We start from the raw sequence: 121,896 nt of genomic DNA on the forward strand, positions 1-121,896 counted from the left end.
GCAGAGCCTGACCTGAAATCCAGATCTTGTTGAAGTTAAAGAACACAGTTTTAAACACCAAGGTATACTTTAGCTAGAAACTCAGATTACTCCTGAAGTCAGGACAAAGAAATCCATACACACAATGTTATGAACACTAAGAGAATTATGGATTAATAAAAGGGACTCTGATCACAAGAGGGATCCTTTTGTGGAAAAGGAAACCAATTAAGGACCAGAGCCTAAATAATTAAAGATTCCCTTGGAAACGCTGTTTCTGAAATAAATCAAACAGCCGCAGGCTGTGTGGCTGGCCTCGGCCTCAGGCAGCAACACGTCCTGGAGCCTCCTGGTTCCTAGATCAGCACAGCTTCTGATGCACCCACACTGCCGAGGAGGCTGCTCGCCCAGGTGTCACAGCATCCCTGGGCCCCGGCTCCTAGGACTTTGGCTCCCCGGTTGGGTCCTGTAGTCACAGGCAGCCTGGCTGTGTAGATTCCTCCTGAGCAACAAGAAGAGGCAGGGTCTGACCTCCAATTTTCTGCCAACTTGCTGTGTGTTGACAGCCAATAACTATAATCAAAATGCCTCCTGTTGATTCTGCAAAGCCTTGGAGGAGGAGCTTACAAGTGCTAAATACATGTTTCCGAACACGCATCTTCAAAGCAATCCTTTAAGACATAAATGTGTAGGGGTCTGTGAGAGGGAATGGAAGAATAGCAGTGTAGCCAGGTGTGGTGGCTAAGAGCCAGAGGGAGACTGAAATACAGAGGTGGGTCTCCAACCCCATTTCCCCTCCTGGCCTCCCTCTTCCACCATTCTATCCTAGCAGATTCATGTCACAGAAAGAGTTTGGGATTCCTAGGAAAGGCCTTTATTTTGCACTTGGTCTAATCCAATCATTACTAAAGATGAGAAGCGAGTGCTCTCAGGAGCTATAAGTGTTTCTTAAGCTCTCTGAAAATGGATGACAAAAATGATGACATGTAAGTAATCCCTAAACCACTGATAACCCCAAACCTTTGTACTATCAGGGAGCAGCCTGAATAATTGGTTCCTAAACAATTAAATTTTCTAGTTCTTTCCTCAGTCACTTTGCTAACAAGTATTTATGGGCTACCATCTGTAAATCCATCACTGAACTGAGCAAGAATGAGAAATACAGGACCTGGATGTGACTTCAAGAAGCTCATTGTTTGATAGGCAAAACATTCTCTAACATCAATGTCACCAGTGTTTTCTTAGGTCAGTTTCCAAAGGCAATAGAAATAAAACAAAAATAAACTAATGGAACCTAATCAAGCTTACAAGCTTTGGACGTCAAAGGAAATCGTAAACAAAACAAAAAACAACCTATGGAGTGTGAGAAAATATTTGCAAATGGTGCAACTGACAAGGGCTTAATTTCCAAAATATACAAATAGCTCACACAACTCAACAACAATGAAAAACAAGCAACCCAACCGAAAAATGGGCAGGCCACCTAAATGGACATTTCTCCAAGAAGACACACAGATGGCCAGCAGGAGTGTGAAAAGATGCTTAACACTGCTACTTATTAGAGAGATGCAAATCAACACTACAATAAGGTACCACTTCATACCAGTCAGAATGGCCATCATTAAGAAGTCTCCAAATAACAAATGCTGGAGAGGGTTTGGAGAAAAGGGAAACTTCCTACACTGTTGGTGGGAATGTAAATTAATGAAGCTACTAGGGAAAACTGTGGAGGTTCTTCAAAAAACAAAAATAGAGTTACCATATGATCCAACTCCTGGGTATATATCTGAACAAAACAATAATCCAAAAAGAAACATGCATCCCTATGCTATAACAACACTATTCACAATAACCAAGACATGGAAACCATCTAAATATCCATCGACAGATGACTGGATAAAGAAGATGTGTATATACATGATGGAATACTACTCAGCCATAGCAAAGAAAGAAATAATGCCATTTGCAGCAACATGGATGGAACTGGAGATTGTCACACTCAGCAAAGTAAGCCAGAAGAAGACAAATACCAGATGATATCACTTACATGTGCAATCTAAATATGACACAAATGAACTCATCTATGAAACAGTAATAGATTCACAGACATAGAGAACAGACTTTGGTTGCCAAGTGAGAGGGGAGGTAGGGAAGGGATGGAATGGAGTTTGAGAGCAGCAGATGCAAACTATTATATATAGAGTGGATAAATAACAAGATCCTACTGTATAGCACAGGAAACTATATTCAATATCCTGTGATAAAATGTAAGGGAAAAGAATATAAAAAAGAAAGTGTATATATATATATACACACACACACATATATATCTGAATCACTTTGCTGTACGGCAGAAATTGACACAACATTGTAAATCAACTATACTTCAATAAAATAATAAAAATAGAAGGTCACTGTTTAGAGAAGAAGGTTAGTTTGATAATTAAGGGTAAATGCAAGGCAGTAGGATCTGAGCACTACCTTGAGGAGAACTAGAGATACAGATTTTTCCTTCAGAAAAAGACAAAAGATTACAATGGGCCAGCCAGAGGTATCAAGGGAAGCTTCATGGAGGAGGCAGGCTTTGAACTTACTAGGATTTGGAGAGCAAGAGAGAAAAGTTCTGAGAACATTCCAGTGGTGGAGAAGAGCATGAAAGGAATCCTATCTTTCCACCGATCAAAATCTTAGGCCAGCCCTTGCAGTCTTCACCATGAGAACTATGATGATGAATGCCTGCAGACACCTTTGAGTCTTCAGAGAAAACAAATTTATATGCAGAGCTACAAAAAGCATCAGTGAGGTTGGATTACATCAATTACAATTAAAGTATTATGGACTTAAAAAAAGGTAACATCGTATATTCCAAATAGCACAGAATTAGAAAAACTAACCTTTTACCCTTCTCTTTGCTGTGCATATTTAAAATATTAACTTCTAAAGGAAACAATTCATTGGGATGGATAAGAGCAAACACTCCCTTCTATATGTGGTGATTTATTTCCTCCCTACTGTGTAAACCAAACAGCTACATTTAGAACAGATACATAAGTTCCATTATAATTACAAACATTCCCAACCTGCCATTTTTCTGAACATTTGGAAACACTGAGGATGTAGCTGCAAAGATAACTTACATCACATTTGATGATGAAGAGGTATCGTTCAATGATGTTAGGTGAAGGCTATATGGAAGACCTATACCTGCTTGCAAATAGAATTTTAACAGGCAGTTTGGCTTCTAGGTAATATATTATGACATAAATTAACGTTTTTTCTTTCATACAGAACACAAGGCCACAATCAGTGCCAAGTCTGTTTCCCCAGAATTGCTTGGCAATATTCCCATATGTTCTGACAGTCTTGTAGCGGAAGCTTTCCAACGCATTTGGTAGGTGGGACTTTTATTTTTTTCTTCCAGTTTAACAGACTGCAATATGTCCCACCCTTCCTGGTATCCTTGGACAATAGTATTTTCAACTCTACTGTCTGATGATAAGAAAGTATTAATTTACTTTTTGTTTCTATAGAGTTTCCATTTGGTATAAATGGAATAATATAATATGTAGGCTTTTATGTCTGGCTCCTTTAGCATATTATCAAAGTTCATTAGTATTGTAGCATGTATCACTATTTCATTCCTTTTCCTTGACAAGTAATCCTCCACTATGTGAATTTCTCATATTTTACTTATCCATTCATTAGCTGATAGATATTTGAGTTGTTTCACTTTGGCTGTGATAACTAATGTTCTTGTGAATAGTCATGCACAAGTTTTAGTGTGGATATATGTTTTCATTTCTCTTGGATATACACCTAGGAGTAGAACTGTGGAGTCATATGATAACTCAGTGTTTAACATTTTGACTGTTTTCCAAAGTGGCTGTGTCACTTTTCATTTCCACCAGCAGTGTATGGGAGTTCCAATTTCTCTGCATTCTCAACACTTGTTATTATGTCATTTTTATTCCAGCCATGCTGGTGGGTATGATGTGGTATCTCATGGTGGTTTTGATTTGCATTTCCCTGATGGCTAATGATGTGGCTCATCTTTTCATGTGCTTATTGGCCATTTCTGTATCTTTTTTGGAGAAACATCTATTCAGATCCTTGAGTCATTTAAAAATTGGGTTTATTATTGAGTTATAACAGTTCTTTATATATTCTAAATATAAGTCCTTTATAAGATAGGCAATTTGCAAATATTTTCCCCATGCTATGTGGTGGTCTTTTCATATTCTTGATGGTGTTCTTTGTAGCATAAAGATTTAAATTTTGATGATGTCCAATTTATCTATAGTTTCTTCTGTTTCTTATATCAAACCTTCTATTACTTTCCTTTAACCTGTGTCCTTACATATAAAATGGATTTCTTACAGACAGCATATAGTTGGATCTTGTTTTTATTCAATTTGAGAATCTGTTTTTCAAATGAGGCATTTGGACCATTTACATTACATTTACATTGAATGCAATATGCAATATGTTTTGGTTTAAAGCTACAGTGTTGTTATTCTCTTCTATTCACCCCATTCACCACTTACTTATTTACTTATTTGCTCTGTCTTCTTTTTGGTAGTAATTCATTGTTTTAGCATTCAATTTTTCTCAATTATTAATTTTAACATGTCAATTTATCTCTGTCTACTATCTTATTACCTATGGCTCTTTTTATAATGGTTGCTCTAGTGTTTGCAACATATATATTTAACTAATAAAACTAGCTTCAAATAGTATTATATCAATTCATATATAAGGCACTTATAGGTTTATAGTGTGTTTCTACTTATCTCCTCCCTTCTTTTATGCCATTTTGGTCATTTGTTTCACTTCTACACCTAATATAAACCCCAGACTACATTATAATTATTATTATTATTATTTAATTATTACTATAAAAATTCAATTATAATTTAAGGAAATTTAAAAATGTAAAAATATTTTTATATTTATCTACATATTTACCATTGCTCTTAATTCTTTTATATAAATCTACATCTCCATCTTACGTCATGTCTTCTGCCTAAGCAACTTTTTAAAACCATTTCTTGTAATGTAGATCTCCTGGTGAATTGTCATAGCTTTTGTTTGCTTGAAAAAAAAATTTTACCATATTTTTGAAGAATATCTTAGTCACATACAGATTTCCCCCCTTCTAGTATTTTAAAGATGTTCACTGTCTTCTGGTTTGCATAGCTTCTGACCACAGGTATATAATAAATATGTTTTTTCTCTTTATAGACTATCTTTATTCTTTGGTGGCTACTAAGATTTTTTTTTTTTAAATCACTGGTTTTTAGCACTCTATAATGTGCCTAATACCAATACTCCAATACTCTGGCCACCTGATGGGAAAAGCTGACTCGTTTGAATAGACCCTGATGCTGGGAAAGATTGAGGGCAGGAGGACCAAGGGGATGACAGAGGATGAGATGGTTGGATGGCATCATTGACTTAATGGACATGAGTTTCAGTAAATTCCGGGAGTTGGTGATGGACAGGGAAAGCTGGCGTGCTGTAATCCGTGGCGTCACAAAAAGTGGGACCCAACTGAGCAACTGAACTGAACTGAACGTGCCTTGTGTCACTCTGTATGCAGGTATTTGTGATATCTTTTTTTTTGTGTGTGTGATATCTTATTTGATGTTCACTGAGCTCCCTGGACCTGTGAATTAATAGTTTTAATCAAATTTGGAGATGTTTCAGCCATTGAGCCATCTAATACGTTTGCTTTCTCCACCCCCTCTCTTCTTATTCTGGTACTCCAACCTCATGTATCTGGAACTCCTTGATATTATCTCAGAGGTCACTGAAGCTTTGTTCATGTTTTAAAGTCCTTGTTCTCTGCTTTATTTTGGGTAGATTCTGTTGCAGTGTCTTCAAATTCATTAGTCTTTTCTTTTGTAGTGTGAAATCTATTCTTAATCTCCTCCAGTGAATTTTTCATTTCAAATATTTTTTTTCGTCTCCAGAAGCTCGTTCTCATGGATTCTTTTTTATATATTCCATTTCTCTTCTCACTATATTTATGCCTTTCTCTATGTACTTGAACATTACATTAATAACTGTACTATCATCTTATAACTTCCGGCATCACTGTAATTTATGGATCTATTTTTACTGAATGTCTTTTCTCCTGATTAGAGGACACATTTTCCATCTTCTTATCACATCTAGTTTAAAAAAAAAAACTTACTCATTCTGGACTTTGTAAATCTTACACTGCTGAGCATCTAGATTTTGTTGTGTTCTTTTAAAGAGGGTTGGGTTTTATATTTGTAGATACGTTAAGTCACTATCAGATCAAAATAATCTTGATGACTGTTTTTAAGCTTTAGTAAGTAGTGCTAAAGTAGTTTTTACTCCAGGAATAGCTCATACTTACTTCTAAGGTGTAGCCTATCAGGAATCTCGACTATATGCCCCAGGTGATCCCCAAAGATCCCACAGCATGGATGATCAGAGTTTGAACACCGTTATCCTGTGCAAGCTTATAATTCACCAGCATTCTTTGAACAGCTTTGTGTAATTTCACTCTATGCATGTATAGCCCAATACTTGGCCAAAGTTCAAAGAGATCTTAACAGAGATTTCTGGAGTTTTGGTTTTTTTTTTTTTTTTTAATTTTATTTATTTTTCTTCCATTTATTTTTATTAGTTGGAGGCTAATTACTTTACAACATTGCAGTGGTTTTTGTCATACATTGAAATGAATTAGCCATGGATTTACATGTATTCCCCATCCAAGTCCCCCCTCCCACCTCCCTCTCCACCCGATCCCTCTGGGTCTTCCCAGTGCACCAGGCCCGAGCACTTGTCTCATGCATCCAACCTGGGCTGGTGATCTGTTTCACCCTAGATAATACACATGTTTCGATGCTGTTCTCTTGAAACATCCCACTCTCGCCTTCTCCCACAGAGTCCACAAGTCTTTTCTATACATCTGAGTCTTTTCTTCTGTTTTGCATATAGGGTTATCGTTACCATCTTTCTAAATTCCATATATATGTGTTAGTATACTGTAATGGTCTTTATCTTTCTGGCTTACTTCGCTCTGTATAATGGGCTCCAGTTTCATTCATCTCATTAGAACTGATTCAAATGAATTCTTTTTAATGGCTGAGTAATATTCCATGGTGTATATGTACCACAGCTTCCTCATCCATTCGTCTGCTGATGGGCATCTGGGTTGCTTCCATGTCCTGGCTATTATAAACAGTGCTGCGATGAACATTGGGGTGCACGTGTCTCTTTCAGATCTGGTTTCCTCGGTGTGTATGCCCAGAAGTGGGATTGCTGGGTCATATGGCAGTTCTATTTTCAGCTTTTTAAGAAATCTCCACATTGTTTTCCATAGTGGTTGTACTAATTTGCATTCCCACCAACAGTGTAAGAGGGTTCCCTTTTCTCCACACCCTCTCCAGCATTTATTGCTTGTAGACTTTTGGATAGCAGCCATCCTGACTGGCGTGTAATGGTACCTCATTGTGGTTTTGATTTGCATTTCTCTGATAATGAGTGATGTTGAGCATCTTTTCATGTGTTTTTTTGCCATCTGTATGTCTTCCTTGGAGAAATGTCTGTTGAGTTCTTTGGCCCATTTTTTGATTGGGTCATTTATTTTTCTGGATTTGAGCTGGAGGAGTTGCTTGTATATTTTTGAGATTAATCCTTTGTCTGTTGCTTCGTTTGCTATTATTTTCTCCCAATCTGAGGGTTGTCTTTTCACCTTGCTTATAGTTTCCTTTGTTGTGCAAAAGCTTTTAAGTTTCATTAGGTCCCATTTGTTTATTTTTGCTTTTGTTTCTAAAATTCTGGGATGTGGGTCGTAGAGGATCCTGCTGTGATTTATGTCAGAGAGTGTTTTGCCTATGTTCTCCTCTAGGAGTTTTATAGTTTCTGGTCTTACATTTAGATCTTTAATCCATTTTGAGTTTATTTTTGTGTATGGTGTTAGAAAGTGTTCTAGTTTCATTCTTTTACAGGTGGTTGACCAGTTTTCCCAGTACCACTTGTTAAAGAGGTTGTCTTTTTTCCATTGTATATCCTTGCCTCCTTTGTCGAAGATAAGGTGACCATAGGTTCGTGGATTTATCTCTGGGCTTTCTATTCTATTTCATTGATCTATATTTCTGTCTTTGTGCCAGTACCATACTGTCTTGATGACTGTGGCTTTGTAGTAGAGTCTGAAGTCAGGCAGGTTGATTCCTCCAGTCCCATTCTTCTTTCTCAAGGTTACTTTGGCTATTCGAGGTTTTTTGTATTTCCATACAAATTGTGAAATTATTTGTTCTAGTTCTGTGAAAAATACCGTTGGTAGTTTGATAGGGATTGTATTGAATCTATAGATTGCTTTGGGTAGTATAGCCATTTTGACAATATTGATTCTTCCAATCCATGAACACGGTATATTTCTCCATCTGTTTGCGTCCTCTTTGATTTCTTTCATCAGTGTTTTATAGTTTTCTATGTATAGGTCTTTTGTTTCTTTAGATAGATATACTCCTAAGTATTTTATTCTTTTTGTTGCAATGGTGAATGGTATCGTTTCCTTAATTTCTCTTTCTGTTTTCTCATTGTTAGTGTATAGGAATGCAAGGGATTTCTGTGTGTTAATTTTATATCCTGCAACTTTACTGTATTCGTTGATTAGCTCTAGCAATTTTCTGGTAGAATCTTTAGGGTTTTCTATGTAGAGGATCATGTCATCTGCAAACAGAGAGAGTTTCACTTCTTCTTTTCCTATCTGGATTCCTTTTGCTTCTTTTTCTGCCCTGATTGCTGTGGCCAACACTTCCGAAACTATGTTGAATAGTAGTGGTGAGAGTGGGCACCCTTGTCTTGTTCCTGATTTCAGGGGAAATGCTTTCAATTTTTCACCATTGAGGGTGATGCTTGCTGTGGGTTTGTCATATATAGCTTTTATTATGTTGAGGTATGTTCCTTCTATTCCTGCTTTCTGCAGAGTTTTAATCATAAATGGATATTGAATTTTGTCAAAGGCTTTTTCTTCATCTATTGAGATAATCATATGGTTTTTATTTTTCAATTTGTTAATGTGGTGTATTACATTGATTGATTTGCAGATATTAAAGAATCCTTGCATTCCTGGGATAAAGCCCACTTGGTCATGGTGTATGATTTTTTTAATATGTTGTTGGATTCTGTTTGCTAGAATTTTGTTAAGGATTTTTGCATCTATGTTCATCAGTGATATTGGCCTGTAGTTTTCTTTTTTTGTGGCATCTTTGTCTGGTTTTGGAATTAGGGTGATGGTGCCCTCATAGAATGAGTTTGGAAATTTACCTTCTTCTGCAATTTTCTGGAAGAGTTTGAGTAAGATAGGTGTTAGCTCTTCTCTAAATTTTTGGTAGAATTCAGCTGTGAAGCCATCTGGTCCTGGGCTTTTGTTTGCTGGAAGATTTCTGATTATAGTTTCGATTTCCTTGCTTGTGATGGGTTTGTTAAGATCTTCTATTTCTTCCTGGTTCAGTTTTGGAAAGTTATACTTTCTAAGAACTTGTCCATTTCTTCCAAGTTGTCCATTTTATTGGCATAGAGCTGCTGATAGTAGTCTCTTATGATCCTTTGTATTTCAGTGTTGTCTGTTGTGATCTCTCCATTTTCGTTTCTAATTTTGTTAATTTGGTTCTTCTCCCTTTGTTTCTTAATGAGTCTTGCTAATGGTTTGTCAATTTTGTTTATTTTTTCAAAATACCAGCTTTTAGCTTTGTTGATTTTTGCTATGGTCTCTTTAGTTTCTTTTGCATTTATTTCTGCCCTAATTTTTAAGATTTCTTTCCTTCTACTAATCCTGGGGTTCTTCACTTCTTCCTTTATTTGACTTTTTTCTTGTTTCTTGAGGTAGGCCTGTAATGCTATGAATCTTCCCCTTAGCACTGCTTTTACAGTGTCCCATAGGTTTTGGGTTGTTGTGTTTTCATTTTCATTCATTTCTATGCATATTTTTATTTCTTTTTTTATTTCTTCTATGATTTGTTGGTTATTCAGAAGCGTGTTGTTTAGCCTCCATATGTTTGAATTTTTAATAATTTTTTTCCTGTAATTGAGATCTAATCTTACTGCACTGTGGTCAGAAAAGATGACTGGAATGATTTCAATTTTTTTGAATTTACCAAGGATAGATTTATGGCCCAGGATGTGATCTATTCTGGAGAAGGTTCTGTGTGCACTTGAGAAAAAGGTGAAGTTGATTGTTTTGGGGTGAAACGTCCTATAGATGTCAATTAGGTCTAGCTGGTCCATTGTGTCCTTTAAAGTTTGTGTTTCCTTGTTCATTTTCTGTTTAGTTGATCTATCCATAGTTGTGAGTGGGGTATTAAAGTCTCCTACTATTATTGTGTTACTATTAATTTCCTCTTTCATACTCGTTAGCCTTTGCCTTACATATTGCGGTGCTCCTATGTTGGGTGCATATATGTTTATAATTGTTATATCTTCTTCTTGGATTGATCCTTTGATCATTATGTAGTGATGTAGAATATTTGGCAAAGGTTCAAAGAGATCTTAACAGAGATTTCTGGAGTTTTGTTTTTTTAAAAAAGCTTTTTCATTTCTGGAACTTCCTGAACATGCTTTTAAAATTCAATAAATTAAATTAATAAATGACTATTATTTCTGAAACATGCATAACAAGCGTATACTACAACTAATACAGACACCTAATAACAAACCATAACCAACAACTAACCTGATTATCATACAAATGCTAACATGCATTACCATGTTATTCACATTGATAACTGATGATTTTAGCAGATTTGTAGTGGTATCACATTGTGGTTTTAATCTTCCTCTTTATTACTGGTATTAAGCATTTTTTGATGGCTGTTCCTGGGGCATCGGCACCATCAGCTACTCCACTCCTCAGAGCTGTGGAAGGATGGCTGAACTCCGTTCTGCGGCGGGACGAGGCCATCAGGCAGTCACAGGAATTCATCGCGGTGTGTGGGGGCCACAGGCAGGTGACCACCAGGAGGAATGGAGGGGACAGGGTGAGACATCAACAGGTCCTCCTTTCCTTGGAAACAGGAATTCATACAAACCTCCTTTTCTGTTTACTTTAATCAAGCCCAACCATATTACCATCAAAGAAGAAGAGTAATACAAGTCAGGTGCTCTCAAATGGAAACATGAGCCTGCAGATACTGCGGGGCAAGGAGAGCGACAAAACAGTTACTAATAGTTGCTGTTTGGGCAAAGATTTAAAAAAACAGCCTGTAAGCAAACCAACCTTTCGGCCTCTTCAGCAGATTCCTTCCTTTAACCTTCTGTTCATCTGGCGTGAGGTCTGTGATGCAGCTGTGTCTCCATGGCAGTCAGACTCACAGTTATCCTATTTCTGTTGGGAGTGGGTTTGTGTGGTGTGTTTTCAAAGGAAGGGACACAGCCTAAAGTCTGTTCCCAGAGAATAGCTGAGGCCATTGTATTTGCACTCATTCAGGTTCTTCCCCTAAGGGATGCTAAGGGGGCAAAAAGGCTTCCCACAGAACTGCAGTCCAAGCTTTTTTGGCACTAGGGACTGGTTTCATGGAAGATAATTTTTCCATGGACTGGGGTGGGGGAGGGGAGATGCAGCTATACAATTGAAGTACATCAACTCGCTTGCCACTATAAAATCTATGCCCGATGCACCTTAACTCTCACTTGCCGCTCACTGATAGGGTTGTGATACGAGTCTGCAAGCAATTGATTTATTATGGTCTCTGTGCAGTCAAGCCTCTCTGCCAATGATAGTGCGTATTTCCATCCACTTCCCAGTGCTAGCATCACCGCCTCAGCTCCACCCCAGATCATCAGGCATTACATTCTCTTAAGGAGTGTGCAACCTAGATCCCTCACACATGCAGTTCACAGCAAGGTTCATGCTCCTGTGAGATCTAACGCCACTGCTGACCCGACAGGAGTTGGCTGCACAGGCGGTAACCTGAGTGATGAGGAGTGACTGTAAATACAGGGGAAGCTTCGCTTACTCACCTGTCACTCACCGGCTGTGCAGCCTGGCTTCTAAGAATATTAGTCCATTGTCCAGGGACTGGGGACCCCTGCCATAGCACATAGGTGGCATAAGAACTCAAGCCAAGTCAACTGTCAAAATCATCAACTCATTTTAATGCCTGCAAGAACCCTGCCCAAACTTATGCAATATAGTTACCCTTTTATCATTAATTTTAGTTTTTAAGCAAATTCTTAGAGAAAACAGTACTCAGGATACATCCATATGATGACAGAGTTAGGGACCTCATGCAGATAACTTCATGGATACATTTACCCTCACCATATCTAAATCCTGAAGTTCCTTGAGAGGAGATATGTCTTTACTTTTGCAATGAGAGATGAATCTCAATTGCAAGTACTTCTGCAATAGGTAACAGTCTGATTTAACTTCATTCCTTCATTCAAAACTGTCAAGCACTGTTTGAGGTGCTGGGGCTATAATAATGAACAAAATAACTAAAGTTCCTGTCTTTATATAGCTGATAATTTATTGGATGTGATCAACAATAAACAACTAAACATAAAATAATCAATTGGTCATAATTGCTAAGGCTCACAGTAAAGCAAAATAAAGGTTATCAGGACTGCAGAGGTGTTAGATTATTATTTATAGCAGGTGGCTTCTCTAATAAGGTGACTTTTGACCACAATAAAAAATAAGTAAGGTTAGAGTGTATTCCAACCATACACATAAGAGTGTTCCAGACTGAGAGATAGCATGTGCAAAGACCCTGACATAGGGGCATGACTCATAATTTAAGAACATCAAGGAAACCAAGAGCAAGTGAAAATAAGAGAAGATATAGGATCGAGGTATTTGTGTGGGATTAGGATGCTGCAAAGCATATAGAGCCAACGAACTAATCAAGAAATTTGGTCATTGCTCTGAGTGACATATGAAGGCATTACACTTTTTTTAATTTAATTTTTTAATTAGAGGATAATTGCTTTACAATGTTGTATTGGTTTCTGCCATACAACAACATGAATCAGTGATAACTATATATACGTACATATCTGCTTCCTTTAGAGCTCCCTCCCACCCCTCCAATCCACCCTTCTAGGTTATCACAGACCACCGGGTTGAGCTCCCTGTGCTATATAGCAGCCTCCTACTAGCTAACTATTTCACACATGGTAGTGTATATACATGGAGAAGGGCATGGTAACCCACTCCAGTATTCTTGCCTGAAGAATCCCATGGACAGAGGAGCCTGTCAGGCTATACAGTCCATTGGGTCGCAAGAGTCGGACATGACTGCAGTGACTTAGCATGCATTCGTGCCGTGTATATACATCAATGCTACTCTCTCAAGTTGGCCTACCATCTTCTTCCCCCGTTGTGTCCACAAGTCCGTTCTCTATGTCTGTGTCTCCTTCCCTGCAGATGTTTATAAATACCATTTTTATAGAATCCATATATATGTGTTAATATATGATATTTGTTTTTCTCTTTCTGACTTACTTCACTCTTTATAATAGGTTCTAGGTTCATCCACCTCAGCTCAACTGATTCATGTTTGTTCCTTTCTATGACTGAGTGCCTAGTGGCTCAGTGATAAAGAATCTGCCTGCCAAGGCAGGCAATGCAGATTTGATCCCTGAGTAAGGAAGATCCCCTGGAGAAGGAAAGGGCAACCCACTCCAGAATTCTTGCTTGGAAAATCCCATGGACAGGGAAGCCTGGTGGTCTACAGTTCATGCGGTCACAAAGAGTTGGATACAGCTAAGTCACTAAAAAACAACAACAAAATAATTGCATTATATATATGTACCACAGCTTCTTTTTGGGCTTCTCAGACACTAAAGAATCTGCCTGCAATGCAGGAGACCTGGGTTCGATTCCTGGGTTGGGAAGATTCCTGGAGAAGGGAATGGCAACCCACTCCAGCATTCTTGCTTGGAGAATTCCATGGGCAGAGGAGGCTGGTGGGCTACAGTCCATGGAGTTGCAGAGTCAGACATCACTGAGTGAATAATATGCTCACCTTCACAACTTTTTATCCATTCATCTGTCAGTGGACATCTAGGTTGCTTCCACGTCCCGGCTGTTGTGCTCCATGGGAGCACACATGTCTTTCTGAATTGTGGTTTTCTCAGTAAATGCCCAGTAGTGGGATTGCTGGCTTATATGGTGGTTTTTCCCCTAGTTTTTTAAAGAAATCCATACTGTTATCCATAGTGGTGTATCAATTTACCTCCCCACCAACAGTGCAAGAGGGCTCCTTTTTGTCCACATTCTCTCCAGCTTTATTGTTTATAGAAATTTTCATAATGGCCATTCTCACTGGTGTGAGCTGATACCTCACTGTAAGTTTTGATTGCATTTCTCTAATAATAAGCGATGTTGAGCATCTTTTCATGTGTTTATTGGGACATTATACTTTTAAAAGAATCTTCTAGTTTCTGAAGTAGGGCAGAAGTGAAAGAGTAGAGTGGTTGGGATGCTATTATGACAATTCAGACAAGGTGGTGGAAGCTTGGGCCAGACAAGTGCAATAATTGTGGAGATGGTGAGAATTGAAGATATATATTGGTATTCAACTACAATGATACTGTTGATAGCAGAGTAACAGGATTTGTTCATTTGAATATGGGATAAAGAGAGGAGTCAAGGGTGACGTCTATTCTTCAGCAGCTGGAAGGGTGGAGTTACCATTTACCAATGGGGAGAAAAGTGTGTGAGAAGCAGGTTTGATAGGGTAAACCACAGCTTTGATTTTGGTTACAGTAAGTTTGAGATGTCTCTTAGACATCCAAGTGAAGATGCTAAGTAGCAACTGAATATATGTGTCTGGACTTCTGGGACAGAGTCCTGACTGGAAGTATAAATTGAGGAGTCATATTTACAGCCATGTGACTAGACGTAATCACCAAGGGAGTGAGTGCAGTTGTGGAAGAGAGGAGGTCCAGTGACCGAGCCTCCAGCTTGGTGTCAGGAAAAAGACAAGGAATCAGTAAAAGAGACAGTGAAGTAGCAGCTACTGAAGTAGAAGGGAATCAAGAGAGAATAGTATAACAAGGGCCAAGGGAAGAAAAGATTTCTGAGGAAAAACGGAAAGACTGATCAATTCTGTGGAATCCTGACTGATAAGGCAAGTAGAAGGAAAACGAAGAACTTAACACTGGAGTCGGCTCAACATCACTTAGACATCAGTGATCTTGACGATTAAGGGGTCAGAGGCTGGTAAAGGATCTTTTCATGAAAATAGACTTCTTTATCTTAAAAAGGAATAATTGAGCCTCTGAATGGAGTAAAGAGGGAGAAGATGAAGAATGGGAAAACTGGTCAACCACCTGTAAAAGAATGAAACTAGAACACTTTCTAACACCATACACAAAAATAAACTCAAAATGGATTAAAGATCTAAATGTAAGACCAGAAACTATAATACTCCTAGAGGAGAACATAGGCAAAACACTCCCTGACATAAATCACAGCAGGATCCTCTACGACCCACATCCCAGAATTTTAGAAACAAAAGCAAAAATAAACAAATGGGACCTAATGAAACTTAAAAGATTTTGCACAACAAAGGAAACTATAAGCAAGGTGAAAAGACAGCCCTCAGATTGGGAGAAAATAATAGCAAACGAAGCAACAGACAAAGGATTAATCTCAAAAATATACAAGCAACTCCTCCAGCTCAACTCCAGAAAAATAAATGACCCAATCAAAAAATGGGCCAAAGAACTAAACAGACATTTCTCCAAGGAAGACATACAGATGGCAAAAAAACACATGAAAAGATGCTCAACATCACACATTATCAGAGAAATGCAAATCAAAGCCACAATGAGGTACCATTACACGCCAGTCAGGATGGCTGCTATCCAAAAGTCTACAAGCAATAAATGCTGGAGAGGGTGTGGAGAAAAGGGAACCCTCTTACACTGTTGGTGGGAATGCAAATTAGTACAGCCACTATGGAAAACAGTGTGCAGATTTCTTAAAAAGCTGGAAATGGAACTGCCATATGACCCACAATCCCACTTCTGGGCATACACACCGAGGAAACCAGATCTGAAAGAGACACGTGCACCCCAATGTTCATCGCAGCACTGTTTATAATAGCCAGGACATGGAAGCTACCTAGATGCCCATCAGCAGACGAATGGATGAGGAAGCTGTGGTACATATACACCATGGAATATTACTCAGCCATTAAAAAGAATTCATTTGAATCAGTTCTAATGAGATGGATGAAACTGGAGCCCATTATACAGAGCGAAGTAAGCCAGAAAGATAAAGACCATTACAGTATACTAACACATATATATGGAATTTAGAAAGATGGTAACGATAACCCTATATGCAAAACAGAAAAAGAGACTCAGATGTATAGAACAGACTTGTGGACTCTGGGAGAAGGCGAGGGTGGGATGTTTCAAGAGAACAGCATCAAAACATGTATATTATCTAGGGTGAAACAGATCACCAGCCCAGGCTGGATGCATGAGACAAGTGCTCGGGCCTGGTGCACTGGGAAGACCCAGAGGGATCGGGTGGAGAGGGAGGTGGGAGCGGGGACCGGGATGGGGAATACATGTAAATCCATGGCTAATTCATTTCAATGTATGACAAAAATCACTGCAATGTTGTAAAGTAATTAGTCTCCAAAAAATATATAAATAAATAAAATAAAATACCTAGAACAACAAAAAAAACTAAAATAAATAAATAAATAAATAAAACTGAAATGAGTTATTTGAGCCATTAGGTTTCCTAAATTAGAAGATTAATAAATTATCCAAGGAATTAAAAAAAAAAAAAAAGATAAAACATTCTCTTGGAAAACCGGTCCCTGAGTTTGCTGTGGTTTGAAAGTGGCTGCTCGTCACAGTTTTTTTTTTTTGCCCAGTTGTTTTTAAAGTGTTTACATTGCCCTCTCCAGCTAAAATTGCTAGGCTGACTTTGCTTCATCTGGACTTAATATTATGCCATAATGATCAATCTTCTTGGTCAGTGTCAAAGTCAGCTAGCAGCTAAGTACCACTTGTAATTTCCACCTCCAGTGAAGTAATTCATCCTAGACTGGAGTTTGTACATGATAAGTGTCCAATCTTTGTCCACAGTGCACCTGGAACCTTGGGTATAACATCATGATAGAGATTTAAAAAATCAATTTCTTACTCTTTTTTTATTTCTCTTTTTCAAATTTTGAGATGAGGGGGCCTTTATGGACACAGGACTGAGATTGATAAAATTCAGAGAGGAAGAAAGAGCCAAGAGAGGGTGACAACTAGTTGAGGTCTCACTGGATTTGATCTGTCTTCCCTCCTTGAGGCAAGGATGGCAGCGCAGAACCAGCCCCGTGCCAAGGCACGCAGCCGGTGAGGTGAAGCTGCTATAGAAGAGAGGGGGAGCCTTTGGTCACCACTGTCCATCCTCCTCAGGACACCTGGCAGACTCTTGAGGATGAGGTGTGTGTATGTGTTTTGACTCAGATACCTTTATCTGTCTTTTCCAGATGGGGACAGTGAAGTTTAGAGAGAATAAGTATCTCAGTAAAGTCACATAACCAATATGTGGTGAAGCCAGGACTTGAATTCAGGTCAGCCTAATTTCAAAGTCTGTATTCTTAAATCCTAGTCAGTATTACCTCCTGGGACTTCCCTGGCGATCCAGTGGCTCAGACTTCACACACCCAGTGCAGGGTGACCTGGGTTCGACCCCTGGTCAGGGAACTAGATTCCATATGCCACGACTAACAGTTCACCTGCTGCAATTAAAGATCCTGTGTGCCACAGGGAATTAGATTCCACAGGCCACAACCAAGATTCTGCATGCTGCAGCTAAAGGTCCCACACGCCACAATGAAGACTGAATATCCTGCATGCCACATCTAAGACCTAACTCAGACAAATAAATAAATAAATGTTAAAAAATAATATGGCTTCCTGATTCAGTCTTACTTTTTAAAGCATACAGTTCAGTTATTCTTAGTATATTTGAGTTGTGCAAATATCATCACAATGAATTTTATAATATTTTCATCACCAAATAGAAACTCTGTGTCCTTTGGCCATCAACTCCTAAACCTACCATTCTGCCAGCCCCAGGCAATCACTATCCTACTTTCTGTCCATAGATTTGCTTATACTGGATAATTCATATAAATGGAATTATACAATATGGGTCTTTTGAGACTGGCTTTTTTTTTTTTTTAGTTAGCATAATTTTTAAAGAAAGACTTTTTTAGAGTAGTTTTAGGTTCAGAGTAAAATTAACAAGAAGGTATAAAAATTTTCTCTACGCCTCCAACCCCTACACATGAATGGCCTCCCCCATTATCAACATCCCCCAGCAGAGGAGAACATTTGTTATAGTTGATGAACTTATAGATGATGACTTAGGACAGTTACCCAAGTCATGGTTACTTTAGGTGTTGTATATTCTATGGATTTGGACAAATTGTATGACAATATATACCCATCATTACAGTATCATACAGAGTGTTTTCACTGCCCTCAAATCCTCTGTGCTTCACCTATCCATCCCTCCTTCTTTGCCCCCAACTCCACTGATCTTTTACTATCTTCATAATTTTGCTTCTTGAAAAATGATTTGAGGACTTATTCCAGAAGGATAAAGAAAAGAGAAAGACAAGCAGTTCAAACAACCATTGACTAAACTCAGCTGCTCAATACAAAGTGAAACTGGAAAAGAGAAAAACAAAAAATCCAGGCAATAAACAGAACAACCTGCCCCGCCCCCTGCCACCACCCAGCAAAGCGACATAGAAAACCAGGCTTCAGGGCTTTCCTAGCAGCTCAGCGGTATAGAATCCACCTGCCAGCGCAGGGGACAGGGGTTCAATTTCTGGTCTGGGAAGATCCCACACACCACAGAGCAAGTAAGCCCGTGTGCCACAGCTACTGAGCCTGTGCTCTAGAGGTCTGGGAGCCGCAACTACTGAACCCAGGTGCCCTAGAGCCTATGCTTCACAACAAGAGACGCCACTGCAGTGAGAAGCCCACACACCACAGCTAGAGAATAGCCCCACTCGCTGCAACTAGAGAAAAGTTTGCACACCTACAAAGCCCCTGCTGCTGCTGCTGCTAAGTCGCTTCAGTTGTGTCCAACTCTGGGACCCCATAGACGGCAGCCCACCAGGCTCCGCCATCCCTAGGATTCTCCAGGCAAGAACACTGGAGTGGGTTGCCATTTCCTTCTCCAATGCATGAATGTGAAAAGGGAAAGTGAAGTCGCTCAGTCGTGTCCGACTCTGAGACCCCATGGACTGCAGCCTACCAGGTTCCTCTGCCCATGGGATTTTCCAGGCAAACGTACTGGAGAGGGGTGCCACTGCCTTCTCCACAACAAAGCCCCTGCACAGCCAAAAATAAATAAGGAAAATTATAAAAAAGAAATAAAAGAAAATGAGGCTTTGAAAGTTAGCAGCCCAAGTTAGAATAGCAAGTCAGGGGGCTCTGAAAAGAATAGCTTCAAGAAGAAACTAAATTTCCCCTAAAGTGCTGTAGATTCTAGATTATTGTCTTAGTGAGAAAGTGAAGGAATATAACAATAATACATTATAAACGTTCAGCACCCTTCTTCCTCTACTTCTTCCTTCTTCTTCCCAATTTGGTGGTGGTGGTGGTTTCATTGCTAAGTCGTGTCTGACTCTTTGTGACTCCATAGACTTTAGCCCATCAGGCTCCTCTGTCCATGGGATTTCCCAGGTGAAAATAATGGCATTTCTTTCTCCATGGGATCTTCTCAACCTAGGGATCAAATCCAAATGTCTTTCTTGGCAGGTGGATTCTTTCCTACTGAGCCACCCGGGAAACCCTCCTCCCAACTTAGGTATGTACATTTCTTTTTCTACTGGCAAGGTTATATGCCGTAGAATTTCTTCACTTCTTGTCTGAGTCCAAACATACATTAAAATGTAAGTTCTGTGAAGGCAGGGGTATTTTATCTATTTTATTCATTGATCTAACCCTAGCACTTAGAACAGTGCTGGCACAGAGTATATAGTCAATAAATATTTTTTTGAATAGAATGAAATTTACTGGATAATAACTAATATTCATTGAATTAAAATAAGCCTTGGTTGTTTTTAAGCTTAATAAACAGTTAAAATACAGAAAAATTAAGCATATAATAAAGTATAAATTCTATAAGCTTTAACTGTATAGAAATAAATATATGATGAACTGAAGCTATAACATTGGGTGACCATGAGGGGAGGAGGGGAATGTAAGGCCATCAAATCTTAGAGGAAGGTCAAGAGATGCCGTCTAAAATTGGTGGATCAAGAAATGAAGGGATGTATTGTATAAAGCTATAGAAGTGTCTAACAGAATAATAAAAAATGAAATATATCTGGCAGTGGTTGTTGAAAGGAAGTGTGAGAAAAATCCTCATCTTTCAATAATAAAGGGGCCTATCAGATATACTTTGAAGTTGATACACTGAAGATACAGGGGTAATGAATTATTATTGTGGAGGTTGGACTCAGTAGGATTAAAGAGGAAAGAATTTTAAGCTGTTACCTCTAGGGAATGCCTTGGAGAAAGACCTATACTTTTTGTTTTTCTAATTACTCTCCATTACCAACTGAACTGTTATTGCCATGTGGCCATATTTTAAAAGTGATATTTTTAATTTAAAAATAGTTTCTAGAAAAGAGAAGAATTTTTAGGACAGAAAAAAAAATCATCCAACAGTTTGCAATTACATACTGTCTACCAGCAAGGACCGTCAAACATTTTGCAAACATTATCTGATGGTGAGTGTCAGAATCTACATTTGCCAGATGGAGAAATTCAGACAAAGATGGAAGTGACTTGCCCATTTTCAGTACATCTGTGACCAAGCCAGTGATAAAACCCAGGCTTCCTGGATTCTGAGTCCAAAGACATATTTGGATTGATTTCTTCTTAGAAAAGCCATCACATATTTGTGTGACGATAGTTAAGGAAGAAATCCAAACTAATAGATAACACCCTGTGTTTAGGGCTTGGAAAATGTCTGTATTTTTCCATCCAACAATTTGCTGCCAAAATGCACATTGTCTGTCAGAAGGAAGATCAGTGCTTCTCTGCAGCACCTGTTGGGAATATATGTCATTTCAAGGAGCTGTGCCTGCAAAACTAAAAAATGCCCATCACTATAACAACTACAATTAAGTTTTAAACCTCACTGTATATAAAATGATTTCTGCCATTTTATGGTCAATTAGGAAACTAAATATGGTTAATTAGCGTGATAAATAATTCTGATTATTCTGCCATATGACTCTAATATTATCCAGACTACTAGCACAGGTGGAAAGGAGAAAAAATATTTGACTGATCTGGCATCCTTTTACCTATGGATTTCACTCAATGTGATATATATATATATATATATATATAATACATATATACACACAAGAATGACATCAAATACATAACATACATGTAACATCAAATACATACCATATATACATAACATCATATATATATGTATATATATATGGGGCTTCCCTGTTGCCTCAGATGGTAAAGAATCTGCCTGCAATGTGGGAGACCCAGGTTCAATTTCTGGGAAGATCCCCTGGAGAAGGGAGTGGCTACCCACTCTAGTATTCTTGCCTGGAGAATTCTATGGATAGAAGAGCCTGATGGGCTACAGTCCTTGGCATCTCAAAGAGTCAGACACAACTGAGTGACTAACACACACATACACACACACAAATACATAATTTTCTTTTTGCCTGACTTCCCTATGTGGCTAAAACTCTGGAGGGGAGAAAAGGAGAGTCATTATATTGCATGATTATAATGGTTTCCTCTTCTTTTATCAGTAAAGTTCCCTCCTTCATCCTACTCCCAAAACCACACATAAACACTTCTGAAAACAGGTCTATAGCAAATTATACTGGCCCAAATGACTAAAGTGAGCACTGGACCAAAGCTGCTGCAGAATCTCCAGGAGAATTTGGATGAGGGACTGGTGAGTCCAGACATAGTCTGGCTGGTTTCTTGAGAAAAGGAGTGCTGTTCTAGGTCAGAAGCTGTTGGCACCTGTGTTTTTAGTGTGTGACTAAGAAACAGAGAAAGGAAGAAGAAAATGGATGTATGGAAAGGAGCAAACGTGAGACACCAAGATGGTAACCACAAATCAATCCTTTTAAAAACTGTGGTAGAATATACATAACTTCAAACTTAACATGTTACCCCTTTCTGAGGAAACAATTCAGTGTTATTAAGTACATTCACATTGTTGTATGGCCATAACCACCATCCATATCCAGAACTTTTTCATTTCCCCAAACTGAAACTAAAGCCACTAAACACTAATTCTCCATTTCTCCATTCCCCCAGCCCCTGGTAACTACTCTCTTTATAAATCCGACTATTCTGGGAATTAATCATTCTTAATAGGGTACTGTTGAAAGTCATGCCAGTTAGCAATTTATCATCTTTCATCCAAATTCACCTTGCAGTACAAACCTAGGCAGCATATTACAAGGCAGAGACATAACTTTGTTGGCAAAGGACCATATAGTCAGAGCCATGGCTTTTCCAGTAGTCACATAGGGATGTGAGAGTAAAACCATAAAGAAGGTTGAGTGCCAAAGAATTGATGCTTTCGAACTGTGGTACTTGAAAAGACTCTTGAGAGCCCCTTGACTCTCCCTAGAAGATTAAACCAGTCAGTCTTAAAGGAAATCAACCCTGAATAGTCATTGGAAGGACTGATGCTGAAGCTGAAGCTCCAATACTTTGGCCACCTGATGGGAAGAGCCGACTTATTAGAATAGACCCCGATGCTGAGAAAGATTGAGGGCAGGAGAAGGGGGCAACAGAGGATGAGAAGGTTGGATGGCATCATCAATTCAATGGACATGAGTCTGAGCAAACTCTAGGAGATGGTGAAGGACAGGGAAGCCTGACGTGCTGCAGTCCATGGGGTCACAAGGAGTCGGACATGACTGAGAGACTGAACAGCAATAACCTTCTCTGCAATAGCGGATGGAACTCCATTAAGCATTTCTCTGTTACGAAGAGCACTCGTTAAGCTTTCTCTGTAGAGGGCGCTCGAGGAAAAGACTGCAGGAGGAAGGGGCCCTCCTGCTGTTTCTGGCAGCTACCCTGTCAGTGGTGGTACTCTGACCCAGTTCTGGCACAGGCCCAGAAGTCCTGGTCCCTTGATGCCTCTGCATTCTTCATCTGCCCCAACGATTCCCTTCCTGTGGCCTTCTTGATGTGGACAACATATGCCCCAAGCTTCCTATCCACATTGCCACCACTATTGGCTCTGCATGACTATGTGCCGGGCCACTCACTGTGGTTTTCCTTTCCTTTCTTAAAAAAATTTATGTATTTATCTATTCATTTTTGGCTGCCCTGGGTCTGCATTGCTGCACGGACTTTCTCTAGTTGTGGTGAGCAGGCTTGTCATTACGGTGGCTTCTCTTGTCGCAGAGCATGGGCCCTAGAGCTTCTAGGCTTCAGAAGTTGTGGCTCTTGGGCTTAGCTGTCCCAAGGCAAGTGGGATCTTCCCAGACTAGGGATTGAACCCATGTCTCCTGCATTGGCAGGTGGATTCTTAACCACTTTAGAGTGGGATTGCTGAGTCATATGGTAACTCTGCATGCGTGTGTGCTAAGTTGCTTCAGTCGTGGCCAACTCTGTGATCCCATGGACTGTAGCCCACCAGGCTCCTCTGTCCATGAGATTCTCTAGGCAAGAATACCAGAGTGGGTTCCCATGTCCTCCTCCAGAGGATCTTCCCGATCCAGGGATTGAACTCAGCTTTCCTGCAGTTCCTGCATTGCAGGTGGATTCTTTACTGCTGAGCCACCAGGGAAGTCTCCACTCCCACCATGGTAGCTCTATTTTAAGTTTTTTAAGGAAACTCCACACTGTTTTCCTTTTGAACTGTGGTGTTGGAGAAGACTCTTGAGAGTCCCTTGGACTACAAGGAGATCCAACCAGTCCATCCTAAAGGAGATCAGTCCTGGGTGTTCATTGGAAGGACTCATGTTGAAGCTGAAACTCCAATACTTTGGCCACCTGATATGAAGAGCTGACTCATTTGAAAAGACCCTGATGCTGGGAAAGATTGAAGGGGGGAGGAGAAGGGGACGACAGAGGATGAGATGGTTGGATGGCATCACCAACACCATGGACACGAGTTTGGGTAAACTCTGGGAGTTGGTGATGGACAGGGAGGCCTGGTGTGCTGTGGTTCATGGGGTCACAAAGAGTCACGACTGAGCGACTGAACTGAACTGTACCAATTTACATTCCCATTAACAGTGTGGGATATCACCTTCTAAACTTATGGTTACCAAAGGGGAAAGGAGAGGGGAGGGATAAATGAGGAGGTTGAGATTAACAAATACATACTACTATATACAAAAGAGATAACCAACAAGGACCTACTGTATAGCCCAGGGATGAGTATATTTATATATGAGTAAATATATTATAAATATTTAATAAATATATTACTCAATATTTTGCAATAGCCTAGAAGGGAAAAGAATCTAAAAAATAATATCAACCTACATCTATATATCTACATCTATATCTGTATATACATGTATGACTAAATCCCTGTACTGGACATGAAACTAACATGACATTCTAAATCAAGCTATACTTCAATAAAACATTTTAATCATGATAGGAAAAAAATATCACCTTCCTAGCGAGATCTTGTCTAGACATACACGAAGCAATCTGACTCTAACACTTCCTATTTCCCCCTTCTAACTTTCTCCTTAGCATTTTTTTGCTAACAAAAACATTTTATATATGCCTTATCTTTCTTCCTTATGATCTAAATTCCTTGCAGGCTTCCTTCCTTACTATATTCCCATGCTTAGAATAGTGCCTGCCACATAAAAATAACACAATTCATATTCATTGAATAAGTAAGTGAATGAATGTAAATTCTTTTTTTTTTTAATGTAAATTCTTTAAAGAATGGTAGGGTTGACTGAAAATGTTTTCTGAATTTTTTAAAACTGGCCAAGTTAAAGCTCACCAAACTAGATCTGTTTTTATCTAACTTCTCTCCTTGTCCACATCACGATCTTTGTCATAGCCTCCCTGAACTCCTGGCTGGAGAGCTGCAACTGACTCCCAACTAGTATTTTCACTTGTGTCCTTCCCCCTACAATCCCTTTTCTCCATCACAGCTGGGCATGGTCTTTTATTTTTATTTTGTTTTATTTGTATTCACATTTATTAATTTATTTCTTTAGGTCACATTACATGACATGCGGGATCATAGTTTCCTGACCAGGGATCGAACTTGAGTCCCTTGCAGTGGAAGCACAGAGTCCCAACCACTGAACCACCAGGGAAATCCCAGAGATGGTCTTTTTAAAGGGAAAACCTGACTGAGGCCGAAATCCTTAGCATGACCTAACAAGCCCTTCAAGATCTAGCTTCACTCTCTTTCCATCCTCCCACTCCTCCCTTTCGCCATATAACAGACCACAGCCATGGGAATGACAGCTCATCATATTCACAGGCCCTGCTTTGCCCAAGGAGATTAAACAGAGAACCACATCAGGGAATCCTGCCTTCCACCTGCAGCTGATCATATTAATAATAAACACTAGTAATAACAATGAACTCTCAGGTCTGTCTTTCTCGCCAGCACTGTGCTAAGTACTTTTCAGCATTTAATCTTTAAAATAACCTATGAGGAAAATTGCATTGCTTTCTTTGTTTTACCTGGTGTAGGAGCCAGGTGACTGTCCAATGTACACCATCAGTAAGATGTGTAGACTTTAAACTCTGGTCTTTCTGAATCCAGAATCCATTCATATCCACTTACTTCGTCAGAGCTACTTCTCTGTACCCAGAGGAACATGATCATTATGTTTTATGGCTGTAAACACTGGTTTGGGGAGATCAAAGAACACACTCGAGGCCGCCTGGTTAGTGAGTGATAGAGCAGCCGTCGATCTAATCTTCTCTGCCCGTGCTGTCAGCATGTAATAAGGGGACAGGCCAAACCGCTTGTCAGCTGGAAGAAAACTTGGTAATGAACCCTCCTCCAGAGACAAGAGAAATCAGCATGCCTCCAGGCTCCAAGACTTGATCGAACAACATAACACATGTTATTGGCGCTATTTCTATTAACCTGTAGTAAGTGAGAGCAGAAGTGTTTGATTCCTAAGCTGAGGACACTTACCTGGAAATCATTCCCTCGGACGTTTCCTGATACTTAGCACCAGAAGTCACTCCTCCCAAGACGGTACAAGGTAAGTGGTCGTTAACTTCTCTCCTCTGTGCATTTATGCCTGAGAATGAAAGGTGTCCAAGGGCTGGAGCAAATACTTTTTCAGGAGTGAAGATATGAGGCCCCGGGAGTGAAGATGTGCTTCCTGCCGGGAGACGACACAGCTCTGGCCTTGATGGGCTAACAAACACAATCATCCACTGTGAATGTGGTCCCCCACCCCATCTTGTGCCTTGGCCACCAGAGGTCAACCTCCCCCCGGAGCGCTACCCACCTTGTTTCTCTTGATGGCGCTCAATGCCAACAGTCAACCCGGTGCAGAAACAGCCATTCAGACGGCATGGTTTCTCCAATATCTCAAGTGTAACTCCCTGTTCTGCTACTATGCTTCAGGCAAGAAATAGAAAAAGTCTCACGGCATCGGTTTGCCCTGCCTTCCTCTGTCAGCAGCCACGGATCCCAGTGGGCACCTCTCCTCCCGCGGCTGCAGCTCACCGGGCGCTGAGAACACCATGTCCTCCCCAGGGACCAGGGCTGGCAGTAGCTGCCCTCCTGGCACTCACCCCCAGGCGCTGCCCCATCCCCTTGATGACCCACACCTCAGTAAACTGCTCCATCCTAAAAATGTTCTTAATAACCTTTAATTAATTAAAGTGTAACATACACTATCAAGAACCCTGGCTGATAATCACTAAACTCTTAATAGCATTATTGACTTACACCATGACTATAAACTGGTGATATAAGCATCAGGCATATGGTCAATGGGGCAGTGGACATTTTGTATAGTGCCAAAGTAATACCACATAGTTTACTTGCTGGTCACACAGGAAAAACCTCATGTTTTAATGGAAGGATGAGATGGCCATTTGCCTTAATCGATGGCTCAATGCTAGGATCCTTAATAGTGAGTCAACCAGAACATACATCTCTTGTGATGAAAGGCAGTATAAAGCTCACCTCTATGATATAATCTAGCTAATGAGGTTTAACTTGAATTCATCACACCTTTGCTTTTTCCTTTCAGTTTATAAAAATTAAGTGGATTAGAGAAACAAGCTAAATGATATTGTAAAGAAGCAACTAGGCAAATCCACAAGATGGGATGTTCTGTACATAACTGGCCAAATCCATTTAATGAGCATGATATCATGTCTACACTTAATTTTTTTTAAAGGGGACTTTAAAAATGGCCACGTATTGTACATGCTTAAATACTTCCTAAGTGAACAAACCAGCTAGAAATGACATCCAGGGAATGATTAAGGTAATCAAATATGGATTAGGTATTGGGTAAGATGTATTGACATGGAAAGTTTCAGATCATTCACTGAGAGGAAGTGACACTATCCAGGCAAGAGACCATGAAGAATAAAAGAGGGCTGAGGACACAGCCTTGAGAAATATCAAGATTTCAGAGAAAAGGCTGAAGGTGGAGAGCTGCTTGGGGAGTGAGGAGAAGCCGGCAGAGAACAGAGGAAGCAGGAAAGCCAGGGGAGGAGGGTGTTTCCAGAAGGAGGGAAGAGTCAGGTGGATTATCTGCTACAGACAAGCGAGCAGGAGGATGAGAGAGGCCACCGGTGTTAAACTACAGCAGGAAGTCCGCGGAGACTTTTGCATGTGGAGGGGTAAGGAACAGAGGTGGCTCTTGTAGGAACAGTTACCGATATTAGAGGGATGGAGGGACACAGGACACCAACTGGAGGGAAGCAGCGCAGCGATCCCCATCTTTGCGCAAGGAGGTGCAAGAGGAGGAGTTGCTTTCAGGCTGTGTCCTGGGTAAATGAAACTCCTGGAACACGACTCCTGCACCCAGAATATGGTGTGCGTGGCGCCCCCTGGAGGACATAAAGGGAAGCACTTATGAAGCAGGCAGAAGACAGAGTTGTTTGGAAAAGGAGTTAAGCAATTTGTAGACTATCTGGAAAAGGCCAGTGGGGACCTGCGTTCGATCCCTGGGCCTGGAAGATCCCCTGGAGGAGGGCATGGCAATCCACTCTAGTATTCCTGCCTGGAGAATCCCCACGGACAGAGGAGCCTGGTCAACTACAGTCCATGGGGTCACAAAGAGTCAGACACAACTGAGTGATTAAGCACAGCACACAGCACAGTGGGGACGGAGAGACTGAAAATCTAAGAGGAGAAGGAGAGATCATTTATGGCACAGGATGCAGAAGTTCACAGAGGAGGGAACTGGCGACGTGCAGCAGAGCAGGCTGATGAGGCATCCTCCGAACCAAGAGGGAGGGAGACAGGACCCAAACCGTGCAGCATCACCTATTCAGATCACCAAGCTGGTGATGGTGAGCAACCACAAGCCGACTTTGAAAGCAGGTTTTCCAAGTGGCAGCATGCTGGTTTTGGAATTCTGCAAAGCCACATCAGCAGTCCCTAGAGTGCATGAGCCTCACACTTACTGGAGCGGGGGGCTGCCAATATGATGGGGCTTGAGGGGTGAACCCATCACCCGAGGCAAATCTTCCGGAAGCTTGTCATAATGACAATGTGACAAAGTGAATAAACAACACAAGGCTGTGTCAGGTGGATCTGGGACAAGCTCTTGGTCACAGGGTTTTCTCCCTGGTGACTCTTTGCAGTTAGGATACTCATCTTTCCAATTTATTCTCCTAGCAATATCTTGCTGGAGAGGGGCAGTATCCCCCACTTCTCTCCCAGTTTTAGAAACTCTGGGGCTTCACACAAATGTGCACAAACTGTGGAGACTCCAGCCAAGAGATGAGAGTGGGAAGGAAAACTGCAAAGGGAGGGAGAGCTGGAAGGTACCGGGCCATTAATTCCAGCCCAGCAGGGATAGGGAAGGAAACAGTAACTCAGAACGGAGGTCCAGAGCTAAAGAAAACAGGAAGGTTTTAATGAGAAAGTCCCTGAAAGGAAATGACTCAATGGTTTGGAAAGAGTGGGCTCCTGCAGGGCTGGAGGTACCTACCACTGGAGCCCCATTCTTGGGGAGGGAGGGGGGCTGGTCCATAGGGAACCCACCAGGGAAGGGTAGGCTTTTCTTTCTGGAGCCAAGACAGAACAACCTCATCTTCCACTCGGATTTCCACACCCCACACCCCCCAACATTTCCCTGGAACAGGCGTTGGGAAAATGATCCTCAGGCAGGAACATTTATTACATTTGCGACAGAACTGAGAAAGTGTCTTAACTCTTAGTACAGAGGGGGGACTGGGACCGTGTGGTCAAGAATCTGTTTGGAGAAGGGACCAGAATGTTCTAGAGCTGGGCCTACCACGAGGGATTGTTCCAGTGCCTGAGACAGAGAACTTCCTTTCTTTAAAAAAAAAAAAAAAAAGTGCTGCTAAAAAGAGAACTAACATGTAGGGATTACCACGAATATACACAGACATGGTGCATACCTTATGGAGGTACGATTCAAAAATCAGGGCATGGCATCGGACAAAAATATCTTTTATCTGGTTTCTGAATTTGCTACACATGAGATGCCTTAAAATTGTATAAAATGAGATCATACTTAGTCATAAATGGAACACAAATGAATTTATTAGAAAGAATGGAATTGCATGAAATTGAAAGTATGCTGGAGAATCTAGTGGGAATCAATGCTGTGTTTAGAACTGAAGTATATCTGAGAAGAGCTGGGGGATGAAACTTTACAAATCCTGACTTCAGTAATGTCTGCATGAATCAGTGGGTGTCAGGGTGACAGGGTGGGAGGGAAAGCACGCTCCCTTCTGCAAGTGGGGGTGTCAGGTGAGAAGCCAAAGTCTCTCCACATGATCACTCAAAAAGTGCTTGGGGATCTGGCTGGGACCTAGAATTGAGCCCTGGCTCTTCAACGTCCTGGGGCTTCCCAGGTAGTGCTGGTGGTAAAGAACCTATCTGCCAATGCAGGAGACATAAGAGTCTCAGGTTTAATCCCTGAGTCGGGAAGATCCCCTGGAGGAGGAATGGTTACCCACTCCACTAGTCTCACCTGGAGAATCCCTTAAACAGAGCAACTGGTGGACCACAGTCTTGGGGTTGCAGAGGGTCGGACACAACCGAAGCCAAGCTTCAGCGTCCTAGCTGTGTCCCTGTTGAATCTAGAGTCTCTGATCTGCTAAGTGAGGACTCCCCTGAGACTACCAGGTAGCCATGGAAGTTCCAGCTAATGTCCCTCAGGCCCCTGGTTCTATGTCTGGCTTGGATGGTCGTGTATAACGTCAGTTCCTTCCCTCCCTCTGCCCATCCCCCATCCCAGTGAGGTAGAGAAAGATGTGCCAGCTTTGGAAAGGTGCCCAGTGGCTGAAAATGCCCTGCAATTTAGCAGATATTTGGGGCTCCTCCAGAAGCACAAGGAAGCCCTGCCTTGCTCCCCCTGCCCCCCACCCCTCGCCCAGGCGAGCGGGTGAGCAGAGGACAAGCCTAGGTCTAGCTGCCTGCTGCCCGGCCGGTGCCCCCTGCACACCAGGCTTCCACTGGCTGGACAACTGCGTGAGAGGAAGCTGTAAATAGTCTGGGGGGAAGGGAGGTTTCCTGTTGAATGAGGGGCAGCAAGAGCATGGTGACTTGTGAAGAGCAGAAGAACAAGGGCAGCCAAGGGGGGAAATAGAAACACAAATGAACCGTGAGCCCCCAGTGCATTTCATGTGACCCGAGGAGCAGCCGGGGCAGAAAGAATGTGGGAGCCTCAGTTATGCAGCACATGGTCACGAGAACTTCCCAGCCTTAGCTGATCCCGCTGACGGCTCCTGCAGCGACCGAAAAGGGCGTTTGGAAAAGTGTTCGCCAAGGCCCTCCTGCAAGGGGGATGGGGAAGATGTGTCATCTCCACCCAAACCCAGCTTTGCAATGCTGTCACTTTGGTGCGCCCTAGCTTCTTCTAAAAGGTCTCTGTCTTTTGAATTTCATCATTTACACCACTTGCTTCAGTGACTCTGAACTTGGCAGGCCGCTCCGTGGTTTTGCTGTGCTCTGAATCACACGCTTTGGCCTACATTACGTAGCAGGGCCTGGAGTTCAGCCTCAGAAGTTGCCAAGACTTCCCATTCCTTCACCTAGGCTGCTGGTGGGACGTTTCTGGAGTTGTCAGAAATACACTCTCCTCCTCAAGGTCTTTTTTTTTTTTTTTCTAATTCTAAATTAACTGTGGGGGGAAAAAAATTAAATTAACTGTGAAGAATCATCCCAGGCTGGGCCATGACTACCTTGCAGGTCAAGCCAATTCGGATTAATGGCACACCTACTATGTGCCAGGCATGATGGGGATTCTGAGGTAAGGATACTTAGTTTCTACTCTGCAGGGCCTCACTGCCTGTAAAGAAACAATTTACTGGATCCCTATAGAATCTGCATAGGAGGCCAGCTTCTGTGGGCTGTGAGTGGAGGTGACCGGAACAATAGGAACAGCTCATTGTTATTCGTTGTTTTGCTGTTGTTCAGTCGTTAAGTTGTGCCAACTCTCTGAGGTCCCACGGACTGCAGCACTGCTGGCTTCCCTGTCCATCTCCTGGAGTTTGCTCAAACTCATGTCCATTAAGTCAATGATGCCATCCAACCATTTCATCCTCTGTCGTCCCCTTCTCCTCCTGTCCTCAATCCTTCCCAGCATCAGGGTCTTTTCCAATGAGTCGGCTCTTCGCATCAGGTGGCCAAAGAATTGGAGCTTCAGCTTTAGCATCAGTCATTCCAATGAATATTCGGGGTTGATTTCCTTCAGGATTGGCTGGTTTGATCCCCTTGCTGTTCAAGGGACTCACAATATTCATGCAAAAGGTATTTATTAAGTACTGGTTATGTATATACACTTTTTGGTACCTTGGGGACACAGTGAAGAATAAGAATGTGGGATCTGAGGTCAGGCAGAACTGAGTTAAAGCCCTACCTCCAATGCAACTCATATCTCAAACTGAGCTCCAGATTTTTTTCATTTTTAAATTGGGTTCATAATAAGAATAATATTAATAATATTATCTACTTTGCAGCGTTCTTGCCAAGTAGGAGTAGTTATGATAGATGCTTATTATGGCTGATTGGTTGTTCTAGAATAGATGAATAGATAAGGATGATGGCAGGATACACAAACAAGGGAGGTAAAGAAAATTAATTTTATTTCTTGGGCATGATGAAATGCCTGGGTATGGTAGGAGATATAAAGTCATATACAGAGAGATGGCATTCCAGACCAGATTATGCCCCCAAACAGTATTTTTCTGCAAGGGACCACAAATTTTCTAAGAGAAGAATGTTTTACTCTTTTATTTTAAAGACTAAAATTTAATGATTATTTCATGTACATAAATGCATATGTATCCATATATATGTATAATGCATGTAAAATAAATATATTTTCTTATAAGTGCATATATTCTAAATTGTCTTACTATCCAATGTGTAATCCACAGTCATCACATGATTGCAGTCTCCACATTTGTGTCTGGGATCACATTAATGCCAAATAAAGTAACTTTATTTATTTTCCTCTAATGAGGAATGGATAGAGGTGGACTTGGCATATAAATGTATTTTCATCTGCTGAAAGCTAAAAACAGCTTTTTATCCAAAAGAAGATTTAGAAGTGGTGGAAGAGAGAAAAGCTGAGTGAGAGAGAGGATGCCTGCCCTGGGCCAGGGTTACAGGGATGGGCTCATTGGGAAAGAGCTGGGCTTGGACAGTTAGGACCACACTGTGCTGTGAACAGAAACTCAGTTTTAGGAAATCAACATGATGTCACCGTTCGTTAGTGTTATTAATGTTTTTTGTGACTTTTTTGGTGTTTAAACCATATATTTGTTTTAGTCTTATATAAGCACTAAAGTAAAATGGGTTAATACCTGACTTTTAATTGCACAAATTTAACATAAAGTGAAAGTGAAAGTCGCTCAGTCCTGTCTGACTCTTTGTGACCCCACAGACTATCTAGTCCATGGAATTCTCCAGGCCAGAATACTGGAGTGGGTAAACTTTCCCTTCTTCAGGGGATCTTCCCAACCCAGGGATTGAACCCAGGTCTCCCACATTGCAGGTGGATTCTTTACCAGCTGAGCCACAAGGGAAGCCCAAGAATACTGGAGTGGCCTATGCCTTCTCCAGCAGATCTTCCTGACCCAGGAATTGAACTGGGGTCTCCTGCATGGCAGGTGGATTCTTTACCAACTGAGCTATCGGGGAAACCCTAAATGTCATATGAATAAAAATAATTTAAGTCTAACTCAGGTGTCCACTAGATCTCTGAAGGGCAGGCCTTGTCCTACGTCAAGGAGCAGGCTGCTGGCACTCGAGGAGAAGGGGCTAACCGGAAGTGCCACTTCCTGGGTGAGGGTCTGAGTCCGCAGCTTCCTGTGAACTATGAGCAAGTTCTGGGGATAAGTGAGGTCATCACAGAAGAGCTTGGAAGGGTACAAAGCAGCATGTGCTACAGATTCCCTTTCCCCAACTTTCTTCTGGCCTAACCTGTGGACTCACAGAATCGTCACCTCCTATTCCTTCTCTCCACTTCTCTCACTTACCACTGCAGGTCTGCCTGGTGGAAAAGCCTGTGCTGGGTGCAGGGAGACAGGGTGTGTACAAGGCCCTCAGGGAGCTTGTACTGAGCGGGACCGCTGAATTCATACTTATTCAACTCTCACTTCTTGTCCTTTCGTACGAACTTAGTCTTTAGAATCCTCTACAGAATTCTCACCCCCACTTCTACAAAGAAAACAATCAAGCATCATTTGATCTATTCAACCACATGTCTGGAAAGGGGCATGTGCCAGTCATGTCAGGGACATTTCTCCTGCTTTTTCCTTGGTGATGTCGGAGTCTAGGCCAAGATAGAGAGTTAGAAGAGGCAACAGGACTCAGGGCATGACTGGCAAGGAGCTCTGGGGTTCCCTTATAAGGCTAGCAGGTCCTCTTTCCTAGGCTGAGGGAAGCCAGCTATAGGATTGTGATTGGTGTAGAGAGCTCTCCTTGACAGTGAGGCATTCCCCGTAAGTGAGAACTGATTTATGTTTAGACTTGTGATGGGGGCCGCTGCCACTAGTGTGGCCTCCATTTGGGAGATCCTGATATTTGAGTTAATTTTTATCACATCTTGGGCTTCCCGAGTGGCGCTAGTGGTAAAAAACCCGCATGCCAATGCAGGAGACATAAAAGTCACAGGTTCGATCCCTGTGTTGGGAAGATCCCCTGGAGGATGGCACAGTAATCCACTCCAGTATTCTTCCCTGGAGAATCCCATGGACAGAAGAGCCTGGCAGACTACAGTCTATAAGGTCACAAAGAGTAGGACACGACTGAGGTGACTTAGCACGCAGCACACATCACACCTTAGTTTATGTTCTTTGGAAGCAGAGCCTGAGGCAGGGTTCTGAGGACACCTGATTAATTGATTTATTCAGGAAGGGATGGAAGGGATCCTTCCTTTATTTATAAGGGAGGAAGGGATGCTGAAAAGTGAAAGGAAAAGAGTAAAGCATGGAAGAAGTCCAGATCTGATCCACAGAGAACTCTGAAGTATAAAGATATCACAGAAATGTCCCCACCATGAAGGAAGAAGTCCAGACTTCTGAGGTTAGGAGGATGTATGTGTTGGGGGAAGGTGTGGTCAGGGGCACAACCTTGAAGTTGAGGCAGCTCCCATCAGCTGTAAGGATAACTGCTAGAGAAAGGGGGAACTGTGAGCTCTCCATCTCTGTAGGATGGGGGCACCAACCCAGTAAAGGAGACCCAAGTGAGGCACCAAATGAATCCAACCCACGTAGGTTCAAATGCAGGGTTCACGTGCACAAGTTAGCATGACAGTTATGAGATGATTGTGAAGAGCCCCTGTGGCAGTAACTGTCCCCTTTGAGGCAGGCTGGGACCTGAGGCTCCTGGCTGCAAGGCTTGCACCTGGGCACACCTCGCCTCAAGCAACAAAATACAAGGAAACTATATGGGACTAAAAATAACTGCGTGCATGCACAGTTAGGTCAAATTCTGGACTAAAGATACAAAGAGACCAAAAAACCCAACTGCCACTTTTGAAGAGCCTGGAACAAAAGCAGGGTATTGTGCGTGCTCCCTGCACACAACACCACCTAAGCGGTGGGCAAACCACATAAGCCACTCCTCTACCCCAACCCCGGGAACACCCCTACCTCAGATCATATAAGGAACAAGCTTGCCCTCCCTCCAGGGAGTGAACAAGCAAGGGAAACTGTTGTTTGTTCTCACTTCCCTCTCCTGCAGCAGGAGCCCCATTAAACCTTGCCTGAATTTCTTGTCTGGCCTCTGACCAATTTCTATCGATTAAGGAGGCCCAGAACCCTGGTTGATAACACCTTCCTCTCCTTTCTGGCATTAGAAGCAGAAGTTCTTGACAGACCAGCCCTATCAGAAAATCTACTTGATTCATACTCTGGCTAAGCAAGAAGATAAACCTTCACTGAAATCTATTCTTCTGCACCCCTGGCTCCAGCTTCACCTGGTCTTGTGCTTTGGTTATTTTAATGGCCAATAAAGAATGGCTTTCTTTCCTATCTAGAGTTCCACCCTCTACCTCAGTACTTCCCAAACTGTATTCCATGGGGGTTGGGGAATGAAGGTTGTGGTAAGTCATGACTCTCCCAAAGATGTCCACACCCTCATCCACGGTACCTGTGACTGTGTTGTGTTACATGGTAAATGGAACTTTGCAGATGTGACTAATGGCATGGATCTTTGAATGAAAAGAACATCCTGGTATACCCAGGTGGGCCCAATCTCATCACATGAGTTTTTAAAAGTTGAAAGTCTTCCCTGGCTGTGGTCAGAGAGAAATGAGACAGAAGAACATGGAGGAGAAATTCAAGCTGTGAGTTATTCAACCTACCACTGCTAGCTTTGCAGATAGAGGAAGGGGCCATGAGCCAAGGAATTTGGGCAGCCTTTAGAAGCTGGGAATAGCCCTCAGCTAGCAAGGAGACCTTGGTCCTATAACCACCAGGAATTCAGTTCTGCCAAGAGCTGGAATGACCAAGATAATGTCTTTTTCCCTTGAGCCTTGAGAAAGGAACATAGCCCTGCTGACACCTTGATTTTAGCCTGTAAAGACCATCATGAGACCTCTAATCTACAGACTGTAAGATAATGCATTTGTGTTGTTTATGCTGTTAAGTTTGTAGTGATTTGGTACAGCAGCAATGGAAAACTAATACAGGGATCTTGATCAAATAAATTTGGGAAATTCTGCCATAGATTATAGAACATGTTAATCATCTTGTTATGAGAGAGTCAGTGAAAACAAAGCCAGTAATAAAACATTAATGGAATCAATAGCAGATAACTTGTTCACTACAAAAGGAGGGGCTGACACTAACCTGATTCACAATTCTGTGTTCCGACAGCATCGTGTGTGCAAATAGAAGGCCTCTGCGGAATTGCAGCATCAGCATCACACTCCGTTGTCATAGTTACACCCTGAAAAGGAAGATGCCCTGACAAAGACCAGATTGGCTGTGGTAAGTGGTGGGAAGTTACCCCGAGGGGAGCCAGATGCTTCTACATTCATGTCAGAGATGTTTTCTGAAATTTGTATTCAGTCAGCTCTGCCCCAAAGGGAACCATGGTCATTTAGGTTTAGAAAACAGGAAGCCTATATTCATGATGGATACTTTCTAATAGCGAGGATTTGTCTTTCTAGGGGAGCAAACATTCGCAAGCGAGATGTTTTGAAATAGATTTTTCCCCAAATTAAGCTTCAACCACTGGTAACTTCTTATACCTCATTTCTTACCCTACTCCAACTCAATCCCTCCATGCTAGCCATAGGGCTTCCTGTTATACTTTGAATACTTCAGGCTTATCCTTCTGTAGGGGCTTGGCACCTGCTCTTCCCTCAGGCTGGAATGTCCTTCCTCCAACTGTTACCATGCTTCACTTCGTCCACTTAAGTGTCTGCCCACCCCAGAGAGGCCATCACTAAGCTCTTTATCTAAAATAGACACATACACCCTTATACGGTCAGTCTTCTTACCCAACTTTACAGTTACTGTATTTATTTGAGTGGTGGTTCATCATGTCCCCACCAGACTATAAACTACGAGAAGGCCAGGGCCTTGCTTCTTGCTCACTGTTGTAGCCCCAATTTCTGGCACATGAGAAGTACCCAGTAAACACTTGTTGACTGTAAGAAGGAATTTCTTGGCGTCTTGATTCTCCTCTGCCCTTCCAGCCCTCTAGCACGTAATCCTGGCTATAGTCCCTCATCCAATTTCTCCCAAATTCAAGTTCTTCCCTAGTCCAGTGTGACTGGTATGGAAGATTGCATCTTTCAAAGAGGGTCACCACAGTACATATCCCATCTCACATGCCTTTCTTAAAAATTCATGTTGATTCTCCTCCCTTTGTGGAATGTGTCTATTTTTTATTCTCTTGAATCTGGCCTGGCCTGTGACCATGATGGGACTATACAGTGACACTGTGTGACTTCTGAGGTTAGGTAATAAAAGATGAGATATAGAGTTTGCCTCATTCTCTTGGATCTCTCCCTCTGAGAACACAGCCCTCTTCCTATGTGGATATTCAGGCCATGTGGAGAGATGATGTATAGATGTCCTGACACACAGCCGAGGTGAGGTCTCAATTCACAGTCAGCATCAACTTCCAGATACGTGAAGAAGACTTTACTATGACTCCAGCCCCAACCATTGTCCAGCTGCAACTGAAGGAGGGACCCCAGTGAGGACCAGCCAGCCGGACAGCTGCCCCCACATCCTCGTTGTTGTTCAGTCACTAAGTCATGTCTGACTCTTTGCAACCCCATTGACTGCAATACGTCAGATTTCCGTGTCCTTCACCATCTCCCAGAGTTTGCTCAAACTCATGTCCATTGAGTCAGTGATGCCTCTGAACCATCTCATCCTCTGTCATCCCTTTTTCCTCCTGCCTTCAATCTTTCCCACACCTATAGGCAATCATAATAAAATGATTGCTCTTTTTTTAAGCCCCTAAGTTTAAGGGTGGCTTGTTATGTAAGAGTAAACAACTGAAACAGAGGGGATGTGGAATTGTCAATTAAAAGGTCTGGTTTCTAATCTCTATTTCTGTGCCACTCACATTTGTCAGTCCCTCTACTTTCCAACCTACAAAACCAGAGCATGCGTATAACTAACTTTCATCCTAGGGTGCTCGGTCATCCTCAGGAATTGTGCTCAGAAAAAAGTCCATATAGCTTTCAATGTTTTCCTCTTATCACAGTTCAGAATCTGCCTGGATTCAGCCACTCTGAGGATTGATAAGTCACTCCGGTCAGCGGGGTTAATGAACTGCACCCCACCGTCAGTCTCCTCAGCTCCAGTCCCACACCATCCCTGGTGGCAATTACTGTTCCAGCGACACTTGTCGTCTACAAGGACAGATTCCAGGCTTCTCTCTGCACCTCTGCAGCTGGAGCAGCCTCTTATCAGGCTGCTCCACTGCTTCCATCAAACGTATCTTACTCAAGGCTGAGGGCAAAACCAAGAGCCCCCCGCCTCACTAGGCCGTTTCTGGGCCCAATCTGGGAGAGGTTTTTAGAGGAGTCAACACAGTCACAGTGGGGCTGGATAACAAACTATGGTCAGAAACTCTCAAATGCAGTCAAACATTCAGTCTGGAAAATAACCTGCAGATAGAAATAATTTGCAAAAAAAAAAAAAATACAGTGTCTACTGGAGAGATTGACTGGGTAGGAGATACAGAACTGGTCAGTATGATAACCGTAGTCTTTGCTGATGATCGTGGTCTGGTTTCAGAAAGTCCAAGCTTGGGTTCTGACTCTGAGTCCCTGAGCCTCCCTCAGCCTCAGTTTCCTTGGCGCTAAGCTGGGACTAAGACTAGAATCTCCCTCATAAGGATGTCGTTTGGATGAAGTTATCTGATGCTTATAAATGCCAGCACTGAAACCTGAAGCCCTCAGTAAATGGGAGACGTTATCTTTCACTGAGATGGATCACAAAGGCAGTATGGGGTTGGTTAAGGCTGGAAGAGTCTGCCCAATGATTTATGGATCTGGCATGGGGGAGCTCTGAGATGGGAAAAGCCAGCACGTTGCCTCAGGGATGCTGTAAAAGCCTTGGGCTTTTTCTATTTCTTCCCCAAACCCAGAACTCCCCTCCGCCTCCTCTGCAGCTGCCATCCCTGGATTGCTTTTGAGCCACTGAAAGTGTAGACCCCTGGGAATCACACCCTGGGAAAACCCTGCCTCCATCCTCTTCCAACTCTCATTTGAAGGTTGGTTGAAGGGCTGACTCGCAACGCTTAACATAAAACGCAGAGCATCCACTTAATGCCCCTGGTTTCCCACGAACTAGCGGTGGAGCAGTCACATTTGCACAAACCGGCACATACAAAAATAGGCAGTTTGAAATATTCCTGGCAGATGGTGCTAAATATAGACCCAGTGACAGATTGGCCCCATAGCGCAGCTCTTCTCCTGAGCATTAAGAACGTGCAGGAGCCAAGAAGCTTCTCTTTCCGGAAGACTGTGGCAACAGCCCCAGGATCACCATGCCAGAGAGCTGCTAAGATGCAGAGAAGGGAGGTACCTGAGAGAATGAACACTGGTGCCGTGGTAAAAGATTCCCAAATTCCACAAGTGCTGGAATGAAGAAAAAGAAAGGTACAGAGAAGAAATTCTGATGAACTGGAATTATTTATTGGTCCTTCTGAAGGATCAACTACTCTTTCAAGAGGTGTCTTCTAGGAGCAAAATTTAAATAGAAGTAAGAGGCAGGGGAGCACATTGATTAAGGGTGGAGGTTTGGGGCTGGAGTGAATGCTTTGAACTCTGGTTTTGCTCCTTAGTAGTGAGTTGCATGGTGGCTTCCCTGGTGGCTCAGATGATAAAGAACCTGCCCATAGTGCCAGAGACACTGGTTCAATTCCTAGGTCAGGAAGATTCCCCTGGAGAGGGGAATGGCAAGCCACTCCAGTATTCCTGCCTTTTGGAAATCCCATGGACAAAGGAGCCTGGCGGGCTACAGTTCATGGGGTTGCAAAGAGTCAGACATGACTAAGCGACTAACACTTTCACACACTTTCAGTTATATGAGATTGGTCGTTATCGAACCTTTTGCTGCTTCAGTTTTTGCATATACAAAATGGGAGAAGAATAATACTCATCTCATATGAAGATTAAGTAGCATAATGTATGTAAAGGCCGTGCATACTACCCGATACAGAATCACCGTTGCTTGGATGGTGGCTATCTAATCTAATGGACTTAGGAAGGAGAGAGAGGTGCCTAAAATGGCTGAAGAGCTTTAAGGCTTGGAGGAATATTTTGGATATAAACCAAGTCTAAATTAAAAATAAACTCAGGTTGCAAATTCTTCAGCAGTTTCTATATCCACTGAGGTTGTATTTGGAATAGGCGATGCCATAAATAGCTACCCCATGGAAAGTGATGACTGTGGGCAGAGTGTTGGCGTGTGAAAGGCTGGCTCCTGTGGGAGGGAGATGATCTAGAGGGGGCTCAGTCATTATCTTAAAAGGGAAGGGAGATCTCTCTTTTCATGAGGAGTGGGCCTTTGAATACGGTGAAATCCAGTGTCTGACTTCCATGCAATAAAACTTTTTAAAAGCCAGGAGGATTTTCTCTTACATTTTAATGCCAATACCTGCCAGTCTGGGGCAAATGCAACTCAGGGGCCCAACAGGTGGCCCTGTGCTCTGTTCTCTGCATGCATGCTGTGCTCCATTGTGGCTATGCCTCTGGTTCCTTCTATCTAGTCCTGGTTTCTCCAAATGCTGGAGTTAGAATTTTGTGCATTTTCCAAGCTGTGTGCTGCTAGGACCATGTCCCATTAACCAAGAGAAATGTTGGCTTTAAATTGTCTTTGCAGAACTAGAGTACTCCTGATAGCCTAAGTACTGCCCCCAGGAGCCAGAGGAGTCTTTTCTACAGAATTTTCTTGGTGGGGATTGTGGTAAAGACAACCTCTGCAGGAGAATGATGGGACTATTTAGCTCTGGGCCCAGAAATAATAAGCAGCGCATCGTCTCATGATACAGACATGCCTACATTCTTACACCCTGTCTTACTTCAAGTAGGCTAACTGATGTTATGACCCACCCCCAACAGTTCATAAGTTTAACAGGGTAAAAGTTGATTTTTCTCTCAAGCAAAGTTCATTTGCATTGGGATGGGGAAGTGTGGGGGTGGGAAGTCCCTGTTCCATATAGTTATTCGAGAACCCAGGCTGACTGAAGCCCTGTAATTTTCAATCTGTGACTTTCAAATCTGCCTGGTATCATCATCCAGGAAGGTGCATGGAGAACCATAGTGGGTATTCTCTATGGGTCAAGCCTAAAAGAGGTAAATGTCATATAACTTCCACTCATATTCGATTGATTAGAACTTAGCATACGACCATATATAGAATGCAAAGGTGTCTGGGAAGTGTAGTTTATCTGTGGTCGCAGAAAAGAGAAGAAAATCAAGAATTTTGGTGATCAGTAGGCACTATACTGTACTTTTTAAATCTATTTCAGAAGAGATGTTTTGAAGCATCATTTTGAAGAAATTCTAGAACTTTCTTGAAATTTCCTGTGCTGTTTTCATTCAATTTTAAATCAGATTTATTAAATAGTTGCTTCTAATCTACATCTCTTCCTACTCAATCTTGTAGTCAAAAAACATCCTAGGTTCCCTACAATGAAAGTGGAATTGATCCATCCTTCTCAGCTTAAGTTTCTTTGTGAATGGCACAGTGAGTGAGTGCCTCATTTTAATAAGAAAACACCAGTTATTCTTTCAAAGAAAGCTTATTTTCCTCAATGCAAGACATAGAGTTTTGCACTTTGCACTAGTGCTGGGGGGTTAGAAATTGCTAATACTCCTCTAATGCTCTTTGTACTAACAGGCTGTAAAAGCTCCTAGTAAGACAAAGGAAAAAAGAAAAGGAAAGAAGTCTTTATTTAGGAGAGGACTAGTCCTGTAACAAATGCAGAATATGCTCCCCAGTGTTTAAGTAGAAACTGCCTCATTCCTACTAAAGGAAACTGTATGCATGGATATAATGATATGTGTATGTTTACAGCATTCTCTTACCTTTATGATAATTTATAAGGACATTAACATTCTCTGCAATATTAATGAAAATAAACCATTTTGCTAAGGCTTTAAAGCCCTAACAAAAAAATTCCATTAGAGCTTAAAATTGCGATAATATTGTTGAGTGTACCGTCTACTGCTGTAGGGAGATACAAACGTAATAAAATTTAATATATACTCCACCCTGTGTGTACTTGTATCTGACACCTCTTACATTTTATTACATTTAAGTTTTTCACTAAATGCTTTTACATAGAAAATAGTTCCAAACTACATCAGGATCCCACAGAGAGCTTGTTATACATAAATTTGCAGAAACTACCCTGGGACCTATTGAATAAGGGATGGTGATTGGAGCATATGTATTTTTAGCAAGTCTTCCAGGTGGTTCCAATGCATACCAAAGCTTGAGAATCACACCTGATGTGTCTTAACATTCCTAGTGTCTGGCATATACTAGGCACTTAACATACATTTGATGGATGAATGAGTGAATGAACACAATAAATTTGTTGCTGAGTCTAAAGCTATAAAATAAAAACGCATTGGGAATTTACTGTCACTAGCATTAAACACAAAAATAATAATCTCATCCTCAAGAATGCTTCAGTAATAATTCCACTTTTTTGTACAATGCTTGTCATCTTGTTTCACTAACATCAAATATTAAAATTTACTACTAGAATGCCAAAAAGTCATTGATGAATAATAGAGCTTCTGTAAAGGGTATGTCACACTTAGAGGGGGAGGTAAGATTGGAGTGAAAAAATAATTTTGCTGAACACAGTGTCTTAATAATGCAAAAATCTACATCTTTCCAGTCTTGTAGGTACATCTGGCTGAGAACTATTTATCTAGTGTCAAGAACAAGTTCAGAACCACCCACTTAATGACAATTTTTAATTAAGTGACAAATACATTACTAGGAGTTAGACTCCCCCAAAACAAACTCTGTTATGAGACTTGCAAGCTTTCAGAAAACTGACACATCCTTCCCCTGTTTAACATCCTCCCTGTTTACCTCTAACCTCTCTGGGTGCTCCTTCTCTGCCTTTCCAGGCTCATCATCTTCTACTCAGCCATTAAAAGTTAAATTCCTCAAAGTTTTGAGCTAGGCTCTCTCTTCTTCTCACTCTCCAGAGCATATGATCTACTCCTATAGCTTCAATTATCATTTTTTTTATAACTGATACTCGAAATGCTGTCCCTAGCCCAGATTACTCCTCCAAGCTCCAGTTGGTTATACACACCCATGTAAGAGTGGTTTACAAAACTTAGGCCTAATTTTAATGAGTAAAAGAAAAATATTAGTCTTTTGTTTTTAACTAATTAAATATATAGGTATGTAAAGTGTCTAATGTACAGGATACATGTGAAATATCTTGCTATCATATGAAAAGCACTCAGTAAATATTAGATGCTTTTTTCCCTAAAGTTGTTGTATAATATAGTTCTCCAAAGCAGAATAAACCTAAAATTTCAAAGCTACATCAAGATGTAGATCTGAGTAGACAGTGTCAATTGTGTTAAGATGGAATGATGTTTGGTTGGAATCGTGAACACCCAATCATGAACCAGCCACTTAAGACTACCTCTCCAGGTTTAGCAGGGATAAGTATAGATACGGGGAAAGCTGTCTGTTACTCTGAAGTTTCAGCCCGCCCTTGTCCTCTACATTTGGACATTACCTTCTGCTGAGAGCATAGGGACATCTAACGTCAGGCGGGATTGCTTTGCCTGGAAAAGGCAGCCAAGCAGTCTGGGTCAAAGTCAAACGCAGTAGCCTATTCCTCAAGATCTACATCCAGTCCTGGTCCTCAGGTCCTACCACTTTGATGACTAGAGAATGGAAGGAGAGAGAAAAACCCAAAGGAAAATCATGAAGGGGGAAGGAGAGTGTCTACCTATGACTACTCCACCTCATTATTCCACTGGTATTGACCCATCACAGATCTCCTCCAGGTGGTATGGTGAGGAGTTCTATACTTGTCCAAGAGAATAGTGGGTGCCATTTGTTCAGTGACATATTTATTCATCCAACAAGTATTTTTGAGTGACTATATGCATCAGGTGCTGTTGCAGATACTATGGATATGGTGATAATGAAAAAATGACAAAATCCCTGCCATCATAGGACCTATATATTCTAGCATGTAAGTAAAATATATTCTATGTCAGATGATGGAAGTCCTACTCAAAAAAAATAAAGCAGAGAGTGCTAACCAATAACTTAAGCAGGAGATGATGCAATTTAATTACTAAATGATTACTAAAAATCATTGAATTGTACACTTAGAATGGGTGATTTATATAGTATATAATTATACGTCAATAAATCTGTTTAAAGAAAGAGAGAGTTGATTTGGACTATGATATCTAAGAGGAGGTGATGAGAAGTGCTATCAAAAGTTGCTAGAAGACATTATACTAATGAGTGGGCAAAATGGGGAGAAAAAGATCTTTATAGAGAAACAGAACCAACAGGATACATATGTACATATATTTATATTTAAGAGGAAATTTATTATAGGAATTGTTTCACACAATTATGGAGGAGGCAAGTTTACTCTCTGCTATCTGCGAGTTAGAGAAGAGAAGCCAATGATGTAATTCAGTCCAACTCTGAAAGTCTGAGAACCCAGGGCGCTGAGGGTGTAAGTACTGATCTGAGTCTGGCCAGGAGCATTGATGGCTGAGGGCAGGTCAATATGGTTGTACCAAGCAAAGAGGGCAAATTTGCCCATTCTTCTCCTTTTTGATCTTTTCAGCCCCTCAGTAGATTGGATGATGCCCACCCACAGTGTTATGGGTAATAGTTAATCAGCCTACTGATTCAAATGCTAACCTCTTCCAGAAACATCCTCACAGACAGCACCAAGAAATAACATTTTACCAGTTATCTGGACATCTGTTAGTCTAGTCAAGTTAACACATAAAATTAAGCATCACAGTCACTTAATAGATGAACATATGGATGAAAGCAATATTTGTGCTTCATTTTCTCACCATCACCTATGACTGCAGATCTGTTTCTTAGGAAATCCTGGGAGGATATAAGGAGAATATTTGCCTTTGTATACCACAAAGACCCTTGACATGAACGTCTCTATTGCTGTGGTCCTCAGTTCTATACCCAAATCGGCTATTGCTAGTCAAGTAGTGAGTTCCCGTGGGACCAAAATGTTAGCCTCTTGACTGAAGTCCAGAAGATAGCTCTAGGAAGGCAGGTAGGGGGTGGTGTGTGAAGCAGTGTTTGAAGGAGGAGGAACTCCAGAGTCCTCTGAAAAGAGGCAAGGGAAGATAAGTTACTTTATAAGTCATTACAAAGTAATGCAGTCTGTCCAAGGGCAGGCATCTCATTCACAGCCAACATCCTCACAGGGGGCCTTACATGACCGGTTTCCATGACCTCTTTGACCTTATCTTGTAATCCTTCTCTGCTCCAGCCACATCCTTCTCCTCAGTCAGTCAGTTCAGTCGCTCAGTCGTGTCCGACTCTTTGCGACCCCATGAATCGCAGCACGCCAGGCCTCCCTGTCCATCACCAACTCCCGGAGTCTACCCAAACCCATGCCCATCGAGTCGGTGATGCCATCCAGCCATCTCATCCTCTGTCGCCCCCTTCTCCTCCTGCCCCCAATCCCTCCCAGCATCAGGGTCTTTTCCTTCCCTCAGTGTTCCCCAAACCCATTTAACACATCCAGCCTCAGGGCATCTGCACTGACTGTTTCCCCTTCTTGGAATGTTCTTCCCCCAAATATCCATATGCTGATCCTCTCATTTCCTTCAGACTTTTACTCAGAAATCATCCTTTCTTGAGACTTTCTCTGGTCACCCTATTTAAAACCATATCCCTTCACTCTTTCAAGCTCCCATTGCCGTCTTGGTATAGTCACTGACTGACATACTACACATTTTCCTCTTTATCTTTTTTATTGTCTATTTTTAGTTGACAATCTATCTAAAAGCTGCCTTTAGAATCTCTGGGATGTAAGAATATACTGACCCTTTAGAATGTAAGTTCCACAGGGCTGGGATTTTTGCCTACTTTATTCACCTGTGGCAGCATCTGTCATCTAGTACGTCATCAATAAATATTTGTTCAGTGAATGAACAGCTGCCAACCAGGAGACAGAAAGTCACCAGTGGGTAGAGCCCAAGCCTGGGCGCTCAGAGTGTAGCCCTAGGGGCCTTACCAGATTCACTTCCTCTATCGAGGAAGCTCGGCTCATCAGCCCACTGTTTCATCCCATTAGCTAGACTTCACCACATCTCATGTCAGTGTGTTTTGACAACTGACTCTGACCCTTTGGGGACCAAGCAATATTTGTACCCCATTCTTTACCATCTTTTACTTCTTGTTAAAGCTCAATCTTAGAACAAGTTCCCTGGCAGCCAGTGGTTAAGACTTCGCCTTCCAGGGACTTTCCTGATGGTTCAGTGCCTGGAGCTCCACAGTCGAAATGCTAGGGGTCTGGGTTCAACCCTTGGTTGGGGAAATAGATCCCACATGCCACAACTAGGGTCCCCCTGCTACAGCTAAAAGATCCTGCGTGCCACAACTAAAGATCCTGCATGCTGCAAGGAAGACTGAAGATCCCGAGTGCTGCGACAAAGATCTGGTGTAGAATAAATAAATAAATAAGTTTTTTGTTTTTTTTTTAAATAGGACTTCGCCTTCCAGTACAGGGGGGGGTGCTAGTTCAATACCTGGTTGGGTAGCTAAGACACATGCCTCACAGTGAAAAACCCAAAACATAAAATGGAAGCAATATTTTAACAAATTCAAGAAGACTTTTAAGATGGTCTACATCAAAGAAAGATCTTTTAAAAATCACACACAAAAAACCAAGTTGTTCAAAGCATCTCCTCGGACCTACAGCATTCACTTAATTCCTGCTATTGCCATTGCACTTTTCATTTGTCTTTAGAATTTTTCTCTACTCCTTTGTGTTTCTGATAGAATGGAACGTCTCCCACTTGCCATATTCTTCTAAGAATCCAGCAACCAAAAACATGACAGAAACATTTTTAAAGGCATGTGTTTCAGTATGAGCACAGTTTGCTTGTCTCCCTGCTATATTGTGAGTCAGTCCACTGCGTTGTTCCACACCACTCCCATAGACGTGACATTTACAACTGCACCCAGCCTGACAGTTCACTATAAGGTCTCTGGCTTAGATCCACAGCCTACTGGGGGACCACCTACTATGTCAAGCTCTCTATGTTTTACTCATGGACCCTCAGACTGTATAAAAACTTTTGGAGATTAGTTTCCCATTAATTATTTTTTTAATAAAGGCACAAAAATAAAAACAGAAGAATCCTCCTATAAAAAGCCTACATTTCTGTCCCATCAGCAATATGGAGCTTTTAATCTTTTCATTTATTTCAAATGCTCCCCCCATCTGCCCCCCAACACATGTTCACTTTTCTTGCCTACTTGTTTGTAGTTAGTTTCCAGCCCTAAGTAGTGGAGCTGGATTCCGTGTTCCATTTATTAGCGTCATTGAAAAAGCCATCACATCTTCCTGAGCTCATTCATCACTCTCCTTCTCTCTCAGCATCATTTTAAATATGCAAGGTCTCATCACCAGTATTGAGGTCTCTGGTCTGTGGAAGGAAGAAAAGGAATACAATTTTAAGACACAGCCTGCCTGGGAATCATCCATTCATTTTTCATGTGTCCAGAAATTTTTCACCAAACTGCTAATATGTGAAGGTCACCATGGAGGTACTTCAAGGAATGCTGAGATATAAAATAGTGTTTACCTTCAAGGAATTTACTGGCAAGTAGTGTGGATTAAGAGTAGGAAAGACAAGAGAGGAAAGACAGAGGCAGCAGAGGATAGACTCCTTAGTGAGCTGGAGTTCCAAAGGAGCCTAGAATCACTTCAACCGGTGTAGTCAGCGAAGGTCTCCTGGAGGCAGTGACTAGATGGTGGCATTTGACCTGAGCCTTGGAGGATGAACAAGCCCTTGGAAACCAGAGAAGGGAGGCAGAGGAGAAGGAATTTTAAAAGGAGGAAACAGTATCAACAAAACCATAGAATCAAGAGAGCTTAAACTGTGTTTGAGGATGTTACAGTTAGTTCATACTTTGGGACCCGCAAAACAGAAGTCACCCCAGTGACCTGGCCCATAGCACAGATTTAAGCCTAAGTCAGCCTTCACTTAGGAGAAATTCACTGTCAAGGAAACCTACACCAATCACAACCTTCATGTTTAGCCAGCTTTCCTCACCCTAGAAGATGGGAAGTGTGAGCCTTATCAGGAAATCCTGGGCCTCCTAGTCGATCATGCCCTGTTGCCACTTGCCTCTTACACTCAGCAGAACTCACTCTTCCCCCGAGAACCCCTGGAAGAGAGCGTCCCTGCTTGTGAGATACTGTCCTCCTCCGGTCTGTGCAGTGCTTCCCCTTGGATATAGGGCATCAAACTTGTTGCTAAATTGTTTAGGTTGTGTCCTCTGACAAGGACAACATCAAGACCAGGAGCTCCTTCATTAAAAGCAGCCAGGAAACAGCAACAGCATGGATTCCCAATTCTCACCCAGAGATTCCGCTAGAACGCTCCTCCCCCTTCTCTCGCTGTAGGACTAGCTCCTTCTTATGCTTCAGCTCTGAGGTCATGTCAGTTTTGAGTTTGAGTATGCTTCAGTGGTGTCCGATTCTCTGTGTATCCCATCAGGCTCCTCTGTCCACGGGGATTCTCCAGGCAAGAATACCGGAGAGGGTTCCCATGCTCTCCTCCAGGGGATCTATATGACCCAAGGATCGAACCCGTGTCTCTCTCCTGCGTTGGCGGGTGGGTTCTTGACCACTAGTGTCACCTGGGAAGCCCGTGTCAACTCCTCAAAAAAAGACCACCACCTCAACAAGCAGGATTCCTCCCTGCCAATGTTCTCTCTCTCAGTGCCTCCTCCTTTAAATCTTAACATGTGCCATGGTGTATAATCATTCTGTCAATATCTTTGCTTACTTGTCTAACAATAGCATCTAAAGTCTCTAATAACAGAGATCACATCTGTTTGCTCAGTGTCTGAAAAACAGTGGGAGCTTAATTAATATTTATTGGTTGAATGTATGAAAAGCCAGGGCTGCATGATGACTTTTATGGGGCTTAGATACTTTTGTTTTCATTAACTCCTTCTCCCATTAAAAAAATATTTAAAATTATGTTTTATAAATATGAATATAATCCAAGCTGGATAATATCCATTTTTTATTTTGACTTTAAAAGAGATGAAAACATATGAAAAATAAAACATTTTATGGATCCCCAGAAGCATGATGGTCCCTAAACACTGTTCTTCCTGTCCCCAGTAGATCAGTGAACGCAGTGAACAGCAAAGCATTTCAAAGAATTATTAGAAAGCAAAGCTAGACAAACAATATGTAGTAAAATTATGGGAGGTCATGTACACCTGACTTTGAATTGTGTAAGTTTGAACTTTATTTAATTTTTAGGTGTGATATTGGGATTTATAATAAGAGATATATATTTGGCCTTTGTCTTGTTTAAGGCACAGAGTTCCTGAAAACCTTGGATATCCCTAAGTGTTGAGAGAATAATGATGTACTTTGGTATGCTAGTGCAGTGACTTTGAAAAGCTTTATGTAACCTAAAGATGGGGGTCTTTTGCCATGGAAGCCAGCCATGTGATTAGAGTACCCCTACCTCAACCTCCAGGTTGGGAGAGGGACTGAAGATTGAGTTCAACTGGGCAATGATTTAATCAATCATACCTAAGCAATGATGCCCCCATAAACACCCAAAAGGACAAGATTTGGCAAACTTCCAGACTGGTGAGCCAGAACACATCCCCATGCCATCACGCCCAGTCCAAACTCCATATGGGTAGATAGAAGTGCCTTTGTTTGGGACCTTCCCCTGTGTATCTCTGCATCTGGTGCTGATTGTTTAATATCCTTTGTGATAAACTTTTGATCGAGTGAATCAACTGACTTCCTGAGTCCTGTGGACTGCACATGAAAAGTCATCAGACCTAAGGGAGGGGCTGTGGATACCTCTGGTTTATAGCCAGCTAGACAGAAACATAGGTAACAATCTGGACTTGCAGTTGACATCCGAAGAAGAGGGACATCTTGTGGGACTGAGCCCCTTAATTTGTGGAATCTGATACCATCTCTGGGTAGAAGTGATTCAAAATCGAGTTGAATTGTCAGATACCCTGCTGGTGTCCAAGAATTGCTTGGTGGTATGTGTGAAACACCCACCATGTTCTGCAAACACACACTGGAACTGGTTGCAGAAACTTTTTGTAAGCAATTAAAAATCATGGAATCTAGAAAAATGGTATAGATGACCTTATTAGGAAAAACAGAAATAGCGCTATGGATGTAGAGAATAAATGTATGGACACCAAGGGGAGGGAAGGGGGTGGGATGAATTGGGAGATTAGGATTGACATATATACACCTCTATGTATAAAATAGAAAACTAATGAGAACCTACTCTAGGGCTCAGGGAACCCTATTCAGCTCTCTGTGGTGACCCAAATGGGAAGGAAAGCCAAAAGAGGGGATATATGTGTATGTACAGCTGATTCACTTTGCTAAACAGTAGAAACTAACACACATTGTAAAGCAACTATACTCCAATAAAAGTTAATTTTTTAAAAAATCATGGAGAAAGTTTGAGCTCCTATCATACCTATGCAATGATGATACGGTTTCAATTTTCCAGAGCCACTGTAGGAAGGACCCACAGGATGAGCAAAGAAGGGAAACATTAGCTTCCAGAGTGTGGTCCAGATACCACGAGGTGAAAAGGAATCTGGACTGTGGTACTGACAGTGATGATAGTGCTGGAAGAATAAAAGCAGAGCCCAGAGAATTTGTGAATGTCTCTCACAGATGCCTGTCTAAGGATGGCACATCAAAGGCGGTTGCAGTTCTGAGCCAGGCCTGGGAGAACAGTGTCATCAGCAACAGAAACAGTTTCATTTGGAGAAGAGAGACTCGGCGGGGAACATGATGAATTCAATTTGGGATATGTTTTGGAGAAGGGATGCTGGCAGAACTATCAAATGGAATGTTTAGACAATCAGGCACTTAGAAATGTAGGCCTGGAACTTCAAAATTTTAAGTAATGATCAGCCAACTTTAAGATTCTTTAAATCATCATTCATTCGTCCCTGAAAATGGGAAGTGCCCATTGCCTGCAACACTATTCAAGTATTTGTCTGAATGCAGAGTTCTGGGCCCCACCTTCCACCAATGGGATAGTGATCTCTGGGACTGGGGCCCAGAAATCTGCCTTTGGACAAGTTTTCTAAGAGGTTTTAGTCTCCCCAGAGTTTGAGACCCACCAGTCCACTGGGATTATATCAAGTGTGGACAGCATTACTGCCTTGCCTTCCTGGAGCAGCTGTGGAAGTATTCCACTATCTAAAAACCCAAGACCTGAGAGGTGGTGATTGTTTGAAGGCATGAGGGAGCCCAAGTCAGAATCATGGAGCCCACCTCAGCAAAATCACTCTGAAGAACTCCTGAGTCTTGATCCACCCCTCAACCTTGTAACAATTAAACTTCACAATCTGTTATGATCCATTCCTGACTGCAGTCACCGGAGGGAGCCTCCCACAGACATCAGCTTTCCTAGAAGGAGATGTGTTTGGGGAGCTGGGAGATGCTGTGAATACATCTGTCACCACATCAATCAAGTCATATCCACAAAACATACATGATTCCTGTTGCCTCCTGGCTGTGATTTATCTGATTCCCTGGCATGTCAGCATATCAGATGATTCATTTTGAACCTCAGCCTCACTGGATGTGACATTCAAATTGGACTCCTCTGAGAATCCTTACTCCAGAGTAGTCATGGCATGTCTCATATGGGAATCTTGCCACATCGTCATAGTGATCACAATACAAAATAAAAAGCCCTGTTTTTATAAGACTTAATGGTTGGTTGTCAAAAAACTTTCACAGCTATTGCATAGCAAGCCTTCACAATGGGAGTTAAGGAAAATAGGAGTCCCTTCTGCTTTATAGAAAGCAAAACCTCAAGTTTATGTGACGTCTCTAAATTAACATAACAGATTAGAGGCTATTATGACCAGTGATTCTCTATGTGCTAGCCCAGTCTTGTCCTTGGACCTTACACAGCTTCCAGCCATCATGTCCTCAGGGTAGAAAAGAGATAGAGAGATGAATCTGAGTCCATCACTTTGAATCTTGAGTCCATCACTCACTAGTTTTATGATCTTGACAAAACCCACCTCAAATGGTGGTGAGATAAGGATAAAGTTTAAACCACAGAACTTATAGGTGCTGCATGTTAACATCCTTGCCATTATTATTAACTACAGATGTTACTGACAGTAAGTGACAGTGGTTCTGACCAAAATGGCTGAGATTCTATCATCTATCTCTCCTCTCTTACATATTTTTTTGAGAAAGAAGATAAATTGGTTATTATGTTCTTTTGCTTTGATAAAGTAGAGAAAACTTTCAGAATGTATTCACTAGTTTTTAAGAACTTTAGACTAATTATTATATGATACTATACTTGACACACAGAATTGAGGTTTCTTTTCTGCAGAGAACTGATTTAAATTCTACTCTCGTCCCAAATCAAATGAATAAATGACTTAATTTACTCCATTTTGTTTCATTAATTTTTGACCAGAGTAAGAAGATATGACACACACACACACACACACACACACACAATGGAATATTACTCAGCCATAAAAATGAATGAAATACTACCATTTGCAGCAATGTGGACAGACCCAGAGAATATTATGCTTAGTGAAATAAGTTACACAGTGAAAGACAAATGTTATGTGATATCACTTATATGTAGAATCTGAAAAATAATACAAATGAATGCATATACAAAGCAGATATAGAAAACAAGCTTGTAGTGGTTACTAAAGGGGAGAGGGAAATGGGAGGGGGACAAATTAAGGGTTTGGGATTAACAGATACAAGATATTGCATATAAAATAGGCAAGCAACAAGGCACAAGGATACCCATTATCTTGTAATAATTTAGAATATAATCTACAAAAATACTGAATCTCTATGGTGTACACCTAAAACTAACACAATATTGTAAAGCAACTATACTACAGTTAAAAAATTGAAAAATAAATTTAAAATGCCAAAGAAATATGCTGGATCAGATGAGCAGGCGAACTATGATCAGGCAAAGGAAAATATATTTGTTGGATGAATTTCCTTAATATCTGCTTGACCTGGTAAATTGGTCCCTGACTAATTTCTCAACCACATCTAGAAATTTTGAATGAAATATTAAATAAAGGATTAAGTAAACATGGTGACACTTGGGGAACCATTTGCCTTAGATGATGTGATTATAACTTTCAGTTAATTGCAGTCACAGAGATCTTATGCCTCTTTTCACAGTCACTTCCTACTAACAACAATTTAATTCATTGCCACTAGTTTTGCATCTTTCTATACAACACTCACCAAGAACTTAAAAGGCCTTGGGGGAAAATGCAAAGTGAAGGAGAATGAGCTACCTGTCAGGCTAACGCCATGGAGATTCTGAGTGCAGAAAAAACCCCAATAGAGGCAACATCCTAGAGGATAAAGCATATTAACACAACAACTTGTATCCTCTGTACATCTAATGAGGGCAATCCTCCTCCTGCCTGCCACTGCCCTCCCCCTACCACCTCCTTGAAGTGACTGGTACCCTCCCATCCAGGCAGGACAAGCGAAACCCGACACAACAGTGCTTTAGGTCATCTGACATGCAGAGAAATGACCCATGAGGAGAATGTAAGTCAGGAAAATAACATGTGGGGGAAGAATATTCCCAGCAGCAGTATTTTCAAGGGAAAAAAAGCTGTAAAGAATGAAAAACCATACAAGTGTGTAGAAGGGCCAAAAATACCATGAGGAAACCATGATGGACTACTACACAGTTAATACAACAACACATTTACAGGCTGCAAACATGTAGAAATGTTTACATAGAGCAGTGTAAAGTGTAATTTTCCACTTCAACTAACAAAATAAAAATTAATTTCTGTGTCTATAACTGAATCCTGAACACTGCTGTAAAAACTCTCACCTTAGATATTAGAATCTTTAATTTTTTTTTTTTCAAATTAGAGTATAATTGCTTTCCAACGTCGTGCTGGCTTCTGCTTTATAGCAGTGTGAATCAGCTATACAGACACATTTCCCGCCCTCTTGAGCCTCCCTCCCGCCGCGACCCCTCACCTGACCCCTCCAGGTCATCACAGAGCTGAGCACTCCGGGCTCTGCGGCAGCTTCCCACTAGCTATCTATTCTACACACGATGCTGTAGAATTTGTGAGTTTATCCTATTTCAGCTTAAAAGGACCACATATCCACACTTCCTCTAGTAAGTTCATTCTCTCAGTCTTACAGCTTCTATTTACATTTCCTCCACTGGTCTCACACTTTCCAGCTTTCTCACAAGAGAATCCTAGGAGTTGCCTGTGACACTCACTCTGCCTATCCAGTTTTAACTTCCAAATCCTCTCCTTTCCTGTGTTCCAGCCACCAGGGCCTCTTGGATCCTTGGAATTCGCCAAGTGCTCTCCTGTCTTCAGGTTTTCTCTTATGCACTTCCTGCTTCACACCAGTCAGCTTGACCAAATCTCATATTTACGCCCCTCCATTGTTATCCACATGCAGGTTTTCCTTCATAGCACCTAGCATACTTTGTAATTTTTGATGTGTTAGCATGGATGATTGGCTTACATTGTCCCTCTCACCTAATAAAATGTGAGCTCCCTGAGGAATACGACCTGAGTTGTTCACAATCATATAATTGGCCTAGACTGATTGTCTAACATAGCTTGTTGAATGAATGAATGGATGGATGGGTGAAGTGATGTGAATACAAATTTTTTATTCAAGTATAGTTGATGTAAAATATTGTATAAGTTACAGGTGTACAATGTAGTAATTCACAATTTTTAAAAATTATATTCCATCTACACTTATTATAAAATATTGGCTAGGTGTGAATATAATTTAAAACTCATCAGGTTTCATTTTTCCACAAAAGACAATATGTAGTGTACAGTACTGAAAATGCCTTGTGCTCATTTGAGTAGTGCTTTCTAGTTTCAAAGCATTTCATATATAATAATAACATTTTAAAATTCTTTAGAATCCTGAGGTAGACATTATCCCAACTTCACATTTGAGGAAATGGAGACTCAGGGAGATGAAATAATTGATCCAAGCTGAACTAAGTGGTAGAGAGAGGTCTGGAATCCACACTTGCTTAGATTCAGTGACTTTGCCCCTCTGCCCCTCTGGCCTCAAGTATGTTACTGTGTCCGCTATAAGGCGCATTTGGGAACACTGGAGGCTGGAAGGTGCAGAGGCAATATCCTGATGGGAATGATGGGAGGTGGTAGGGCTACAGTCTGGGGAGAGAACCCTGGCCTGGGTGGGGGAGGGGGTTGGAGTGATGAGGCAGGGGCTGTGAGCCTCAGCTGTGGTTCTCAGGTCACCCTTTCACACGCAACCTGCAGTTACTCAGCACTTCACTCTCAGTGTTACTCTGGTAGTTACACAATAGTCATATGAAGCTATTGATTAACAATAATTACACAGGTGGCTCCACAGTCATCGAACACAACAGAATGGATAGAGTGTGGGCTCCGGGTCCAGACTTCTGGGTTAAATGCCAAAGGTGTGGTCAGAAAGGTGACACAGAGAAGGCAAGGAGAGCCAACATGTGTATTTCAACACTGTCACTCCGGAAAATCTATGACCTTATTCATCATATTGTTTGTCCTCTCTGAATATTTACAAAAACATACACTCAAAGGGCAGAGGTGCGATAGGGAAGGAATATGATATAAAAAGATGAGTAAACCAATGACGGCCTTATTCTGGAGGCAGAAAAATCCTTTTCTTGGGTCACATGATGTTAGTGCACCCTTTTCATCATTTCAACTTTCACACTGCGTTAAAGCCTTCATCTTCTTTTCAACTCCTGTCTACAGCACTTTTCCATAAGGAGCTTGATGACAGCTTGTCTGTTGGGGAAACCATAACTTCATTTTTTTTCTCTCCTCAGAAGAAGAGAGAAAAAAATCTTAGAATGGTGATGCTTGCCACCACTTAACTAGGCAGGGCTGCAAGGCCAGCGGTGGCGAGGTCAGATATTTCTACCCCTACAGCATCTGTAACGTCAGCAGCTGCCTCTCGGCCAGTGGCAGGTGGTGTCTGATGTCGGCTGCACAGCCCCAAATCCAAGATTCACTCCAAACAACTATTTCCTAAAACAAATCAGGAGTTGAATGTTCATTGCCTTTCTTATGCTTTTTTGCATTATTAAATTACTAAAATTTTGTGTTATGTTTTTGTATTCTAAAAAAATAATACAGCTATTATTAATAACATAATTACTTGAAAGGAACACTGTAAGATTAAAACAAATCCAAGAATAAATATAGCTACCATTTTAAACACCTTGCCTATGTTACATTTTTCGTCTCTCACAATAATCTTTTTAACCAACAAGGAAAAAGAGACTCAGATTTACCCAGCAGGGTGTGGAGTTGGAAGTTAGGAGATTAAGTCTGCTCCTGTTATTAATTAGCTCTGTGGCCATGAGTAAGTGTGTTTACCTCTCTGGACTTCGATTTCCTTTCTGGAAGCAGAAATGAGTGAGTTAGACTTGTAGATGGCACAGGAACCTTCTTGTTTTCAGGGCCTTTATGTCGAATTTTGGGCTTCCCTGGTCACTCAGAAGGTAAAGAATCTGTCTGCAATGCAGGAGACCTGGGTTCAATCCCCGGGTGGGGAAGACCCCCTTTTGAGGAGGAAATGGCAACCCACTCCAGTATTCTTGCCTGGGAAATCCCAAGAACAGAGAAGCCTGGCAGGCTACAGTCCATGGAGTTTCAAAGAGTCAGACACGACTTCATAACTAACACAGGTTGAATTTTATGGCTCTCCTTTATCAATGATAGTTCTAGTTCTTGTTTTGGATTTGAGGTTTTTTTAATTTCTTCATCCCCATAATTTTCTCATCATCCAACTCTCAGTATGTCACCTCTCAGAGAGATTTCACTGACCAATCCTGCTAAAATAGCTTGTCCAGCCTCCTCCACTGTTGATTACAAAATCTAAACACTTGGCATGGCGCACACAGTTGCTGCAGATTGGCTCCTATTTTCTCCTCCAGAATCTAGTAAACAATCAATGAATATTTGTTGATTGAATTTATTAATAAATCCAATTTGTTCAAAGTTTCTCTGGGTCTGTCACAGAAAACCCTAGAATTGTGCTGATGAGTATGGTAGCCAATAGCCACAGGTAGCTATTTAAATTTAAATGAAAAGTTCATTTCATTAGTCTCACAGGCCACATGTCAGTACTCAATGTCATATGTGGCTAGTGGCTAGTATAATGGGCAGTGCAGAATAACACATATCCATCATTGCAGAAGGTTCTACTGGGGAGTGCTGATCTAAATCCCAGCCCTTCCTCTCTAACCCACCATGACTGATCACCTGAATTTCTATAACAGACTTCTACAAGGTCTGACAGTAGTCTCCTCCTGGGCTAATCCATTTGCCACTCTGCCTTCATTCGTTTAGTTCATTTATTCATGCAGTGAATGTTTAAGGAGGACCTTCTACATGCTAGGTCTTTGCAGGAGACCGAGCAGGGCATGTATCAGAACTTGTCCTGCCTCAGTGAACCTACAGGGTGGAGCTACTGTGTGTATGAAATCCTCATGTTGCGAAACCAATGTTGGGTCCTCTACCAAAGTGCTCTATAGTGTTGTTCCTAGAATGCTGGACTCTGAGGGATACAGCAGACAGTCAGTTCTGTTCTCAGGAGAGGGTTCACCAATGGAAGCGTCCCTCTGTGTGTGGGGGGGTGGTGGTGCGTGTGTGTGTGTAATGGCAGGAGAGCCCATGGGTTGCACTAGCGCCTTCTGGCCCCTGAGTTGGAGGACAAATGGCCTGCTTGTGTGCCGTGGCCTCAGTTCCAGCTCTCCCTCACCACCGTGCCTGCGTGCTCTGTTTCCCGTCCTCTGCCTCGATGCTCTAACACTATTCCCTATCCTCTACATCTCTCAGTGGTATTTTCCTCATCTTACTTTGATTGTCTTATCCTGAACTCTTATTCTTCCTTCAAAACCCATTTCAAATATCACTTTCTGTGAGCTCTTCCCTGGCAACCCCAGATAAACAAGTGGCTCTTTTTCCTGTGTACACACAGCTACCTGCAATTAAGTCTAGTATAACACTCATTATGTTTACTCTTAACCATTTATTGTATATACCTCCTCCCTCCAGCAAACTGAAATTTTTCCAGATGAAAAACTTCTTATTCATCTCATAGCTCCAACGCCTGAAGTATGATAGGTTTCTAATAAATGATACCATACAGATGATTAATAAATGATGACTGGAAGAATACACGAGTGGATAAATGTATGAATATTAGGAAAGTGCCTGGCTGTCTGAGTTCCCCAGAGAGGTTGCACTGGTTCTGGAGCTTTAAAGTGAAATAAAAAGACCACAACTATCTACTTACTCTTATCAAAGAGAAAACGCTATTTTTCTTGACATTCCTATTTTTAACCTGTTCTAAATATCCCTTCTGCTCTTTTTTTTCCCAGAGAAGATTTTTTTTTTTTTTTGATCTCACAAGCTTTCCATTGTGACTACCCAAAACTCAAGGATCAAATACTTCATTCTTAAATGCCGTGTGTCCCAGGCAGCTCTTTCTTCTAGTTGGGGAAGAACCTCAGTACTGACAGAGGGCTTACTTACCACTCCTCCCAACTTTCATATTTATGACTGCTGTCAAAACTGTTGTGCTTACACACAAAATTTCTTCATTGGGCATTATTATGCCACTTTGTGAGTGTTTTATGAACCAATATGAAGCAGGCCTAACGTGTCTTAATTTTCCTCAGACCTTTAAAAACACAAATCACAAAGCAAAGAGAAACTTCATGAAACAGTCCCATGGAGGTTCCCTTCAAGTGCCCTGGAGTGACCCTCCATTCACCCAACTGTTATTGTTATTTCTGTGGGGTTTCTATGAAACCCCTCAACAAGCCACTTAAACAAAGCAAATATTAATTAACTTTCAGCTAGCTCCCAAACTTCCTGAGATTCAAATTGATTTTCTTGATATTTCAGGATATTTTAAGCAAGCAGGTTAAATTCCCTGCATCTGCACCCCAACATGACTCTTCTGACACCTCATATGAGTTGAGAATCTGGGTGTCTTTACCGAAAGTACACAGCCACAGCAGCTCCTCACTTTCCCCCATGGAGATCTGTGTCTTTCATTATAGGATGAGGAAGAAAAATTGGGCAGGAATACATCTATAATTACCATTTATTTGAATGACTTCAGTTAAATTTGCTACTATCAATTACACAAGAGCATTATTTAATCATTAGAAAAACCTCAGTTCAGTTCAGTCACTCAGTCCTGTCCAACTCTTTGCAACCCCATGGACTGCAGCACACCAGGCCTCCCTGTCCATCACCAACTCCCGGAGTCCACCCAAATCCATGTCCATTGAGTCGGTGATGCCATCCAACCATCTCATCCTCTGTTGTCCCCTTCTCCTCCCATCTTCAATCTTTCCCAGCATTGGGGTCTTTTCAAATGAATCAGTTCTTTGCATCAGGTGGTCAAAGTATTGGAGTTTCAGCTTTAGCATCAGTCCTTCCAATGAACACCCAGGACTGATCTCCTTTAGGATGGACTGGTTGGATCTCCTTGCAGTCCAAGGGACTCTCAAGAGTCTTCTCCAACACCACAGTTCAAAAGCATCAATTCTTCGGCACTCGGCTTTCTTCACCGTCCAGCTCTCACATCCGTACATGACCACTGGAAAAACCATAGCCTTGACTAGACGGACATTTGTTGGCAAAGTAATATCTCTGATTTTTAATATGCTATCTAGGTTGGTCATAACTTTGCTTTCAAGGAGTAAGCATCTTTTAATTTCATGGCTGCAATCACTATCTGCAGTGATTTTGGATCCAAAAAAAATAAAGTCTGACACTGTTTCCACTGTTTCCCCATCTATTTCCTATGAAGTGATGGGACCAGGTGCCACGATCTTAGTTTTCTTAAAGTTGAGCTTTAAGCCAACTTTTTCACTTTCATCAAGAGGCTCTTTAATTCCTCTTCACATTCTGCCATAAGGGTAGTGTCAACTGCATATCTGAGGTTATTGATATTTCTCCCAGCAATCTTGATTCCAGCTTGTGTTTGCTCCAGCCCAGCGTTTCTCATGATGTACTCTGCATATAAGTTAAATAAGCAGGGTGACAATATACAGCCTTAATGTACTCCTTTTCCAATTTAGAACCAGTCTGTTGTTCCATGTCCAGTTCTAATTGTTGCTTCCTGACTTGCATACAGGTTTCTCAAGAGGCAGGTCAGGTGGTCTGGTATTCCCATCTCTTTCAGTTTATTGTGATCCACACAGTCAAAGGCTTTGGCATAGTCAATAAAGCAGAAATAGATGTTTTTCTGGAACTCTTTTGCTTTTTTGATGATCCAGCAGATGTTGGATTTTGGTATACAAAATTATAGTCCTTGAGTGTTGTAGATTATTTTCTGGTAAACTCCTGTTCTGATTTTAGAAATGATTCAATAATGTGCATCGCTATGATCAAGGCTGCATAAAGGGAGTCAGGTATGTGTGTGTGTGTGTGTGTGTGTGTGTCTGTGTGTGTCTGTGTGTGTCTGTGTATGTCTGCATTCTCTTCTCCGGGAATTAGTAGATATTAAACCAAATCAGTAAAGGAGTTTTTGTAAAAAGATTTAAAAAAATAAAGGCTTACCAGAGACTCTGGCCTTCCCAGCTATGACTTTCAGAAGAGGAATTCTCTCCCAGATTGCAAGACCTTTGTTGACTTTTTTAACTACTAAAAGAACTGATCTTAATATGAGGGAAATATTATGGGTTTCTTAGAACAAGGTCTTGTGTCAATACAGTGGTTCTGTTTTGTTATCCTGGCTTAGCCTGGAAAAGCAAAAGCTGAGAGAGATGCACTAGCCTTTCTCAAGTATAGATACAGGTTTAGTGAGAATATCAGACGTTTGCTCTCCATTTCATGGAAGATCAAACAAGAAAACAAGGACTTAAGTTTTAACCAGGGAGAGTGTGATCTGGCTTAAGCAAGAACTTCTTGATTATTCAGCTGGGATAGCTTTCCTAAAGAAGAGCAGAGGATTTGACAAGTATTTACTGAGTGTCTGTTGCATTGAAGGGTTAAGTTGTGGAAGATACAAAGAAAAGAAGAGACATTCCATCTCTGCCCTTCAGGAAGTCACAGTCTAGTTGGCAAGAGAAGACAACCACTCAGAAAATGATGGCTAGTATAGAATAATAACTCAAGATATGGCCTGAGACAGTACAGACAAGGGCCAAATGAGTAGGGGAGCTGTATACTATGAGTCAGCATAGGGAGAGATGCCCAGAGACTGAAGCAGCTGGAAAATCTTGTTACTGAGCCTTGGAGGATGAAATGGGTTTTGAAAGGAGGAGAGAAGGAGGAGAAGCAAGAAGGGCATTTCAAGTGTGGTATGTACTCAATTGCTAAGTCATGTCTGACTCTTTGCAACCCCAGGGACTGTAGTCCAGTCCCACTGGGATTTTCCAGGCTCCCCTGTTGATGGGATTTTCCAGGTAAGAGTAGTGGAGTGGGTTGCCATTGCCTCCAGCAGAGGATCTTCCCGACCCAGGGGTCAAACCTGCATCTCCTGCATTGGAGGCAAATTCTTTACCACTGAACCCCCTGGGAAGCCCAGAGCATTTCAAGAGAGGTTACCAAATATCTTGAAAATATGCTTGAAGAATAAATACATAATTCTACTCACTTATGGAAAGGAGAGTAGCCAAATTAAAAAAAAGATAAAAAGTAGAATGACAGTTGCCAGGGAGAGGGGAAGTGGGGACTTTACTTTTTAGTGGGTACGGAGTTTCATCATGAAAAGATGAAATCTTTAGAGATAGATGATGGTGGTGGTGGCACAACAACATGAGTGTACTTAGTGACACTGAACTGCACACTTAAAATGATTAATTTTTTGTTATATATGTTTTACCACAATTTAAAAAAATTGAGATAGACAATTATCTATTCCTAAAGGAGAGGGAATGGGCTTATATTGAACTTCTGGGGTCTTTTTTATGACTCCATAATAACTGTATATGTGGCCCATGTGACAGCAAGTGTTAATATAATCCATCCCTGGGCTGTTGCATTTTAAGAGTATTTGATGGTTGTGGTTGTCTTGTTCTATTGAGGTTGTTATGTGTGTGTATTCAGTCACTCAGTCATGTCTGACTCTTTGCAGCCCCATGCACTGTAGCCTGCCAGACACCTCTGCCCATGGAATACTGGAGTGGGTTACCATTTCCTACTCCAAGGGATCTTACTGACCCAGGGATCGAACCTGCATCTCCTACATTGGCAGGCAGATTCTTTACCACTAGTGCAGGTGGTGCTAGGGATGAAGAATCTGCTCGCCAATTCGGGAGACATTAGAGACAAAGGTTTGATCCCTGGGTCAGGAAAATCCCCTGGAGGAGGGCATGGCAACCCTCGCCCGTGTTTTTGCCTGGAGAATCCCATAGACAAAGGGGTCTGGTGGGCTACAGTCCATAGGGTCATAGTTAGACACACCTGAACTGACAGCACAGCAGAGAACAGTGCCACCTTGGAAGCCCTGAGGTTGCCATAACAGAACACCATAGACTGGATGGCTTACAGAAATGCATTTCCAACTGTTCTGGAGGCTGGGAGACTGAGGTCAGGGTGCCAGCATAGTTGGATCCTCTTCTGGTTTCAGACTTTTCCTTATATCCTCATGTGGTAGAAAGAGCAGAGAGGAAGCAAGCTCTCTTCTGACTCTCATAAAGGGCACTAATCCCATTCATGAGGGCTCCAACCTTATGATCTCATCTAATCCTAATTACCTTCCAAAAGTTTTCAACATATGAATTTGAGGGAGACACAAACATTCAGTCCGTGACAGTAGTTGACTACTTAGCAGCTTTCCCCCTCCTTCTTCCTTACACACAGAAGTCCACTTCCACAATAAAGGCCATTTACTTTCCTAGCTTTATCATAGCTAAAGCATAGGCATGTGACCCTATCTGCTAAAGAGGGCAGTTACTTTCACAGCTTCATCATAGGTAAAGCATAAGTATGTGACTTAAAGTATAGGCATAGGCCCTTAATACTAAGGAGAAATCTTCTATGGGGTAAAGTTTTGGAAAAATTTCTCCCCTATTTCAGAAAGAGAGAAAACTCAAGTGGTATGCACTTTCTTCCAGTCTTCCTTTGGATATTGTTGTATGAAGACATAATGCTTAGTGCTAGATAGCTAATCTACATTATAAGGGAGAGACTAAGGGATGACTGATAGTCAATCCGGAATCCTTAATACCTTATTACGATATTAATCACCCTCGTAAAATAGTTTTACTCCTTGTTTAAGTTACTATTAGTTTAGCATTTGTTTATTTGCAGCCAAGATAATTCCAGTGAACTACAGTATTACAAAGACAGCCTTACAACTCATTGCAGGAAATTTGTATTCAGCTGAAATTTGTTCTTTTCTTTCCTTAAAAAATGTGTTTATTTTCATTTTCTTCCATTACATGACAGGCAAAATAAAGAACAAAAAGAACAGGACAAAAAGATTAGCCAGTGCTGGGTTTGGAAGGGCAGAGGACAATCAGCAAATAAGCTGGTAGGAAACAAAGTAAATAGCCAGTGTTCTGCCACGCACTGGAAAGAATCTCATTTTCCTTTGTAACTGACAAAGGTTGAATTTAAAGGGAACATTGGGTAAAAGTATAAACAAAGACTAAGAACTCTGAAAATGGCAAGGGTCTAGAAATAAGAAAGCAACACCCAGTGGAGATCAGAGTAAGGTATTAACAGTGTAGCTTAAGAAGTGGGTCCGCAGAGTCCAGAAGACAAACCCAAGATCTATATCACACCACTGTCTTCTCTCAGCTCAGATCTATGTGTTTCAGAAATTCTCGACTAAACTTTTTGCTTTTCTTAGTAAGACTCAGGTTAAAGTGCCCCTCAACATAATACTACAGATAGATACAAGGTCTGTGTGTGTCTGCTTTGATTTGAAATAAAAATCCTGGCATTCTTTTATCAGATTTTTCTAATAGCATGAACACCTCTCTGGTGGTATCACAGTTTAGATATTTATTAAGACTTTTATTAGCTGATGGTATGATAGCTCCTTCCAAAAGTGATTAAACAGACACAGCCAAGGAAGGGAGGATGGCTCCATCTGTTCATTAAAGATGCTGGCAGTCCAGAGTGAGAGGTTCAGGAATGGGACAATCTGTTACATCCCAGTAATGAGCATCCTGTGGTGATTTTAACAGGGAAAGATGCTTGCTCCTTAGAAGGAAAGCTATGACCAACCTAGACAGCATATTAAAAAGCAGAGACATCACTTTCCTAACAAAGGTCCATAATGTCAAGCTATGGTTTTTCCATAGCTTGTGAGAGTTGGACCATAAAGAAGGCTAAACATGGAAGAATTGATGTTTTAAAATTGTAGGGCCGGAGAAGACTCTTGAGAGTCCCTTGGACTGCAAGGACATCTAACCAATTCAATCCTAAAGGAAATCAACCCTGAATATTCATTGGAAGGACTGATGCTGAAGATGAAGTTCCAATACTTTGGCCACCTGATGCAAAGAGCCGATTCATTGGAAAAGACCCCAATGCTGGGAAAGCTTGGGGGCAGGAGGAGAAGGGGAAGACAAAGGATGAGATGGTTGGATGGCACCTCTGACTTGATAGACGTGAATTTGAGCAGACTCCGGGAGACAGTGAAGGACAGAGAAACAGTGTGCTGCAGTCCATGGGGTCACAAAGAGTTGGACACGACTTAGCCACGGAACAGCAACAACAGGTTGCTGCACTGGCCAGTTGTCCCATAAGAATAAGACTCCTCGACCTGAGGCAACTAGAATCAAATGGCTTACTTCTCCAGAAAAGCGAATTCTTTGAAATGGTCTACTTCCTTTCCCATTGTTCACACACTAGTGTTTTTAAAAAGAGGAGCTTGAGTTCCCAGAAAGGAAGCTGAACACAATGTTTACCAAGGAGTTTGTTACACACACACACACACACAACTCAGAGCTGTGAACGAATGCCACAAATGTCCTCATAAAACTGCAACCCATGTGAAGTATGGCTGATCTAACACCTCAGGGATTAGCAAGCTTTCCCACAAGGCCCAGCTTGCTTTAGGGCTAAAAATGGAATTAGAAACTCCAACTCATGTCATCTGATTGTGATCACGGGCAGAGTCTTTGGGCTATTCTCTCAGCATTCAAAGAATGTGGTATTATTCCCCTGATAGCACACAAGCTCTCCGTGAGTCCCATCGGAGATATAAGTGTTTTGCCTCTGGTGAAAATGAATGTCCATGGAAAACATGACACCAATGCTACCTTTAGGGTCTCAAATGAATCAGGGTTTATGCCAGAAAGACTTTTCTCATTGAGACTATACTCATTTGTGGAAGTGGCTCTCAAAGGGTTTGTGGGACTTCCCAACGGTCCTCTAGGGCCTGACTGCCCCACTTCTGCCCCTACAACCTGGTCTGTTTTACTCAAGTTTAAAAGGGAGAAAAATACAGAGCAGTGGGAAAAGGATGGTTCAGGGAGTCAGACCTGTGATTAAATTTTAAGCCTGCTGCTCCCTCACTGTGTGATACTGGACACATTAATTTCTCTGAGCATGTAGTTTAGAGGGTTGATGTAAGCCAATATATGTTAAGTACCTAAGAAAACACAAAGGATCAGGTTGTTAAAACAGACTCGTAAAAAATAGATCTTACCGCATCTCAAGCTTTCCTAGTAACATCAATGAAACAAGTCACTGCAAATTCAGGTAAAGCAATGAGTGATCTGAGGGCTAAAGTAGCCCTCTAGGCCCTTTTACAACACCTCAAGATATTCTCTTACCCAGATGAACACAGAAAACCTTTGAGCTATATGTGTGGCCACATTACCTATACAGAAAAGAGTCATCGGGAAGTACCTTCATATCTATATTCAGAGAGTTACCTAATTTACTTTACTTTTTCCCAGAAGCCATGCTCAAAGCATTCTTAGATTTTAGATTTGTAACAAATGAGCAACCCAGACAGATCAGGTTTCTCCTTATAAGAGCATGTCATTGATAAGAACCCTGCAACTAGCAAATATGATTAACTTTGTTTACTCAGAAGTCTATCATTAACATGCTCACATGAAGATTGATTGAGTTACCTTTCCCATGTGGTTCCCCCTGGTAAAGAAACAGGATGGATTGTAGGCCTGTTGTTCAACATTATCAGCCTAGCACCTGACTCAGACTAGAACTTGACAGAAGCTTTTATCACATTATGAAAAATCATAACTATAATGCAACTGTACTTACTGTACTTCTATTTCTTCCTGACTTTCTCAGCCTTGCCTAATTCAGCCTCTTTCTTTCATCTAGGCCTCATCTGCCCAATTGTGCGCAATTTTCATCTTAGCCTTTTTTCCCCTACTTCCTGTCTACTGTGCTACCCCTCTTTCAAGGACAGGCAAGAGCACCTTTCTCCCGAATACGTCTATGCCTGCTTCTGCCCCCTGATCTCATCCTTTCTATCATCTATAATCCATGATCTAACACTGAGTCTAGAGTATCTTACATCATTCTGTTTCTTACTTTTGTATGCACGACTGTTTTCTTTCTCTAAATAGATTATAAATCCTAGGAGAACTGAGAACTCTGACTAACTTGCTCTGAGTCACTTTTACCAGGAAACATCGTTTGATCCACCTCCCCAACAGATGTGGTCCCACTGGTATTGACCCATTCAGCACCCAATTTCCCATACTGTGATGTTATCATAATTTCTTGTAATTCCTGATTTACTGCTGTCTCTCTTTTTTTTTTTTTTGGTTTAACTGCTGTCTCTCTTTAAGGGCCACAAGCTCCACGAAGGCAGGGTCATGGCTCTCTTCTCACTCTTATAAATCTAGTGCCTTATGCATCACCTGGCAAGGAGTAGGTAATTAATACATATTTGTTGCAGAACTAGGCTTCCTAGTGGTGAAGATAGGTGGATCAAGGAAGCCTGATAATGCATACAATGAACATATTGAGCATCTACTCTGGGTACTCAGGGTTCAGAGATGAGTAAGACATGCCTTCAGTCATCTGAGGTCTGGTCTGAGCAAGTTTGAGTCAATTTCCTTACCACCACAATCTGGGTCTATAGATGTGTTTTTAAAAAGGCAAGCAGATAAAGTCAAAACCAAACCTTATTAGTTAAGCCCAATGAGTTAGTGGAAGACAATTAGGGGATGTAGCTAGAAAATAAGAAAATGTAGCTAGAAAATTCTAGAGGGGTTGAAGGTGTTCTCAGGAAGACCTCCTGCGTCCCCCGCCTCTCCTTCTGCCCCAAATGGCCACTGTACAGGTTTCACCACTGGCCTCAATTCATGTGAGATGCTTACAGAAATCCTTAGGTTGTGCTTTAGACTTGTGTATAGGTATATGCTAGGGCACCTTTCTGGATACCTTTTTTTTAGAATGATATAATCTGAATAGAATTCCAACTCATTTATACAGATTTGGTGGCTCAGATGGTAAAGAATCTGCCTGGATTTGCTCCCTGGGTTGGAAAGATCCCCTGGAGGAGGGCATGGCAACCCACTCCAGTATTCTTGCCTGAAGAATTCCCATGGACAGAGGAGCCTGGCAGGCTACAGTCCACGGGGTCACAAACAGTCAGATACAACCGGACAACTAAGCATAGCACATAACAGATTTTGGCCACCAACATGTTTAATTAACTATTGTGTTCAAACTGTATAATAATTCATACTTAATTTTATCCATCTTAATACCACCCTATGTAGTAAAAGACATCATATTATCATTGCTTTTCTTAAAATCAACAAAATTTCACAGGTTTTGTACAGGGTAAATTCATTCCTTCATATTCTGAGAAAGAAGGGAATCAATGAATTTGGTGGTTATTCACTGTATCTTATGAAATCTAAACAAAGATTCTGATAGAACAATCTCTTAGCTCCTCCTGAGAAGAGGGGTTGGGATTATCAAATGGAGGCAGATAGATTCATTCATATATAATATTTTCCCAAGCATGTAAGGTGATTCCTGTCCTTCCTGCCTTCTTCCCTTCCTTCCATTCAGTTCCAGATTACACAGTGCTGCTCCATGTGAGAAAGTTTCTTCCCCTTAGGCTTTCACCAACTGAGGCTACTTCCTGGTGCCCAAGCTTAAGCTGTCTGCAACCTACATCAACATCCTTAGCTGCCTTTGGCCATACATCAAAAAGATTGATTCTTTCAGAAACAATCAGCTGGCTGCTTCTTTTTCCCGGTTACATTTTCCTTCTGCTAAAAGGCTTCTCTTCTTTTTTCCCTCCTGAAAGGTCACCTCTGTATCCCGTGGTACTCCCTTCAAAGCCTTTCTCCATACTCTGTCCTCCTCCGCAGCCACGTGTTAGTGACTATTTCTCTGCTCTCCCACTAAACTGGAGCCCTTTGAAGGCAGGGTCTGTATCTCATTTGCCTTAGTATCCCCACTGACCTCAACAGGGCCTGGTGGATGAGTGAGTATTGAGTAAATGTTTGTATTTAATTATATTGAATCAGAGAACAAATTCTTAGCATATGGGAGATACAAAAAGAAATACGCTTAGTGGTTCGTGTTGGAACACTTCATCCATCTGTGACAGAGGAATAAAGGGATCCTATAGGCTACAACATCCTTCCCTGTGAAGCCAGGATCAGTGGAGAGACAGCAACAGGAAAGAACAATAGAAATTTGAGCTGTGCCTTATGTAGGCTCGGGGGGACACTGGGCAATTCTGATTTAAAGAGAAACTTGAGAAAGAAACAGAATAAAGAACTCCTTTAACTGGTTTCAATTAAGCCAATACAATCTCTTCCCATTTATCAAGACTCAGCACATTTTCTTCTCTTTCCACACCACTTAGAACTCTGATCAATGACTGATCTCAGATGGTTCTTTTTTCCACATAGATTTTAGTACCATCTCTAATGCATTCATTTGGGTTAAAAAGGAAGACAAAAAGAACTGCAGTTTCTTAAGAAACTTCTTTGGGGCTTCCCAGGTGGTGCTAGTGGTAAAGAACCTGCCTGCCAATGCAGGAGATGAAGGTTCGATCCCTGGTTATGGAAGGTCCCCTGGAGGAGGTCATGGAAACCCACTCCAGTATTCTTGCCTGGAGAATCCAGCGGACAGAGGAGCCTGGCAGGCTACAGTCCATAGGCCCTCTTGAAGTCAGTGGGATGCTAAGGCAAATGAGATATAGACCCTGCCTTCAAAGGGCTCCAGTTTAGTGGGAGAGCAGAGAAATAGTCACTAACACGTGGCTGCGGAGGAGGGCACGGTAACCCACTCCAGGATTCTTGCCTGGAGAATCCCATGGAGAGAGGAGCCTGGTGGGCTGCAGTCCACAGGGTCGTACAGAGATGGACAGGACTGAAGTGAGTTAGCACACACACATGCAAGAGGCCTCTCCTGCCCCCTCGGCATTCTGTCAGTGGAGGTCTGAAGCCCAGAAGTCTACTTGAAAGGGTCCGATGGAGGTGTCCTGAGGAATGTAAACAGCTTTATGATACCAGAACCTCAGAATCTGGGGGAGAGAATGGAGTTTTGGGAGGTCCCTCCCTCTGATGTGTCCATGAATCAGAGTTAACTGTGCTTCTTCGGAAAGAGCTGGAACAGCCATTAGTCAAGGCCAACTGAAGGGAAAATCTGTCTTGTACTGTAAGCTCACCTCTACAATTCCTAAAATGGGCCAGTCTGGCACACTTCCAGACTGCACAATCTAAACTACAGATAGAGTGGAACAAATGTGATTATCATATTTTATTAGGGCTCTCCCATGCACAATCCTGGTCTCAGGCACCCAGCCATCTAAGACATTCTATTCGCTCATCCTCGATGCAAACATTGGCCTGATGGATAAGTAGTTGGCATCAGCACATTAAGTTCCTCAGAGGAAAGACGCAGTCATGTTATTTGACACAAATCATTATGACTGAGACACAAAAATAGGATTGGAAAATTTCAGCAAATGTGGTTTGCTTTCTTTCTGATGTCCTCAATCTCTCATCAGAAGCTTAAAGTGAATTTGCGACTGTTTGGTACAGGGTTTCTAGAATTCTCTTTCTCTCCTAGAAAGGTGGGTATTTTATTACAAGCAATAATAATAGCAATTGCTACACTTAATGAATCTCCACCTTGTGTCAGCTACTGTAGCAAAGTCCTTGATACGAATTACCTCTGTGTTGATTTTCTAGAGCATTCATAACAAAATCTAAAGCCTGGGGAGCTTACACAACAGAAATTAATCTTCTCGCAATCCTGAAAGCTAGAAGCCCAAGATCAAGCTGCCAGAAAATTTGGCTTTTGCTGAGGCCAAATTTGCAGAGGGTACTTTTTCACAGTGTTCTCACATACCTTTTCTTCCGGGCACACAAGACGAAAGAGAGTGAAAGATCTCTGGTGTCTCCTCCTCTGATAACCACATTAGTCCTGTTGAATTAAGGCCTCACCCGATGACCTCACTTTAACCTGATTACCTCCTTATGGGGCCTCCACCTCCAAATACAGACACACTGGGGACTAGAGCTTCAACATGAACTTTGCTAGAACACAAGCCAGTTCATAGTAACCTCATGAGTCCCCACCACAAGTTCGGAGCGGTCTCTACACTTTGCTGCTGAATAAACTCAGGGTTAAATAATTTGCCCAAAATTTCACTGCCAGCAAGTTGTTGGTATTGTTGGTATTGTTATCTTAATAGAAGAAGTGGAAACACAGAGAGCTCATGGATATGAACATAGGGTAGCTAGTAGAAAAGTCAGAGAGGGACTGGCAGGTGGGAACCAGAGCAGAGCATTGAATTCACTGAATCCAGGGAGAGCAAGAAGCTAGGCCAAAGGAAAGACCAGACATGCCCTCCAGTGCTGCAGAGCCTGAAGAAGAGGTTAGAATTTTGTGTCCAGCAGATCACTGCCTGAAAGAATATAAAGTATGTGCAAAGTCTGGTGGTTCAACTACATGAACACAAAAGATCAGGAGAGTCCACACTGGGGTATATTCCAAAATACTGCCTTCCCCTGCACTCATGGAAGTGTCATAGGTCCAGGTATAGAGAGGATAAGAAGAAAATATATTTCAAAATAAAATATTTCTTTAAAAAAGAAAGATGAGATCATTTAGGTGAGTCACTGGTCATTGTGCTGAGCTCTGAATATAAAGACCAGAAGACGTGGTCGCTACTACCCAAGAGCTCAGAGTCCAGCAGCAGTGAAGGAAGTCTTCTTTTCCCAACTCTGATCTGGATAAAACCGGGGAACAGGAAATGTCTCTTTGGGTCGAATCCTTCTTTATTTTATTTTTAAATAAGAAAAGTTTTTTTGGGTTGTTTTTTTTTTTTTGGTGAGGACCACTTGTAAAGTCTTTATTGAATTAGTTACAATATTGCTTCCGTTATTTTATGGGTTTTGTGTGGTTTTTTGGCCACAAGGCTTGTGAGATCTCAGTTCCTTGACCAGGGATCACACCCGTACCCCCTGCATTGGAAGGTGAAATCTTAACCACTGGATCACCGGGAAGTCCCCCCTTCCCTCTCTAAGACCCACTTGTGAGTCCCCCATTGGTGCCAATCTCCCCAGAGGTGGCCTTGTCTGTGTCCACCTCCATCCCAGCAGCTGGCACCCCAGAATATCCAGGGTCTTCAGTGGCGGTGACTCACCCCTCATTATTCTTCCCTGATCCTCACCTTATCCAGAAATTTCTTGATATTTCTTCCGTTAAAACATCTCTGTTCCAAGTCCCTTTCCCTTGGGTTCTGGCTAGGAAAGGAAAGGTCACAGTGCATTTGTTCCTTCTCCTGAGTAATGTTCTGATATTTTATTGGTGGTCTCTGGAGACTGGTGACTACGGCACAGATTTCAGGCACCACAGCAGGCAGCGTGGTGGGAATTTTTTGAGGGTGAGTGAGTCTGTTAATGGATATCAAACCCACAGCGAGTGAGACATCATCCATCCTGGGCTTTTCACAAATGAGGCTACTCCTGCTCCCACGCAGAACTGGGTGAAAGGGTGTGTACCAGCCCCTGTCAGCGCTCCACTCCTATCTCCTGGACCTCATGTTCCAGAATGAGGAAGGCCATGCTGCTTCTAGCTTCAGGCCAAGGACATCCCTGGGAGTCACCCTCCACCAATGACTCTCCAGGGATGGAGTGTAAACACCTCAGCTCCCTCAGCCCTTGGGCAGGATCAGTCTGAGGCATGGGTTTTATCCTGTGACCTCACATTTCCCTGAGGAGTTCCAGTGACTCACAGTGGAAAATGGATAATACCGTAACCCTTATTGGCTGTCTCCCCTTCCCTTCCTCACTACCAGAAGGTCAGTGATGTTTCCTGTGCTTCACAAATCAACCACTTGCCCTGAAATCCTCTTCTCAGTGTCAGCTTCCGGAGGGACCCAAAAGGAGACAGGGTGTCCCATCAGGAAATGGAGAGCGTGTGGGCCACACCCTCTCATCATGCCACGTCTTTGGCGGCCCCCTGTGGGGAGCCTTGCCAGCACCCCACTCTTCCCTCCTCTGTACGGCCATGGGAAGAGGGTGGGGAGCCCGCATCAGAGCTAGTCTCCCTGTGGAGATGTTTGTAAAGGGCAGCCCCAGCTGATGGTGTTTTCTAACTTCTCTCAGTGGAATCTTAATTGGAATTAATTCTGCCAAGGCCAGTACAAGAAAGTGAAATGAAAGTGAAAGTCACTCAGTTGTGTCTGAGTCTTTTCAACCCCATGAACTTATACAGTTCATGGAATTCTCCAGGCCAGAATACTGGAGTGGGTAGCCTTTCCCTTCCCCAGGGGATCTTCCCAACCCAGGAATCGAACCCAGGTCTCCCACATTGCAGGCAGATTCTTTACCAGCTGAGCCACAAGGGAAGCCCAAGAATACTGAAGTGGGTAGCCTATCCCTTCTCCAGAGGATCTTCCTGACCCAGAAATCAAACTGGGGTTAGCAGGAATCAAACCTGCATTGCAGGCGGATTCTCAGGGAAGCCCAAGGCACTGGGATCTGGTGTTGGAAGTGTCTTATCTGGATTGGTTCTAGGTCTACCATGTGTGTGCTAGCTAGCTACTTAATGGTTTTGTGCCCTATTTTCTTCATCTATAAAATGATATAATAACTGCCTTAAAGTATTGTTTCCAAAGATGACAATAATAGCCAATAACATTCCAAGAGGCGTATTGTTGTTCAGCAGCTATGTCATGTCTGACTCTTTGAGACCCCATGGATGGCAGCACACCAGGCTTCCTTGTCCTTCACCATCTCCCAGAGCTTGCTTAAATTCCATCCATCAAGTTGGTGATGCCATCCAAACACCTCACCCTCTGTCATCCCCTTCTCCTCCTGGCCTCAATCTTTCCCAGCACCAGTGTCTTTTCCAGTGAGTCAGCTCTTCGCATCAGGTGGCCAAAGTATTGGAGCTTCAGCTTCAGCATCAGTCCTTCCAGGGAATACTCAGGGTTGATTTCCTTTAGGATTGACTGGTTTGATCTTGTTGTCTCAGAGGCTTACATGAAGTTAATGTGGCTCAAAATAGCCTTATGAGAGTGTGTCAAGGCTCCCTTACCAAAGCTCTTGGAGCCAGATAAGCTTTGAAATTCAGAATTCAGCATACGAACATATGGCATATGAACATATATCCTAGAACCTCTCTCAGGATTTTGGGGAGTCCCCTGGACTCAGTCACAATATTTCTACATCAAAATTAGGAAGATTTATACTAAGTGGGATAAAGTTCATAAAAAGCCTCATTTTAGAATTGCAGATAAAGGACTGCATCCCAGAGAAATCAAGCAACTTGCTCAAGATCACAGCCTAGGATGTGAGCCCCAAAGACTCATGGTAAAGCCTCTGCTCTAACCACTACACAGTGCTGCCCCCAGCAATGAAACCCTTTCTCCAGAATGAATGAAGGGAATAAGAAGCTTGTATCTGATTCATATACAGATATGGTGGGTGAGAGCTGCATTTTGTCATTATAAAAAATAAATTTATATAATTTCTCCAGAAACAAAATTGAAAATATGGTCACATTTGAAACAGTGATGCTATAAAATAGCAGCCTACAAAAAATAATAGCTGCCATTTCTTGAAAATGTATTGGGTAGTTTACATATATTCATCTCATCTAACCCCTATAAGAGCCCTAAGAGACAGGCTTTATTAGTACCACCTATTCTGTAGATGAGATTAAGTAACTTACACAAGGTCACTCTTAAAATAAGGAGCTGGCAGCAGATTCAGTCTGGGTCTGCTGCAGCCTGCGCCCCTTCCACTATACCATCCTGCTGCCAAAGGACAGGTGAATGCCACCAACCAGCATTGTATGGTTCACCCAAGGTCATGGGAGAGACAGCCCAGAGCACCAGTTAACTTGACCTTGCTACTTCAGAAGGCCTTGCAGCAAGTGACTTCTACTTTGGAAAGCTCCACGACTCAATATCATTTCTTTTTTGCTGCCCACTCTTGCCACTTAGAAAAGAACAGTACCCAGCATTCACTAGAAGATGCAAGGGAATTGATTGCAAAGAAAATGTTATCTTATTCCAGTCCTGTCCATAGCGGTGTACCATTCTATATTTAGATAAGTGCTCCGTACAGGCAGCCAAAGAGGCAATAAAAACAAGCTAAAAGGGTACTAGGCTCATGCCAGGAAACACTAAGAACTTGCAAGGTCTTATTCTTTGCCCAAAGATGATTATTTAAAAAAAAAAAAAAAAAAAACAAGAGACAATAAAAACAAGCAGTCTCTGCAAACACACAGTGCTTTACAGTCTGGAACACCTCATAGACCCAGGGCAGTTGAGGACTCAGGAGGGTAAGCAGGGTCTTTGTCTCTTTTTACAGAATTGAGGCCCTAGGGAAGGAACTTCAGCAGGTCTCAGCCTGAACTACTTGTGAAGTCAGGGAAGAATTTGATAGGGAAGTCGTGGGCTAGGTGGAGGGGTCCCCCAGTGCCCTGGGTATCAGCTGTAGCTCCACCGACCAAACCTGAATTCTAGTATTTCAAAAAGGGAAAGAAGAGTATGAAAGACTACTGAGCTTCATTCCTTCCCCCTTGAGAGCCCCTTCTCTCAGAGAACCCCTTCCCCTAGAAGGTTGTAATTCCTCCATTATTTATGCATGCGTGCTAAATTGCTTCAGTCGTGTCTCTTTACAATGCTATGGACTATAGAGCCCACCAGGCTCCTCTGTCCGTGGCATTCTCCAGGCAAGAATACTGGAGTGGGTTGCCATACTCTTCTTCAAGGAATCTTCCCAATCCAGGGATCGAACCCGCATCTCTCATGTCTCCTGCATTGGCAGGCAGGTTCTTTATCACTAGCATAACGTGGGGAGCCCCAATATTCATAGTCACAGATATTCCCATGATTAACTGTGTCCGCTACAGTTATTTATATATGTTTTATCCTTTTTAGTAAAGTGCACACTCTTTGAGGGCAAATAACAGTCCCTAGTTATTTTGTAGCCTCTATAGAAGCTTGCATGGCATCTATTAAATTTAGATTTTTAAATGCATCTCTTGCTCAAAGTCTTTTTTCAGTTGTATCTTCTACTCATTGGAGCCAAAGAGTAGCTTTCTCTTCCAGTCCTATTAAGCAACAAATTTCTGGACTCCATCCGCTTCCTTTCATTTTTGCTCTCATACACAAACCAGTTTTTATCTGAGATCTCTGTCTTGTTCAGTTCAGTCGCTCAGTCATGTCTGACTCTTTGTGACCCCATGAATTGTAGCACGTCAGGCCTCCCTGTCCATCACCAACTCCCGGAGTTTACCCAAACTCATGTCCATCCAGTCAGTGATGCCATCCAGCCATCTCATCCTCTATCGTCCCCTTCTCCTCCTGTCCCCAATCCCTCCCAGCATCAGGGTCTTTTCCAACGAGCCAACTCTTCGCATGAGGTGGCCAAAGTATTGGAGTTTCAGCTTCAACATCAGTCCTTCCAATGAACACCCAGGACTGACCCCCTTTAGGATAGACTGGTTGGATCTCCTTGCAGTCCAAGGGACTCTCAAGAGCCTTCTCCAACACCACAGTTCAAAAGCATCAATTCTTCAGCACTCAGCTTTCTTCACCGTCCTACTCGCACATCCAGACATGACCACTGGAAAAACCATAGCTTTGACTAGATGGACCTTTTTTGGCAAAGTAATGTCTCTGATTTTTAATATGCTATCTAGGTTGGTCATCACTTTCCTTCCAAGGAGTAAATGTCTTTTAATTTCATGCCTGCAATCACCATCTGCAATGATTTTGGAGCCCCAAAAAATAAAGTCTGACACTGTTTCCACTGTTTCCCCATCTATTTCCCCGAAGTGATGGGACCAGATGCCATGAACTTAGTTTTCTGAATGTTGAGCTTTAAGCCAACTTTTTCAGTCTCCTCTTTCACTTTCATCAAGAGGCTTTTTAGTTCCTCTTCACTTTCTACCATAAGGGTCGTGTCATCTGCATATCTGAGGTTATTGATATTTCTCCCAGGGATCTTGATTCCAGCTTGTGCTTCTTCCAACCCAGCATTTCTCATGATGTACTCTGCATATAAGTTAAATAAGCAGGGTTATACCTTGTTAAATGCAGTGAGTGATAACCAATCTCTTCCTTGGAGACAAAGGCTTATCAGGCACTTGGCCTGCCTTTTAAATTATTAGTAGCAACAGATTTACCAAATGCTTTGCCATCACCTCCACTGGTCTCCAGCTTCCCAGCCTTCCACACCAGAGACTGTGCCACCCACCCTCCAACTGCTGAGTTGATGCAACATATTTTAGGTTTTTCTTACATTCAGCTTCACTTCAAAGTGCCCATTCCTAAATTCACAAGAGTAATTAACACACGCTGCCATAATATATAAACCCCAGAGTCTCAGGGACTCAGTACAAATTAAGCTTGTTTCTTCCTTATATAGTCCAATGCAGATGTTGCTGAGTGAGAGATGGCTTTCCTCCAGGTAGTAATTTAAGGACTTGTGGCCCCATCTAGCTTGTGCTCCCACCATCTCCTAGAGTCCCTTTGTCTTCTGCCTCCAGCCAGTGGAAGGGGAAAGAGAGATGGAGAAGAGACACTCTCTTCTAAAATCCTTGCCCCAGGAGTGACACACAGCACTCACTTTTCATTGTTTCCAGGCCATATGTCCACACCCAGAGGCAAGAACAGTCTGGTGTTTCTGCCTCCAGTGTCTAGTAATAATAGCTAGAATATATTATGCATCTCCATTTGGCAAATCATGTACTTTATTTCATATCATCTATCTAATCTATGAATCAATTTATTGATCCAAACAACAGCCTATAAAGTAGGAATTACTGCCATTTTAGAATTGAAAAAAACACATAAATATGTATATCAATCTCTAAACCTCAGTGACTATATATATATAAATATATATATATATGTATGTATATGTATATACACACATACTGGGACTCAGAGATGTTAAATAACTTTAACCTAAGTGGCAGGTCAAGATTTGAACTCAGATTTGTATGGCACTCAAGCCGCTTTTTCCTCTTTTGTACCATGGAGCAAGAAATAGCCTGCTTTGAGACTGGTGGGTGGGAAGGATTAGGGACAATGACTCAAGCTGGATTCTTGAAAAATAAGTATCTGACAAGTCAGAGATGTATGCAGGCTGGAGAATGACGTTCCTGCTTGTAGCAATGATATGTACAAAGGCAGTGAATCCTGAATGAAAACAGGATGCCTAAGGAAGATTTATTTTAGAAATAATTATGATCTTCAGATAGTATTTATCCAAGAGTTTTAGGGTTACCAAAATCAAGTCCTAAACCTCAGATGTCTTTCTCCAAAACATCCCTGAAGGAACTGTGTACCTACAGAACAACAGTAAAAGAAAGCGAAGTAAGGTTCCAGTCTCAGCTAACTCTAGGCTCTCAACCCAGTGCAGGGCCTTTGTAAGCTGGGCTGGGGCACCTGCATGAGTCTGAAGGCTTAGAAAGGGAACACTTTTTCTCCCCAAAAGTCCAAAGTCAATTTCAAGATTTCACTACACCTCACCTGCCATAACAGCTTCCCAGGTGGTGCTAGTGGTAAAGAACCCACCTGCCAATGCAGGAGATGCAAGAGATGTGGGTTTGACTCCTGGGTCAGGAAGATCCTCTGGAGGAGGAAATGGCAACATACTCCAGTATTCTTGCCTGGAAAATTCCATGGACAGAGGAACCTGGCAGGTTACAGTACATGGGGTTGTAAAGAGTCAGACATGATTGAAGCAACTGAGCATGCACATAGACACCTGCCATAAATAAAGACAAAAACCCAAACAGATGAGGCTCCATGATGCAAGATACGAGCAAAAGGTTAGCTGTGTGTGTCCTAAGCTGGAAGGCCCTGAGTTTCCCCTCCTTCAGGCCACACAGAAGCAGAAAGGAGAGCTAGATTTAACAACTGCTTCTGCAGCACAGGTGAAGAGGTACAGGAGAGCACCAGAGAGAATGCAATCTTTATTCAAATCGAATTAAAATCTTTATTTTAAATCAACTGTATGGAGGTGTAACTTACATAAAATAATATATACCTATTTGAAGTGTGAGTGTGGTGAGTTTTGAAACTATAATCACACATGTAAGCACTGCAAATATCAAGATAAAATGCGTTTCCATCATCCCTCCTGAAGATTTCTTAATGCTCTTTTGTATTCCATGCACCCTATGAGAAGTGCCAGGCTTCTCTGGTGGCTCAGACGGTAAAGAATCCATCTGCAATACAGGAGACCTGGGTTCGATCCCTAGGTTGGGAAGATCCCCTGGAGAAGGGAACGGCTACCCACTCCAGTATTCTGGCCTGAAGAATTCCACGGACAGCAGAGCCTGGCAGGCTACATACAGTTCATGGAGTTGCAAAGAGTCGGACAGGACTGAGCGACTTTCACTTTCACTTTTCACTGTCAGAAGCCCCAGGCAATCACTGATGGGTTTTCTGTCCCTATACATTAGATTTGCATCTTCTAGAGTTTCATAGGGATTGAACTCTTTGGACTCTGACTTCTCTTGTTTAACAGAATGTTTTATGAATCATATATATACATGAAAGTGTTAGTTGCTCAGTCATATCTGACTCTTTTGTGACCTCATGGACTGTAACCCACCAGGCTCCTCTGTTCATGTTCAGGCAAGAATACTGGAGTAGCTTGCCATGCTCTCCTCCAGGGGAGTCTTCCCAACCCAAGGATTGAACCTAGGTCTCCTGAATTGGCAGACAGATTGTTTACCATCTGAGCCACCAGGGGAGCCTACATATATATATGTATATCAGTAGTTTGTTCCTTTCTAATGTTGCGTATCCAGTCACCTACTGATGGACATTTAAACTGTTTCCAGTTTTGGCTATTATGAATAAAGCTGCTATGAACATTTGTGTGCAATTCTTCATGTGAACATTGTCAACAATCTTTGAATGAGTAGTCCATGATCTTTTAACGCACCTATTGGCAAACATGGTCCAGTGTCCTAGAATCTGTAGCAACTCTGCCCCATAGGATAAGAAAGAAAGAAGGGGAATGAGGAATATGATGAGAGAAACTGTGCTTCTCTTCTATAAATCTAAGACATATGGCTCCATAATATCCATGGGTAATGCATATTACACTCATTTTATCCCATATATTTCTCTATTTTCCCTCATTAGTTTTCTTCCAGTATTTTTTCTTACCTCATTTTTCATTCAATTTAGATTTATATATATTTAGAGCCTTGAGCATTGGAAAGAGTGTTTTTTTCATCATGAGAATTACTACCTTCATGAAATGACTTTGATGTTTTATTCTGCTGTTAATGCAGGGTCTACTTTAAATAATCTGTGAGGTTATTAGAAGAGTCATCACCAAGATGTGGCCAAGTGCATCTTGGCTATTCCTCTCCTACCTCAATTGTGAGGCCCGAATCTCCCAGAGGAATATGCTGTTTTCTGTGTGGTCTGTTGTTTTAGGTCCCTGAAAGCCTGAAGGGTTTCAGTACCTCACACAGTTCTGTTCAGTTTCCAGAAATAAGATTCATCAATATATAGGGTCTGACCCATTATACTTTCTCTTAGAAAATAAAAACAAAAAAGCAAACACATAAAAGCAACCCACACAAAGCTAGTGGTTACAGTAGGAAACATAAATAGAAAAACACAATTAAGCGGGATATAGAAGGACACAAATAAGGCATTCAGACTAATGACAACTGCTGGCAGACTAGGGGTTGGTTAAAGCCTGCAGATGTGTTTTATTTGGTTTTTGGTTTTTAAATATAATTTACCAAGCATTTAACAGTGTGAAAACTTCACCAAAAAATTCACACACACACAAAAAACAAGAATATCTGGCAACCAGGCCCATGTTGCCACCTCACAAAAAAGTCTGGGAGCTGAGAGACAACCGCTTCCTTTGGCCAAATGTATCACTCTCTGCCCTGGCTTGGCTCCTGCTCATTGCCTACCTTGTAAGTATTTTGTGTTTCAACTCTGGCATCAAGGCATCACATATAGTGATGGAAAGAAGTGGCTGGACACACTGCACTGACAGGATACCTGCCATCAGAGGTGGAGACAATGTCCAAGATAAACAACCACACTCCAGACAAGGATTCTTAACTTGGTATCTTATCCAACACTTTCCTTCTCCTCCCCCTCAAAGAGACAGTACAGTATTCAGGCTGAGGGGTTCCTGCCCCTCTAAGATGCCCACTTGGTGTGGCTTCTGTGGCATCTCTCTTGTTCTCAAGTGACCAGGTCATTGGGCCAGGAAAGCAGGCACCCCTAGGCCTGTTTCTGAAGGGCTCTCTGCTCCTTCCTCTTCAGCTTATTATGCTTCCACAGTAAGCAACCGAGAAGACTGGAACTTTCCACAGTGTTTCCCAGTGGTGTTACATGGAAGAAGGTCTGTGATGATTCTACTTGCTGTTAGTTTTCTCTGCTAAGCTCCAGATGCACCCATCCAACTGTCCACAGCTATCTCCACCTCTGTCTCCACAATTACCTCAATCAAACGTTTCCAAATCAAACGTTTCCAAATCTGTGTTCTTCCCTTACCATCCTCCTGGGGCAAAATATGTTCTGTGTCCAGTATTTCCTTTTTCTATCCTCTCAATCACCTAAGCCAGAAACCTTGGAATCATTTTAGCTTCTCTCTCTTCTGATCTCATCTCTTCTGACTACTTTTCCACATTCAAGCAATTACTGAACCAAGAACAAACCACCTCCTCACTGTGTGTAAGATTAAGCCACTCAAGATGGCTGTTTCCAAGATGGCTGCACTTTGTACATCCCCTGCCCGACCAGCCCCTGCCTCACCTACACCCCACTCACCTGACTGACCTTCCCGCTACATCATAGAGCCTAATCAGTAAATGCCTGTGTATTTGCCCCTGGCCCCAGCTGTTCAAATCTTTAGATCAGAGCTATCTCCGCTCTGATAATTTATCAAAGGAGCAGTAAGGAGGACATCCCTCTTCTGGTTTCTCTGACAATAATGAACCAAACTCAGTTCCCCTTTAACTGGTAATCTTCCCTGCCCCACCAGCAGTGAAGACAGCTGTCATGTTCTGCCTACCCTCTGCTGTGGAGCTGAGGTTGGGGGCTGCTCCAGGACCTGGCTTCAAATATATATATATAAGCTCCCCCATCTGTTATACCACTGATGTCTCCGTCATTGACTCTGGGCTCTCTCTGGTCATAAGGCTGAGCAAGCGTCAGGTTTGCAGGCCTGCACAGTCCAGGACTGTGCGGCACACCCCGACGATGTCTTTTTCATATTCCTTCTTCTACATCATTTGTGTAACCAACCTAGTTCAATCTCTTACACAGAATATTCCAGATGTCTCTCCAAGTGCAGTCTTACCCACTCCATCCCTCTAGGTCCTAAACACTGGCAGTCAGGGTGATTTCTTAAACAGAAGCATGATCCTATTACTCTTCAGTTTCAGTTCTTTATGGGACTTACTGTTTGCATTGGAGATTCCACCCAAGGTCCCTGTTTTACTTACCACATCTGCTTACCCTTCATCTTTTCCATCTCATACTCTGCTAAACATCAGGTATGCCCAGTGTCTAACAAAGCAAGCTATGTTTATTTTATCATGGTAACAGCCCACTTTAAGTGAAAATTAGAATGTCCATGAACTATCACACACCATTCCTCCTGTGATGGCTTTAAAATATATGAACAAATCCATTGACACTCCTCCTTTTAAAAGCTAGACTCTAATTCCCCTCCCCTGGAGTATGGACTGCACTTAGAGACTAAATAAATAGAATAAAGCAGAAACATGAGTCACAGTCACCCAGCTGAGCTGCTCCCAAATTTCTGAACCACAGAAACTGTGAGACAATGTTTGTTGTTTTCAGCAACTGAGTTTTGGGATAATCTGTTATATAGCAATAGATAACTAACACTCCACACTCATGCCCTACATACCTCCCCATTTCCACCTGAGGACAGGAACATAAGAGAGAAGTTACTAAGAGCTCAAACTTAGATTTCACCTACTTAGACATCAAGATTCATTTCAAAACCACCCCCTCTATGAAGCTTTTTCTAAGAAACCCCAGTCGAATCCCATATGTCTGTAAAAATTTTTTAATTAGAAATGTTTTCATACATTTTGAACTCAGTGTCTTAAGTAAAAACATTTCCTGTTTTAAAATTAACTTTTTAAAATCAAGTTTTTTTCTGATACACACAGTGGAAATTTTGGAAGAGTCTAAATAAAAAGAAGGGGATTTAAATTACCTGAGATGGGATGTCACTGAGGAAAATACTACTGATATTTTTAATATCCATTTTACATAATAATATATTTTGCATAGGCAGCTTTTCATCTTTTTCTCATGCAGTGATCTTGCCTCTCAGTTCCTTGCCCTCCTCATATCGAGTACAGACTCCATGTTCAGGTTCTAGACCAAACCTTTGCTACTCAAAGTGTGGTCCGTGGACCAGCTGCATCAGCACTACTTGAAACCTTGTTGAAAATGTAGAATCTAAGATCCTATTATGTCCTCAAGACATTTGCACTTGCAGCTTCCTTTGTTCACAAGGCTAATCCTTGTATGACTAATACTTGCAAGACTCATTCCCTCACTGTCTTCTGGTCTCTGCTCCAATGTTATCTGCGGAGAAAAGCATTCTTGACTTCTCTTACTAGAGTTGTATTCCTGTTGCAGTCTATCCTCGCACCCTGCTTTACTTTCTTCAGAACATTTGTCACCACTCAACATTATATGTATTCATTTGCTTACTTCCTTTCGCAAAATTCAGGCAACACCCACTATGTGTCAGGCACTGTTCTAAGCTCTGGGGACACAGAGAAAAACAAAATAAAGTCCCTACATTCTCTACACTTATGTAAGCAGGCTCTGCAAATACAATTTGTTAGTCATTATATCATGCTTCTTTACTTATTCATTTTTTCAAGAAGAGGCCCAATCCCTACCATCAACAGAAGGCTGCATGCCAGGTCCCATGACTTAAACCCACCCTGAACATTCCAGCTTCTATTTAGAGGGAATTTTTCAATGTGCTTTTATGCTGGGCTGAGCTAAGTTTAACCGGGTTGTTTTCAACCCCAGTGAATTATCCCAGTACAGCTTCTCTGCAGTGGAAATTTCCCTTATTTGATGTGAGCTGCCAACTACATAGCTGGTAGTTGTCTCATTCCTGTGCAATTTATCTGAGTTCAAAGGGTTCCCCGAAATGGGACCCAAACATTTTATCATTATCATCATCATCACCAACAGCAGTAGCAGCAGCAGCAGGGTTAGGCCTGATGAAATTGTCAAGGGGCCAAGTTTATCTTTAGTGTCCTCCTGTGTCCTCTGCCTACCTGAGTGTGCATCTAGGGCCCACTCCTGGGGCGCCTGGCTCTCAGCTGACTATCGTGTATTTCCTCCCAAGGTGGAAACTTGCACATCAATGAGAAGGGCTTAGAGACTGCAAAAGAAGGAGACACTGATAGCTTATCATGTGCCAGGCTTTGCTTTTCCCCACATAATCATTTCATCTTGCAAGGAAAATACAACCTAGAAGAACATATTTTGTCCATCATTTTACAGACGTGAAACTGAGGCTTCAAGAGATTACCTACCTCTCCCATGTCACTCTGGATGGTCTGAAGTCAAAACTCTGTCTTTCAGGCCTTCTGAGCTTCAAAAATTCAAAAGAGTACATGAGCACATTTCAAATGGTTGATTATCAAAGCTCACGATTGGAAGAATTTTTTTTTTTAGTACAATGATGAAGATGGGAAGAAAGAAATGAAAGTGTTGATGAAAAGGAAGATCTATACAGCAAGATCTTTTTTCCTGCACCACACAGCTTGTGGGATCTTAGTTCCCTGACCAGGGATCAAACCTGTGCCTCCTGCAGTGGAAGCTTAGAGTCCTAACCACTGGACTGCCAAGAGAAGTCCCAGCAAGATCTCTCAGTTACAGACGGACCAACATTTTAGATAGAATGGATCTCAGATTGTCTGCACCCACCCCTTCACTTTACAGAAGTGGAACAGTAAGAGCTAAAGTGGGTGAACTGTAGTCATTTAAACCTAAAGGATTGAGATGAGAACCTATAGTCCAGGAAAAGTACTCACTCCTGTGTGATTATATTTACAGCAATCAAGTTTTCCAATGGTCTTACTTGAGATGGAACGAGAGGTGAACAAGTTTTCTCCCATTTATAAAACCACACTGTCCCATCTGTAGTCATCAACAGAAGTATAATCACCATAATTTAATAATTTTGAGTAGGGAATTGCCATTTCTAAGTAGAGTTGCCAAATTTAGCAATGTTTACATGTCTACATTCCCCCAAAAAACTGTTGGATAAATAAAAATGCACAGGTTAAGCATAGAAAAGAATGTGTAATGAAATATTAAGTGGATAAATTATGTTTAGAAACCTCTGTCTTGATTCCTTAAAACTACTAAGGCAAAAGATTAAAATATAATGGATGTTATAGCATAAGCACATTTAGAAGAGCATGTGGCATCTCTCATGTGGCCCAAGGAACATAGGGCTCCCCTTTCCACACAGGGCTGACAGGGTAGAGAGGCAGCTTTGTCTCTTAGAATGGCAGGGGCAGGACTGAGTCAGGAGTAGTCCATTTATGAACATTTGAAGGTAATCAAATAAAGCATTTATTGAGCTCTTACTCTGTGTCAAGTACTGTTTTACCAATAGGTAGGGTAGTGTCTGACTGGTAAGATATGATATACACTAAGAAATCAAATAGTTCTTATGAGCATAAATATGTATGCCAATGATGATGAACACTTTCTGTTGATGATTGTAGCAGGATAATATTTTGATGTATTAACTGAAATGTTTTCCCTTCTCTGTAGTTCCCGTTACCTGTGAACCTTTCCCCACACAGGCTTTCTTGGCACACTGCCTCAGGGATGGGATTATACTACAAAACAAAAGAGGCGACTTCTTGCCTTTTGAGTTTTCAAAACCTGAAATCTTGGCAAAAACAATATATTTGGAAGAAAAATAGATAGTATTTTCCTATGCCTAAAATAAGATAAAATGAGGGGAAACGCAACTGTTAATGGGGAGAGGGGAGAGCAAATGCAGAAGAGGGGGACGCTTGAATAGGTCACTGAGCAGAAGCCCATGCTGCGCGCCCCCTGACCTCGTCTGGCTGCATTCCTGCTGCAGAGGAAAGACAGGCACCCCAGGGGGAGTCCTCTCTCCAAGATGAGAATCTGTGGACAGCAGCGCTGCATCCCCCCCGACCCTCCACCCACCACCTGCTGCTGCCTCCAGGCTCAGGTGAAACCTCACAGACCCCAGACCCAGCATTTTATCTATTATCTTTTTTCAAAAGATTTTATTGAAGTAGAGTTGATTTACAATGTGTTCATTTGTACTGTACAACAAGGTGATTCCGTTCTACATACACATGCTGTTCCATTATGGCTTATCACAGGATATTGAATACAGTTCCTTGGGCTAACAGCACGGCCTTGTCATTTATCCATGCTCTATATAGTAGTTTGCATCTGCTAATCCCAAACTCCCATCCATTCCCCACCCCCCTCCACCTCTCCCTTGGCAGCCACAAGTCTGAAGAACTTTTATATGCTAATTGTCCAGAATTTTACTGAGACAGCAGAGAAGAAAGTCTTGCAGGAAAGTATATCTAGATGGAGGGGACCCAACATGGCCTGCACTTGTCCCCACATGCCATGGAGTCCAGGGTCAGAACCACATATTTTTCCAAGTGCCCAAGAGTTCTGAGAGAGTAATGAGAGGTCTCGTGACCAGTGGCTAGGAGGACATACGGGTGAGCAGGGGCGCTGCAGGGTGATACTCAGCTCAGCCAATGCCAGCGTGGACTGATGGGAATCCTGAGGACTGGTGTTGACCCCTAACCTTCTCTCCCTAGCCCAGGCTAATACTACACTCAGAAAGCTTCCTAGGTCTACATGAACGCCCCAGGTCTGTGATCCCACTAGATAATTATCCACCCTCCCAAAAGAAGCCCTGTTTCCTCACAAACCCAGCCCTATCCAGGCATCCATATTTAACCAGTGTCCTTCAGAAATACTCTTGCAGGGTTCAACTCAATTCCCTAAACTGCAGGTGCAAACACTTCCCCCCACCCCCGCATCATTAGAAGTAAAGACCAGACAACATAGTCTGTGTAACAGCCCATAATACACCAGATGAGGGAGAAGAGTAAGGTCTACTGTGATCCTGGGTTCCTGTTACATAAAAGATTTCCCTTCTGAACTCAGATGTTAAATCCAGAACCTGAGTACAAGAGTGGGGAAAGTTTGTCTTCCAAACTCTCCTCTCCCTCTAAGCCCGTAGACCAGCCCCTTTCCCACCTCTGTGACCCACTTGTAAACTCCTCTTACTATCTCTCCATTGCAACCTGAAATATTCACATTCAAGGAGAGTGACTCAGAATAGTTCGAGGCTCAACTTCCTCTCCTTCTCCACTCTGACAGCTAACCAGTTGTTAAAATTACCTCCTCGCTAGCTCTCCTCTCCTTTACATTACCTGGGAGTGCTCGTCTCTGATTATCCCCTGTCCTCAGCACAGGAATACGGTGGACATGCATTTCCTCTCTTTCTTGAGGTTGATCATGGTCAACCACGTGACTTGCTTTGGCCAATAAAATGTGGGCAGGAGTGACACATGTTTACTCCTGAAAGTTTTTTTTTTTTCATTTATTTTTATTAATTGGAGGTTAATTACTTTACAATATTGTAGTGGTTTTTGTCATACATTGACATGAATTAGCCATGGGAAAGTTTTGTTTGTGTTTTTTAATTTTTATTTATTTACTTTTGGCTGCGCTGTCTTTCCTCCTGCAGTCGGGGTTTCTCTAGCCGCGGGGAGCAGGGGCTGCTCTCTAGTTGTGGTTCACTGGTTTCCACTGCAGTGGTTTCTCTTGTTTTGCAGCACACGCTCTAGGGCACATGGGCTAAATAGTTCCTTGGCATGTGGAATCTTCCCGGACAGGGATTGAACCTGCAACCCTTGCATTGGAAAGAGGATTCTTAACCACTGGACCATCAGGGAAGTTCTCCTGAAAGCATTCATTGCAATACATGACACTTTCGTGCTTCCTTCTTCCTGTCATTGAAACCAACATTTCAGCTGTGAGAGGCTCTGTGGACCTGATTTCCAGAGTAAGGATGCCACACCTACGTACAGGAGACTTGTAATGTGAGCAAGAAATAAACATTGGTTTAACTAATTCACTGGTTGTAACTGAATCTGTTGGAAATGATTATCAAGAGCACGTGACCCCCAGTTGACCCACAAGCTGGACCAGAGCAATGGAAGGCTCCTGACCCCTTCCCTGTCCTTCGAAGGTATGCTCTGCCACAGTGTGAGCAATTTCAAGGGTGCAGCCTTGAGATAGTAATGTGCTGTTGAGACCATCTGGACTGAATACATGGCTGAATCCAGTTAAGCCCTGGATATAAACTTTTAACATTCTGGAGGGTGTGTGCAGAGATCTGTCAGTCTTGTAGCTGCTCAAGATGAGCCTCATGTGTAAGTTTCCTTGCTTATAAAATTGCCACCTACCCAGCTGAGTGGCCTGCCTCTTTCTTCAGTCTCTCCTCACCCTCGCTACAGGAGCTAGCTTCATATGTCACCTGGGAAATTTCCGAGGTTGTGAACCAGCAGCATCAGAATCTTGCCCATCCTGACATACCTGGGCTACTGTGGGTTTTCCAGCTCTCATCACTTCCCATCTGAGCTCTAACACATCCTACTCAAACTGTGGTCCATAAACAGAAATCAATTCACAAAACAGCTCTGGTCTGCAATGAGTATTAGTCGCTCAGTCATGTTTGACATTTTGACCTGATGGACTGTAGCCCACCAGACTCCTCTGGCCAAGGGGATTCTCCAGGCAACAATACTGGAGTGGGTAGCTTACCCCTTCACCAGGGTATCTTCCCAACCCAGGAATCAAACCAGGGTCTCCCGCATTGCAGACAGATTCTTTATCAGCTGAACCACCAGGAGCTCTAACACATGCTACTCAAAGTGTGGTCCAAATACAGAAATCTATCCACAAAATATCTCTGGTCTGTAATGAGCTAAGTACAGAAATTAAACATTTAGAAATTCATATGACAGTTCAATTGATTAACTTTTTCTGTTGATTCTAATAATAAAATAATTGGGCTTATAGATCTTAGCATTGGGTCTTGCCATGGGGTCCTGCAAAAATGCTTGTCAAATTAAATTGGATCAAAGCTTCATGATCAAGAATAGAATTACAGTAGGATTTCAAGAAATAGCAAGCATATCTCGGGGATATCTAGGGTGCCAGACCCTTCCTCCCTCATTGAGGGTGAAAACATCATTTAGACATTCCCTGAATCTACTCTTTGTCCCAGCACAAAATTTAGTTCCAACAAGCACAGAACCTTTCTGAGTTCTTTCTCATTAAACCTTAAATTTGTTTTAGGTTTGCCTACATAAAAGCATGGACATGAATGTATTTATTCTTTGGGATAAAACTTTATAAATACATTGCCTATGCATCAGTTCAATTCAGTGGCTCAGTTAACATCCAACTCTTTGCGACCCCGTGGACTGCAGCACGCCAGGCCTCCCTGTCTATCAACAACTCCAGGAGCTTGCTCAAACTCATGTCCATCGAGTCGGTGATACAATCCAACAATAAAAGCATTATCTAGCTTTTATTACTTTATACATATACATACATTTACTTTTATCCATGAAGTAATAAAAGCAAGTAAATGGGGCTTCCCAGGTAGCGCTAGTGGTAAAGAACCCACCCGCCAAAGCAGGAGACGTAAGAGACATGGGTTCGATCCCTGGGTTGGGAAGATCCCCTGGAGGAGGGCATGGCAACCCACTCCAGTACTCATGCCTGGAGAATCTCATGGACAGAGGAGCCTGGAGCGCTACAGTCTGTAAGGTCTCAAAGAGTCAGACATGACTGAAGTGACTTAGCACAGCACAGCAAGTAAACAACATCAGCTCTGCTGTGAGAATCAAAATAAACAGTACTGAAGCTCTTGGTAGTGAATAAAAGACTACAATTAATGCTTAGCATTTATATGTAATACTGCCTTGTAACAGTCTCAAATTACCTGTCCACATAGATTTTTCTCCTTGTAAGCCAGACAAAAAGTCTTTTGAGAGGTGCCCTGGGTAATGTTTCTCTGTATCCTGTCCAACGTTCAATCCTTTGGGACAAATAATAAACATGCAATGATTTTCTGAAAACTGTTCAGTTTACCAAAATTTGTGGAACCCCTTCACCATTAAGTAAATCGCATAAACTTCATATGCTGTATGATAGGTATTCCTCACTCACACTGGCAACACTCTTTAGTTTTAGCCAGGAGAGTTGTAATATGCTATCTGCTCTCCTTAAGAGCACAGGTCATATCTCACTAATCTTTGTTACCTCAGATCCTACCATAGTCATCTAAGCACAGAAAAGTCCAGTTAATGTCTGAAGATAAATCAATATGTTAATAAATTAATAAACTTTAATTAAATAGCTCCCTAATACTACCTCCATTTAGTATCCTGAAATCTAAAACACCAATCTTTGTTTGATTTTAGTTAAAATGTTTTTTTTTTAATCTTCCAGAATCATCTAAACATTTTAAAAGTAGACCCATCCAATAAGTCATGTGATTATCCCATCTTCTTCCCTTGTGAACCTGAGCAAGCTCTTATTCAAACATCATGAAAGGGATTAAGCTGCAGGAGTGGGGGTGGTAAGGAACGGACAGCTCTTGGTCTGGAAGGAGGGAAAATTGTACTAATTGTTCAGAGAATACAACATTATTCCGCACATGTAAACAGTCAAGGTAACATACTGCAGATGAATAAAGAGCTTCTGTCTGGAAGAACTATAAACTTTGGCAGGAACCACGGTGCTGCCACAGTGAAAGCCCTCCTGCTGGGGCTGCAATGGAAAAAGTGACCTCAGAGAGGAATTCAGAACTGAAATGCTCAGAGAGAGAAGATGAAACACCATGAAGTTTTGATTAAGTCACTTGGTTCCAGGCATATAAAAGTATAAAGCTGTTTCAGCTTTTTTAAAAACTGCAGATTCCATGAACTTTGTAGATGACTATTCTATTCTAGTTGTAGCTTAGAATTCCTAAGTGCCTCCATCCTCTGTTCTTCATGAGAGATATGCAGTGTTTAAGACCGCATTCTCCTAGATAGCCCAGGTAAGGAAGCAACGTTAAGTTCAGTCTGGAGTCACTGGACCTAGATCACTCAGTGTTCTGAGGTGTCCCAGCATAGAAGGTGCACTGACGAGGGACCCCAAAATACAAAGGCAAAGGCAGTGCTAGAGGGAAACCATCGCACACCCTTTCCTCCGTCCTGCTCCCATCTAGAGAGGGCATCCCTTTAGTGGAGAAGTTTATAGGTGTAACCTAGCAATTTACATCTCTCACCACCAGGAGTTAGTTCGGTGAGTGTTTTAGAGCTGGTGTCTCTTGCTACCTGATCTGCTCTTGAAATTTTATTTAATATATTAGGCTTCTGCATGGAAAAAATGAAATGCATCATGGCATATGAGTAGGAACAAAACCATATTCTAGAAAAAAAAAAAAGCCACCCACCCTCTTGCCCCAAACAGGCTTTTATTTTTAAATATAGATTTATATTTCCAGTAATGCATGAATCAAGTCACATATTTAATGTCAGTAGAGAGTGTAATTTTGGAGTCATACCAGAAAGAAAAAGGGGCAGGGGGAAGGTGTGAGCACATAAAACTTATTTATATTATTATTTATTTCCATCGATTGAAAATAAATTTTCAGGAGTACCACTTCTCAAGTTAATTCATGTCTAACGTCTGAAAATTTTGTGCTTATTTAGCAGTGCCCTCTGGTGTCCAACTTGATCATTTCAGTTTGCCTTCAGGCAAAAAGTAAACCATTATACAACTAAATAAGTCTACAATTAGCATTCATTTATTCACCAAATATTTATTGAGTGCTCAGTCTATGCCAGTTTGTGAAAGGTGATGAGATACACAGATGTATTAAAAAAAAAAACATGGTTTGTTATCACTTATATGTGGAATCTAAAAATAAAACAAACTAGTGAATATACCCAAGCAGAAACAGAGTCAGAGACACAGAGAACAAATTAGAGGTTACCAGTAGGAAGGAGGGAGAGGGAGGGGCAAAATAGGGGCAGGGGATTCAGAGACACAAACTACTATGTGTGAAATAAACAAGCAACAGGATACACTATACAGCACAGGGAAATATACCATTATGCTGTAGTAACTTTAAACAGAGTAGAATCTATAAATATATTGAATCACTACTATGTTATGTATCTGAAACTAATATTGCAAATCAACTGTAATTAAAAAAATTTTAAGGACACATTTCTTTATTCTGTTCTTAAAGAGCCCATTGTCTAACAAGAGAAGATGTAAATGCAATTATCTAATACAAGGTTAACTACTTGATCATACAAAAGAAGTCAGTTTACCTATTTTTCACTAAAATGAGACCAACAGAGCTGAGTTGTCTCCATTTTCAAACTGTTCTGGACCATTCTTCACACGAGCAGGTATCTGGCTGTCCTGGGATGGAGCAACTTCCGTCAAGTACACAAGGAACATTACGAAAGAGAGTAACGTTCCAGAACATACAGGGAGATTGAGACCTAGTTTTGGAGCTTTCTCACAGAAAGCTCCTTTCACAGTCAACCCCAAGGCACTTCTGGTCTTGTAGTTACCTAGGGGCCCACCGGTCACCAGGCCTGACACATAAATTTAATGTTCACTTAGCCTTACATATCTTTCTGAATATACAGACTGTTTTCTAACACTGCAAGGAAAAGCCTCAAAAGGAATCAAATGGCAGAGACCCTAAGAACTGATAAGTCTGCAAATTTCCACCTAGGGTCACAGAAGCACACTTTGTTCTGAATCGGTGGATCTTCAGGCCTTCTGGGGAAGCAGAAGAGCCTGAAGGAGTGACCAAGACCTTCCATCAAAAAGAAAAGTCAAATTCAAACAACATCAAAGGAAAGGAGTCAGGAACTACTATAGCTCAAGTATGATGCTTTAAACAATTTTCCTTCTTTTGGCCATGTTTCCATCCCTGTTACTGCTGTTTTCTAGTGTAATAAGCCTTGGTTTGCTTCTCACCAACAGAAAATGGCGAAGGTGACAGGACATATGTGACTACATTATGTAAGATTACGAGGTCCACCTTGCTGACTCTCTCCTTGTCACTGGCTTTGAGCAAACAACCAGTTATGCTGGAAAGCCTCATGTGGCAAAGAGGGTGGCCTCTTGTCGACAGCCCACTAAACTGAGGTCCTCAGAACAAGGGCCGGCAGAGAATAAAAAGCTGCTATCAACCACATGAGTGAGGAAGGAGACCTTTCCCCAATAAAGCCTCAGATGGGACTATAGCCCCAACGGCAGCCTTACAAAGGACCCAACTTTGAGATAGTAAATGTGTTGTATTTTTAAGTTGCTAAGTTTGTGGTAATATTAGTATACAAAAATAAATGACAAATATAGATCTCAGGACACATTTTTTTTACTTTAAAACATTTTTATTACAAAAGTAATACCAACAAAGAAAAAGTAAAATCTTAAAGACAAAGCCATCCATTTACTGCCCTGCCCTCCTATTATAACCACAGTTAGGAATTTATTTTGTCCTTTTTTTATTATATGCTTGGTGTGTTATTCACAGCCATAATTATATCCATTCATACACTTTGTGTCTTGCTTTTTTCTTTTTACTAAGCATTTTCTCATGTTTTACAGTATACTCATTTCTAATTTTTAATGGGTACATAACACACCATTCATTACCTTTGTATGTTTATTGACTATTTCCCCAGACCAGGTGTTGGCAAACTATGGCCCTGCATTTGTAAATAAAATTTTATTGGAAAATAGGCATATCCATTCATTTATATACTGTCTACAATCATTTTTATTCTACAAACAAGATAGCTGAGAAGTTGTGAGAAAATCTATATGGCCTGAAAAACCCAAAATAGTTCCTTTCTGGCCCTTTCCAGAAAAATTTTTCTGACTCTTGCCTTAACTTTTAAAACACCTTTCTAGGCAACAATTAATTAAGAAAAAGTGGAAAAACTAGGTCTACTGAAGAAAGATGTTTTTAAGGTTCACACTGTCTGCTACTATTAATATCTCTCCTACAATATTCTAGCTATGATACAGTATGGTCGTAGTAAGTAAGAATGGGAGAAAAAAAAAAAAGGCCCAGTGCTCTTGTAGGTAACACTTCTCTGGTCCCTATTAATCTAGACATGCAATTTTACACTCTGGATGAGCATATTTTTAATTTTGATTTAAAGTTAATCAAAGAAGTAAGTAACATTAATTGTACCATGAAAACCAATCAAAAGAACACCTTCTACCAGGGATGAAAAAGTAGACTAAAGTAAATTCTCCATTTCTGCAGACTAGCTGTAGTGACCAAAAGACTGAGAGAGCTGAGTAAGGGAAAGAGATGGTGGTCTCAAGAATTTCCTATCCTTCCGAACACACCACAGGCATAAACCTGCAAACGACTATAATCAAACTGTCTCCAGGTGAGAAAGTTCTAGAGCAACTATCTTACTATTTTTTAACAAAATAAATTCTTCTATATGGGAAAGTTCTATTCTTCAAAAAAGAAAACTTCTGGAATAGGATCAGCTAAGTCAGCCCTGACTATCTCTGAGATAAAAGATGAACCAGGCTGATGGTTCTTAATCCAGTCTTGTGTGAACAAAGTAAGCATCAGGAAGTATAGGTGTCATCTTCTAAGGGAAATATTCTGCAACATAAAAAAAAGAAAAAGATCAGGATGGACCTTTTCCCCAAAAGATAATGTAATTTAAAGCAAAACTTGAAAGATATTTATTGTGATTATCTCAATTATGCTAACAATGCATGTAAAGAAATCATATAAAACACATTTATGTATTAAATTGTTCCTGTCAAATGCCAACTAATTTAACATTTCCTTAAATGTTCTTTTGGTTAAAACTATTATAAGCCTTTATATTTCACCCCAGTTACTCATCAAATAATTAAATGTGTTATGACTTCATGAAGTCATAGTTTCCTACTCTGGGAAACTATAAAATTTTCTGTAGAGTAAGGAAGTCAAATAATTTTTTGTGAAAACAACTAGGAACATGTTACTTTGAACAGAACATAGCTAGTTTTCTGAGGTATGAGACATCAAGTCCTTTTTCCCCTGAATTTTCATATTGTAAAAGAAGCGATGGTTCTGTGAGTGGATTGATTCACACCTAAAATCATGTCATAATTTTCTTCTTTTTTTCACTGTTTTACTGATAGTCACCTCCAAACTGACCTGAGGATCTGGCAGCATAAATCCATCAGTGAGTTTGTAGTAGACTATTGTCGAGTCGGACTCCACTATGGCCAAAGTAAATGACATGGGCAAGTCGGGATCACCTTGCAATTTTCGAGATGCCTTCAAGATTTCCCTTATCCTGAAAATAGAGTCATAACACATTCAGGATTCACAGTCACTCAGTTAATAATAAGGTCAAATACTGTAAAATCTTGGAGACAAGGTACACAATAACATTATATCCGTAACGTTGACTCAGGAAATGTCTGAAGGCTCAAATATAAACACTTAAGTTACCTTTTTATACAGAAAGTCCCACAAATAAGCATTATCTACTGACTTTCAGTCCTCCTCTTTTATATTCACTCATCTCTCCCGATCATTATACCTAAGAGAATCAAAACTGTATCTAGGGAACCTACAGAAAGGGACACTAACAATATTTAGTGCATCTAAATCGGCTAAAAATTTTTATTACTCATCTTCCCAGTTTCCAACTTGGTATCTTACAGCAAAACAATTGGTATTCAGGTTTGTTTTTCTTTTTTTTAATAGACTATAATAAACACTTCCCAATATTTCTACATGGTGCTCAAAATTAGTCTTCATAAGGTTATATAATATTCTATTGATTCACAATTTATCCAATCATTCCCCTATTGCTGTAATGTTCTTTCAATTTTTGTGTGTGTGTGTGAGGAGGATGGTGCTAATAAACTGTGATAATCATCTTTCTGCAGGTAGTAGTTTCTTTTTAAATAATTCTACTTGGTCTTTCCAAGTATCAGAATTATTGGATATGAATACAGATATTTCTGTGGCTCTCACGTATCCTGATACTTAATAAAAGCAAAAAGAAAAATACAGAGAGAAAAAAATTTTTTAATAAAATTATATGTCAAGCATCAATGTTATGAAGGATTTTGGTTTGCTTGCTGTGTAAAATAATCTACTAAATCCAATCTCAAGATCTTCAAAGCACTGTTAGCTTTTGCATACCATGAACTAAAAATTCTTATTACCTACCTAACAAAACCTGTGTTCAGTAATTGAGGAAAATGTAAACTCCAGAGGAGTCTTCTTAAAAGGGCAAATAAAAAATGATCAGCTGGTTTTTTCATTAAGCTAACTAATTTTCTAGAATTAGAAAAAGATTTACTAGCATATTAACATGCTACAACTAAATACATAAATAACACTGTACTCTCTTTAGCAAAAGTCTAATTTGTCCCCTTAAATTCTACTCCCAACTCTAAGTAAAAATTCTTGTGGTGACTCTTCACCCATCCTATTAGCTCTTTAATTTATAAAGCATCTAAAAAGAAGTCTCTGCTTTGAAATAGCCTTCCTACAGTAATTATAATACTTTAAAAAAAATCTGTGGAGGAGACAAGATTTTAAAAGTGATTTAAAACAGCAATAAACCTCTGGGAAAGCTGAAACTGAATTGTTCTTGCTAAACTACCATTTAGTCACTGCATAATATGTTACAGAGTGATAACCAGTTTCTTAAAACAGTCACAAAAGACTGCTTACCTACTACCTATCATTAAATATTCACAAGTATATAATCACATAAGCAGAGAATGAGTTTCTAAGTTTGTCAAACCTCATAGTCAAACCATTTCTAAGATGACCTTGAGAGAGTCAATTCAACAGTATGGTAATACTGGTATTACTAGATAAATAAAATTTTTTCCTGAAAAAAAATCTTAATTCCTTTTCAAGAGTCAGCAAAGCATCATCTTTCCCCAATCCTACAGAGACACCTTGTGCAAACCTACATTACTGTAATCACTACCTTGTACTTAACACACCTAAGTGTCTGTTTCCACTGGCTTTACCAATTTTGAGGGTCAAAGCTTTCTAAGAAAAAAAAATTGTTAATAGTATGTAGTAGAATGCTTTCAAGTATCTGTGGTAATGTCTTCAAAGTATCTGATATTTGCTTGCTTTTTGTTTAACGTGTATGCATGCTAAGTTGCTTCAGTTGTGTCCGACTCTGCAACCCTATGCACTATAGCCTGTCAAGCACCTCTGTCAATGGGATTCTCCAGGCAATAATACTGGAGTGGGTTGCCATGCCCTCCTCCAGGGGATCTTTCCAACCCAGGGTTCAAACCCACATCTCTTACGTGTCATCACACATTCAAATTGCTTTATCATTTGTCTCTACACCAGGGCCTGGCACACTCTGGTCACCTGTTTTTCTATAGCCCATGAGCTAAGAATGATCTTTATATCTTCAAATGGTACATTCTGAATGGTCATGTAAGTACCCACATAATAGCCTTGATTTTGCCACTCTGTCCACGAAGCCCAACATACTTACTACCTGGTCCTTTAAGAAAAGGTTTGCTGACCCCTACTCTACACTATGAAAAAATTTAGGAATAAAAATTGTAAGATATGATCACCAAGGTAGTGTTCCTTTTTTTCATTATTACATATTCAAAAGTCAGAACAGAAGGAGATTTCACTTCTAATTAGGATATAGAAGATCTCAAAAGACCACCATTCCTATGATAATAAAGAGAAAATACCTCATTTGCTTAAAAATATACCATTTTTCTTTAATGCCATAAAAAAGAGGTAAAGACAAAGAAGTATAAAGGAGCTAAATTCCAATGAGAAATGAGCCCTTCCTGGGTTAACTAGAGACCAAGACACAGCCACTTCTAACCCTAAGGGCAACTGCTAATCTGGTCACTGTGGCTGGAGGAGTGAGCCAGTCATAGGAAAGTGATTTCACTGGGACCAGGAGAAAACAGCACAACATCTAAAAGCCACATTTGAACTGATGTGGTGGGTTGGAATCTTGAGTGACATCAGTGCCTCGAGTCCACCAATTCTTACTCATGGGACTTCTGCTGTGTTTAAGCAGCAGCATGAAAAGTTGGGGAAGGGACTAGAAAATGGCAGGCAAGCCCTAATCACTAGGCCCTGCTGAAGCAAGAGGCCTAATCCATTCTCAAGACATTTGAAACCAGAACAGAACTGATAACTATAAAGCTGCAACTCAGCTACGATTCCTCTTGACTTCTGATCTGAATGACCCTGCCTCTACCTGCCAGACAGGAGAGGATGAGCTCTTTGTGGGGTGGAGTGAGGGGGGCGGGTAGGTAGCATCCACATCAGTCTATCAACCTCAGTCTCCTCTTCATACACAATGGCCAGCATCCCGTGAAAAACTCTAAGCTATGTGAAGAAGGTGGAAAATATATATAATAATCAACATCAAAAAATCAATACAAGAAAACTATCAGAAAACTAAGGCTGTTGAAAAACTTAGATGCTGGAGTTAAGTAAGGACTCTAAAATAACTACAATAAATATTATGGTATTGAGAAAAAACACAGACAAAATGAGTGATGAAAAATTTAAGCAAAAGAATGAAAATTCTAAAGAAAATGAACATTCTAGAATCTAAAAATATATTTTCAAAATTATTGACTGGGCTCAATGACAGATTAGACACAACAGAAGAAAGAACTTAATGAACCTAAAAACAGGTCACAAAAAATTTAACTGAAGTATAATACAAGGAGAACATTTTTTTTCTTTAAATAAAACATCAGAGGACTTTAGTGCAGTATCAGTCTAACATACGTGTAAATTACAGAAAGAAAATAAGGAGAGAATGTGTATCTTAGTCTGTTCAGGCTGCTACAACAAAATACCACAGCGCATAAACAATAGAAGTTTATTTCTCAGGGTTCTGAAAGTTGAAAAGTCCAACATTAAGGCACCAGCACGGTCTCTTTCAGGTGGAGGTCCTCCTCCTGGTTCACAGCCAGAACTCTCTTACTACGTCTTCACATGGTGAAAGGGCTAAGAGACCTCTGTGAGGTCTTCTTTAAAGGCACTAATTCCATTTATGAGGGTTCTACCATCATTGATTGCTTAAGCACCTTCAAAGATCTCACCTCCTAATACCATCATCTTCTGGGCTAAGGATTTCACCATATGAAACACAGGGGACACATTTAGACTATAGCAGTGTAGAAGAAATAGTTCAGACTTTCCCAAAATTGTTGTCTCTGAATGTAAAGTGTCTCTCTTACAGAGAGCATGTAGTTGGATCTTGTTTTTATATCCAGTCTTATAATTCCTGTCCTTTGATTGGAAAGTTTAATCCATCCACATTTAAAACAATATTAATATTGTTGGATTTATGTATGTCATTTTGCTATTTGTTTTGGGTGGCTCAGCTGGTAAAGAATCCGCCTGCAGTGAGGGAGACCTGGGTTCAATCCCTGGGTTGGTAAGATCCCCTGGAGAAAGGAACAGCTAGTCACTCCAGTATTCCGGCCTGGAGAATTCCACAGGCTATATAGTCCATGGGGTCGCAAAGAGTTGGACAGGACCGAGTGATTTTCACTTTCACTTTCTGTATATCACATGTCTTCTTTTTGTTCCTCTGTTCCTCCTTCACCTCCTTCTTTTGATTAAATTGATATTCTCTAGAGTACTATTTTGATTACTTTGTGTTTTTTTTTAAACTATACAGTTGACCCCTGAACAACACAGATTTGAACTGTGCAGGTCTATTTATCTGTGGATTTTTTTTTCAATAAATATGTATTGAACACTATAGTACTATGATCCCTGGTCTATTGAATCTGTGGATACAGAACTGCAGACACAGAGGGTCAACTATAAAGCTATACTCAGATTTTCAACTATGCAGAGGATTGGCATCCCTAACTCCTGCTTTGTTCAAGGGTCAGCTGTACTTTTTTGAGTTCCTTAGTGGTGGTTCTAGAGATGACACTATATGCACCTTAATTTACCACAATTTACTCAGATTAATTCTAAAACAAATATAGAAACTCCAATATAATTTCATTCTTCTCTCCCTCCTTTGTGCTATTATTGTCATATATACTATGCCTATATATTATAAACTCAGTACAGTGTTATTACTTTATACAATCTTATATTTTTTAAAAAGTTAAGAGGAAAAAGGATAAAAAATATATAACCTACATATTTAATATTTCTGGTATTAATGTTTCTTCTAGTTACTTTCTGATGTCACTTCCTTGCTTCTACACTGCCCCATCCTTTGTGTTAATATTATCATCTGTATTACTTCTTAATACACTGTAAGTCCGATCTGTTGATTCCTGACAAAGGTACAAAGGCAATTCAATGAAGAAAGTCTTTTTAACAAATGGTGCTATAATCAGAAGATAGTATATCTCTATGTCTAAAAATAGGATTACTGTAATAATCAATGGGGTGGCATACATGAAAAGACTTTACAAACTGACAAGTAGTCACTGAATACAGTATTTTTATCAACTATCTATACCAGATATCCTTCTTTGAATATTGGGATGTAATATGGTAATCACTACCTTCCTCTTAAAAAACAATTTCCACCTATGTTGAATGGTATGACAATTAGTGAGCTTACTGTTCATATGAGAGGTTTACTTTATAAAGAGACATTTGGATGAAGCAACCATAAATATTAATCAGAAACCTTATTACACAGCACTGATGGAAAGTAACACTCTGAAGCCACTGCAATATACATGACTTACAAATAAGTTCCTTTAAATATCCCTAACTGGCAGGGTATGATGAAGATGGGACACAGATGGAAGGGGGAAAAAAAAAACTTAGGATGATTTTTACTTATTTTCTTTTTCTCTCAATATAACATGATTTAAATCAGAAATGTATATGTGTATGCGCATGCATGTGGTTTTTTTTTTCCCCTAATGCAAACTGCGTGGGAATTCTAGCTCAAATACTGAAATTTAGGATAGAAATTTCCATCTCATTCATATTTGTTTCCAGAGTTCTTTGATATAAATAGCAAAACATTTTCAGACTTACTCAAAACACCCATGTGGGAAATCCTCACATTTGAAAATTAGCTCAGAGTTGTAAAGGGGGTATTGTCTCCAGAGTCGAGGGAAATCACCGTCAAAAATGAAATGGAAGTTCCCATCTCAGAGCTCTGTTTATCCTACGTGGAAGTGTGTGGGGGAAAATTACCAATGAATTTTCTCAGTAATAACAGAATTAAATCATTTATCTGCCTCTGTTACTCAAAACACACTTGGGAAGTCTCACAAAGATTCTTGTTCAAGATCTCTTCTAGTCAATGGCAATTTGTAACACATGTTTAAGGTAATGCCATCATCTGTCTATCTGAGATCTGTCTTATTTGTTCCCTTTATGGGGTACTAATAAACCCCTAAAGATGTTTACTTTGTCTTTGAGTCAATAGACTGTGCTTTCTCAATATAACAACAACAGGTTTCAAAGTTCTATTTTAAAAACCACACATGATTGTAAAGATGCTGAGGATCATGAAGCATCATTAAAATACTATAGTCTCATTTAACCTCTAACAAGCTCATAGTTTGAAATCTTAATTTAGAAACCACAGAACAAAGTTTCCTTATATGCATATTTTTTAAAAACTCAGTTCTTTGGAAAGATATTGTAGCGATGTTACATTAGACAGATCTAAAATAATAATTTAGATAATAAAACTCTTTATAGTTCATATCTGATAGAAATTCACATATGTAAAACATAACCTATGCATTAACAATAAGAACTTCAGGTTTTTGAGTTCATTACATTTTAAGGGAAAAATCCCACCTATGAAAGAGATAAGTTAGTATCATAGTTGTTGATCAACAGTAACAGAATTTGACGTTTATAACAGGTTTTTCTTTCTTATAACGGTTTAGAGAGGAGCTCAGCATACTGAAAACAGTGATTCTGAAGTTTAACAAAGCTAACTTGAGACTGTGTCTGAGGTAAACACACAGAGAACATTATTTAGCTGCTGCCATCTCTCCAAGCTATTTAAATTCTTTTGATAAATCTTAGCATATATATATATATATATATATATATATATATATATATGGTTTTGTTGTTTTTTTTTTTTTGGGGTAAGAACCCTGTAATAGAGACTAAGTAAATCTCTGGAGATTTGCACAAAGGGCAAAAAAGTTGAAGACAACATTAATTTTAACTTCAACCTTGTTGAACTAGAATGCATCATGGGTTAAAATTATTATTAATTTCACCCCACAGAAGGCAATATGCTCTTCTGTCCTCTTCAATGTGGTCAAATTGATTCATGCTTCAGTTACATCGATAAAACACATGAACTCCCTGATCTGTCTCATTGTGATATATTGAAAGGACACACCATTATGCAACTCTGAAACACAATGCAAGATTAAATTGGTGCCCACGGGGCCTTACTCATCCACAGGCTCAATCCTCAAAGTTTCAAGAATAACAGACCACCCGCTTAGGGATCATGCCAATGCCTTCCTCATAAAAAATCAAGGCGGCTACAGTCTCAAGGGGGTTTACTCAACAATTAAGTGCCTGTGTGGCTATCTGCCCCAGTGGGAAGTCATTCTGCTAAAATAAATTGCAAGTTTGTTTTTTGTTTTTTTTTCTTGAGGGTAAGAGAAAAAAAAAAACCGCTATGCTAGTTGAAAGAAGCTGCCAGAAGGGGTGGTTTCACCAGAAGCAGATCTCCAGCAGAGGTAGTAGGAGGATACACATCCTGACAGGCAGGGCAGACAAATGCCAGCAGTCACTTCACGAGTTACCAGACTTCAGGCCTCACATAAAATAATGATCACTTAATGAATTTGTAACAAAGAGTATATACTTTTGGAGAGAGGAAATATTTTTTACAGGGAAATAATAATGGAGTATCCTTCAAAAATATGTAGCACTTCAGAATTAAATCTTATAACTAAGAACATGCTTAAAAATGTTTTAAAGGAGGAATTGTTAGTTCTATTAACCCGTTACTCCACCATTACTATAAGTCTTTCTTCCAAGGCACTTAGGCAAAAGAAGGGTTGAAGGGGGGCGGCAGGCGTGTTGAGTGGTGAAGAAATGGATGAAAAAGAACTTAACTAAAAAGTAAGGAGCCTATTCATAGAATCAGCAGAGGGGCTCTCCAGATCTGTGACTGTTCTCTCCTCGGATACAGACAGTTTTAGTTACCGTGTAAAGTGTGGGAAAATCTTGCAAACAGATGAATATTGTAGACACTCTAGTTTTATAGAAACTCTTGCAAGGTTGCTTGGAGCAACCTTATGTTCTTTAAGCTATTATTCAGCAACTTTCTTTTGCAGAAACTGAGTCATATCCCTCACCCATCCAACAAATACCTATTTAACACCAAATATCAGGTACTAGGTTAGGCACAGGGGGAGTATTAATAGCAATGAACAAAACAAAGTTCCTGTTTCCATCAAGGAAGTGTGGGGAAGAAGAAAGTAAATAATATATAATACACTGGGTAGCAATAAATGTGGTAATAAAAGGGAGCCACTTCATAGGTTGCAATAGTACAGAGGGTGAGATGATAGTAGCTTATACCAGAGGGATATGGTATAGCAAAAGAGGGGAGAGATGGTCAGATTTTAGATAAATTTTTAAGAGAGAAGTGACAGAATTTGTTAACAAATTAATCTGGAGGTCTGAGAACTGGGTGGATTAAAACTAATCAGAAATTATATAGCAAGGTTAATATATGAAATATGAAAGTCAGTTGCTTTCCTATATACCAGGAATGAACAACTGGAATTTCAAATGAAAAACACAACACCATTTACAATAGCATCCAAAAAGTTAAATACTTTAGGTATAAACTAAGAAAAATATACACAGGATCTGTTTAAGGAAAACTGTAAAACTCTGATGAAAGAAATCATAGGAGATCTAAATAAATGGAGAAATAGTCCATATCCTTGGATAGGAAGATTCAATATTATTAAGATGCCAATTCTTCCCATTGCGATCTATAAATTAAGCACAATCCTAATCAAAACTCTCAACTATATACCATTCTGAAAAAGGCAAAGCTACAGAGTTAAAAGTTCAGTGGCAGCCAGCAGTTCATGGGGGCAAACGGATGGCTATATGCAGCACAGAGGATTTTTAGGGCAATAAAACTATTGTGTATAACGGTGGATACGTGACATTATGCATGTGTTAAAACCAGTAGACCTGTACAATAAAAAAAGCGAACCTTAATGAAAAACTATGGACCTTACTTAATAATACTATATCAATATTGGTTCATTAATTATAACAAATGTACCATACTAAAGCAACACAATAATAACTAATAAACACTGTGCTGGACTGAAACTTATGTGGGAAATCTCTGTACTATCTGCTCAAGTTTTCTGTAAATTTAAAATTGTTCTAAAAGATAAAGTATAGAGAGATACAAAGTGATAAATATCTCCAAGGTTTCTGGCCTGAGCTTCAGAATGCATACTGTTGCCATTTATAAAAGAAGGCAAATAAAGAGTTTTTTTTTAACATGTATCTATTCTTTTTCAAATTCTTCTCCCATTTAAGTTGTTACATAATATTCCAGCAGAGTTTCCCATGCTTACAGTAGGTCCTTGTTGGTTATCCAATTGCTACATTCTAAGTATACATGAAAGTGTGTACATGTCAGTCCCGAACTCCCTGACCATCCCACCTCACAACACTTCCCCTCTGGTAACCATAGGTTAATTCTCTAAACTCAAAAGTTTATGCACAGCAAAGGAAATCATAAACAAACCGAAAAGGCAACCCAGTGCACAACATATGCCTAATAAATGAATGAGCAACCTAAAATATGCTGCAGTAATATGCAATTTACTTTTTTATCCTTCCCTTCAAACAAAAAGATGCTTCTTTGACTCTAGATGGTCTATAATTCCATTAATATTCACTTATGTTCATCGTATTTACTGCTTCAGGAGAAAGTATAATTATGGATATTCATAAAATTTTTTACTGAAAGTTATACTATTTTAGTATAAGAAAAATAAATAAAAATTTAGTTTTTCCTACACATCTGTGTTTTAAAATACGGATTTTTTCTCTTTCCTCGAAAAAAACACTGGGTACAATGGTTTTAAAAATAAACAACTAGTCCATTTTTATTATTTGGGTTACTGCTGTGAGAACACATAAACAGCTAATAAAATATATTTAAAATAATCATGTCCTTTAAAAAAAGAAAAATTACTCTTTACAGGCCTTAAAAACTATATTTAAAAGCTACATTAACTCCAACAAAGTAAAAAGAACTGCAGTCAGGAAGAATGTATTCTTTTGAAACAGTGAAAACCTTGACAACAACATTGTAGGAAACAGGTTAATATGGTTTAATAAGCTAAGCATCAGATTAAAAACTCACAGAATTTCTAGTCTAACTTTGGCTCTGACATTCATTTCTACGTGTAATGAATTTTTTCACTTCTCTTAAAGCATAAATTATATAAGGATCTCGCCAAAAGAGTTCTGATCAAATCAAATGACAAAAGGTGTTAGACTTTTAGCCTTATGGCTGCTGAACTAGCAGATGACCAGTCTGGTATATGAAATGCTAAAGGCTTTTTTTTCCCCTAAATTTCCAGAGTGATGTTCAGGCCAGAAGGTGCTAAGAAAGAGAACATTTGGAAAAACTGCCTTTCAGGTAAACTGGTAGAGAGGTTATCAATCACCATACCTCAAAAGAAACGCCACTAATTTGTGGAAGTGGAGGGATAAAACGGTCATCGGAGAGGTTCCATTCTCACATAAGCTATCCAGTATCCTTCTCTGGCACTGAGAGAAGAAAGTCATTTATAATTTAGTTAGGTTGAAAAGGATGAATGATGCATTGGTATTACTAAGCAAGGAATTATAGCCTTTTGTAACAAAAGAGATGTATTGAGCATTTAAAAAAAACAGTATCTTAACTGTCTCTGGATGTCATAATTATAAAAAATCCTCTGCTCAGCTGTTTAAAAAAAATTCTCTGCTCGGCTTTTTAAAAAACCTTATATATAAAAACAGATAAGCCTAAAGTATGGCAACTGGGGTTTGAGGTTTCAGCACATCTCTCATGTTTTACTGAGGAAACTAAATTGATATGGAAATTGGAAGATAACGTAAGTTCTACTAGGAAAAATAAAACAAAACTGACAGCTAAAAAACACAAAAATATTTTTTTCCCCTCACAATTTGCTATGGGTCCTCGTGTAAGTTTCTTAAGGAAGGTATTTTCCCATATACAACTACCCACAATATTAGCACTATTACAGAAGGCTATAAAACTATCTTAATTTTGTTGTAATATACTTCATTCATTTAGGGACTTTCAACAAATATCAATGTCAGGATGGTCCAAAGAAAAGCTAACTAAGCTCTCTCGACACAAATTTGACTTCATTTGCTACCTCAGCTCAGAAAAAGGCCCTGGGCTTTCATTAGGATTCCTCCAGTTGTCTTATCTTTAAATTCATCAGATCTCTTTGGCCTCTATGAATTTACTACTATCATAACCTCTACAGTCACTGACCAAAACTGCTACATGAATTCTTAGATTTGCTTTAGCAAGAAACAATCCAAAGTGCTTTACATATGTATATACCATCCAAATATAGAACTTAATATAGTATTTTAAAGTGTAAGCTAAAGATCATTTACATTAGCTTTAGAGAGTATTTTTAGATGAGAGAAAAAGTAGTTGTATCCCTCCTGTTAAGAATCATATTCCCAGTTTCATATTCCCATCAGCATAATTTACCCACTTGTCATTGGATACAAGCATTTTACCAATTCTATTCTCCTACTGGATATCAGTAATTAGTATTAAATCAGCATTTTCACAAGGGACTAGTATACATAAGACCTTTTGAGACTTGAAAAATATGCCAGTGTTTTAACTATGAGTAAATTTTACGCATAAGGCTTCCCAGGTGGCATTAGCGGTAAGGAATCTGCCTGCCAATGCAGGAGTCAGAATGGCTATCACCAAAAAATCCACCAACAACAGAAGCTGGAGAGGGTGTGGAGAGAAGGGAACCCTCCCGCCCTGTTGGTGGGAATGTAAACTGGTACCGCCACCATGGAGACGGAGGCTCCTTGTGCTGGGCTGTGCCGGGCTTGGTCACTCAGCCGTGTCTGGCTCTTTGGGACCCCATGGATTGTAGCCTGCCAGGCTCCTCTGTCCAGAGGGATTCTCCAGGCAAGAATACTAGAGTGGGTTGACATGCCCTTCTTCAGGGGATCTTCCCAACCCAGGGATCAAACCCGGGTCTCCCGCACGGAGCTTCCTTAAAAACCTAAAAACAGAGTTACCATATGACCCTACAATCCCACTCCTGGGCATACATCTGGAGAAAAACATGATCAGAAAGGATACATGCACTGCAATGTTCACGGCAGCACTGTTTACAACAGCCAATATATGGAAGCAACCTAAATGTCTACTGACACAGGAGTGGATAAAGAAGATGTGGTCCATATATACAAGGGAATATTACTCAGCCACTAAAAAGAATGAAATAATGCCATTTGCAGCAACATGGATGGACGTGAAGAGTGTCATACTGAGTGAAGTAAGCCAGACAGAGAAGGAAAAATATTGTATGATAACCCTTATATCTGGAATCTAAAAAGAAATGAACTTACTTACAAAATAGTAAGAGACTCACAGACTTAGAAAACAAACTTATGGTTGCTGGGAGGAAGGGATAGTTAGGGCATTTGGGAAGGTCATGTACACACTGCTATATTCAACATGAATAACCAACAAGGACTTACTGTGTATGTTTAGTCGCTAGGTTGTGTCTGACTCTTTGCGAACCCATGGACTGTAGCCTGCCAGACTCCTCTGTCCATGGGATTCTCCAGGCAGCAATACTGGAGTGGGTTGCCATGCCCCTCTCCAGGGGAACTTCCTGACCCAGGGTTCGAACCCAGGTCTTCCGCACTGCAGGCGGATACTTTACCACCTAAGCCAACAGGGAAGCCCAATATTGTATAGCACATGGAACTCTACTTAATGTTATGTGCCAGCCTGGATGAGAGTCATGATTCGCGGAGAATGGATACATACATATGTATGGCTGAGTACCTTCCCTGTCCATCTGAAACTACCACAACATTGTTAATCAGCTATACTCCAATACAAAACAAAAAGCTTAAAGTTTGAAAAAAAAAAAGAGAAACACATGTTCTATCCCTGGGTTGGGAAGATCCCCTAGAGTAGGAAATGGCAACCCACTCCAGTATTCTTGCCTGGAAAACTCCATGGACAGAGGAGCCTGGTGGGCTACGGTCCATGGGGCAGCAAAGAATCAGACAGGACTGAGGACATACACACAAATTTTATGTGTAACTGCTTTAGAGGAAACAATGATCACAGACTGTACTTTTGCTCAAAATACTGCATTGACTCACTGCTATTCAAACACACATTTGGTCTGTGATGGAATCTGTCTGTATTCTTGCCAGAAACTACATACATAAAACCAACAGGGGCCAACCCTGGGAAAATGAGTAGGAAATGGATACAAAACCTGTCTGGGCATTCTGAGGCACTGATGCAGATATAACATTAAATGTTGCCTAGAACCCTTACCTTTTAAGGAGTCGCCAAATAATTGGGTTGGCCAAAAAGTTCATTGAGGGCTCTCTATCAAATGTTATTGAAAAAACCTGAATTAACTTTTTGGCCAACCAAAACATATACACCATAAAATAGAGAATGGAAAGAATAAGCTTTTCAAATATATATGCCACTTTCTCACTCAGTAGTCAAGCGGCAAGATAGTTGCTACCACAGTTTTAAGGACTACGGTGAGACTACTATCCCTGGGGAAATCGTTCATAACTAAGTTGTAATTAACTATGAAAACGACAGAGTGTGGTCCAGTATTACAAACACCAGATTCTAAAACTTGGGGCTTCAGTAAAGGAAACCGCTAGCAAGCCTTAGGTCCACTGTACCCTTTGTGGATAACATGCAATTGCACCCACTGCAACTGCCAACTCCTCTGGCTCTTGGGCTTTGCATACCACCCAAATTCCCTAGTAATAAAAATATCATTTAAAGTTTGTGAAGAATACAAAACATTTATAAGAAAAAAAGCACCACAATCAAGCAGCTAAGCAGCACAGTCTAGGATAGTGATTTACAGCTGCTGTGCTCAGGTTGATGGTGCAAGTGTGTGGTGATTTATTTCTAACAACAAAGTTGGCAGGCTGTATTTTAATATAAAATTAATATTCCCCATAATATATCACCATTCTCACCTACTCACATTCTACTATGCTTTCTTGGGTGATAGTCAAAGCAGGCAGTCAACACAAAGAGGTCCCGGGAACAATATATAAACGAAAGCTCTAGTATATCTATACTGCAGTTCAAGGAAAGTGGACTAGAATCATGGGTCAGGAAAACAATAAAGGTTAAATAAAAGTTAAAATAAAGGTTAAAACCACCAGTCACAGCTAGGCATTAAGCATCAGTAGCTACTAAGATCACACAGAGAGGAAACCAGACATTACCTGTCTCCTGATGAAAGAATGGACTACCAGCTAGAGTCTTACTAATGTGATCCAATTGCATCTAACCAAGCTGCTGGTTTCAGCTGCCAATTTGCAGAAAATACAGAGGACAGGGAAAACTGCTGAAATGCACCATGAGTGAGTCATTGACAAACCCATACTATGGGAGAGTATGTATGTCAAACAGCCTAGGTTCTTTAACAGAAAAACTGCGAGGAAAAGAGAAGGATAGGGGCAGAACCCACACATCAGGAGGTGGTAAACCACTAGTCTATGGATCAATCTGGATGCCCTCTGTTCCTGTAAATAAAGTTATAAGAACACAGCCACACCCATCTGTTTATATATCTGTCTAGCGCTGCTTTCCCCCTAATGTGAGAGAGCTAAGGGGTTGCAACAGAGACCAAACAGCCAGCAAATATCAAAATATTACCATCTAGAGCTTTATGGCCAGCTTGTTGATCTCTACTGCAGATTAAGAGAGCTTTACAGGATATAACCAAAAACATTTTTTAATGGGCAAAATTTATAAGATACAAATAAGGAATTGCTTTATTTGTAGAAATTAAATTGATTTTGAAATGTATATAAAAAAATAAAAGGGCATTACATGTCTCTTGGTAAAAGAACAGACCACTAGCTATAGTCTTACTAATATGATAATAATCGAAGCCCTGATTCCAGCTGCCAATTTGCAGAAAATACAGCGGACAGGGAAACTTTAAAATGCACCATGAGTACACCATACAAGAGTATACCAAAATAAAAGTTATTATCATAAAAGTAAGAATAATTGGAAAGGAAAAGTTTACACTTAGGACAGGGCACACTGAAGGGGTTCTGAGATGGCTGGAAAGATTTTATTTCTTGACTAAGTGGTGGTTACAAGTGTTCAAAATGTTCTCTTTGTAACTCAGCCTATGCATTTATACTGTGCAGCTTTCTGTATCTGGTTTTATTCTCCAGTAAAAGATTTTAAAGTCACCAGCAAAATAATGAGAGAGTTAATTCCTAGGCAGGTTGATAAGAAGTCTAGGGGTCCCCAAGGAGAGAGGGATCTGGAATTCTCAAGGAGGAAGAAAGGACAAACTTTTTCCCCTCTACATTCCTTAGGATTATACAACAATAATGTACCCTACCTGAAGACAGTCTCTGGAAAAAACCTTCTGGCTAATCCTATTATCTTAAGGTGTAAATTATGGGAGTAGGTCTAGTGAGGTCTTTACAACCTCCAGACATTCTTTTGATTCACTGTAATAACTAATTAGAGAGTATATAACTCCATGGCTAACACTAGCAAGGGCGTACTCTTTCTGCCCCTTTCTGATGCCTATGTCAGAAGCTTTCTCTATCTTCCTTATACCTTAATAAAACTTTATTGCACAAAAGCTCTGAGCGATCCAGCCTTGTCTCTGGCCCTGGATTGAATTCTTCTCCTCTGGAGGCCAAGAACCCCGGCATCTTTGCCTGGTTCAGCAACACCTTTCGGTAAGAAGAATGATAGCTATGAGACTTTGTTATCTACCTGGAGATCCTGGTGTAACACACTGAATCCTTTATTATCTTTTGGAAACAGTAGAACATAAATAAAAACATATTTTTAATCTTATACCTGTATATACCTGTATTTTATAATTTATATACACCTGTATACCACTACGGGTTCTAGAGCTAATGAAACAAGTGAAGGTACTCTGAAATTCTGTAACATTCTCTACCATGCAAAATATTCTTATAACCACATGGAATAAGCTACTGCATCATTCACCTGCATAAAGTCCTTCCACAACACCATCCACGTAGCAATAATTTTTAAGAGCGCCTTCTGGAAACCTGGAGCTCCACAGACATGCTTCAGGGCTAGGGAATCATGTATATTGTACAGACTGTACCTTACACAAAGGTGCCAGGTACAAGGGTGTCTGAAATCTGGTTGATGGAGCTTGTCAAACCTGAATCCTGGTGAAGACTTTTTCTGTATGCCCGAGAGTCCCTTTTTTCTAATTCACTCCAAAGCAAGTCATGAGCTAGCTGTAGGCCTGTTCAAACATCCTCCCAGATCTTTCGTCAAATCTAACATCATAAACTGTTTGAAAAGCTTCTGCATCATTAAGCTAAAAGACGAACAAGCACATCTTACATCTGTATTTCCCTGACTAATTCCTCTTCTGTGAACTGCTGTTCATATTCTTTGCCCATGTTTTTCATCTGGGTTGCTTTTTCCCTCGAGTCACAGAAGTTATGTACATATTCTGATTGAATCTTTGTCGGCTCTACATCAGTAAATCTCTTCTCCTCGTCTATGGAAACTTCTATACTGTCAGTGGGACTATAAACTGATAACCTTCTGGAGAGCAGGTGAGTAATATGTAGTAAAGATGAAGGTGTAAGTGCCATATGTCCTAGCCATTTCACCTCCAGGTTTCTACCTTAGAGAGACTCTCATACATGAGAACAAGGAAATACTTACAGGGCTATTCATTACAGTATAATTCATAACAGCAAAAAAGTGTAAACAGTGATGTCCTTCAAGATGTATGTAACCCTTCTTCCCTCATTTCCCACCCATCCCTTTTCTCATGAGTTCTAGATATTCATTTGTTCATTAGTGGCCTTGGCCCATGCCATTAAGCACCTACTCTGAACCAGATTCCATAATAGGCAGGCAGTCACTACTTCCACTTGTCTTGCTAAAACACGGTCTCTTAGCACTTTGAGGAGGCTTTTCCTGTCCTTCTGGGTCCTGATACAACCTTATGTAAAATGTTTATCAGTACTCCACTCCTCCTGTTACTCAATTTGTTGTTGTTTAGTCACTAAGTTGTGTCCAATTCTTTTGGGACCTCATGGACTGTGGGCCACCAGGCTCCTCTGTCAATGGGATTTCCCAGGCAAGAATACTGGAGAGGGTTGCTATTTCCTTCTCCAGGGGATCTTCCTGACCCAGGGATCAAACCCATGTCTCTTGAATTGCAGGTGGATTCTTTACCACTGAGCTAATAGGGAAGCCCTGTTATTCAATTACCTAACAATAAAATAAGTGGAGGCGGTCCCAAATTACTGTTAATTAAATCTCTGAACAAAGGACAATTTTTTTCCTAGATCTCATCTAACAATTACCAAAAAATGAAATAAAATTTATTTTCCAAGCCAACAATTAGAGCCAGAACGTTACTTTGAAGAGAAAGTCTTAAATACCATACGATCACACGCATATGTGGAATTACACCCACACGAAAGTTCATAGACACAGAAAACAGACTGGAGGTTGCCAGAGGCAGGGGGCAAAACAGGTGAAGAGTTAAAAAGTAGAAACTTTCGGTTATAAGATAAATAAGAATAAATAAGTCATGGGTATGTAGCGTAGAGCATGGTGACTATAGCTAATAATACCATATCGCATTATTTGAAAGTGGCTAAGAAAGCGGATCTTAAGGGTTCATATCACAAGAAAAAAACACTCTGTGATTATATACAGTGATTTCTTTTGCAATATATACAAATATCAAATCATTATGGTGTACACCTGAAGCTAATACAATGTTGCATATCAATTATGCCTCAAAAAAAGAAATAGGTTGTCTTGATCAGCACAGTATCTCTAACACAGACCACCTCCTGACCTAACAGTCAATAAGTATTTGCTAGGCAAAGACTAAAAAGTTCAAGCAATATTATCTGACAATAATAATTTTTAAAGTGAACCCAGGGATTTATTTTTATAGGTGGTTTATTATCAAATAAAGAACTGTTTATTCTCTTAAATTAAAAAAAAAATGCATTTTTTTAAGGTGAGTTGCCTTCATAAATTCCTACCCAAATACTTTCAGGACTTGTCTTAATGAGCTTTCCTCCCTATACAAGGCGGCCAGAGAGTCAAAGTCAATAATTTTCTTTGTGTTACTAATGAAGGAAAATTCCTACATTAACCACAACTGTCTGAAATTGCACCATTACTGTTATACATGTAACATTTTATACAGAAAGTACACATGGGAGTAAAAACAGATTAAAGTTTGCCTATTACCTAAAAATATCACTCCTGTTAAAAACTGAGGAATGAAATCAAACACACAAATCTTTATTTGTTAAAAGGTTATTTGCACTTTTTGAGTTGAGAACATTTTATGCCATAAAAAGCATAATAAATCTAATGTGTATTGGGTCCCATTTGTGCTATTTTCTATATTATCATTCCACTGCCTAATATAATCATGAATATTTATATAAAAATAAGACACACAGACTAAGCCCTCTGCTTTATTTATAGAGTGCAAAAATGGATTACTAAGTTACCCTTCCAACTAATTCTACCAAAAGAAGAAAACAAGCTTAAAAAGCTAGAAAAGCAATAGTCATAAGTAGGAAAAAACTAGAAATTAATCGGGCAAATTTATAGTTCTAGATTTATGAAATGATTTTGATTCAAACAGACTATATTAATTTTGCTTTTTAGGATTAAATGTATGTTAATTCTAAAGGGTAGTTCCTTGTCCAAATAAATAATATAACAATAATACTAGCTAGGATGATATTGTTACAGTAATTTAAAGACACAAAGGGAGATTCTGAAGGAGTGAATTGTTACATCTCTGAGACAGAAGCATTATTAGAAATAAAGCTGGTTAAATTGTTGTGTATTGATTCTCAAAACACATAGAAAAATTTCACAGTAAGAAGCCTCTCAAAGAATAGTATGAATAGCCTGAAATATCAAAAGATAATTCTAATAACAAATCACACATACCAAAAATATTTAATAGAAATCTAAAAATTAGCTTAATACAATTTTATGTAATACACACATTGAAAAAAATAACCAATTATGGTAGCTTTGATTTGGAAGGGATCTCACATATTATCTACTGATAACCTGTAACCTTCAATAAAAGACAAAGTGAAACTCAAGAATTGTGTGTCTCCAATCATCAAACAAAATGTTAAGTATCCGTGCCAAGACCAGAATCCAGGTCTTTTGGCTTTAGTCCATGGTCTTTCTCCTAAATCAATATGCATTAATTCTTTATGCATTCATAGAGAATTAGGAAACAAACAGGTATTCATCAAAGTGCTTCATATTGGAACTTAAGGTGCTCCGCCTTCTTCCCCTTTGAACTGTGGTGCTGCAGAAGACCCTTGAGAGTCCCTTGGACTGCAAGGAGATCCAACCAGTCCATCCTGAAGGAGTTAAGTCCTGGGTGTTCATTGGAAGGACTGATGCTGAAGCTGAAACTCCAGTACTTTGGCCACCTCATGCGAAGAGCTGACTTACTAGAAAAGACCCTGACGCTGGGAAAAACTGAAGGCCAAGGAGAAGGGGGCAGCCAAGGATGAGATGGTTAGATAGCATCACTGACTCAATGGACAGGAATCTGAGCAAACTCTGGGAGATACTGAAGGACAGAGAAGCCTGGCATGTTGCAGTTCATAGGGTCACAAAGAGTCGGACATGACTTAGTGGCTGAACAACAGCTCCAAGCCCTCTTCCCTACTTGTACACCCACTAAAATATACCTATGTCTTTATCTGTCCTTTCTACCTGCCCCACAGCCTCCGAGGTTTAGGTGCTCCTCTTCCAGCTCAAGATTACTCTCTTCCAGTAGTTTCTTGAATCCTCCCCTTCCCACCTCGCAGAAACTTGGCTCCATTACTAGTTACGTTCAGCCTTTCTCTAGGACAGTTCTCAGTGCAGCTGGCTTACCTTAGAACAAACAAGTCAGAGAGAGAGTGCCCAACAGAAGCCACTGGTTTTTTTTCTCAAAGTATCATTGATTTACAGTGTTTCAGGTGCACAGTGCACGCTCACGCGCGAATGTGTGTGTGTGTAGGCTTTCCTGGTGGCTCAGCGATAAAGAATCCGCCTGCAATGCAGGAGACACAGGAGAAGCTGCATTCAGTCCCTGAGTCAGGAGGATCCCCTGGAGGAGGGCATGGCAACCCACTCCAGTATTCTTGCCTGGAGAATCCCATGGACAGAGGAGCCTGGTGGGCTACAGTCTTTGGGTTGCAAAGAGTCAGACATGACTGAAGAGACTGAGCACACATGTATATATGTGTGTATATATACACACACACACACATATAGATACATATGCTCTTGTCAGTTGAACAATAAGACACTGATGAAAGAAATTGAAAATGACACAGACAGAAAGAAAAATATACCATGCCCTTGGATAGGAAAAATCAATACTGTTAAAATGACCACATGATCCAAGGCAATTTATAGATTTAGTGCAGTCTCTATTAAATTGCCAAGAGTATTTTTTACATTGGAAAAGACCCTGATGCTGGCCAAGACTGAAAGCAAAAGGAGAAGGGGGCGTCAGAATATGAGATGGTTAGATAGCATCACCAACTCAATAGAAATGAGTTTGAACAAACTCTGGGAGACAGTGAAGGACAGGGGAGCCTGGCAAGCTGTAGTCCATGGGGTCACAAAGAATCGGATAAGACTCAGCAACTGAACAACAATTTTTCACAGAACTAGAACAAAAAATTTTCAAATTTGTATGGAAACACAAAAGACCCCAAATAGCCTTATGTCTTTTATAATCTGATCTTAGAAGTAGCATCTCATCATTCTTGCCAAATTTTATTTATTAACAGTAAGTCACTGGGAATTCCCTGGTGCTCCAAGGGTTAGGACTCTATGCTTCTACCACTGAGGACCTGGGTTTGATTGCTGGTTGGGGAACTAAGATCCCACAAGTTGCTCAGTGCACAACAACTACCCCCCAACAAAAAAGCAAGTCACTGATTCCAGCGCACACTCCAGGGAAGGGAGTTACACAAGTGTGACCATCAGAAGGCTGGACTGCAAGAAGCCATCTCAGAAGCCACCGGTCACAGCTTCTCAAGAAGAACAGAAAAGGAGACTTTTTAACAGGATACCAGGTCTTCTTATGAAGCAAGCAATTAGGAAAACCTGATACTGCCATAAGAATAAATATATTGACGAATAGAATATAAAGAGAGGCCCGAAACAAATCAAAGCATAGCTGCACAAAGATGGTACGTGAGATAATAAGGAAAGGAGGGAATATTCAGTAATTGGGGGCAGAGAAAAATGGTCATCTGACTGAAAACAGGGTCCCTAGCCTTCCCCCACATTAAAAAAAGCAACTTCAAAACTCTTAGTGAAGATACAGGTGACTTTCTTTTAAATCTTTACTTAGGAAATAGCTCTTATATTAGATATAAATATATTAATTATTAAAATTAGTAAGTATGATTATATTCCAATTAAAAGCTGTTATTCATCAAAAGATACCTGAAAGACAGATTTTTAAATCTGGGAAACACAACCAAAAGGATTAATATCAAGAATATATAAAGAAGTCCTAGGGGTCAGTGAGGAAACTGCAAATAATCCAACAGGTAAAGGATGTAAAAATGCATTTTTCAAGCGAGGAAATAATAAAAATATAAATAAATGTTCAGTATCAGTGACCCACACATTAAGACCATAGTTACATAAGCCATTCAACTGGCAAAAATTTAAGAGTCAGAGAATACTAAATGTCAGAGACCATATAGCTTCCAAAGATCTTATTTACTGTGCAGGGGAAAGTAAACTGAGGCAACCACTTTGGAAAATAGTTTGAAACTATCCCCTAAAGTCAAACACGAGCAACACTCCATCATCAGGAGAGATGTGAAAACTATGGTATAATCACACAATGGAATGCTATACAGCAGCCCACCCTCCTGGCCAAAAGACACCATAATATAACCTTAACAATATAAAGCAAGCCTCAAAATATTACATGCCTTTTTATAAAGTTAAAAATATGAAACCACTCCCAATGAGCATGAAAAATACAGTAACATTTTACAGTAAATAAACACTTATTCAACACTCATATTTAACTTAGTTCTCAAATAACCAAGAATAAAGCCATGATTCCTATACCCCAAATCCCTTTTAAAATATATTGTTGCTGTTGTTTAGTTGCTAAGTAGTGTCCGACTCTTTGTGACCCTATGGACTGTAGCCTACCAGGATTCTCTGTCCATGGGATTTTCCAGGCAAGAATAATGGAGTGGGTTGCCATTTCTTTCTCCAGAGTATCTTCCTGACCCAGGGATGGAACCCGTGCCTCCTGTGTTGCAGGCAGATACTTAACCCCTGACCTACCAGGAAGCCTTTAAAATATATTACTACCTCTAATTTAAGGATTCCTAGTGCTTTATGCAGGAAAGGAACTAACCTGCTAAACAAAGATCAAAATCAGCTGCCCACCTGTTATGGCTGAGGGAAGCACTGATAGGCGTAGGTACCACAGTCTGTAACCCTTCTCCTTCTATTTCAGTACCAAGAAGGCAGATGAGCTGGAGATCTGGTAATCCCACACAGTTTACTTCATGCCAGCTTTTACCTGAAAGTGCATCATCGAATGGACAACAATATTTATCAAAAATAAAAGATAAAAGGTCTAAAATCTACCTAATACTCAGCTGAGCAAACATCACTTATAATGCTATGTCCCTTTATCTTTCTAGTATTCTCTGTTACTCGTAATTCCCAGTGCTAATGAATAAAAAAATCACAACACTGACAAAATTAACAGCAAATGCATAAACACTATACCCCGACACAACTCCTCATTCCCCCACCAATAACCCCAATAGCAAAACAATAATAAACAAGTTACTTACTCTCCATGAGGTCCAGGTAAACCAAGAACGCTATATAAACTTGGGTGGCATCTCCTATATCTAATTCCATCATTTCTAAATACTGAAAAGCAAAATGTAATTGTCAAAAAGAGAAGGAAGAATCTCTTAGCATTTTCTTTCAATTAACAACTAGTCAACAGATAATGTATAAGACTCTCCTAAAGGTATAGTGGGAGTTTCTTGGCAATTAAGCCCTGATCCCTATCTCTTAAAAAAACTTATGGATTGCTAGGGTAAACACATACACACTTGCAATTGCAGATAAATAATAATACATTACAGTAAGTGACTAAAAACCAAGTGAATGGGAAAAAAACAAAACATGACACAACAGGTCAAAGGAGCTGCAAGCTGCGGCTTGGCTGGTGACTGTTTCCTGGCAGAAGTGGGATGCAAACTGGGTCCTGAAGGACATGTATGAATTGAATAAACAGAGAAAGAGTGACAGTGTGAGTAATCACACGAAAGTGGAAATAAGCACCATGGATTCAAAGGCCTAGAAAGAAGCCTATCTGCCGGGAGTAGAGACATCTTAATAGGACTTTTGTCGGGGCAGGTTAGTGGGAGCCTCTGTTTCCCTGTTCTCATTTGCCGGTGGAGAAGGTGTGCTAGAAGAGCACTCCTGGCCTCTCTCCCCACCCCTGCTCGCTCAAGTGCAGGGAGTTCATTAACTGTTGAGTTTCAAAGGATCAAGCGAGCTGCTGCAGCTTTCAGACTTGTTGGTCAGCACAGAGGGAGCATTATTCAGGGCCTGCCCCTGCAGGAGAAGCCTAAGGTATTCCAGCTCTGTCAATGACTAGGCAGGTGGGGAGCAGGGTCAATGCAGAGGTGAGGCATCTCAGCATCCACCAAAGTGTGTACAGGTGCAGGGAAAGAGGCGTGCTATTAATGACCCTCCTCAACCTCAAATGAGTTTGGAAATGACACTGAAAAGGCAACTGGGGACCAAGTAGCGAGGTCTTGATGGCCAATGTAAAAGTATGAATTTTACCCTTCAGGAAATTCTCTAAACAGGAGAATTACATAACCAAAGTGGTGTTTGAGGATGATAAATCTGATCCTATGTTATTGGATTGACCTAAGTAATTTTCAAACTGAATAATGCAAATGCAGAACTGAAAATCAAACAACTAATATCTTTTCTTTTTTTTTTAAGATCAATTAGATCCTTCAAGAAGAAAAACCAAAAGAAAATATTTGATTGTTCGAGCCTATGAAGTGTTTGACTTTAAAGAAAAAAAAAAAAAAAACCCTGCAAGTATGAAAATTAAACAGTAACATCAAATCTAGAAGTAGCTTTTAAAACATTACTGGTGTTTTACTTTAAATATTTAGGTAGTGGCTACTGTATGTTAAGTGTTTTACTAATATTAACTGTCTTAACCCTCTAACAACCCGATAAGGTTAATACTATTCTCATTTCCATTTTACAGAAGAGAAAACTGAGGAACAATGAGATAAAACTTTTTTTTTTGCACCCCACCCTCCACCACATCAAAAAAAAAAAAAAAATCACAAAGCTGATGACAGAACTAGGATTCCAACTCAGGCAGTCTGAACTCATGCTCCTGACCACCATGCTCCCTCTCCATATTTTGGTTCTTTGATGGCACTGAATTAATATCTCCATGTTAGCGTTTGTTTTCTCACCATGAGAGGGTGTAAGGGGATCAGAGCAGAAGGATAAAATCAAGCAAGAGAAGATGAAAAGATCTTCAAATTTCTCCTTTTCTGGGATGTTTTTTAGGTCATTATCTATGAAATACTGCTCTCCAGCAGAAGACTGCAATTCTATTCAAGCTACTAGACCAAAGTATGTAGGCCCTGAGATTCTTGCAAAACTCATATCCATTCATTGCTTGGGCCATAGCCGGTACAGGGCAGCAATTTGCCAACAGAGACAAAGGAGGACTGGGCCTAAAACCTTGACCACGGTAGACTACTACAGTTTATTAAAGGCTCACAAACGGTTCCGCTTGGTTACTATGAGGATTAAATGAGACCATCCCCAAGAACGACCCTAAGCAGCAAAACTCAGATTAATGGTGTGGCTGTTATCTGGCTCCGGAGGCAATGTAGCTAACGAGGTTCCCTCCAGTTAAGAATGGTCGGAGGGAGGCGAGGCGGAAGGGGGCGGTGTCAGAACAATAGTTTAACTCATTGAAACAAAAACAATGTTCCAGCAGCGATCAGTGAGCAAAAAGAATCCCCTTCGGTGACGTTCGCGCGGAAACTCTGCGATCCCATCGGGTGGGGAGTCAAGGGCCCAAGCGGGAGCACGACCCGGGGGTCCCGCCTTGGGTGCAGGCCTGGACAGGGCGCCCTGCTCCTCTCGCGCCTGCTGACCTTAGGGTGCGTGCCCATCCAGGCGTCCTCGGGGGCCCACGGGTGGGCGCTGCCGCCGCCGCGACCGTCTTCCCGGCGCACATCGCCGCAGCCCGCGGTCGGCTGGGACTCGCCGCGCTCCTCCATGCCCGGCCGTGCGGCGCGCCCGTGGTGCACCGCGCCCGCTCTCCGCGCCCGGCCAGAAGCAGAGACTCACGCGTCTCAGTTCCGCCTCCGCGTCGTGTGTTGCGCCGGCGCGGGAGAACTCAGGCGCTGAGAGGATCAGCCCCACCTCCAGACCAACACAACTTGAACCTGAACGAAAGCACTCCAGTCTCCGTGTGAGCTTATTCGGATCTGGGTAGGTGCTAGCGTGGAGAAGGTCCAGGAGCTCTTAATTCTCCTTACATCAGCGCCGTTTACAGCTCTGTTGAGAAAATGGGGGATCCTTAAGGCCTCTTTGCCCTGACGTGTCAGCTCAAAGAGTGGAAGTGGATGAGATCTCCAGAGAAGAAAGTGGAAAGGAGGGAGACCGGAGTTTCAAGAACCATATATTTAGGGTGAACCGACCTTTTAGGATCGGAGGAGCAAGAGTAAACACGAGTTGTTGAACATAAACACGAGTGGTCAGAAAAGGAGGATGCAAACCAGCATAAGCGTGTGACGTGGAAGTCAAGAAGGCTGAGGAGTTTCAGACAGGCAGCGCAGGACATTTTAAGCTTTTATGGATTTACTGTGAGTGAAACAGGGGGACGCTAGAAGTTCCTGTTATTTTTCCTGTGTCCCTCTGCCTGAAGTGCTGAGACTAGATCTTAGGGCTCAAGGGTGGAAGCAGGACTGCCTAGGAGGTATTGCGTTAACCAAGGCAAGAAATGACTCTCTCAAGAGTCAAAATACCAGACAGGGATAGAACTTCTGCTTCCAAATATGACAGACTGAGACGGTACCCCCAGAAAGAAAATCTATAAAAATCGGACATAATACAAAAATAGAAAACAGATATTAGGTCAAATACCTAAAAGGACGTAATACAAAAATAGGTATTCCAGAATACCTTGGAATGCGAACAGAGCCTCCTGAGCCTAGTCAGGAGAGCAAGCTTGCTTGGAGAGTGATGAAGCACAACAAGGAAGGTTTCCCTTTCCTTAGAGTTTAGCTTGAGCTAAGTGTGGATGAGCGACTCATTGGAAAAGCCCCTGGTGCTGGGAAAGATTGAAGGCAAAAGGAGAAGAGGGTGGCAGAGGATGAGATGGTTAGATAGCATCACCAACACAATGGACACGAGTTTAAGCAAACTCTGGGAAATAGT

At 40.9% G+C, this 121,896-nt stretch overlaps 1 protein-coding gene across 3 annotated transcripts; it reads right to left on the reverse strand.

Annotated features, from left to right (window-relative positions):
• Window positions 1–44,705: 44,705 nt before the first annotated feature.
• Window positions 44,706–120,799, reverse strand: TSEN15 (tRNA splicing endonuclease subunit 15). 3 transcript variants are annotated; one of them, XR_011490271.1, is made up of 5 exons: window positions 120,609–120,799; window positions 118,242–118,323; window positions 117,826–117,961; window positions 47,647–47,816; window positions 44,706–45,483 (listed from the first exon to the last, which is right to left on the reverse strand). XR_011490271.1 is itself a non-coding variant. In XM_020890213.2 (5 exons), the coding sequence occupies exons 1-5, from the start codon at window positions 120,732–120,734 to the stop codon at window positions 94,656–94,658; spliced, it is 507 nt and encodes a 168-aa protein (XP_020745872.1). In that variant the 5' UTR covers window positions 120,735–120,795; the 3' UTR covers window positions 93,414–94,655. The 3 variants fall into 3 exon arrangements, 2 of the variants coding, with proteins under 2 accessions (XP_070330049.1, XP_020745872.1); XM_020890213.2 differs by lacking the exons at window positions 44,706–45,483; window positions 47,647–47,816 and adding exons at window positions 93,414–94,676; window positions 95,223–95,364 and having other exon boundaries at window positions 120,609–120,795; XM_070473948.1 differs by lacking the exon at window positions 44,706–45,483 and having other exon boundaries at window positions 47,549–47,816.
• Between the last annotated feature and the right edge of the window lie 1,097 nt (window positions 120,800–121,896).

Source organism: Odocoileus virginianus, chromosome 11 (genome assembly GCF_023699985.2).
Source record: "Odocoileus virginianus isolate 20LAN1187 ecotype Illinois chromosome 11, Ovbor_1.2, whole genome shotgun sequence".
NCBI lineage: Eukaryota > Metazoa > Chordata > Mammalia > Artiodactyla > Cervidae > Odocoileus > Odocoileus virginianus.

Bases quoted from the DNA above. Each gene is read 5' to 3' on its own strand.
- TSEN15 (XM_020890213.2), bottom strand. From the start codon at position 120,734: ATGGAGGAGCGCGGCGAGTCCCAGCCGACCGCGGGCTGCGGCGATGTG. The intron at 95,365-117,825 runs GTGGGCAGCTGA...CTCTATTTTCAG, and splicing joins GCTTCCCTCAGCCATAACAG to GATAAGGGAAATCTTGAAGG. The intron at 94,677-95,222 runs GTCAGTTTGGAG...TTTATGTTGCAG, and splicing joins TTATGCTGCCAGATCCTCAG to AATATTTCCCTTAGAAGATG.